The 144,179-nt window shown below is 40.5% G+C and overlaps 6 protein-coding genes across 10 annotated transcripts in view; 5 read left to right on the forward strand and 1 right to left on the reverse strand.

The window, feature by feature from the left end:
• Nucleotides 1-1,879, forward strand: part of rpp14 (ribonuclease P/MRP 14 subunit) — a 4,826-nt gene extending 2,947 nt beyond the window's left edge. The window contains exon 6 of one of the 2 annotated variants that reach the window (XM_080788903.1): nt 187-380. In XM_080788903.1, the coding sequence (XP_080645029.1) occupies nt 187-243 (57 nt within the window). In that variant the 3' untranslated portion in view covers nt 244-380. Of the gene's footprint in view, nt 1-186 lie in introns of both variants that reach the window. The other variant, XM_080788902.1, reaches the window with a different exon arrangement.
• A 1,219-nt stretch (nt 1,880-3,098) lies between these two features.
• Nucleotides 3,099-25,908, forward strand: pxk (PX domain containing serine/threonine kinase). Its single transcript, XM_080774974.1, has 18 exons — nt 3,099-3,315; nt 6,676-6,726; nt 6,818-6,865; nt 7,670-7,856; nt 9,220-9,297; nt 10,082-10,155; nt 10,296-10,370; nt 10,510-10,614; nt 10,728-10,829; nt 10,976-11,137; nt 11,426-11,543; nt 11,981-12,059; nt 12,357-12,405; nt 13,838-13,915; nt 14,479-14,565; nt 14,977-15,034; nt 16,149-16,208; nt 21,603-25,908. The coding sequence occupies exons 1-18, from the start codon at nt 3,211-3,213 to the stop codon at nt 21,791-21,793; spliced, it is 1,707 nt and encodes a 568-aa protein (XP_080631100.1). The 5' UTR covers nt 3,099-3,210; the 3' UTR covers nt 21,794-25,908.
• Nucleotides 25,909-29,334: 3,426 nt separating this feature from the next.
• On the forward strand, nt 29,335-38,432 carry pdhb (pyruvate dehydrogenase E1 subunit beta). The gene is made up of 11 exons (XM_080777499.1): nt 29,335-29,402; nt 29,494-29,553; nt 30,449-30,556; nt 30,667-30,729; nt 30,830-30,865; nt 32,391-32,581; nt 33,606-33,700; nt 34,661-34,771; nt 35,453-35,544; nt 35,963-36,104; nt 37,611-38,432. The coding sequence occupies exons 1-11, from the start codon at nt 29,367-29,369 to the stop codon at nt 37,754-37,756; spliced, it is 1,080 nt and encodes a 359-aa protein (XP_080633625.1). The 5' UTR covers nt 29,335-29,366; the 3' UTR covers nt 37,757-38,432.
• An 8,461-nt stretch (nt 38,433-46,893) lies between these two features.
• ccdc71 (coiled-coil domain containing 71) lies at nt 46,894-61,404 on the forward strand. 4 transcript variants are annotated; one of them, XM_080773948.1, is made up of 3 exons: nt 46,894-46,950; nt 51,095-51,200; nt 58,117-61,404. In XM_080773948.1, the coding sequence occupies exon 3, from the start codon at nt 58,129-58,131 to the stop codon at nt 59,287-59,289; it is 1,161 nt and encodes a 386-aa protein (XP_080630074.1). In that variant the 5' UTR covers nt 46,894-46,950; nt 51,095-51,200; nt 58,117-58,128; the 3' UTR covers nt 59,290-61,404. The 4 variants fall into 4 exon arrangements, with proteins under 4 accessions (XP_080630074.1, XP_080630072.1, XP_080630073.1 ...); XM_080773946.1 differs by having other exon boundaries at nt 46,907-47,365; nt 51,085-51,200; XM_080773947.1 differs by having other exon boundaries at nt 46,907-47,365.
• Nucleotides 61,405-61,883: 479 nt separating this feature from the next.
• r3hcc1 (R3H domain and coiled-coil containing 1) lies at nt 61,884-75,268 on the forward strand (the record flags this gene model as incomplete). The annotated part of the gene is made up of 12 exons (XM_080779505.1): nt 61,884-61,922; nt 62,086-62,137; nt 63,498-63,600; nt 63,730-63,784; nt 65,745-65,881; nt 66,043-66,180; nt 66,878-67,646; nt 67,874-68,046; nt 68,150-68,220; nt 68,308-68,403; nt 69,604-69,735; nt 75,045-75,268. The coding sequence occupies 11 exons, from the start codon at nt 61,884-61,886 to the stop codon at nt 69,714-69,716; spliced, it is 1,746 nt and encodes a 581-aa protein (XP_080635631.1). The 3' UTR covers nt 69,717-69,735; nt 75,045-75,268.
• Nucleotides 72,275-113,497, reverse strand: loxl2a (lysyl oxidase-like 2a). Its single transcript, XM_080788773.1, has 14 exons — nt 113,283-113,497; nt 110,906-111,218; nt 105,158-105,333; nt 92,830-93,038; nt 90,301-90,517; nt 88,307-88,490; nt 84,814-84,965; nt 83,889-84,056; nt 79,444-79,609; nt 78,528-78,768; nt 77,618-77,733; nt 77,270-77,406; nt 76,963-77,074; nt 72,275-74,874 (listed from the first exon to the last, which is right to left on the reverse strand). The coding sequence occupies exons 2-14, from the start codon at nt 111,186-111,188 to the stop codon at nt 74,813-74,815; spliced, it is 2,223 nt and encodes a 740-aa protein (XP_080644899.1). The 5' UTR covers nt 111,189-111,218; nt 113,283-113,497; the 3' UTR covers nt 72,275-74,812.
• Nucleotides 113,498-144,179: the final 30,682 nt, after the last annotated feature.

Below are 144,179 nucleotides of genomic sequence, written 5' to 3' on the forward strand. Positions count from 1 at the left end.
TCTCTGTCTATGCATGTTTTGTTTAGTGGTAAATACATTTTCTTTTATGGTGCTCATAACCTCTGGCTACATTTATGTTCTATTTTTGTCTATGATCAATCTCAGTCTTTCTCCTTTGATGTTTCTGACACTGGTGTGTGACCGGTAATGTGACGGATGTGCTCTTGTGTGCGTTTGATTCTCCAGGTCTCTCCTTTCCTGTTGGCTCTGTCTGGCAATAGCAGGGAACTAAAGCTAGACTGACACACACGCATGCACACACACACACACACACACACACACACACACACACCACACACACAGTGGAAATGAGTTACCTGTGGAGACTCATCCTTCCAAGGTCACGCCCACCTTTTCACTCTTGGATCATAAGTGCTGCTCAGACACCAATTGGACCACGTCCTCCTCTCACCACCTCTCCTCCCTTCCACCTCTCCCTGCGCCTCCTCTACGTCGGCCAGAGTGCCTCCCTCGTAAGGTCTTTCACTTCCCGTGACCTGGAGCTGTTCTCTGAGCTGACGGGAGACACAAACCCCATCCACGTAAACCCAGCCTGCCTCAGCACCTCCTCCCCTGCGTCGGGCAGCACCTCCTCTCCATTCACATCCCCGGTGGTCCATGGAGTCCTGGTGAACGGCTTGGTGGGTGCTGTCCTCGGCACCAAGCTCCCAGGCCCCGGATCAGTCCTCCTCCGGCAGGATATCCGATTCCCGGCTCCCCTCTACCTGGGAGAGGAGGTGCAGGCTCTGGCCACGGTGAGGAAGGTCAAGATGAATTTGGCCTTCATCACTGTGAGATGCTCTGTCCAACGGGATGAGAAGGTGGTGATGGAGGGAGAGGTGGTAGTCAGGATGCCGTAGGAGAGAAGAAGCAGAAAGAGAAGGACAAAATGAAGTAACATGTTGAGGAAAAGAAAAGGGAGAACAGGAGGAGGAGAAGCTGGGGAGGAGGGGGTTGTGCAGGCAGGAGGCCTCTGAGAAGAGCAGAAGTAGGAAGAGTGACTGAGAGGATGAGAGATGTATCTTGTAACCATTGGGTTGTGGTTTGATTCACACAGCAAATATGTCCTGTTAAAAGTGTCTGAGCAGTGCACGATCATATTGGTCACTGTGCCTGTTTAATATGAATGGACATCTGTTGACTGAGTGGAGGAGACTAGATTATCTCTGTATGAAGTCTGAATCACAAAACCCCAGGTCTGTGTATTATTATCTGATTAGTCATAATTAAATATGCACAAATGTTCCAGTTGAAGCTGTGAAAGTGTAATTTAATGACTAAAGGCTGCAACATATTTCTTGTGGAAATTGAGTTCTGCAGAGAAAACGAACACAAACATTTATATTTTAATGGGCTTGGCTAGCGATTCAGGGACTGGAGCCAGGCTAGAACATTATGACACCAATGCAAAGAATGTGTGATTGCTCAGAAATTCATATTCTATAGTGCAGTGATGCAAATATCCTGCATCCTTAGACTCACTAAATTGAGAAAGGATGCAATCATGTCACCCTCCGGTTGTCCTGGGATGCAATACTGTACTCAGTACTGTACTCTTAACGTTGTTGAAGTAGAACTCTTAAAATATCCCTGGGACCCAATTACATCCCGGAAACCCATTACATTGAAAACCTATTTACGTCACTGATAGTGAATAGATAGACGAATTCAGTTTCAGCAAGCTCAAAGAAATGAATCATCTTTTGAAGTATCCTGCCAACATAAGATATGTTTGCAAATGTAATATCATTTCAGCATTCTGTTTTAGTTGTACTGGTTAAAATCAGTAGTTGAAATACATGGTGGTATTGCACAGATCCTGTTTGACTGGAGTTGAAAACATGTATGGTATTTTGAGTTTAAAACGAATAAATGCTGTTAATGGGTCAGTGGATGTGTGCACATTTTGTCATTTCTCATGTCTATATTATCACTTTGGTGAAAAGTAACTTCCAGTAACTGGAATGTGCATTTACTTACCACTCATTTTCAACATTTTACTATGTCATTAATATACCTTAGAGTTGTTGTGGAAATAATAATGTCCCCCCCATTCTGTGTTTCCTAGAACTGGAGGTATGGAAAAAACATTAACATTGTGAATCACATCATTAAACCCTGTAGACACTGCCCCCGCTGCCACCCTTATTGATTGAAAACTTTATTTCAGACACAATGGAAACATATACAAACAGGGAAAAAATAAAATAAAACAACAACACAGAGATAGCCTATGTATCAGGCTATTTTCACTCCAGGCAATCCTTGTCAATTAAAAAGTATATCTCCATATATGGAGCTGATCTGTTCTGCCATTCCACATGTTGATCTGACCTCATCAAACCCTGTACACTCAAGACACACTCCATACTGTAGGCTATATGGCCAGTACAGAATTCATTCCATATGATGATCTGACCCCCATACCAAAGCGCCAGCACTCGCCAACCAGTCTGCTGTCTGTTGATCTGACCCCCCATTCCAAAGCGCCAGCGCTCACCCAGCAGTCTGCTGTCATCCAGGCAGATAAAGGGCTTTACTCGTCTCGCATATTATCAATTTCAAATACTTTTACTTCGACTCTACTACATCTCGGTTCCAAATAAAATATTGTACTGTTACTCCACTATAATTATTTGACAACTTTATAGTTACTAGTTACTTTGTAGATTTTGATTTATTACATAGCGTACATTAGCCATGCACATTGCACTTCATTTTGACCATTAATGGAATAGGCCTATTGCCAATCTACAAGCTCATCTATTTTCAAAAGATTTTTTCTTACACATTTGAACCATTTGAAAACTTGTGAAATGGGACACAACTGCATAACTATACTTTCCCTCCACTGGTTAATATCAATACCGGTATTAGCCCTGAAACATGACTGTCATGATGATTTAATACGAGCGTCATGAACCATGGCTATATCGGTATATAAAAAAATATCATGCGTTTTCACTGTGACTTTTACTTTTTGGAATAATAACTAACCGGAAGTGTGTGTGTAATGTTCGGTAACGTGACGGTGTGACGTCGAAGCAAGAGGCTGCTCTTCCTGAATGCTACGACGTCCTTTTTCTGACTGGGGCTCACATCTGAGATGTCATGTCCTGATTCCTGACACACATACACACCTCTGGTCATTTTACTATCCGTTAGGGACGTGTTTTGTGTAGGCTACGGAGTAGACAGCGACTCACCGGGATGATGTCTTTCCTGGAGAAACCGTCCCCGGGCAGGGTGTTGTTGGATGACACCGTCCCTCTGACGGCGGTGATAGAAGCCAGCCAAAACCTACACACACACACGGTGAGTCGATGGAATTAAAACGCACTGTCTGACGCACACGCACACACTCACCAAGAGACTACTACAACGCCACCAGTACAAGCTGGGAGCCGTATAAGTCATCGATAGGCTACGGTGTTATTTAAAGTACAGTGTTTTTGTCAATCGGGTTGACTTTATATTCAGCTCAATTCACTGGCCGACTGAGCCGCTGACGTTTGTTGTTGACAGTTGGGGATCTGCGTTGTTACAGCGGAAACTGTAACCTGTAGAATTTAGTGACTAACCTATAGGTTTCTGGCAAGTCACTTTGGTTTGGTGCATAACTCCATACTGCTAGTTGCCTGGTTTGGTGTATTTAAACCAGAGCACACACAGGTGGCACGTACTTACTTAAATACTAGGTATTTTATCGATTCTGACTTACTTTCGTATTATGCAACTGTAAAAATCGATAATACATCGACTATACAACGATAGCCTTGATAAAAGGCTGCACGTATACCTGGCAGGCGTGACATTGATTGTTTCCTGTTAGGTCAGAGACAGGACAAAATGCTTCGTACTGTGTTTTTTGTTTTGTCATCAAATGGAAATCCTCAGCATTCTGGTATAACAAAAAAAATAACAATCGTAGCAGCCCAGCCTATACGGTGCTATGGTAGCCCTATAGGTACTAAATCGACATATTGTGATCACAAACTAGATGTTGAGAAGGATCTTATTATATGGTTAATGCCGCTATGGCATCGGCAATCACAAAAACAAAAACCGCTATGATAGCGGTTTTTGTGACAACTTTTGGAATCGCATAACTGAATAGGTCACCGATTTGCGTGTGACACTTGTCAGCTGAGCTAGCCCTGGCCCCTGGTTACTACCGCGCTAACGTCAAGCCAGGTCACAGGAAACAACTTTCTGTGATTTGCTAAACTATTAGTGGCAGATTGCCACTTTACGCATTCATTATGTATGAGTACTGACAGCAGGTTAACAAACCAGACGTGTGTGTGTGTGTGTGTGTGTGTGTGTGTGTGTGTGTGTGTGCATAAGGCAGCAGCAGCCTATTGAGCACAACTACACATTCTGGCAGATTGCCTGTCAGCAGTTTAGAAGCACAGTCACTGTTACCAAGTATTTGTTTCATGTAATACTGTATTCAGTTTGGCACTTGATGCATTGATAAAGCAACAATGGGAACATTTCACAACTGATGCAAAGCAGCTACCAACATCAGGTACCTGACTGGAAACACAGTAAAGGGCTGACAGTCACAAGCCTCGCATTAACAACGGTGCATTGCACAACATCCATTCATACAGTAGACTAGATACATTAGAGACACAGCATCCATTCAGATAGTAGACTATACATTAGAGTAGACACAGCATCCATTCAGACCATAGCTAACTATACATACCTAATAGCTACCTAATAGACCAATACATTACATTATACACACATTTGAGTTGACCAAATATCCATTCAAGCGCGGTAGACTAATACATTAGACCAGGGTATCTGCTAGCGTTTTGTTTTGGCTGGCTAATGTGGCTGATCAAATTGGAATTTACCGGGCAAATGTAAAATTGAATGGGCAAACCGTATTAAATACACATGTGTGACCGTGTGTGGAATGCAGATACATGATGCATTGCATGCCATGTAAAAAAAAAACATTTTTAAAAGCACTCTGTTCCTGTTGAAACACAGGTATTATTATAATAATGTAATTATTCACATCTCCTCTCCATTAATGTTAGTAGTGGGGTATTTAAATAAGACCGGGGTCCCGACCCTCAGTTTGGGAACCATTGCCGTAGCAGACTATTGTAGCGTGTGTGTGTGTGTGTGTGTGTGTGTGTGTGTGTGTGTGTTTTGTTCTAGAATGGTTTTACTGGGTGACTGACCTTTGGACCTTGGCATCGCCAGCACTAACCAATTGGAGAAAACAGGAAATGAGATTTTGTCCTCATTACATCTGTATTATAGACGACTCATTTTGCAGGTTTCTGATTGGGTCTAGTGCGGATATCATCAGGCACTACTAGACACTTTAGAGCAGCAGATATCATTATGGCGTGTGCGCCTTCAAAATGATTCCCTCAACCAGCAGCTTCATAATATTATATTAGGGCCTACTCTAGTGTGTAATGCTTTCATGGTGTCGTCCACTCACAGTTTTTGTATTGAGTTGTGCTTGAAATGTACCGGTACTGTAATTCTGCAAACTGTTAATAAATACTTCAATAAATCAATAAAAAACCTCATAAACCTGTGATGCGGTGCACTAAATCTGAGTGTTCCGTTTCATTCTAAAGCCCAGTCCACACCAATGATTCGCAACGCAACTAGTCGTCGCTAACTTGCAACCATCTGCAACACATTATCCACAAACCTGTAACCAATCGATTCAGACCACTGCAATTTTTTGCGACTAAAGGCCAGAACAGACTAAGGGCCGATTCATACTCCTATTTTACCGCTGTAGTGCCGAACCTCAAATCACGTCACATTGTAGGCTCTACAGAGCCGAACCGACTTTTATTCGGCTCTAAAATAGGAGTATGAATCACGCCTAACAGAACGGTTTTAACCCATTGACGCCTGGTGTAACGTATACGTTGTTCTACCCTTGATGCCGGCCGCGCTCTCTGTGTCTCATCAGCTATTGCTATACATGTAGCAGCATAACTATTTAAAAAAAATATCATCAGAATTTGAAGGTTTTCAGAAACCTTAGGTCAGGCCATAGAAGGCGTTCCCAGATTTGGCCTCAGGCATCAATGGGTTAAGGCCAGTCCACACCACTGCAACTCCTTGCAACTGCCATTAGAGATAATGGTTGCATGTTGCAAGAAGTTGCATTGGTGTGAAGAACTGACCTTTTAGTTGCAACTAGGCGTAACTCGTCGAGTTACTGTTATAAATGGTGAGACCAGGCTATTTGAATTGGAATTCACGTGGGGGAACAATAACATTGTGATGCTTGCGCAATCCGATAATCCGATATAAAACCAGATATTAGCTGAGGAGTAGACATGGCCTAGACTGGATCACATTAATCTGTTAGGAATGAAAACCAGGCTTTCTGCTTTGTGGAAAACCTGGTGAAGCGAGCTTAATCTATAGTAACTCGTCTCCAACAGTGGAAACACAGATCAGCAACATAACAATGAACAATAGTAAGGAGACCATGGATCACATCCTAGTTCAGCAACATAACAATCAACAATAGTAAGGAATCTCTATAGATCAGCAAAAAAAGACATAATATTCCAACCAACAGCTGTCTCACTGAACTGATGTCTTTCTCCATTGATCCAAATGTTATAGATGCAAATCCAAAGGCCTTAACATATTATGTCTGTCTCTCTCTAGGAGTACATTATTAAAGTCCAGAGAGGAGTGTCTCCAGAAAACAGTTGGCAGGTAATTAAACCATTCTCTAGGTAAATGGACCACTCATTATGTGTTGAGTGTGAATCATTTAAACTTGTTGTTTTTGTCTTATGTGTTCCAGGTGATTCGTCGCTACAGTGATTTTGACATGCTCAACACTGGACTGCTGGTGAGACGGACACACACACACACACACACACACACACACACACACACACACACACACACACACACACACACACACACACACTACTGTGTAGTTTTACTGTGTACCGGTAACTCACTGACTCACTTTTCGTCCAGTAATCAAAGGGGAGCAGGTCAGGCCCTGCTTACTGGTTTTAAAGGAGAACATCACAACACCACTTCCTGTTTGACAGGAAGTTCCCACAGATTTTGCTGAGGTTTTACCAGCTCATTTCCTGTCCAGGACCCAGGGACTGACCCTCACGTTCCTCCCCTGACAGACTCTCCATCCCTCTCTCTTCTCTCTCTCTGTCCTCTCTCCTCTTTCCTCCCCTCCCAGACACTGAAGTTAAAAAAAAAACTGGCATGGCTGCTTACACATACAGTTTACGTTACAGTTTATCTTAAAACTCATTCACTGCCATTGACGAATATATCGTCATTTCCTTCCACTGACGTATGGCGTTCGTGATTAGTATTTTCAGTATTTAAGATAGCGTGCGCTCTTCCGCAACCTAGGACTTCAAAAATCATTTTATAATGACTTTACATTATATGGGCATGTATAAATGTCTTGTAATCTGCTTATAATACTGGTTGTACTAATAATGCAATCATAACACATTATAAAGCCTATTATAATGACTTATAAGGTCAAGTGCTATAATCCTTCATAATTACTGTTCACTCACAGACATTTTCTTTGAGCCAGGATCACAATGTACTCAAATTGTTGTTAGTTGTAATAAAGTATAATGTCTCCTTTTCCCTCTCTCTCTCTCTCTAGGTTTCTGGTGTCACTCTCCCTCTACCCAATAAGAAGTTGTTGGGTAACATGGACAGAGAGTTCATTGCTGAGAGACAGAAAGGTCTGCAGGCGTACCTGGACAACATTACCCAGCACCTTCTGCTCTCCACCTGTGAGCTTGTCAAGAAGTTCCTGGATCCCAACAACTACTCAGCCAATTACACAGGTCAGTGGCAGCCCCGTCCCCAACAACTACTCAGCCAATTACACAGGTCAGTGGCGGCCAATACATCTGTTGGTGACAGCTATATGGGTCACGTGGTGTTGTGTGCTACTAGCCTACGTCACTCATAGAAAGTCAGCTGTTCGCAAAGCAGCATTTTCATGAATGGAAGGAGAGAGGGGGTGAACGGGGAAGGTCCAACTTTGTTGACCGCAAATCGCTTTTTACAATGCTGTGATTCACTGTGGTAAACTTTCTAACTTTAATAAACATAAGTAAAGCAGTATACCCTGGCCTGGAGCAGTGATTCTCATATGACTCAACGACTGAAGCACCGAGTCTGACAACCAAAACATTTCCCCCGCTTTAGCCTCTCGGCGTCATACGTACGCTATTGACGCCTTACAACATCAATCCCCCCCTTCTCATAGTCAAACACTCAGGCCTCACCCTGGAAAACCCTTCTCATATAGTCAAACACTCAGGCCTCACCCTGGAAAACCCTTCTCATATAGTCAAACACTCAGGCCTCACCCTGGAAAACCCTTCTCATATAGTCAAACACTCAGGCCTCACCCTGGAAAACCCTTCTCATATAGTCAAACACTCAGGCCTTACCCTGGAAAACCCTTCTCATATAGTCAAACACTCAGGCCTCACCCTGGAAAACCCATGTATTCACAATTTCACATTTCACATTTCAATTCATTCTGGGATGGATGTCTGGCCGGATATTATCAAGAACAAAACAACCCTTTGTCACATTTGATTATTATTCTTGTAAAACAATATGGAAAGCAGCTGTTATTGTTTATATTTTCATGCTTTTGAAGTGACAGGGTCCTCAACTTTAACATTGTCAATTATTCTACCAATTCTTGCATCACAATTAGAAACGTACGCAGCTGTTCATTCATCATCATCCGATTGAAGTTGTCATGTTGCTCAGAGCCATGCTACGTGACACTGACACATCAACGTGTTATTGGGATACAATCTGTCTTTCTCTTCCTCATGTCTGTTTCGAGATGAGGCATTGAATAGAAGCAGTTGGCATAAAAGAAAGTCTGTAACGTTCCGTTCTGGGGGGGGGGGGGGGGGGAGTGTGAGCCTACGGCTGAAAGTGCTCTTCCTATCCTGCAGCACACCATGGAAGGGGTGGGAGGGATTTGCCAGCATGGAGTCCAGTTTAACCCCGATCCTCCTCTCCGTGACTGACTGCAGGCTCTCCATTCGGAGGCCAACAACAGAGCTGACCTTAACCTTATTTATCATTTTGTTGAGCCTGTTGAGCGTTTATGTATCTCTGTACCTGTCATTCACTCTTTCTCTCTCTGTGCCCCCCTTCCGTTTCATCTGTCTCCAGAGATTGCCCTTCAGCAGGTTTCTATGTTCTTCAGGTCAGATCCACAGTGGGAGGTAGTGGAGCCTCTCAGAGATATTGGTAAGTGATATAAAGGCCTGGTGATCCAATGAAGGCATTTGGAGGTGTTTGTGGGTGGGAAGCCGGCAGGGGAGATTGTGACTCCTACAGTGCAGTCATCAGGGAGCTGAACTGGGAGAGATGGCATGTTCCTTCACATGTAGTCTCACGTTGCCAGACTGTTGCCTCTCGCAATTTTAAAATTTTCAAACTTTCGTCATATTCTTGAGAACGGAAGCTCTGATCATGAGGAAGCAATAAAGCGGAAGTGAAGCCTTCTCCCCACTTTCGTTTCGTCTTTAGAGTCATGCAAATGTAATAATACTGTATATTTATCTAATATAAATATAAATCATCTAAGCATATATAGCTTGCTGCTTAGCAGGAATGGAAATACAAAAATGAAATCTGAAATGGCATCTGCCTTGCTCGGACTTCGGGAGGTGTAGTTCCAGTTCCAGACTCTGTAGTATAGGTGTAGTTCCAGACTTCACATGCATTCCTGTGGAAGTCCTCACTGTCAGGTGAGAAGAAGCATCTGGCGACTCAATGTGGTTGAACACAACAGTAGGGGTTGGCAGTGACGAGGACTATACAAACGGAACGGACGTTTTGTCTTGTCTTCACTGTACATTACACTTATTACATCAAATCAATATGTTGACACAAAATATCGATTTAAAATGTGTCGTCTTCCACATCATTAACATAATAACTACACAACACAATTCCACTTTTAGAGTAAATTAAGAGTATTCAGTCAATAAATGAAAGGTGAACAGAAGTGTGGTTTCTTTGTTCCCAGGTTGGAGAATCAGAAAGAAGTTTTTCTTAATCAAAAACAAAGAGCTTCCCAAAGAAAAGCAGCTGTTGAGCTGGGTGAGCTTCTCAGTTTTTTTATTTTTTTTTATTTTTTTACAATAAATATAATACTGACTCAACACAAGCACTGTGTCTAAACTGTGTGTGTGTGTGTGTGTGTGTGTGTGTGTTTTTTCCCCCTTGTACATGTGTGATAGGTGGATCTAGGTCCTGATAAGTTCCTGTCCGATAAAGACCTGCAGTCTGCAATGAAGCTATTGACAACACTGTCTGTACGTACACACACAGACATATCACCGTACGTACGCCGTACGCATATACACAACACAAGCAAGCAAGCAGACATATTGGCGTTGCTGCCCCTACTGTTTCATTTGTACTGCTAAACTGTCTCCTCTCCTCACCTCATAGAATCCATACATCTGTCCAGTATTGTTTGTCAGTACTGGTGAGTCTTCAGCGTTGGTCATCAGACAGTTTAATGAGAGAGGCTCTCTGAGAGATCACATCTGTAAGGTACAGTAACTTGAGTAAGAGTGCGTGTGTGTGCGCGCACAAGTGTACGTGTGTGTGTGTTTCTGCGCACGCCGCACAGTCGTGTATTTAACCATTTCCGCTGCTCTCTGTAGGTGAAACCTAAAGATGTGTTTCTGAAGAAGTATTGTAACCCAAAGAAGAGCCAGGGCCTGGAACTACAACACATTAAATTGTATGGAAGACACATACTGGAGGTATATTACTAGCGCACACAGACACTCGCCCACGCACACCGTTTAAATCACCCTTTAGTCAGACACATGTGCGATGAGATGCATGTACTCAGCATCTTTTGTGTGTGTGTGTGTGTGTGTGTGTGTGTGTGTGTGTGTGTGTGTAGGCATTGCGGTTCCTCCATGATAAAGGTTTGCCATACGGTCACCTCCACCTGGGAAACGTTGTGTTGGACGAGGGTCGTTGTCGTCTGCTGGAGGTGGAGAACAGTCTGCTGGGACTTCCTGCGTTCCATAGATCTCACATCACACAGCTCAGGAAGATCAATGTAAGATGTTATCTACTATATGTACAGTATACTCAAGTGGTTCTCAAATGTTTTCATTTGTCTTTGACACATTTGGCCCCCATTTGAAATGTTTTTTGTGCCAGGGACCCCCACAAGATTCGAGTTTTAACGTGTTTTAAAGATATGGTTAATCAAATTTTAGCCTATACTGTACTGTACTGTACTGTACTGTACTGTTCTGTTCTGTATTATACTCTGTTCTACTCCTCTACTGCTCTATTGCACTGTATGTAAAGTATCATTGATGTGTGTTGTTTGTGCTTCCAGTCAACAGAAAGTACAGATGTTTATTCATTTGGTCATTTACTGTATGAGATGACCTACGGACGACCTGCTGAGAGTGTTTCTGTAGACCAGTACCCCCCGACAGCCTACAGTAGTATAGGTATGTGCACACACACACACACACACACACACACACACACACTAGGGATGTAATAATGGAATATTCAAATTATTGCTAATAGGATAAAAATCGAATATTAACTAAATACAATTTAAAATATATTTTTATTTAAAAAAAGAAATGTTGTAAAGGCTATATTGTCATACAAACCCTGCCCATAGTAACTACATTTTATGGGACATGGGTATGGGTGTAATATATATTTATTCTCTATTTTGCATCATTAGATCTTTACATGCATTTCACACTACACAAGTCTCTTTCTGTCATAATATCGTTGTGGTTTTTACACTACACCATTGATCGCTGACAAGGGATCACATGCCGCAAGATTTCACCAGGATGTGATCCAGGCCCGATACATACATTTTGTTTTTTATCTATATTATATTATCGTGTGTTTGTTTGTTTTACAGTCTCTGTACTCCAGTCCATTCTTTCAACTGAAGCTTGTAAAACTGGAATGCCGACAGTCTCACAACTCATACAAACACCGTGAGTACATCTCCTTCATACTACAAATTACTGTCCGTTTGTGATTTCTTCTTTTTTGCCAGTTGCTACTATCTCTAGTAGCGACCGTAGTGGACACTTTTTCATGATTGGCTGCTTCGTCTCTAGGCTGCCTCCAAGCCAATGGGAGACTCATAAAACCCATAGTCTGAACGGCATAAAAGCCATATTCTGAGAGCTTTCTGCAACTGCCAATTATGACTGAGTTTCTTTTATTTATTTCTGTTTTTAAATGTTAACTCATCAATATGTCAATATGTACTATTTATTGTTTTCCAGGTTGTTCAGTGATGTCCAGTTGTACCAGACAGACAAACTCCAGTTTAAGGTGAGCTCAACCTCTAAAACCAACTACATGAACCTTTGCGTTCCGTTTCTGGGGTGAACAAAATGGGGAAAATAGCAGTTCTACAAGCTCATAACACATTGCAATGCAGTGCGAGTAGGGTTGGGATTCGAAACCGGGTCCATTTCAGACCCGGTTCCGACATTGCGGATCCGGAGCCAGTTCCATCGTTTTTTTATTAACGGTTCCCCAAACGGTTCTCATCAGTCGTCATTTAGCTCCGCTGTGTCTGTGCATGCATGCATGCAGAGCCAAGTTACTTTGGTGACGTCACCCCACCTACATGAGTGAGTAGATTAATCTTGTGACTCGTGTAGGCGTATTGATTTTGAGATGTTTCCTCAATGTGGACGTGCAACTGGTGCAAGTTGCAACAACCTTTGGCAGGAAACTATGGCATCACATTTAATGCACTTTGCGATGATTGAATTTGTGTTTATTAAGTACTTGGTTAGGTTAGTTATAATATAAGCATAATATATGTCAGAAAAAAAGGGGAAAGAAATAATATTAGGAACCGTTAAGGGAACCGTTAGGAACCGGAACCGTTAAAATCCTAACAAATCCCAACCCTAAGTGCGAGTTGTGTTGACTTGTTATTTTTAGCTAAAATATTTGATGTTAGTGTAGAGGGGGAAATGGAACATGTGGTCCCCCTGGGGTGGGGGACCACAGTCAACTTTACAAATAATTAGAATATCATGGAAAAGTTGGGTTTTTTTCCATAATTCCATTCAAAAAGTGTAACTTTTTTAATAGATTCAGTGCACACAACGTGCATGATTTCAAGTATTTATTTGTTTATCTTTACACAATTTTGGCTTCCAGCTCATAAAACCCACTAAATATTTTACGAGACCACTACAAAATATATTTTTTAAAACGAGAAATGTCGACCATCTGTTAAGTATATTAATGTATGCAGACAATACTTGGTCTGGGCTACTTTTGAACAAATTATTTCATCAATGGGGCGTGGCATTGAGGTGATCAGCCTTTGTTCACTGTTGAGGTGTTATGGAAGCCCAGGTTTGATTTGATAACAGCCATAAATTAAATAAATTTGTATTGTTGAATAGTCTCACACTTTCCTCTTGACAATACAACCTAGATTCTCTGTGGGGTTCAGGTCATGCCATTTGGCTGGTCAGTTAGCACAGTAATACCATGGTCAGTACACCTGTTACTAGTAGTTTTGGCACTGTGGGCAGGTGCCAAATCGAGCTGGAAAGGAATATTCGCATCCCCATGACTATTATAAAAACATTTCGTCTCTGTCTTTGGCCCAGGTGATTGTTAAGTGGAGATCTCGGATCGTCTGGCAACACAGGACTAGAAATAAATGACAATACATCAGAACTTGCTCATCTATGTTAATCTGTATGTAAGTGTTATGTATGTGTCTTCATTTCAGATCCCCAGCAAACTGAGGGAAGCCTTAAAGACGGCAAAAGACAGCCTGGAAAGACGACTGCAAGATGAACAGAAGATGGTTAGTTAACTAAATTAAACAAACTACTGCTGTCTTAGTACTATCTTTGATGATGATGAAATCGATTATAGTAATATTGCTGATGATGATAATATTAGTGAAGGTGATGATTAATTATTTTTCTGCCAGATATACTGTACGTATATATTCGTCCCCCCCTTTACATCATATACAATCACGTTTTTAACATTGGGCCGGTTACTAGGCAGCGCCTCCGTCACCTCCAGCACCAGGATCTTTGCACACGGGCCCCATTTACCTCCAGTCAAAGTAGGCTTTTCAATGCCTCATTTCTCTGCAATTACGAGCGCTGTCCATGGTTTTCATGATCCATCTGAGGATCGGGTGTCATTCGTGATTTTGTACCGCATCGCTCCCGACATGTTAACGTTTCCGGCCAAAGATAAACAGCGTGAGCTAACGCTATTAATGGCTGATCGTTACAATGAAGTTCTCCATGCCGCTGCTTGTGCAGTACTTTCTTCCGCCACTTGATGGCAGACAAGAGTTAAGTTCACAATGATTGTACTGTTGTTGATGATGATGATGATGTATTGTTTCAGCTCCATCAGTTCAGGCGTGTGAGCAGAGCTCAGTCTCACCACGGATCAGAACAGGAGAAGAAGAAGAGAAAGATACTGGCCAGAAAGGTACAGCAACACAATGTATTTCAGGATCACTTCACAGATAAGTAAGGAATAATTATTATCCAGAACGGGATGGACACACCTCCCGGTTACAGAGGTGAGACAGCTAGGATATATCACTAGGAGAAAGACAAATGACTTCTTCATGTCAGTGTTGTCACAATACATCTCCTCGCTCGCACAGCCTAGTGGGCTACAACACAAGTCAACAAGGCCATACCTAACAATGAATAGACTGAATGATTGCAACTTAAGTTTACAATTATTTTGTCACATGTGGAAATCTAAACAGTCATTCATTGACCTTGCCCTGCCCGGCGTTTCTCAACTGCTCCACGGATGTGAACCTGCAACCTTCCTTGCCTGATTCTCATGACATTATTTATATTATTGTTTTAATGTTTTCTGTTGTAGAAGTCAAGACAATCGGCATATGAAGAGGACTCCTCTGTCAAATACTCCAATAACTCTGGTATGTTATGTTGCTAGTTTATGTATATTATACTACATTGAATACGGCACAAACTGGTATATACTGTAGTATATTAAAGCTATGGTAAAAGCTACTATACGGTAATCTCCCGGATAAAAGGGAGGTAATTGCAACTGTAACATGCAGGAGTTGAACCTGTGTCTCGCACGTGGGAAACCAAACATCTACCACCCATTAAAAAAGGAGTCCTTCCATGGCCAGGCCATTTATTGGGCTCTCTCTCTCTCTCTCTCTCTCTCTCTCTCTCTCTCTCTCTCTCACTGTGTGAACTCCCTTGTTTGTGGGAGGGCATCATCCTGTCTGTCTCTTTGATCTCTCAACCACACTCTGAGCCCCCCCCCCCCCCCCCCCCACACACACACACACATAATGGAGCACTCACACACTCCGTAATGAATAGATTTTTCTAAAAGGTAAATCTAGCCCCCTGAAAAGATTTTGAGTGTCCCCTTTAAGTAGACGTTATCAGTTTTAAATTTAAATCGCTATGCCATTCATTATAGCCTCTTCGAGAAGTAACATTTGATTACCCGGTGTATCAACTGACTATGTATATTTATTTATATATACAGTATGTATATGTGTGCCAAATATATATATATATATACGTATAGTGACAGTTATTGGGCATGCACAGGGGTACAGATTTGTTCTGGTTCTCAGGACTTCATGGCAGATGTGTCAATCTAACAGTCAGGAATATGGACAGAGACGGGTGACATTCTGAGTAAGGAAACTTGTGACTGTTATTTATGGGTTCTGTATTTCTTGTATTATCATTGTCAAGTCTTGAAGTGCTTGAAGGTGAAATTGCACTTCATGCTTTTTGGTTTGAAATGGGATAAGTCAGAACAGCACTATATCTTTTCTGACAGTCATCCTGGGGGTCTGACACACACACACACACACACACACACACACACACACACACACACACACACTCACTTAACCCAGCTCCCTTTCATATTTAAATGAGCTGAGGTGGAACGTATTCTCAGGTATATAGCCGAATACTGACACATTTCAGTGTTTTCTCTCTCTCTCTCTCTCTCTCTGTCTCTCTCTCTCTCTCTCTCTCTCTCTCTCTCTGCAGGTTCGGGTGCCAGTTCTCCTCACACGTCCCCTTCCTCCCCCACTCCTCCCTCCACAACAGGTACACACGTCTTTCTGTCTGTCTCTCTGTATGTCTGTCCTTTGTCTCTGCCTGTCTCACTCGATATATCCGTACAGTACACTGTATGTGTGTGTTTGTTTGATTGTGTTTGTAAACTGACAGTTTGTGTAGCGCCTCGTGTGGTCGGCAGGGATCATTGCAATGGTAGTTGTTGATCACATTCAGAGCCTTGTGTGGTGTATTGCACAGATCACAGTCACAACTATGTCTGGGTAATATTTTAATGGTAATGTTTGTTTTATTTTTTCTTGCGTTCTGAGTCTGGACGTCTTGTTGCATTAATATACCGGTAATGTGCTACAATTATATCTGGTATGTTTCCATTGGACTCACTGGATTAGGTTTGACAGACACGGGCCAAAAGCCAATCGGACCCTCATTAAAGACATGCATTGGTAAATGAGGAATTGACTGTATGACAACCGGTATGACGGAATACCCTCAACCTCGTCCTGCCAATGAGGAATGGCACGCTTGTTGACCTGTGTGAGCCAATCGGCTGCTCGGTGCGAGCATTCACTTGCTTAGCGGCTTGCTCACCTAGCGGCTCACACCTCATGAAACTCAAGAGAAGTGTGTAGCGACTGAATGCCTGGTTGTTAAGCTCTACTGAGTTGCCTAGTTAATTGTGCAGCGACTAGATGTGGTGTTTCCTGGTCGTTGAGTGTGTACTGACTGAGTTGGCTAGTTAATTGTGCAGCGACTAGATGTGGTGTTTCCTGGTCGTTGAGTTTGTACTGACTGAGTTGGCTAGTTAATTGTGCAGCGACTAGATGTGGTGTTTCCTGGTCGTTGAGTGTGTACTGACTGAGTTGCCTAGTTAATTGTGTAGTGGCGGAACATGTTTCCTAGTCGTTAACAGTATTCTTTGAGACGCACACAGGTATTTCGGGGCGTGGCCGAATCCACCATTCCTTCCCGGGTTAAAAACGGGACCTAGCTTTTCAATGGCAGTCAATGAGTTTTAAGTGTGTACTGACTGGACACATTATATGGGGTTAAGCTCGGTCGTTAAGCGTCGACTGTCCAGTCATTACGTGTGTAGCCATTGGACACGTCTGGTCCCGCAGACTCGGAGGACAGATGCTGTGTAAAAGTCATTGGAGCATATTTCAGCCTGGCCCTACAGTAACTAAACACACAGATAGTGGCATTGGTTTCATAGTCACTGTGACTGAGTTTTCTCGCTGGTCTGGGATTGGTACCTGCAACCCTACAGTCATCTTTTGTCTGCTGTAAATACTAGTGATGTTGTCATCGCATATTTAGGTCTCACCTCTCCCATCCTCTCCTCTCCTGGTCATAGCAGTGAATTGTGTCCATCCTGGTCATAGCAGTAAATTGTGTCCATCCTGGTCATAGCAGTAAATTGTGTCCATCCTGGTCATAGCAGTGAATTGTGTCCATCCTGGTCATAGCAGTGAATTGTGTCCATCCTGGTCATAGCAGTGAATTGTGTCCATCATTCTGTTGCTCCTGAATGAATAACTGTGTCTTCTCCCTGCTGTCTCCATAGAGCATGCTCCACTCTGACCGTAATGCAGGGTAAAGTAAAACGAATAATGATTATCTCGCATTTTTTTAAGCTGCTGTTCACTCTGACCCAAGCATACAGACATACAGTTGACCACCTAACGTCTCAATTCTGGACATTTCATAATGGGTGAACACTGAACATACTGCAATATTAGGACAGATTTAGTGTAGACAGAAAGGGGATAGAGCCTTGAGAGACCCCGGTATGTATGGCTTTAAGTGGCTAAGACTGGGCAATATATCAAAATCAACAACTCCAGTTCAAATGGTACATTCTCACAGATGCAATTGTAATGACAGCAGCAGCTACAGTAGATAAATTAATGTTTCTGTAATTTAGGTATGCCTACTGATAATAGTCAATAGTATTTTCAATAGAGCGTCGCAGTCCCGCCCCATTTCAGAACGACTCATGGATGAAACACACCCATAACAAATGTTAGTACCTTCTGCTGAGGACACACTGAGAATGGACCCTTTTCACATAATGTAATAGTAGCTGATAAATAGTGGGTATATTTGATCTAGGTGTACCAGTTAGCAAGAATAGAGCGTCGCAGTTCCGCCCCTAAATTAAACTACCGGTAATGTTAGCGGTGTGTTTACCTAGCATGGGTTCCAGCCTGATTCGCTGCGTTCCGCTGATCTGAAATGTCACTGCGCTAATAAGTGACATTCCAGACCCGCGGAACGCAGCAAATCAGCCTGGAACCCAGGCTAGTGTTTACCCATCATATATCTGCTCTGAAAAGAGTCTGAGGGCTGTATTTTGCGTGTCTTAAGTACCAGGTCTTATTACCTAACTTGAGTAAACTAAAGACCTGGAGGCGTGATCAATGCCATTTGGCTATTCTGAGTGGCCAAAGAGCATTGATCACGCCTCCAGGTCTTTAGTTTACTCAAGTTAGGTAATAAGACCTGGTACTTAAGACACGCAAAATACAGCCCTCAGTGTCGCAGAGCCTGTCCAGTGAGCCTACATTCACAATAGCAGCTCCCTAACTCTGTTTGACCTAAATGGAACAGTCATTGTTAGCACCTTTACAGGACGTAACATTACCCTTCTATTTATGTCACTGTGGCTGTTGTGAAAAAGGTCACTTGAGGCTGTTAACTTATGGACACAAGAGCCCGCCACCTCGACTGGCAAGAAAATGTTACCACTCTTAACTGAGTCACTATTTACCAAATACCTAAGGCGAAGACTCTTTCTCGTAGAGAAAGTTGTGTAGTCTGTACATGCACTTTTGGCTACTGTGAGTCTGCATAAGAGCACATTTCAGTCTTCATACATCACATATTCTCAAAACTTATTGCACAATGCACCTTTAATGATACATTTTTGTATTAGATGAGAGACGGTTAAGAAGAGAGTTGTTTTTCTCAACTGAACTGTCTTATCCCATCTTGATGATTGATTGCATTTCTCCATGCATTGCCACACTGTGGAAATAATCAATACATGGGAGCCTTATGAAGCGTTCAATATTAAGATTTATGATGTCCAGTAAATTAGGTGGCTGTATTCACGGAAGTAGAGTGATTATGTTTTATTGATGGATTTTATTTGGTAATTGTACACAAAAAGCACATTGCACTTCCCGACATGCAGTCAAGTGCAAGTCATAATATAGTAAATCACTGCTTGCTTGGGAAAGGGTGTACATGCTTCTTTAAAAAAATAAACAAGGTTCACAATCTACAATGATTCTAGAAAGGGTTCTAGAAAGGTTTCCCTTCTCTTCCTCTGATTCTATATGCCCAACACAGTAACACACACTGATTCAGACCTCTGCTCTCATTGGAGATTGTGATGTGTGGAATCTGTCTGTCTGTCTGCATGTCTGTCTGTCTATCTGCCCGTTTGTCTATACGTTGTCAATCTGGTTTGTGTTGAAACGGGAGCAAGCTTTTGCTCCATAATTGTTTTCCTTTTTTATCAGAGAAGTGGATGGACTTTCAGAGATCGATACGAACCAGCTTCTTTACTGAATGCTCTGACTTTCTTTTGCCTCCATCCAACTGTCAAACTCTTTGTAGACAATTGTTTTGCTGTGATCTAAACTTCAGCGAGGAAAATAAATCAATACAGATTACAGAAGACAATTGAAACGACAATTGCTAACTCCTAAATGTTCCACTTGCATTCAGACTTTCTAAAGTGGACATCACAGTCCACCAAAGTCGTAACCCACGTCAGAGAAACTATTAGTGCTCACGGAGTAGACTTCCATTTCTATGCTGACGACACACCGCTGTATCTTTCTGTAGCTCCAGATGAGCCCTGTGCTCTTGACCCGTTGTTGAACTGTCTATCCAGCATCAAATGCTGGATGACGATTCAAATTAAATGAGGATAAGACGGAGGTTCTCATAATTGGTTCTATTTCTAGTGAACAAAAATAATTAATAGACTTGGAAACCTAACTGTAGGGAGTACAAACACAGTAAAGAACCTGGGGGTTATTGATTGAATTGAACTTCAATGCACACATTTATCATGCCACCAAGACAGCTTTTTTCCCATCTCAGAAACATTGCACGAATCAGAGCCTACCTGTCACTAGACGATGCGAAAACATTGATCTACGCTTTTGTTTTCACGAGACTTGATTATTGTAATGCACTGATTCCTGGCCTCACAAAGACAGGTTACAACTCGTTTCAGAATGCACCAGCCAGAGTTTTAACTAAAACTAAGATGTGAGAACGTATCACTCCAGTTTTAGCCTCTCTGCACTGGCTCCCTAGCCTGACACTCGGCTTGAATTTACATTTAGTTTAAAATTATTTTGCACCATCCTACCTACATGCCTGCCTAAATTTGTCCCAGGCCACCCCCTGAGGTCCGCCACTGCTGGACTGCTTGAGGTGCCTTAAGGGAATGGCGTCTAAAATACGATGAAGCGGCTTTGCTTCTACGGGCCTGGAATAAACCAAGGCAGCCTCTGTAGACATTTTTAAAACGCAGCTCAAGACCCACTTTTTTTACCCTTGCTTTTGGCTGCTGCTAGTTAATGTTTTTAATGTTTTTATGTTAATGTAATGTTTTATTTTGAATGTTATTTTATGCTATTATTGATTTTTGCTTGGATTTTAATGCTGTTTTATCTTTTGCGTTTCTTTATTTGTTCGGTAAAGCAAAATGTTGCCAATGAAAGTGATCTGACCGAGTGGGACAGAAATCCCTGTCAGATCAGTACAATGAAAACCACCCCCTTCCTTCAACTCTATTCACACTTTTCCTGGGCTGTGTGTGCTCCAGTTCCTGTTGATTTGAGCCAATGAAATCCAATGAAACTGGTCAGATGATCAATGATATCCTATGAAACTGGAGCACACACAGCCCAGGAAAAGTGTAAATAGAAAAAGTCATGTTGAACTTTTGTTTAGCCTTGGATTGTATAGCTATCTGGGCTGCCTACCCTACTAGAAGTCAAAATATTGTCGAATAACGTTATCTGTGGTTTCTATCATGCCTACTTTGCCCATGTAGCAATAAACTCAAGGTTTTATCAAAGTTCAACATTGCTTTAACACCATAATGGTCACATGTACATGTATGTATTCATAGATATTCAAAAAATAGTAAAATACACAAGGTTCAGATTGTTTTCATTTTTTCTTTACTTTAGTACTGTATTTGTATGTATGTATGTACCTGTTTTACCATTTATTTTATTACATATTATATTATAATAATATTATATAATATTATATATACTAATAATATTATTTTATAATTTATTTATTTATTATTTGTATTTTATTTATGAATTAATAACATTCATACACAATATGATTCTGACTCTCTTCTCTCTCCTCTGACCCATGCAGGAGTCCAGACCCCACCACCACCTCCTCCTCCTCCCCCTCCTCCTCCACCTCCTCCCCCCTCCACCGTCCATCCAGAGGTTCAGTGTGATGGGGCGGGGGGGCGTGCTGCTCTGTTCAGCTCCATTCATACATTCAGCAAAGGCAAACTGAGAAAGGCGGAGACTGTAGACCACAGCAAACCAATCATCTGACTGCGTCTGGCCACCTGACCCCGACATCACCCCAGCGATGGTAAACCGGACGGCCTTTGATGAGTCACCCGCCACCCCTGGTGGGTGACGGCTGTTGGCGAAGCTGACTATTGCCATAGCAATAGCATTTTTTAAGCTACCTGAATGTGGATACATTGACCACTTCCTGCAACAACTCAATACTGCTATTATTTGCTTTTAATTGCTTACCAACTACATGCCTCCATTGAGCGGTGTTCACTATTTTTGGAGACGGTGCCAGCTATCATTTGGAGGTCCTATTCTATTGTAAAGTCTTAGTTGGCCAGTGAGTTGCTGGATTATAATGTCTATCTTCTGACCAGCCCCTGGACCCTGCCACTCTGAACCCACAGAGAGTAGAACGCTAGCCAGTGGGACTGCAAGTTCCTCTACTGACTCCGCCCAAAGCACTAACCACAATGTGATTGGATTGCTCCACCGCCATTTTAAAACGTTCTCTTCACGTGGTTTTCATTGCGTTTTAGAGTTTGTGTGTGTGGGAATGGAGACTCACTGTGTGCCATATGGAAACTTGTGCCTAGAGAAAGCCGTTGGAGGGGAGGTGCTGAACCTCTTTGGTTGACCCCTGACCTCAGAGGTCAGTGGCCTGTTCCAGGACACTTTATTAGTTGGGATCAGCGTGGGAATTAACTTGAAACCTTCTCGTCACATGACAATCTAAACAAATGCTCCGCTGCCCTTCTACCAGGACTGGACAGTGGTCATTTAGCTGATGGAAGGACACAATGTCAACAATGGTGCGGAACAGAAACCAGACTGCAGCAGCATACGCAAAGAGAACATTTTAAATGCTTCAATTTACTCTGCGGTGAAAGTGTTTGGAAATTACTTTTATTCAGTGAAATCCTTTTCCAATTAGATGCAATGTTTTTTTGTGATTCAGTGAATGAATGAAAAATGAATGTCATATAACGAGAATAAGATACTCTGTAGCACTTTACCCACAGGGGTGGGATTGAAAGAGGAGTGTGAGGAGGACATTGACAGTTGTTGAGAAAAGATTATGTGTTTTCATATTTACATCCTGTGACGTGACATTATTATGAAGATTTAACTTCACCTAAACCGGACCCCTGAACCACTGCTTAGTTTAGATAAGTGACTGAAGTTTGTTTTCATTTGATTGATGCAGCGTCCCCAGACCAAGTTATCTTTGACAACCTGACTAGCTGAGGGACATTATTTCAAACACTGTGCTCTGAAGGAGTTGCAAAGAGCTTCCTCACACCAGCAGGGTGAAACCGAATACTGAAGGCTTTTCTTTTTCTTTTCTTTCTTTAATGAAGGGGGGAAAATTGATAGAGCACTTATGTTATTTTACAACTGTACAGTACAATTATGGTTTTCTATTATTGGCTACTCAGTAAAACGGCACTTTTGGTTTTTTACTGCTGGCCACTGAGCAGTTGGTTGTTAAGTGCCTTGCTGAAGGGCACATCAATATTGTAGTTTTCTTTTTAAATTTTATTTATTTATTATTTGACTTTATTTTATCCCAATTTAGTCATGGCCTATTCACCCTGCGTTCTGCAGTTATTGTCACAACCCACTGTTGGCTTGAGACGGATGAAGAAAAAGAAAAAAAAATCTATATCTGCATGTAGTCACCAGCTGCATTTTTTCACCTGACGGCAAGGAGTTTCACTCTCAGAGTATAACAGAGGTTCATGCCATCTTTCCCATTTCCCCCTTGAACAACCAGTAGTATAGTATTGGCTAGTGACTGTGACTGCCTGTGTTCATTGGACCGCTATAGAATAGAAATGAGCCAACCTGTAACTATGGTTGTTGCTTGTGTGTAATGTGGCCCTGAGCTGGCAATGTGGTCTACTGCTTCAATGTGGTATCACGTATGTTTTTTTGATGATGTAGTTGACCATACTGTCAAGAAACGGGGAAAGAATGTTTGTGTGTTATTACACATAGAAGGGTTTGACGACGCATGGCCACTCAGCTGTTTACACATTACACACAAGGCAAGGCGAGCAGTGGAAGTTGGCCCTCTGTTTGTTTCTACTCTCTGGTATCGCTGTCAGGAATCAAACCCGGCCTCTGGTGGTGGGAGTGTGTTACCCCACCAGACACCCCATTAATGGTAGTTGTTAATGTTGACGGTGGACGAGGTTCAATGAGACGAGGCAAACGATTGTCCCGAATTGTGGATTTAGGAAAAGGGGCACAATCATCTACAAAGGCTTAAATTTAACGTAAAAACATTCACGTCTGAATGCTTTATTCCTGCTGTCAGGTGGAACCCACACAACTCCCAGCATGCATGCATGTGCGCATGACAGCAGTATAACGACTGTGACCGTTTCAAGCTAAATACAACCGAGAACAATTCCTGGACAGCAAATAAACAGCCTTGTTTGTTAGCGCTTACTGTAGCTACTTACCTACCGGTAGTTATAATGTCTGGTCATTATTATTGTTGTAATCTAGATTATTTTGAAAATGGAGCCTGGGAAATATTGTTTGGAGGTGGGCTTCACCCTGACCAATATTTTCTTGTTATTAGTGTCAACGTGCTAACTGCCAATTGGATGTGTTCATCCATAATACAGCTTGTAATGGCAATCACTTCAAACTTTGTTGCACATTACTTCACAGGTGGTGGAAGTGATCGTACGCAGCAGTGCACACAGAAACATGACAGATGGATGTCCAGTCGTATATAGAGCTCAGTTTGACTGTATTTATTGACAGAGTTGTACAGATGAGATGAACATACCAGTGATACTATATAGTGATTGTCCTGCTCTTTTGTCTGCTTCTGGCTGCTGGCTGGTAAGAACGGTGTGCTCCCACCATACCCTGTGTCTAACCTGAATCACTGCACCTGAGTGCCCCCTAAATACACACCCAGTGCTGTCAAATCTAAAGCCCCCCACCAAGTGTTCGAAAATAGTATTCCAACCTAACAAATAATAAGTCACCATCCTAATTGCTCCTACACAGCTTGTCTCATAACATGACTGGCTAAGGATCAGAACACACATGTTCTACACATGTGCAATATGCAGTGTGTTTTATCCTGAGCAAATAGTGTACATGCCCATGCTTTCAAAACCCAACAATGGATGGGCCAGAAACCACGGCCATAGACATAAAAGTGTGGCAGCCATGTTGACCTTACAGTTTTGGTGGTTGCTAAACATCTTGTACTTTACCAGCTGGTCAAGCAATATTGTCTGTCTGTCACCATGGTGAGGTTATGGAGTACATTATTTAATATTTATAGAAAACATTTCAACCTGGACTATGGACTGTCTGGTGCAACCACATCAATGCTATTCACACTGACAAATTATGCAAAACACGGTCTATACCCCGACCTCTATGAAGTTCAGCCCAGACAAAGGAAGGAGAGCGTAGCCAATCAAAACGGTAAGAGAATGGCTTGCATAATTTGTGTGAATAGCATATTAGGCCTACGTGGTACAACTTGGGCTAACTGTCTATGGGTCTATATTATATGTCAGCGCCGGGTACAACCGGATTAACTGTCTATATACATACAGTACACTGTCAACAACCTTGACTGACTGTCTATAGACCTGTAATATGTATGGATTATCTGTCTGATACAACCTGGATTATCTGTATACAGTGACAGTCAGTGTCTGTACAGTGAGGACTAACTCTCTATAGGCCTATAGTATCTGTCTGGATCAACCTAGAATAGATTAACTAACTCCATGTATCTGTTACAACCTGGACTAACTGCCTATGTGTCCTTAAGTAGTTTTCCTCACTCTACAAACAACACGACAAACATCGACACAAAGAACAGATGAAGAACTCACCAGTAGGAATCAATTGGACTAGTGATGGTAATGCTGGGAAAACATACCAGAATTTGTATTTATAACTTATTCATTTAAATGTCAATCTGTTGTTATGGAAGCCACCATAGACAGCTTTGGGAGAAAAAACAAAACCTGTGTTTTATTTTTTTAACAATCATTTATTTTTGGTTTTATTTGCACATGCTTATAATCGACTTTCACTTGATGTGTGATGTAAAGGATTACCCTGATATTTCACATCCTACTATACAATTGAGAAAACAGTCCTGTGTGTCTGCATCAATTTATTCCCTGAATGGTTTTGCCAATGAATCTGAAATTGCATATGGGCATTGAAGCATTGCCATAGGTAGGGCCTGCGAAACAGATTTCCCCAGGCAGGGACTGATGAAGCTGATTTCATTTCATTTCCTGGAACTCATGGATGGATACAGTAGATAATGTAGAAGATGGATGGATGGATCATACAGTAGAATATGGATGGATTGTACAGTAGAAAGAAGATGGATGATAGATAGAGATACTAACTAGATGGATGGATACTGTATAGAGATACTGTAGAATAGATGCAGTAGATATTGTAGATACTGTATGCGGATGAGAGAACACGTCCAGCTGTGAGGCGACAGATTGCTATTTTGTCAAACGTATAAAACCTCAGACCCGTCTGAAATGAGTGGTACTGTACTAGCTCTCCTCCCTGGTGTGTGTGTGTTTGACCGTTTTGTTATAGTAATATGATGCAGTAATGGTATTTTTATGTCCACCAGATGTGTGTGTGTGTGTGTGTGTGTGTGTGTGTGTGTGTGTGTGTCCGTCTGCGTACAGCTAATCTCCAGCACCGTTGGCCCGGTCGATGCCACACTGCACACACTCCCTGGATGCCAACGACGAACCTCTGCGTCTATTATAGCGCGCCACCATGAGGCCGATTATTGCAAAACACATTACTTTAATATATTACTCATACACATTTTATCCATACATCACGCAAATCGGTATACACTTTCTCTATAGTCATGTGATCAACACGGACCTGTCTGCTTCCCCATATTCCATCCCCATTGGCTAAGATTGCCTTCCGTTAAGTTTGCAGGATAGGTCCGTTTTGAACAAATGCCTCAAATCATGAACACAACATGCAAATTCCGTCAACATTACCACTAGTTTATTCTATTTAGATTTTTTTATAAATACAATTTAACTTTTTTTCACTGCGTCTCCCCTCTTTTTTGCTATGGTTCTTAATAGCAGTTTGGCCAGGGTCATTACAGTGATAAAGTGTAGGACTTTGGCACTACAATATGGTTGCAGTGTTACATCATTTACCACTGAGAAGAGTGCAGGGTGTGAAGGATTAACAGCATAATAAAAGGAGGAAGATTCTCAACACGTCTAAAGAAAAAGTAAAAGGATAAATTCATTTACAGCTCTTGCGCTCTACAAAACCTCCAAAAGTTCATTTACAGCTCTCACTGTCTACAAAACCTCCAATATGACTATTAGAGAAATACTGACTTAATGATGCCTTAGGCCGAATCTGGGAACGCCTTCTAGGGCCTAACCTAATGTTTCTGAAAACCTTCAAATTCTCTTTTTTTTTTTTTTTAATAGTTATGTTGCTACATGTATAGCAATAGTGGTGAGACACAGAGAGCGCGCTGGCATCAAAAGTAGAACAACGTATAGGTTGCACCAGGCGTCAATGGTAAAGACAGGTGAGTACAAGATATAATGGCGTGCTCTATTCCAATACAATCCTATTAATAGCTATCAAGCTGTGATAAGTATAGCATTCAAGAACTACCACTGATACTTTTATCCTCAGTGTGTAGAAAATGGCGTCAGCCAGCAGTTTCCTGTCTGAAGAGCAGTTCCTGTGTTCAATCTGTCTGGATGTGTTCACTGATCCAGTCTGCACTCCACAACTACTGCAAAGCCTGTATCACACAACACTGGGACACTAATAATGTGTGTAAGTGTCTGTCACTGTGTCAAGAAACCTTCAATAACAGATCAAAACTATCTGTCAATACTTTAATTTCTGAGATGGCCAAGACTGTGGATGAAGTTCAGCAGACGATCCAGGAGAGACAAGAGGTCAAACGCGCAGTAGAGCTCAGCAGGAAAGATGCAGATACAGTCATAGCTGTCAGTGTGCAGGTCTTCAATGCTCTGATCAGCTGTATTGAGAGAAGCCAGGCTGAGCTCATTGATGTGATTGAAGGGAAGCAGAAAACAACAGACAAACAGGCTGAAGTCTTCATTAAAGACCTGCAACACTCAACAGGACGTCACTCAGAAACAGCTCTCACACACTGAAGACCACCTCCTCCAGAACTTCATATCTATCAACACAGGGTGGAGAGTAGACCCACCAAGGACTGGACAAAGGTCAATGTCCATCTGTCTTCACTTGTGGGGACATTGAGGACAGCGGTGGCCGAACAGTTTGCGGAGCGGTCTTCATACCGGAAGGTCGCCAGTTCGAATCGGACCGGCACGTTAAAATTACCACCACTGAAGTGCCCTTGAGCAAGGCATTGAACCCCTACCATGAAATGTTCTATGAGCAGGGTGTGGCTGTAAACAAGCATCTCGAGCTTAGTCCACTTACCTGGGTAAACAAAGAACTTTGCTTTGCTTTGCTTAGCTGTGTCTCAGCTTCAGTCCATATCCTAATGTTTCTCAGTGGGGGGGGTGGGGCCGTTGGTATAGCCCCCCATTCAGTAATTTTTTAGAATAGTGGGCACTGAGGTGCTCTTCAGCGTGAACCAGTTTAATATATTTGAACTTGAAGATCGTCTATTTTCACTTTTGAGTGAAACTTGTGGAATTTATGTAATTTATTTTACTTGATTTAATTTTATTCACAAAAATATTTTGATAAACTTTGTATGGAAAATGTATGGAAAACATTTCCCTGCCCACATTTTTCCTAGTGTTTAGTGATAGTGTGATAGAGAAAAATCCAATACACCCACAATTATGGACATTTTTATTTATTTATTTTATTCTTCACTGGACCATTCTCACATGGGTGGACCAAAGGAGAAGTTCCCAACTTAATTTCTCTCTTTTTTAGGAATATTACAAAAATAATATTCACATTTTTCACAGATTTTGCCCCCCATGAAATCAGTACCAGTTGCCATGTATTGCTGTCCTGCAATATATTTTGATGAGAAATATTTTTTTATGGAATATTTTATATTGGGTAAAATATACTCGTATTTAGTGATGGTGTAACAAAAACGCTCCCACCCTCTCACCCCCCCTCTCCCCATTTCTTTATAAATCTCTGGAAAAGATAGATGTGTGTGTCATCATAGATGTCTATTTATATCACAATTCACAAATGCTAACTCTTTTCTTCAGATGAACAAAACAAAACAAATGATATATAAACAAACTGTTATGCCGTAAAACATGAGGTATTAGGCTATAACAACATTGTTGCTTCAATCAGATCTGATCAGTCATCAGTGACAGTGATGGGTACATTTTATAGTTGCCCTTGGATGCCTCGGATTGTTTTATTTTTTCCCCTGTCAGGTTCCTTTCCGCCTACGTCATTACACACTACACTCTACAGAATGCTCGCCATTGGTGTTCTGCGACGACGCGCGCCCAACGTCTCATCAACGTAAAGTCTGTTTGGTCGCTTACTTCCTCGGTTAGCACTAAGCTCCCGCCCACTTCCAGCAGAGGACAGGTCAAAGATGGCGTCGCTAAGTTGTTTTCTTCGCTCTGGGAGGGTAATGGAAATTAATAAAACTGGTTTTATCATCATCATTTTTTGCTGCTGCTCAGACATGACTTGTGTTTGTCTCTCTTTCGTCCTGACAGACCGCTGTCTCCCTGGTCGTGCGACGGGAGTTCCACCGGACGGCGCCGGTCTCCGTGCAGGTCTGTCCCAATTTTGTAGCATCCCAATGTGACTGCAAAGGCTAGGCTAGCAGGCTAACTCCAACCTTACAGCTGGACCATTAATACCAATGATGCACGCAGCGTGTGTCACTGTCAATGGCATGTTTAAATGTTTTTGTAATAAAAGGACAAAGCTGTTGTTATGGTTACTTGTAGAGTTCTAGTTCTGCTGAGTAATGTTTGTCAGTTTGTTAGCTTGGCTGATGTCCACTCCCACCAGACCTGTCATTATTATTATTATCATCATCACATTCACACACTTAAGTTGTTATTTACAGTTTCTTAAGCTGTGGATCTAGACCGTCGCCCAGGTTCTGGGTCAGAGTACAAGATACGTGGATATTAATCTCAAATCAAATTCAGTTGTTGGAACAGAACAGATTCAAAGTCAGTTAAGGAAACTAGCACTGTCAATACTGAAGTAAACCAATGGGAATAAGAGAATACAATAACATAGCGACACTTTTGTATACAGTTGGTACTGAAGAACACTGCATAAATGCACACTAGGCTGTAGTGATTTCAGTCATTCACGTTATAAGGAGTGTATCGTTTGTCTTAGAGTTGGTAAAATGATGAGGTTCACAAATTAGTTCTGTGTTAAAGCTGTGTTTAGTTGGCATGAAATCCTGAAAGGAAGGCTGCCCACCCTAGAGCCTGACTGCCCTGGGGAGTTTTTCATTGCCACTGTCGCAAAATTGCTTGCTCAGCAGGGTGGGGCAATGTCAGGTCTCTGCTCTATTATGTATGTGTCTTGAGACAACTTGTGGTTTGGCACTTAAATAAAATGGAATTTAATTGAACACACCTGGACCTCTGTGCCAGTGGTACTGGACAGGAGGACAACAGCTGTTAACCTGAGTGTGGTTGCTAGGTGACGGTGCGTGATGCCTTGAACCAGGCCATGGATGAGGAGCTGGAACGAGATGAAAGAGTCTTCCTGTTAGGAGAGGAAGTAGCTCAGTATGACGGAGCTTACAAGGTCAGTACACAGTAAAAGTTTAACCCTTGAGTGTACAAATGGTTCTGAAAGGGTGCAGGTCTACACAGTTGAACAATGGAATGCAGTCTAAAAAAGAAATGTGTGTGTAGGTGAGCAGGGGACTGTGGAAGAAGTATGGAGACAAGCGGATCATTGACACTCCAATCACAGAGGTCAGACTAAAACACATTACACAGTACACACCTTCAGTTCAAACACAACTGTGGACCCGTAGTAATTGACTCACTCGTGTGTGTGTGTGTGTGTGTGTAGATGGGTTTTGCAGGTATTGCTGTGGGATCAGCCATGGTGAGTGTTATGATGTTTAATTCTATACAGATCTGTTGATGAACTATATACTCTTATTAGGGAAGTCGACATACAGTATGTATGTTGATGTACAGTATGGAGTGACGCAATTAGCTAAATCTGTACAGTTTTTTCTTAAAGACAAAATTGTCTGTGTAATATGTGTATACATTTACAATACCACAAGGTGACGAAGTGCCGTTATGTTGTAAATATGTAGATACTATTCTGTGTTTATAGCCCTTCCCCATAAAATGTGGGTGCCCTATGGTAGTTATTTAGTCTATATTCTTTTGCACTTTGTTGCCACAATTTAGTGTTTAGTTGCCTACGGCATGGCTGTCTTATTTTAATGTTTTCTTTATCATCTTATCTTACAAGGGTAATGTGGTGGAAGTGGGGTTATCGCGCAACAGTAACTTATCACTGCAACAGTAACTTATCATATCACTGCCTCCACTTTCCATTGTTTCTTTCTGTAATGGGCAGGGCTATGCACAGGTGCATGTTATATATATATATTATATTTTCCCCTAGACTGGAGCTAACCATAGGCAAGCGACAATTTTAGTATCGTACAAGATATTTCACTTCAAAAAAACTGTCTACTCAGGCTTATGTGAACATCCTAGACAGTTTATAAGTTGCTCCATTCAGTTTTGAGATATTTGATATTCATTTTAGCTGCCCTGCCCCCTTCCTATACAAACCCATTGTAACTTCAAACTCCATTTTAACCATGATGGATTCCTCAAACACCTGTCCTTTTTTCTGGTGACTGATACTGTCCTTGTAATACGTGAGGTGTTTGTTCTATAACATTTTTGAGGGCCTCCTATTCCCAGCTTTCCAGGTTTGTGTGAACACAAACATTGGCTTGTGATTGGCTGATCACCCCATAGCAATGATTTGATTGGCTGAGCAAAGTACATGCAACACAGGCACCTCTGATGGTTTGATTGGTTGAGTGATTCTTGAGGCGCCCCTCTCCTCACATTTTAAATTTATGTTTAATATTTTTTGGGGGATTTCTTGTATGGATCCTTATTCTTCAAATTTTCCAATTAACAATATTTAAAATAAATTAAAAACGTTATTAAAAGAACCCAGGCACCTCGCGTATTAGACAGGCAATATCAGTCCCCAGAAAAATGGACAGTGTTTTTGATGAATCTATCATGGTTAAAATGGAGTTTGTATAGGAAGGGGGTGGGGCAGCTAAAATGAACATCGCATTTCTAAATACTGAATCAAGTAAACAAAAAAACAGTTTAGGGGTGTTCACAAAAGCCTGTTTTTTTGTGAAATATCCCTTTAAATGAAGGATACAAAGGTAATTTAATGTTGTACATTATCCCATCCCACACTGAAACAGAATCATAGACTGAATCAGAATCAGCTTTATTGTCACACAAGTATTTTTTTTAAAAGAAAGAGAAGAAGACTACGCTTTATACAGACTGAGTGTTCTGTATCTTCTATTATACCATAAGAACTAAGATGATACTTGTGTTTCCTCCTCCAGGCTGGTCTGCGTCCCATCTGTGAGTTCATGACCTTTAACTTCTCCATGCAAGCCATTGACCAGGTTATCAACTCCGCTGCTAAAACCTACTACATGTCAGCTGGTCGACAATCGGTGCCTATCGTCTTCAGAGGACCTAATGGAGCCTCGGCCGGTGTCGCTGCCCAGCACTCCCAGTGCTTTGCTGCATGGTAGGTTAGCCAATTACTGGGCAAGTCATTTGGTTAGTTATTTAGCCTAGTATTTCACAGAACATCAGATACGCCTTATTCTACCACGGGTCGTTTCGAGGAAGCAATCTGATTGGTTGAAACGGCCTTCTAGACGTGGGTTAAACCAGCATTGTTCACCACCTAATCAAAACAAAGAATTCAGCCGCTCTGTTCTCCCAGAGCGCTGGCAAACTCGGTGGCTAGGCTAGCTAGTTTCTTGGGACATTTGTGGTCGTAGTGACTACATCTGTCATTAAAAAAATATATTCTTTCAGCGATTTTCTTAGTTTTAAGGGCAACTGTGGTAGAATTGCAATATTACACGAGAGGGTGTGGGTTATATTGCTTACTTCTCAGAGCAGGACTGGATACAAACATTTCTGTCTATGACCTGTGACAGGGATCAATGTGAGATCCCTGCGATCCTCTGGCAAAGGCCTCCTAATGGTTCCCGTGACAAAACGAAAGACAATGGGTGACCGTGCCTTTGCAGTAGTTGCACCTACCCTATGGAACGCCCTGCCTTGCACTTTAAAAAACGCTGAGTCTGTAAATAATAAGAGTTTGTTGAAAACGTTTTTATTTCGGAAACATTTTCTTGATGTTACTTGATTGTGTTGTTCTGATTTGCTTGTTGTACTGTCCTGTTAAATTTTTTGATTGATTTTACTGTGTTCATTGTACAGCACTTTGTAACTTTGTTAAGAAAGGTGCTTTATAAATAAAATGTACTTACTTACTGTGAGTGTGGTGCTATCTATGAGCACATAGCCTGTTCAAGCACTGTAAATTAAACTGTTATTGTACGTTTTACTTGTCCTCACCGACGATATTCTACACAATTGTGCCACCAAGTAGCACAATTAATGTCAGTTAGCTAATATTAGTTACTGTTTTAAAAAGGTTAGTTACTGACGGTCAGTTGGCAGGCCCCACTCAGAAAACATTCAGAATGTATTGTGCTATGGTCATAAATAATGGGGGGTAATATGTCTGTCTCCAGGTACGGACACTGTCCAGGTCTCAAGGTGGTGAGTCCATGGAGCGCTGAGGATGCCAGAGGTCTCCTCAAAGCATCCATCAGAGACGACAACCCTGGTGAGAAAACAGAGTGGCTCAATGACAGAGAAAAACTAATATAATTGTCGTTGTATTTCTTGACTATTTAATGTCTTTACACACTGGGATTATTTCATGGGATTAATTCACTAATGTGAAACTGTTGTTTCTGTTATGCGTACATCCGCAAAGAACATTGATATTATATACAATATATATAAAATCAACATCCTGCATCAATGAGACATCATCTCCAAACAAATAATTGATGTGGAAAAATTGGCTACAGCATTTTTGGATGATTGATTTGTCGCACTCCTGATGAGTAAGGACCAGAAATGATTTTCTTTTCAATGTTAAGGTTAGAAAAAACGAGTACAGGTCAGCAGTGGGAGTATGAGGAGGTTATCTTCCTTCCTTCAGAGATGGGAAGGGCTGACATCATTGTACCTGGAAATTATGCGGGAATGCCCACTGAGTGTCAAAAAACTACTTTCTGGCCTTGACAGCCCATTCATCCAAACAGAAAAGTCCTGTCTGATTGCATTAAACTCACCAACATTGCAGCTGTACGAAAAGCTTGAATTATCCTTCTATATCTGCAAGTTTTTTGTTTGATAAAAATACACCATAGAAACGTTATGAGCTACGTACTTTTCTGTCAAGAAATGCCCTGCAGTTGATTATTTTTCTAAGTGTCAGAGTTTGGAAGTGCTTGTTTTCAATAACGCAACAATGCATTCATATATATATATATATATATATATATATATATATATATATATATATATACCCTTCGTTCGAATACAAATCATCTCCCCCCCCCCCCCCCCCCAGACAATGGTCACAACAATGTGTATTTTGTTTATTGAAATGAGACGTGAGACTAACGGGTAGATGAGTGATGGATGCGTGGAAGAATTAAACAGCTGGCATCTTGGTACCTTGCTCAAGGGCATGTTGATGTTGAGCTTCCAGTGTGTGTGTGTGTGTTTCCAGTGGTATTCTTGGAGAATGAGTTGATGTACGGCGTTCCCTTTGAGATGTCAGAAGAATCTCAATCCAAGGACTTCACTATTCCCATCGGCAAGGCCAAAGTAGAGAGACAAGGTATTTACCTCCTAGATCAGTAACTATCATACAGACCAGTATCTAGGTAGATATACCTACCACATAGACCAGTATTGACTGCGTTTCCATTGGACTGTTGCTTTCTTTTCATCGTCAACCAAATGAACACTGGGCAATCCTGGTGGGTACTTACAGTATGACTTTGAATACATCCTTTGTAAAGGAGGAAAACGATATGCACATCCCAGTTTTAAAATACGGTGCTGGACCCAAAAAATTATCAAAATGAAGAAAAGAACCCTTAAACCTTGTGGTATGAATTTGGACCTAGATATCAGACCATTCCTTTAATATACCAGCCTGACATGCTGCTCTTAGCGCTCTATTGTTATCTCTGTGTATCTATTTTGTATGTAACATGGATTGTATATATATGTTTTGGTGTATCTATTGTATTTTAACCTATTGTTCATAAGTGTATGGCCCCTTAATTGATGTATTTATATTGTTCTGGAGTGGATCTTCACATACAGCCGATTGGTTTATTAATTGATTGAGTGACGACACCCAGTTGAGGATTTACCCATATAACTTGAGAAAGCCGGGAGGGGCGAAACGTTGTTGTTGTAGCTTGAAATAAAAAGGACGCGTAGCAGAATTATATCGTGTGCGGACATTCCACTTTCTTTTCATTTGAATACATCCTTGTCTTCTATTTAGGAACTCACATCACCTTGGTTTCACACTCACGTATGGTGAGTCACTGTTTGGACGCAGCCGCTGTCCTCGCCAAGGAGGGCATCGAATGTGAGGTAAGGGAGGACAAAATGCTAACCTTGCTCTAGGGTGGAGCGGTTCGGGGTTCAGTCACACGTGTGTATGACTGATCTTTTTGATGAAGAGGCAGCATCATAATGCGATTAGTCAAAGAAGGTCTCATCGACATGATGAGGTATCGCATGCTTAGATTGACAAAACCGTTTTTGTAACTACTGCGTATTTGAATACGTTTCTAAAATTCAGAAAAATCTACTTCATCTTTTCACACTTTCTCAGCTGAAAGATAAATCATTTGATGCCTTGATTAACCTCTTTTGTGCACATTAACGTCTAGACTCTAGGTGATTAACTGCTGTTTTACTGATAAAAGTGTGTGTGTTCAGTCACTGACCAACCTGTCTCTGTGTAGGTAATAAACCTGCGTACCATTCGTCCTCTGTCTCTGTGTAGGTAGTAAACCTGCGTACCATTCGTCCTCTGGATGTGGAAACTATTGAGACCAGTGTGATGAAGACGAACCACCTGGTGACGGTTGAGGGCGGCTGGCCACAGTTTGGAGTCGGAGCTGAGATCTGTGCCAGGATCATGGAGGGTATGTACCGACAGAATGACTAACCAGGCTAGACCCAGACTACACTAGACGAGAAGAATGGAGAGCAGATGGTTATCATTAAATGTCTCTTTTTAGTAACGCCGGGTGTGTCAGTGAATTTGAAGCAGGGCATTTCTGAAAAAGAGCACTTGTGCTCATCATACGTCCCCAGGGTAAATAAAGGTTAAAAAAAGGAGCAATGTCTTCTCCTGAACATCTCCTTTCAATGTATTTCCCCTGATTTGTGAGATGGAGGTTTGGTTTTCAAAAGCATTGTAGTAGCATAAGATCACTGAGCCATTTGTTTTCAGACTGCAAGCTACAGAAATTGCAGACCCTCCTTTGCTGTCCGCACCGTAGACAACCCTGACTTGGATGAATGCTGCACCGAGTGAATGCACACAACAATAATTGCTCATGATAGCAGACAAGTTCACAAAACTCTGTCCCTCGGGGTACAACTTTGTTGTTGTCACATTGTGTATGTTAATTGTGTTTAAACAAAAACATTACAAAAGTGTAAGGTTTTACGGAGTCCAACTCAATAGATGAATATAATTTCCAATTTCATGTTAAGGTTAAGATATTCCACCACAGACTTTCACTCAAAAGTGATACATGTCCGTTCTAAGTAGAACTTCAATTAAGATACTGGTCATTTCCTAACCTTGATCCCGCAAGAGAGCGCATTTCAACCACAGAGCAGAGAGAAAGAAAGACATATGCACTGCAGTCTTTAAATTACGGTCCAGGCCTGGGCCATGGCTCAGTGGTCCAGACTCCAGACACCTTGGCTGGTAATCCAGTCTGGCAGTGTGTTTTACGGTGGCCTGGGCCATGGCTCAGTGGTCCAGACACCTTGGCTGGTAATCCAGTCTGGCAGTGTGCCTGGGCCATGGCTCAGTGGTCCAGGCACCGTGGCTGGCAATCCACAGGCGTTTAATGTTTGTTTTTTGTTCAATGTTCGTTTGTTTTACATCATCATTACAGGTTACACGTAAAACATACCTGTATGTATTCATTTTGATTTGTTGTTTTAGGTAAAAATAATGTTCCCTTTTTGGCTATTAATGATATCCTCCTCTATGTTGTAAGATGATTCATTCCATTCTCCTGTCAAAAGTTAATTTACAAAGATCTATGAAGAAGTAAATTAACTCCATATAGTTAGACTTATGGAAACCTAAACCACATTTCAACCTAAAGATTCTTAATATAATATAACCTAGTAATATAGTGACTCTTCCTAAACATTCTCTTATATAGTGAATCTTCATTATTACTTATCAAGTTCCAAGTCTTCTGTATAAGTGACAAGTGTCGCTGTATTGTAAAATGGCCGGTAGTAAATCAAGAGTCAACAGACTGCAACAGTTAGCCGGCATGTTTTTCACCAGCTTAAATTCTCCATAAATGCACTGTTGAGGTCTATATGGGCTAAATCTGCCAAATCACCAGTATGGTTAAAATGGATGAAGTGAGTATCATTTTGTGTCCCATGTTCAGGCCCTGCCTTCAACTACCTTGATGCTCCGGCCAACAGGGTGACGGGGGTAGACATCCCCATGCCCTACGCCAAGCTCCTGGAGGACAACAGTACACCACAGATTAAAGACATCATCTTCTCTATAAAAAAGACTCTCAACATCTGAACCCACACAAACGCACACATCTGTCTCCATTTCTAACAAACCGATCCTACCTGTTCAGACACACTATGAAACCCTGTCCTGACAACATACAGAGGTTAAAATGTCTCCTCCTTTGACTTTCTCTCTTGTTCCCCTGCTTTCAGAAAACCATAGATTAGTCATGCGCAATAAATCTATTTAGGCTTTTCTGACAGTGTAATGTTGCACAGATAAACGCACAGAAGACTTGACAGAACTGTCAAACCTCTAAGTCAACCAAACTATTGGAAGTGTTTGAATGGAAACATGACTAGGCAAGGACCGTTGGGTGTGCAGTGCCCTATCTCCAGTCTGCAATGTTGTAATGAATTACCTAGCAGTCCTGTGGTGCCCTGTCTACAGCTGTGGATGTACCGGACCCTCTTCACCTGGAAAAACGGACAAAGACAGACATTCTGTCTTGAGTTGTAAGACAAATTTCAGTCCATCAATCGGTAAATAAGTACTTAGCAATTTTTTGCACTGTTTCAGTTGGTTTTATGAAGACTTTAAAAAATAAAGTCACCAACTCATTGACTCAACAGTCTGTTAGAAAGGACTATTTATTGTAGCTAAAACGGGACCCACTCCATTAGATGTTTTTGTGGTCATTATGAATGACTCTGTTACAGGAATAAAGTCCAACTGTATCACCTTACAGCTTCACTGTGTCTATTTTGTGCAAACTTTGTGGGTGGTTCGCTTTTAAACCTATGAACCCTAATGTCCCTATTCTGGGCATGTCATATGACAACAAGAAAATGCATCGGAAACTAACAACACAGACATTGAATGTTCTATGAGTGTTTGTGTTTGTGTAAACACATTGTACTAACGCAACAAGTTAATGCCATTGACAATGAATATCCAGTTTTGGGTCATTGTGCAAACGCAAACATTGCGTAAACACAAACATTGAAGACTAAGTCGAACTCATGATGAGCCAGGTCTTATATCTGTAACTACTTGCGCAAGCAAGGTTGTCATGCCGGTCATTTTCACGTATAGCGATGGACATGGTGGCGCCGCTGCCCAAGTCAGTATGCTGGTTATGCCACCCGGTACCCCGAGGCCTTCCGGGGTATAACTGGCTTTCGATGGTGAAGTAAAGATAGGTTTCAGTGTCGGGTGAATTAAAGGTAATGTCTGTATGTACTATGTATACATGTATGTAATCTGAACTCTATTACGTCACCATCGAAAGTTATACCCCGGAAGGCCTCGGGGTACCGGGTGGCATAACCAGTATACTCAACATCAGTATACCTCTAAGCATACGCACATAAAAACCAGCTGACCACAGTATAGTACTTTCAACTTACAACTTACATACATGTATACATACATCTGTTACCCAACCAATATTGAAACATATCGTATTTACGTCACCATTGACAGCCAGTTATAACCTGACTTTAGTATTTAATTCCAATGTTTTACAAAGAGGCTGAAATGTGAAAGTTTGTAGCAGCAAGCAAAGCGGACGACAGTACTTGCACACTCTGCTTGCGCAAAAAAGGAAAGGAAAGGTACTATGTTTACCCAGGGTAACTGGACTAAGCTCAAGAACTTGTTTACAGCCAGGCCCTGCTCATAGAACATTTCATGGTAGAGGTTCAATGCCTTGTCCAAGGGCACTTCAGCAGTGGTAATTTTAACGTGCCGGTCCGGTGATACGAACTAGCGACCTTCCGATATCAAGACCGCTCCGCAAACAGTTCGGCCACCGCTGCCTCTAGGCCTAGGCACTAGGCCTACTGTGTGCAACGCAATACTAAAGGCGGGCGACTGTGACTCAGTAGTTAGAGCAGGTCGTCCAATGATCCATGGGTCGGCGGTTCGAATCCCGGCTCCTCCTGTCTACATGTCGAAGTGTCCTTGGGCAAGACACTGAACCCCAAATTGCTCCCGATGTGCTTGTTGGTACCTTGCATGGCTTCCGCCGCAATCGGTGTATGAATGTGTGTGAATGGGTGAATGTAATGCACAATCTATGTAAAGCGCCTTGGATAAAGGCGCTATATAAATGCACCATTTACCATTTAACGTGCAAGTAGGCACTCGACAGAGTGCACTTCTAGTTTCTGTATAAAATCGTTTTGGTTGCTTGTAAGAAAGCCTTCACAACGACAAGGTTCCTGCGCGTGAGAGTTTTGGGGTGTTGACCACCAGGCCCGGAGACAATTCCCTGCCCTGGAACAACATTGATAACATCCTATGATAGGCCTACTGACCAAGGACACAACCCCCTCCCCAATCCCAAAACAGGACTGGAGGAAGGACGACAGTTCAACAGAGAGGGAGGAGGGAGTCACCCCACTGTGCCAGTACAAAGAGCAGCCTTCCTATGGCAGATCACTGATCTGAGATCAGGTCTTTGCCACCCACCCAGCCAGCGGAATGTGGAGTCTCAAGGCCACGGACAGACACGTCCGGCAATAACAAAAGATGTACAGTCGTTATCCGGGGCCCCTGCAGGAGACGCCATAATCATAAGGGAGGACTCAACCTGGGATGATAAACGAGAAACATTTCATAAGCTTTGATACCAAAGACCAGAGGATGAAGAAGGGCAGTGAGGAGGGTACCCAGCTGCACATTCCACATGATAATAATCGCATGAACGGGATATCCACTATCCACGCCGATAAAAGTGTCTCGTTGCCCTCTTTCCATTTGGCAGTCAATCTATTTGAGATTTTATATTATTTCTATACAAGATAAGAACAGAGGTGTAAGTATACAGGTAGATAATCACGTTTATATAAGGAATAGTATAAACCCTTGTGTCTACCTCCCCCCACTCTTATCAATCCCTGTTCCTCTTGCTGCTGTGTCTCTCATCACATTCCATCCAGGGTGAAAACAGTCCTTCCTTTCTGGATGTCTCCAACCGTGTGTGTGACTGTGTGTGTGTGTGTGTGTGTGTGTGTGTGTGTGTGTGTGTGTGTGGGGGGGCATATATAAAACAAAATTCCCTTGTCTGAAAACATGTCATAGGCTAGGAGCTGGTTTGGAGGATGCACAATGCTGCACGGAGGTGCACGATGCTGCACGAGCAGAGGGACAGTGTGTGTTTGGAACTTTGAACTTCGACAACACATGCTCAGGGTAAGGATCTATTCTAGGCCCCCCAGGGTCTACACTAGGCCCCGTCTTTTTCCGACGCCAAATATCTTTGCCGAATATCATATCGTGTCACGTGTGTGTGTGGTTAAAGTGATTCTGTGTAACATACATTTAACACCTCTGGTACTGTAGCTTGGTTGTCAACGACAACTTGTCTGTTAGAACTGCGGTTCCCAGAATTCAGTTCGGTTCAAAACATGTACAAACCATGTACCAAGTACCACTCCAAAACAAATGCTTTGATATGATATTTTGGAAAGTAATGTGTTTATGTATTACATTTAAATATATTATATAAATACTAGATTTCTTGTCCATTTTGGTGTGAGTATCGTGGGAAGACACATTTGTGAAGACAAAACAAAACACATCTATGTAGAAATTTGATTATTGTGAAAAATATACCAGTGAAAGTAACTGGTATATTATAAGTACATTTACTCAAGTACTGTACTTAAGTATTTCATACTTTACTTGAGTATTTCCAATTTCCAATACTTTTCTTCTACTCCACTACATCACAGAGCCAAAATAATTACTAAGTTAATTAAGTGCAATTACATGTTCAGTCCAGCACAGTCCAATCGCTTTAGTCACTTTGCCGAGGGGGGAGATGATTGGCATGGGGCGCTGTTCATTGATGAGCCTCACTGCGCTCTGGGAAAAAGCTGTTTTTTATCCTGCTTGTTCTGGCTTTAATGCTCCTGTACCTCTTCCCAGAGGGTAGGAGCGCAAACAGGCCATGGGAGGCATGATGGGGGTCCCTAATAATGCTGGTGGTGGCTCTTCTGGCACAGCGCTCTGTATAGACTATAGAGCAACAAGGAGGCACCAATGATCCTCCCAGCTGTCTTCACCACCCGATTCAGTGGATGTTGTTCTTGTGCCTTGAGGCTGCCAAACCAGGACGTGAAGCTAGTGAGGTGGACTCGATGGTGACCCTGTAAAAGGTGGTGAGGAGGGGAGCTGGGAAGGCCCGCCTTTTTGAGCCTCCGGAGGGGGTATAGTCTCTGGCTGAGCCTTCTTGATGGTGGAGGTCAGGTCGTCTGCCAAATTAACTGTTACGGTCCGTAAGAACTTAATTGGCTTGAACACCAGGACCATACCATAATAACTCAATACAAGGCAGATCAAAAGTTTACAAAAGATTTATTTAAAATTGAAGTCAGGCAAACGAGCAATGAATGAGTTAAGGAACGAATGAATGAACTTACCAAAAAGGATCACTGAATAATAAAATTAATGAAGAAGTGAATGAATGAACTACTAAATCAGTTAATTAATTGATGCCTAAATCAATAATAAATGTAAACTAAAGACCTAACTAAATATACTAACAAACAAACAAAAGTATGGGCTGGTCACAATTAATAAGTTGGGGCAGCTGGGCAGCTACGCACTATGTGCATGTGAGGGAGTGCCCAGACTCTTCATGAACTACCAAACTAAACTAACCAAAATTAAACTCCAAAAGAATACTTATGAACAGACCATCTGTAACCAAAGTAAAGAATAACAAAAAATGAGGGAACACAACTGCATGTTCTGTTTGGGTGTTTTGAGAGAGACTGATCAGCTGCTGGCTACATGAACCCCCAGGAACTTGATGTTACTAGCCCTTTCCACAGGGGGTGCCACCGATGGCAGTTGCTCGCTCTCCTCCTGAAATCGACCACCATGCCTTTGGTTTTGTCCACATTTAGGAAGAGGTTGTGTGAACTGCACCATGATGTTAATAGTTCCACCTCCTTCCTGTAGGCAGACTCATCTTTTTTTTTACTGATGAGCAAACTTGAGGATGTGATTACTGCCAAATTTGGCAGTGCAGTCATCATGGGCCAGTAGGCTGAACAGCAGGGGGCTCAGGACACAGCCCTGTGCTCACTGTGATGGTCCCAGTAGGCTGAACAGCAGGGGGCTCAGGACACAGCCCTGTGCTCACTGTGATGGTCCCAGTAGGCTGAACAGCAGGGGGCTCAGGACACAGCCCTGTGCTCACTGTGATGGTCCCAGTAGGCTGAACAGCAGGGGGCTCAGGACACAGCCCTGTGCTCACTGTGATGGTCCCAGTAGGCTGAACAGCAGGGGGCTCAGGACACAGCCCTGTGCTCACTGTGATGGTCCCAGTAGGCTGAACAGCAGGGGGCTCAGGACACAGCCCTGTGCTCACTGTGATGGTCCTCGATGTTTGGCCGTCGACCCTGACTCTGTTGGCACGTGGGTGAAATCACCCCTCAACGTCTTCTGACAGACATACTAGGGGTTGGAACATGCCCCCCAAGTAAAAAAAACACTTTGTGTTTGAAATAGACACTCGTGCTTTCTAAGGTGTGATTAGGGGCCCTACAGATGAATACAAAATCAACATCTTAATACTGTCCAATACTTATAGATACGGAGGGGGGTGAAATTATGACAGGCAGTTACTGCTGTCAAAATCTAGACAAGGTCACAAAATGCTGCACAGCAAATCTATAGTCAAGAGCCTAACTAATTGTAGGCAGAAAATGTATTCATGGTTAGGCCTGTGTACAGTGCATTACAGTAGTCTAAGCATGATGTGATGAAGGCATGGATAACTTTTTCGGAATTGGGAACTGTTAAAAATAACTTCTGTTTCTTAACTGGAAGAAACGAAACATGCTTGCAAAACTTTCTTAATGTGGACATTGAATCTAAGGTCAGCGTCAACCGTCAATGATACCCCAAGGTTTTTGGTTAGGGGTAATGTTTGTGGCCAAGCCCGCTAGGCTGTTCAAATTCAACAAGCACGTCTCAGATGACCCCAGGGAATGTAGTGCCCGGAGTCGGTCGGATAGGCAGTTGTCCAGAACCACCTGAAAAGCCTTTGGATCATGTGGCTCAAATGAGCCAATTGATTGCCATGGCAACCCCAGCATTAGCTTGATTTGGCAAATTCCCCACAACTGCCGACCAGACCTCCCCCATATGCCCATATAGGCATACCCATATATGCCCATAGGTGTTGACACTAAGGTCTCAGAGGCACTTGTACAAGTACAAGTTATGTTCTTTTTTTTAAACAAATTTTTATCCCACGAGTTTGTAACCCATTTTTTTACCGCTGTGTCAACTATCTAATGTGATCCTGGGCTCTACACACCCTCCGCCAACCTAGTACCCATATATGGGGGACATGGGGAGAGCAACGGACTTGAACTCATGCTTCCTTCATGGCTGAGTGTCCATTCCAAGTTGCTCCTTTGCACCTGACAGGGGGGAGTGTCCCTGGTTGGCACTTGCCCAGGCCGGTTGGTGGGAAACCTGAAAGCAAACTCCAACTGCCCGGAAGAAAAATGTACCTGCCAGGGACAGGTGGGCAACCCTTAGTGTAAACGCCTGCTGATAACATCAGGGATTTCCATATGAGCATAAAAGGGACAAGGACAGACAGATCGCTGACTATTTCATTGTTTATTGTTTATAAGGATCCCCATTAGCTTTTGCCTTGACAAAAGCTAGTCTTCCTGGGGTCCGACACAGACAAACGTTTCACATTTAACAAAGGCAATACTTACAATTGTTTACAAACACTAACTCAAAATAAAACATAGTAAAATTGCCCTACACATGATATGTTTGTGCTGCCCCCCCCCCCCCGCCGTGAGTGTTGCGTTTCCTCATGCAGATCGGCTACTTTCGCCATTGATCACTTTGATTTGTACTCTTCAGTGCTTCAGCTGTGGGCAGATCCACATGGGCACGCATGCAACTCAAGGATGCACACACGGGCGCTCGTTATTTTCTATGCCAACTACGGGATATCTTGTAGATAAAGCTATATATCAAATATGAAATGGTTTAGCTGAAAATCTACTTTTAACACCCTAACCCGCTTGCTAGGCAACACCTTGCATACCCCCAGGACCAGGACACGTCCCATAGAGTCCCATTTAAAATAGGATTTCACCTCGTTTTCTCTGAAAAAAAGTGCTGTCCGTAGTTTTGACTATCAATCTGAGTTTTGTGAAAAGTGAAAAGTGAAAGTGAGTGAATATATGGCCAATTCCTGTTGACAAGGCTTACCTACGCTCTGCAGCCACAGAGTGGCATCAAGAGAGTTAAGCGGCCGAGCCGCAGAGAAAATCATTATTATGAGGATTGGCCTGGCACATTTTGTTGCAGTCCGCTCTCTAGTTTATAACTATGGTTTCAGCTTTCAACTGACTATTTCGCCCTATTTAAAAATGGTGCAGACCACGCCCTGAATGAAACGTCATGTGTGACGCATGTGTGGGCAGAAGAAGAGCTGGACTAGGTAGGTCATAAGCTCCACCCATTTGGCTGACTAGAGTGAACATCACTAGTGCATTTAAATTTATTTGGCGTGCCCAGATTTGAAATCTACGACCTTGTGGTCCTTGTGGACACAACCAGTTGTTTTATTGTTAAGAGCAAAATCATTCAGTGTTTTTTATGACAATTATGTGTGTCCTGGTTTTGGACATGTCATTATTCATTACTACAGTGTGTTCGCTGTTCATGATTTCACGTACAAGGTAGGCTATAAGCACTTTTCAAACTGTTCAAAATGGCGGAATATCTGAGGGTAGAGCCTACTGGTCAAAGTGACAGATGTGACAGAAACAAGTTGCATGACTTTTGGCCAAACGAGGCATGAGTTATGCCTGTTCAAAGGTTTCCTTTTCAATAAATTGCTATAGCGCCTCCCTTTGGCCAATTTGAGTAAGACTGGTTTCAGTGCTATTTGGCATGACCTACTGACATGACATACTGTAAAGTTTCATAAGCATATGACGCTGCATGTATGTATTAGGGGCAGTATTAGGGGTGGATTTTCATTGGCTTCATTTTTTCACTTAATTTTTTTTAACTTTTTTTGTCCTGATAGGTCAAAACAAACACGTTTTCGTGCATTTTGATCAAAGATCCTGGGAGGAGATAGATTTGAACTGTTTTTCATATAGTTCAAAATGGCGGGTGATCTAAAGGTCAGAGATTAAAAGTCAGAAGTTGTTCTGCATGAGGAGACACATGTGTATAAAAGTTCAATTGCCAACGGTCAAACGGTTCGTGAGCTATATGCCTGTTTAAAGTTTGCATTTTCAGATGAGTGCTATAGCGCCACCATTTGGCCAATCGTTGTGGGCTTCGTGTCCTCACCATTTGGCATAGCCCTTTGTCACGTTTCATGAAAACCGACCGCTATTTTTGGCGGAAGAAGAAGGAGAAGAAAAAAACAGACAAAAACAATAAGGGACCAAGACCCTTCGGGCTTGGTCAAATGTTTGTTTTGTGACTCTCATTCAGGGGGTGGAGTTAGACTTGATACGACTCCACCCCTTCCTGAACGTTTTGTTCTGCTTTGAGCAGAGCTAGGAGATTTTGCTAGACCCAAAATATCTAAACCCAATAGTAGTGGCTGTGGCTCGCACTAATGTGTTCCATAGTCTTGGTATGATTGTAGGCCTACAAACATTATTGTAATAATATACGTGGAATTTGACTGAAAAGTCTATTCTTTATCAGACCCAAGGGAGAACAGTCTCCGCCCCTTCTTTGCCTCCATGGGAGACTCCACCCCTTCTATTAGAGTAAGTTTTTGCCCCAACAGAGGATTTACATGTAACCTATAATCTGAATGTATCTGTTGACATGTAAGGCACGTGTAAAGCTCACCAGGATGATCTAAAAATGTCAATGCAACACAATCTTAATTTCAAACATTTTATTATAATCATCAAAATTATTCTCAAAATTCAAGATATAATCAGGTAAAGCTAATTTCTCTGCTGTCAGAAAAATATATAAAAAACCTAGTTCAAATTTATATAGATAAATAAAATAATAATGTTTAACATAATTAAATGTTAATAATCGTGGGTTACATACATATGAATGTGTGGGGCTACCTAACCGATAATATTTTCAGGCCAAAATTACCCCGCGTCCCCCTCTCCACTCGAGTCTGCTGCTCTGCCTGTCTGTTGTTGCAGCCATTTTACTAGGCAGTATCGGCAGACTCACACTGGATACTAGTACTACCCACAGCACCGTTGGAAACGGTAAATAGCTACGTTTATTATGTTTTTTATTTTTCAAATCGTTTAACGCCTTCTTATATATAACATTCGCGTATCGAATAGGCCCATAGCTAAAATATTGGCGTTTAAAGATGGAGACTTGCTTGTAATGAGTCTTAAAAAAGATGAAAAACACCAACTAGTTGTTGAGATAGAGCAGAGAAAGAAAGATTGCCTGGTGTTTGAATAGCAAAGCCAGAAGCTGCCAGTCTTTCAAGTCCGAAAATTTGCGACGTGTTCCATGAGGGACTCGAAGTTGTGAATGTGATGCACAGCATTTTTTTTAAAGCTGTATGGCGGCTATTTTTGTGGAACGTAATGACCAAGAGATTTTTCGCGACGAAGTGGGGGCGCTCGTGAGCCAATTGAAGGAATAACGTGGGTTCGCGCACAATTGGTAAGAGGGTGTTTGTTATTGGTGTACATTGTTTTCGTTGAATTCGATGTGATTTACTATGGTTATGCAAATTATATAAACCACAGTTTACATGTTCAGTTGGATAGGCTAATCATTCACCAAATACATTCAGCCTCCATTTGCACAAATTAGGGTGAATAAAGCCACCTGCATAATGGAGAATACACTCATACTAGTGGTGTAGTGTGTTACACACTACAAAACAATCCATTCAATACTTTAGTCAATACAGGCTGTTCAACATAATATACATTTATTTGTGGAAGTGCTGTTTTTTTCTTAACACTTTGAGTGCCACCTTGTGGCCAAAAAATATGAAATGAGACCAGAACCTCTCTGCTCTGATCAACACCACGGACAGCACAGTAGCAACCGGGCCTAGCAACCAGAGCTATTCCAAAAATGGAAAACAGCAAGACCTTCTTATATCGATAAACGCCTTAGAACGAGTACACTCGTCCTGAGCAGTGAGCACCAAACGTTTTTATTTGATAGAACGATTATACTCGGTTAACACTTTAAACACAAGCCCCCAGAAACGAGAGGAAGAACTGAAGCGCAATCCACATGCTGGCCGATCATAGGTACTGCAGCGTATTTCGGCTGGGGATAGACACGTGCACAAGGGATTCTTTTTTTCGTCCAATGGACTTGACTCACAAGCTTGAGCACGGACTAGTGACACTACTGAGGACACACAACGTGGTGCAGAGGCCCCGAATATAGGCCCCGCCCATCACACTTTTCAAACCTGGAAGAAGGGGTGAAAAGGGAGTACGTGCTGAGTGAGTAAAGGCTCATACATAGTCTGGATTTTCGGTGGTTTGGTGACCACCCAACTACAACATGACGTCACGAGCCGTGGTGAAGAGCAAACCACCGCTCCAGCCCTTCTCTCTGTTTTTACTCACCACCGCTCAATGTTATTTCAGCTCCGGTGGTCAGCTCACCACCGGAGCGGTGGTCACCTCACTACCGAAAATACAGACTATGAATAGGCCTTTACTCCCTGCAAGTGGATGGGAGGGGATTTCCAGTTAATCTGAATCCGCCAGATTGAAGAGGCTTGGATGAGACTGCGGGATGTCTATCACCGCCTGGGCGTGCTAACTCCAACCAATCATATTGAACTGTCTACATGATGTATAGTAGCTTTGCTAGCAGGAAAGTAAACACTATAACCCCGCAAACAAAAGAAAGTTAACACATTTATCGCTGGAACTTTTCCATCATCGGTTCACATTTTTCACTAACCTTTGAAGAATCTCCAGCTCGTGAACATAGCTTTATTTCACGAAAGTCTGGCTCAAAAATAAAATGGTGCGATAGTTTGTCCAAAAATATTTCACGGTCACGATCAACAACAAGAAGCAAGAACCGAGTGACCCGCAAGCTACCACCATTTCACATAGGATTGCATTGGGACTCGATTTCCCAGCAGCCCTGAGAAGCGAGCGTGAGTTATTTTTTCCGGTCATCTGATCCAAAAGTGGGACGTATCCCAGAGTGCGGAAAATCTTGTATGTCTTAAAAGTTATCAATCGGCCGATAAAACGAATAAAACACAAGTCGGGAAAGTCGTGTTCAACAGGGAAAGGGGTCTAATTTCCGGTGCCCTCTCTATTATTTTGACCTGTTTAACTTTAAACCTCACATTTAGGTGTTTCTGACCCATTTCGAAATGCAATTCAAATATAGGATAGGATCGCTTGGCCCACTTGCCATGGCATCAGAATTGTGATAATTTTCTTAAATACTGTCAATGTTTTGTTACCTTGTGCTTGTATTTTGTTTTAATATCCAGGTATGGATCTATACATGTAGCTAGCTTCTGAATTAAACTAGGTTTGTAATTTCATACATTGTTTATCCAGTTACCACTCTGTAATGGTTACTAATATTCTTCAGCTTATTCTATTGTATTTTCCAGCGTGTGGGGTAACTAGGATAACACTCGCTTTTATGGTCTGTATTTGCTCACATACTCCTTACACTTCCTGGCAATACTTTGTGCAGACTATCTAGCCTATAATACAACCATTGGCATATTGTTTTGCTTTTCCAAAACATAACACCACACATTGAAAAATAACGTTACTGTTAGCTCAGTGTTGTTCTTTGAGACACAGGTATTTCGGGGCTTGACAGAACCCGCAATCTTTTGTCGGGTTAAGCAACACAGTTTTCACCATTGGAATTGCATTACAGAACGTACGCATTGTTTTTATTTTATCATAGCGCACCATATGGTGAAGTGTGTAGTAGTGCAGGTAATTGCAACAACCACCGATCTTGTGAAAAATGAAGACACCACTGCCAAATAATGTAAACTTGCTGCGATCCTGTCAAATTGTGTCAATAATCTTATCCTTTGAGACATGCTAGAATTGTCACTGTATCCGTTGTGTGGGCACACCACCGATTGAACCGCTTTCAATACGTTTTTCTTTGTGTGGCATGACACGATCCTGATCATGATGATTTTGCCGGGTCAAACAAGGAATCACGTGACGTTGATCCCCTTCCCCTATTTACTCATACAGTTAGTACTAGGACATGACGTATGTGTATAGGCAGAAGAATAATGAAGATATCCGATATAAAAGGAAAATGTTTCATTAGCTGCTAAGTCTGCCAACTTAACATGCTAAACTGCTATCATTAGCCTGCTAGCCTAAATAATTACAATGTTGAAACATTCGTTTCAACGTTCTACCCTCGCTGCTTTGAAGCACGTTTGGGCAGAAAGATAACTCTGGACAAGGTGTAACAACTCTTTTACTCAAGTACAAATACAACAAAACATAATAAGTTCACACCTGTATCATGTCCCGAGTTACAAAAGTCTCTTTGTCGTCATGACCTAAAGCAAACAGGAAGTCATCAATTTATTGTGACGTTTTGGCGTAATTTATGCCATTTTCACGTGACGCACATTAACAAACTCCTCCTAGCAGGATGGTCAGTTCCAAATCAAACTCGGATCACCATGCACAAAAGACCTTGAACCGAACGATAAAGTTATCAAAATTGTGAGTTTTTGTAAAATGGAGTGACCGTGGCACCCTGTCAAACTTCAATGTCAAACAGGAATCTTCTGATTGGTTGATATTTTATGTTTTTAATTTTTTTTGCTGTAACTTCTCAACTAGCTTGGGATGAACTCGTAAGAAATCACCAAGATTTGGCTTTTGGTGACTAGTTTTTGAATTTTCGCACGGTGTCTGCCGGTATGGGTATAAGGTTTTAGTTTTAAAAAATCTGTGCAAACGAGTTGGGCACGCCCCCCTAGTGGTCTGTTTGCATTGACTTAAATATTAGGTATAGGTATGGTTGAAAACCAAAATAATTGATATAATAGATTTTTCAATGGATTCTGTTACTATTGGGTGTGCTAAATAACATACAATTTCTTTTAGGAAAACATCGTTTTTAAGATGGCGTCCACGATGGCACGATTTAAGTGTTGATAGTGTCCATTATTACTAGTTGAGTGTTGATCAATAGTGTTGATAGTGTTACTGTTAAATATTAACTATTCTCACACTATAATAACAATATAACGGTGCATTACAAATTTTCCTGTTTGAAACTTAAAACGGTACATAAAATTGTGTATATGTAACATTAAAGTGACAAATAATCAATGCACTAACATAAACGCATTCTCTCTCTCCCTCTGTCTCACCGTGCACAAGACACAAACAGCTGATGTATATCCATCGATCCCATAGGCTGAGGGGACGGGATGGTTGGCTGAGACTGATTGGCTGAAACACCAGCCTCCATTTAAGAAGAGAGCTTCAAAATAAAGGTAGTATAAAAGCCATTTCATGATGTATTTAAGAGTGTTGATAATGTTCAGTATTTCTAGTGTTAAGAGTATTGCTAGTGTTATGTATTATAGTGTTGATAGTGTTAATTTTTGAACTGTTAAACGTTTATGAACATTTGTCAACATTTTTTATCATTTCCCATTTTCCCTTCAAATTTATGGGATTTGTTTGCGGTGATTAGGAGTTTAATCTAGTAGTAGTAGTAGTAGTAGTTTATTTATTTTGGTCATTAAAACAAATCAATACAGTGCCTGCTTTTTTTTTTTTGCAAAAACACCAAAAAGGTGTAGGCTGAAGCCTAAGCTTATAGTGCCTACCCTTATAACAAATAAATGGCTTTCATAGGTAAAATAATACAACAAAGCAAACAACAGAAGGGAAAAAAACAAGAAAACAAAACAAAAACAAACAAACATAACATAAAACAAAAACAAAGACAGACAGGACAATACAGTTAACAGGAACAAGACAAAAAAGAACAAAAACAACAACACAAAACGAGAAAACAAAACATCATATCAATGTTCTATATGTATCTACTAATCTCAAAGTACAACAGATATATATATTTTTAAATATAGTTGTAGCCGATCTGACCATGGCTATTCTTTTGCGCACATGCACATTGTGGGGAGTAGCTACATTTAAATAATTTGGTAAAAATGTACGTCGGCCATTAGCTGAATGGGTAGGAACCAGATGGTCCTGCTTTCAGGCACGTACGCTTTTGCGCATGCACGTGCATTGAATTATTTTTATTCTATCATTATTTTTGATGAAGTGAATAATTCATCCTTATTTTTGCCCTCAAAATAGAAGAAGGGAGAAGTTGTTCAACAACAAACACATGAACATGCCCATGAGTTGGTGGGGGGATGGAAAAATACTAGGGCTGGGTAGACCTATTGCCTGCAACCTATACGTATCACGACACAGAGGCAATAGTTAGTATTACAATTGCGTTAATACATTTCTGTTTACTTGGTTAATAGCATACTTCTGTAGAAGCAGAAATCTGTTTATAGAACACCGAAGTCTGACGTCACTTTCAGTGGAGGGCGCCAGTCCACAGGTTCATGTATTTTTTAATTTGCATTGAAATCCCCAACCGACCGATTTTAGGTCGCCTCATATAAGAACTGTGTTTGAAAAATAAACCGATCATCCTGGCCTTTCTGTCAGGGGGGTGGCTTTGCGTCGTTAATGATGTCCATTAATATTTGATAGTCAGTTTCTGGAGAAAATTGAATTAATGTGGCCGCAAAAGCCTTGAAACTATGAAAGCAATGTTTATTGTTTGTTTATTGTTTATAAAGGATCCCCATTAGCTTTTGCCTTGACAAAAGCTAGTCTTCCTGGGGTCCGACACAGACAAACATTTAACAAAGGCAATACTTACAATTGTTTACAAACACTAACTCAAAATAAAACATAGTAAAATAAAATATAAGATTAGAAAATAAAAAACATAGCAAAAATCACTTTCAACAAATTTGAATTTGAATTATTATTTTTCCCAGGGTTACAGCAGTATGGTTTACATAAGGTGTTCTTTTAACTTGATTATAAAGATGAATTTTGTATTTGTATTGGTTATACACTTTGGTAGTGCATTCCAACCTATTACTGCTCTATAGATAATAGAAGATTTAAGAATATTTGTTCTTGGTTTAAGTGCCACCAAAACACCCGAACTGGCTTGTCTAGTCATATGGTTATGTTCGTCTCTTACATGTGCTACCTGTTCAAAGATACTGTGTTTATTAATTAATACATTTCTGAAAAAAACGTAAGAATACGTGAATGTAATCTATTCTCAACAGTAAGCCATGATAGATTTCTGTGCATTTCTGCAATGTGTGTCCTGTTGGAACACTGGAGAGCTAATCTGGCAGCTTTGTTTTGAGCTATTTGTAATTGATGTATGTTGCTGCTAATATACACACCCAGCTGTCAACAAATTGCGTTCTTGTGATTCCTCGTTGACGTAAGCTCAGCTGGCAGTGACTCGACTCGTAGTAACCACGAAACATTAAATATTATCAATAAAACAATGTCAGTTTCTGTTGTGCGACGGGCAGCTGCAGCCTACCCGGAAATGTAGTCTCTAGGTTGTTTGACTCATTTCTAGCGCTTATTGTGTTAAGGCCTATTCATAGTCTGGATTTTCGGTGGTGAGGTGACCACCGCTCCGGTGGTGAGCTGACCACCGGAGCTGAAATAACATTGAGCGGTGGTGAGTAAAAACAGAGAGAAGGGCTAGAGCGGTGGCGGTGGTTTGCTCTTCACCGCGGCTCGTGACGTCATGTTGTAGTTCGGTGGTCACCTAACCACTGAAAATCCAGACTATGTATGAGCCTTTACTCTTTGGGTATATTTGTACATTCCCACCTTCAGTCGATGCTTCATATCCATATGAGTGAAAAGGCCTGGATGATCGGTTTCTTTTTCAAACACAGTTCTTACAGGAAGAGATCTAAAATCCCCCTATGGGGATTTCAATGCAAATAAAAAGCACACGAACCTGTGGACTGGCGCCCTCTACTGACAGTGACGTCAGGACTTCGGTGCCTTATTATAAGCAACTTTGGGATTATTTTTAAGTAGATTGTAGGAGGACCTTGCTCTTTACATGAAAATGTCTGAGAACCACTGCTCTAAAACAATATTAGACAATGTAGTTTGACGGACCTGCCCTTGTCGCTTCTTTTTGGCTTATTTCTATAGACCTGGTTGCTTGTTTCTTGCAACAGAATTTGACAACACTGGCTACTATAGCTAGTGGGGGGCTGGCGTGCCAACCATTCCAGTGTGATCCCAAATCACGCGTTGATTCGCCATGCAGCTTGCAACTATGTACCTTAGAATGGTGCTTAACTGGACATATCACACACAAGCCAAGTGCAAAGGTGTGCGAGCTCCACAGCAATGATTTTTGCGATGTATGTACTGTAAACCTGTCTGCTAGTGTAACACACAAACACACACGGACGGATAACTTTGATGGAAACTATAGCTAATAAAGCTCCTTTGAATTGAATAACTTGCGACTAGGGATGTGGACGGCTCAGTATTTGGCAAATCGATTAATCGAGGGCAACAGATTCCCTCTCTGTCCTCCGCAGTTCTCATTGCCTCACTGAGTTTCAAGTGAGTCCATTCTCCCATGTTATCTTCCCATCTTTTCTTTCGTCTCCTTCTCCAGCCACCTTGTACGTTGCTTTGCAAGATGGTCTTTGCAAGGCCACAAGCCTTTCCTCTAGGCTGGCAAGTACTTTTTCAACTCCGCAAAACGGAGGTTGGTGATTTGGTCTGCTACCTATGCTGACAGTTCCTTCATGGTCTGCCAAGGCATCCAGTCATGATACACTCCAGATAAATGTAAGAGAATGGGTGAGGCATCCTTGGTGCGCACTCCAGTTGTTGTCCTGTACTAGTCTCTGTTGTAGAGAAGTGCGCTGGTAGCTTTGTTGGATGTTGAATGACACTGACAAGGTTAGGGCTGATTTGCTCATGGTCGCCCCCACAGCTCAGCATGCCATACCCGGTCAAAGGCTTTCTTGAAGTGTACGAACACATGGTAAAGGTGTTTGATGCTGCAGGTATCCCACGCAGATAATCCTCTATCTGTTCTGTGGTGCTCCTCCCTGCCCTACATCCATGCTGTTCTTAAGCTATGATCATTTCACCTTGAGGTTTTAACCTATTCAGTATTATGTTCAGAAGGACTTTGCTGGGATGGCTGATAAGACTGATGGTAGTTGTTTTGGCACAGTTGAAGATTGCCTTTTACATATGTTACATGCTGTAAATAACTGATTTGCAAGCTCACAACACATTGCAACCGCCACACGTTGCAAGCTTGTAGATCTGCTATTTCAGCACACTGAAACTTGCAGGATGTGAGATGTTCAGAGATGTTTGCCTTCACAATAAAAGCGTATCAGCTTTCACCACAAATAGCAGCTGGATGATTGAAGGCGCCTATTAGGCCAGTTTTGACCCAAAAGGAATTGTAATAGTAATCATTGAAGGTTTTTTATGAATAATGTCATCATCAATAACATATTAAAAGTATTATATAAATTGTGGATCATGGTAAATAAATACCATTAAAAACCTATAAGGCTCAATTTTAAGTATGTGACGTGTCAATCTAGGGGGTTTCATGATTCTGAATCTATTGCAAGCATTAGTTTTGCACGGAAAATACTCCTTGGGCTAAAACGGCCATAGCCACTTGCCCAAATGTGCCCAAATGTGATGACCACATCACACCACATCACATTTGTGACGACAGCTATGGCCGTTCTTAGGCGAAGGAGAGCAGAGCATGAGCATGAGATTAAGACATTACATCAACAACATGACTTTCAATGCATTCCATATAGCGCATAGATACTGTACATATATCACATGATCATAATGCAATCCATAAAACACATTATAATCACAGAATCACCCATTATTACAGAACAAATGTCACAGGGAGGAGGTGGAGGGAATAACGCTGACAGCTGGACAACCACAGAGTCAGCTTGACACGTAGACTGAACACAGAGTAGTGACCGCTTAAAAGGACCACCTGATTGAATGTGGGCGTGAGTGAGTTAGCTGGCAGCGAATGAGAGTGAAGGGAGTTGACGTGGAGAGAGACAGCTGATTAGAAAAAAAGAATAGTGAAAGGTCATTATGGATTGCTGCTGGCTTGTTTATCTTCTCGTATTGTTTTACCGTGCAAACTATGAACTAGTAGATACATAAAATAATAGATACATATAGAACATTGATATGATGTTTTGTTTTCTCGTTTTGTTTTTGTTCTTTTTTGTCTTGTTCCTGTTAACTGTATTGTCCTGTTTGTTGTTGTTTGTTTGTTTTTGTTTTTGTTTTGTTTTCTTGTTTTTCTCCCTTCTGTTGTTTGCTTTGTTGTATTATTTTACCTTAATGAAAGCCATTTATTTGTTAGAAGGGTAGGCACTATAAACTTAGGCTTCAGCCTACACCTTTTTGGTCAATGTTTCTTTTGCAAAAAAAAAGAAAAAGCAGGCACGGTATTGATTTGTTTTAATGACCAAAATAAATAAACTACTTAACTTACTTATAGCTCAGTTTGGAAATTGCGCCGTGGTTTTGTTTCCGTTTCTGGATCATTGCCAGGCCTTTCAAGTAGACGCCTAGTGGTTGACAATGGACATCCGGCGCACAATATATTTATGGAAGCAATTAAAGTAGGCTATGCGGTGTTACCGGTGGTGAGTGACGTGCATGCATGTATTGACCGGTGGGAAATCTCCCACACCGTGTCATCCCTAGTCACATGTTAACCGCTGGACTAAAGGGAATTCCCTATAGACTGGGGGAGATACTAGACCAGGGGTGCCCACACTTTTTTGACTTGAGGTCTACTTTTAAAATTGCCAGCTCAAGGTGATCTACCAACCAAAAAAACATTATCCCATTGCTTAAAATACTCAAAATAAATAACATTAAGGCATTAGGACTGTTTCAATCAATAACTTCTATTTATTTACAAGCTTTATTTTGTTAAAGTTACTCTTTGTAATAACGTCAATCAATTTTAATTTGTAATAACATATTGCTCACAAATATTAAAAGGACTCTGGCAATCAATTAATAGGCCTACAGTTGCAACAACTATATTAATGGAAAGTATTTCATACAATTTAAGTAAAAAAAAGTGAACTATCCCTTTAATCAGATGACTGCTTTCAGCCTTGCACTGAATGGAGTCCGTCAGCGCTGCGTAATCCGGACAGTCACTGCTGACAGCTAGTCTTAAACAGGCCTCCTCCAAATGATCGTCCGTCAACGTGGAACGATATTTGGACTTAATTATCTTCATGTGGGAAAACGCTGATTCACATAAATATGTGGAGCCAAATAACGCTGTGAGCGAGGCTGCACACGTCCTGATGTTTGGATACTTTTCCTTCACGAGTAAGTTCCAAAACTCTCAATCGCGGGCGCGCAACTTTAACTGTATGTCAGCCTGCAGTGCCATGATCTCATTCTCCAACGCAGAAGAGTTCATGTTAAAAAGTGTTGCTATTTTCGAGGCAATGGAATCAACATCAGCTTCTGAATGGGAAGAACATGAATGTAGCGATGGGCTCGAGTAAGGCAAACGCAGTTGGACTTGGAATGTGACATCGTGAAAAAATTATCTTCTTCCCACTCTGCATGGAAGTGATATGTTTCAGGCTTCTTTGCCGCACGCATCTTGCTATATGAACAATGATGGATAGATATCCTTTTAATTTGTTTGTTTAACAACATAACAGACCCGACGTTCCCCACACAAAACAAGGCACTGCATTGTGGGGGTTTTTAAAGCCGCTGCTGCCGCGCCGCCGCCTGCCCGAGGCAACGCGAGGATTGTTTTATTTTTATTTTTTCATGTCAGGGCCAAGCGGTCTACTTGCGCAGCGCTTGCGATCGACTGGTCGACCGCGATCGACGTAATGGGCACCCCTGTACTAGACTTTTAGGTCATCAGGCTGAGGCTGTGAGCAACTCTGCTACACAACCTTGAAATGCAAGCGTTTTTACCAATAAATGAACCGGTCGGCGTGAAACCAAACCAGGAGGCCAATTTTTCTACACACAACGACACACAAATCGGTACAAATTAAATATCTATACTCATGTGGTCAAAATGGATTCATACTCCATCCCTGACTGGCCGTTTCCAAACATTGCTGGCCCTCAAAAACCTACCTGACCAGGCCGACACATCTTTTTATTTTATTTTTTATAGTTAATGGTGTTTCTACAAAATGTCATCAATGACAGTTTTACCAGGAACTGCTTTTTATTGTCTTTTTCCACTACAATTTAAACAACTGCTGTCTCTTATTTCCTTCTTGCCAGGAACCTGGCAACATGGCTGACGACACAGTGCGTAGAGATACTCCACTCAGATGCCAGTCAACCGTCTCCACTGAGGAGCCGCGTCCCTTCCACAGCTGGTCTCGTATTAACAGCGCTGGTCACATTGTCCTGCGGGATGCACTGCATATACTCCAGTCACCGTCGGTGACCTCCATGACCTCCAACAGTGGCCTGTTGGACATGGGAGAGCTAGAGACCTTCCTCAGAGAGCTGAGACAGGAGGGCCATCGGCCCACCGTGCTGCACAGCAAAGACGTCTACCGATATCGTTCCTGCATGACGCTCCCGCTCGCCGTGGGGGACCCCCTGGAGAGAGGGGGAGGAAACAAGTTAACGGGGAAGAGGAAGAGCGGGAAGAAAAGGAAGAGGACCGCATCCAAACAGCACCCATCCTGGAGCACTACTGAGAGAGCCAAGCCCAGGATCAAGGGGATCCGACCGCCTGATTCGCTGATGGATCACCGCGACCTCCTCTATGGCGGCTTTCGAGTGGCCTCCAATGCCTCCAGGACTACTGTGTCGCCGCCCCCTGTTATTCCTCGAGCACAGCCATGCTTGAGGCTGACTAACATTGCGGGTCTGACAGGCGGCCACACTGCTCGACTCCAGATTCAGACATGTTGGGACTCTGATACTAACTCTACCGCCCAGCAACAACAGAACTCCCTCGCCTTTTCAGGAATACCGTCGCAGCCTTCACAAAATGGCCACCAGCCTTTGCAAAATGGCAGCAGGTCGCCCCCTACCACAGCCGTGGCTTTGTTGAACCAGAAGACCCTGTCCTGTCCCATCAGGATGGATGGAGGGGCACTTATAGGGGATTCTGCTCCGGTTATCTATGCCAACGGCCACATTTTCCCAGAGACTGACATGGAACTGACGCTTACTAGGAGGAGGAATGGTGCTCACTGGCCACAGGGAGGACACAAACAACAGAATGGCTTACCAAGCGGACATGGGGTTGTGGAAAATGGAGGGCTAAATGTCCTAAAAAGCAAGAACCATCTGAGACGGAAAGTTATCAAAATAGACGATTCTCGTTCAGTGGCTGAAGCCCGGCTGGAAGCCCAGAAAATCTTACAGCTCAACCTCTCTCCTGTCATTCAGATCCAACCGTTTATCTTGAGGGACTTTAGGCCACAGTATCAGTGACCCAACCTCAAGATTTCCATAACCTTAAAAACTTAAAAAGACCTACTGCTCAACACTTTTCCTTTGGCCCAACCTCCTCAACCTGTCTACTAAGTACACACCTACCCCTTACTACCCCAACATTATCCCCGTTGAACTGAAGGCTGGGATAAACAGAAGCAACTATTTTTAGCAGTTCTTCACACCAAGAATGTTACTATTACTTCCCTCTTAGGAGAAAATATAAAAGATTGGTTTTCTTCAATGACCCCAAATTACTGTTCTCTACAACAACAAACTTATTTTTCAAAGTACGGTATACGTTTAGGTTTCATCTCTATTTTATACTATCACCAATGTCTTGCCAATAATACATATGACAGGACAGGAGGTAACATTTTTCTGCTTTAACCTGTTCGGGCTTTGTAGAACAGATGGCTGTATTTTCCGTCAAAGTCCCCAAATCAACCACATAATTTATATCAGTTCTCTTGTTCTTGTCACGGTAATATACCGCTGGTTTCTGACCCACGCAGCGGCATGGCCCCCTAGTATTGCTGCTGGCTTGTTTTTATCCTACCAGGACCTGTACGTACTATCCCACGTTCCCCATGTGTGATTGTCACACATCTATTTATCTAGTTAGACTTGGGTTGCTGCCACATTGAACTTCCTGGTAGGATAGTAAGCCTTCAGCTCATAGGGGTCCCTGAGGACCAACCAGTTAAGTGACCAGTTGACACAGGTCTAGGATCTACATATCCTGACTTCCTGAGTCTTACCTGTGACAAAAATATATATTTTTGATTCTACATAATGAGTGACAATGAGTAACATTACATTTCTTGATAAGTACAACAAGTGAAAAAGTGAGTAAATGTTTCCCCTTTTCACTGTTATTTTTGGGGGGTTTCAAATTTCAAGGGTAAAAGGAGTCTGTAGTTGGGATCACTGTCATAGGTTCTACCACTATCACAAAATAGGCCTACAAAATAGTGAAAATAGTGGGCAGTTTTGTCTACTTTTATTTTCTTTTGTTGACTGGAAAAACAAGACAATACTTTGTACAGTGCTGCAGCTATTGTCATACATTAGATTAACAGGGCTGCTTTGAGGACTGGACTGCAGCCTCATCAGCGTGCACAAAGCCTTCCTTTTTGTTTTTAGTTATACACACATACAGGGAGCCAGTGATCCGGTTTATTTGATAGTGTAAACCTGTGTATGCACAGAACCCTCGACCAGCAATGGACTGCACACCATTCTATTCTAATAATCTAGTTGGTTGAGAAAAACAAAATTATTTGGTGAATTTGGTGATATGCCAGTCCATTCCTTGCAAACCTCTGTTTTCCTTCAAAATGAAAACAATGCTGAGGTGTTTTCTATGCTTGAGCCATTGGTGGTGACTAAAGGTATGACATTTTGTATTGCTGATGTGATCCATTAGCTGTGTTTGAAGAGATGTGAGCTCAGGTGACCTACTGAACTCACTTGGCCTACTGAACTCACTTGGCACACAACCTGCCATTCCGTACTATTCTAAAAATCTAGTTGGTTGAGAGAACTAAAATGATTTGGTGTATTTGGGGACATACCAGTCCATATCATTCAAAAATGTTTCCTGCCCTGTTTGAGATCAAATTACTGCAAAGTCAGAAACCATATCTATGCCTCAGTCACTCATTAGGGCCTTGTGGCTGTTGATGTATTGATGACGTTTGTCATCACGGATGTTTTTCATTTCTCAATTATGCGTATATTCAAGCAGTCAAAACAAGGTTCAGAGTGACTCTTGTACTGTTGCTGATCTTGAGAAGCACTCCGGCTTGGACATTGCTATACTATTAGGCATTTAATGGATAAAACAATGATATCGTTTATTTTTCTTCCACTTCTGTCATTTTTTAATCAATTGACAAAAGAATGTGAGGCTATTTTTGTTTCACTAATTTCCTAAAGATGCACCCACACTCAAACAGTGGTGCTTTCAATATGTGGCCGTCATGGTCTCAATTTCATTTAATTTAGTAATAATTAGCCTCAAACATGTTTTCATTAATTAAATACTGAGACAGGAGTGTTGTCTTTTTTCGCTAGCTGTATATTCTGAAAATAAATTGCAGTGTTTCCCTGGAGAGTAGGTGTGTGCCAAATCCACCTTGTGTGCTTTCTAGATATCATTATGTTTTCCAGTGTGTTGAAGGACGGACCACCTGGAGTGGAGGTCCTTGATTACCAACCATGTATTCTGCTGGGGAATGCCGTGAAACAGCATTCCAAGCTGGGGATAGTTTCAAGGCATCATAGGTCCATATTTCACTTCCCACCATGCTGGTCTTGTGAATTATTTTAATTTGTATTACCATCTATTGTCTTCCTTTTTGGTGCAGTTTTAATTTTTTTGGCCTCATGCCCATGCCCACTTCATGCCCACTTTACAATCAAACATTTTTATTGGTTTTATTTTTCTTGTCTGTCCAACATTAGTATGTTAATGTATTTCCTACACGATCTTTAAAAAACAATAAACAATTGCTGAAAAGAAAAAGGTTGCATCATCATGTGCTAAATGTTGCGGTTCACAGCCCTTTTTTAGTGATCTAAGGATTTCCATGTCGGCTGGTCTGTCCAAGACTACTCTGTGCCACCAGGTGGATACCAGTTTTGGCCCTCGTTGCCACCGAAACCCATTATAAATAAAAGAAAGAATTTGTAATTATATTGTGCATGTAATGTGTATATCATCACCTGAACACCAGATTGAGAGGAATTCTCTAAATCTGGATGAAGTAAAAAAATATTTTTTTTTAAAAGGCGTCATCAGGCGCCAGGGGCAACGAGGGTGTCACAGGAAAGGCGTCCAAGGGTGTGACTAGTGTGGCACTGGATGAGTTTTAAACTAGAAACATGCTCTTGGTTAGAGCGCCTATCTCTGCCGGGTTGGGTTGTAGGGCTGCACAATATATAAAAAATGTATTGTCATTCCAATATCAAGTTATCAACATGCACAATATACATCCTATCCTATATTAAAATTGCTTAGAGAGAGAGAGGCCACAAACGTAACATCGGACCTGTGAAGCACAATGTTCCTCCGATCCACATCCATCTTGGCACAAACACTGTTCAGGGGACTGCCATAAGAATAGCCACACCAAAGGCCCCTGGGTGCCACACACTGCCACAGACACACCTTGGCACGAACACGATTCAGGGGTCTGTCGTGACTCGTGAGACTAGTTACACCAGGGGCCACAACTTAGTGCCCCGTTGCTCCAAACGTGGCATCAGTGGTCAAAAGTGGACAAAGTACTCAACTACTAACAGTACTTGGTCAAATATAACAAGTGAAAGTAAGTATTCAAAAGTACTGACAAAGTACAAAAAAATAATTTGAAATGGGACGTAAGTGATTAATTCATAATGTACCTTTTCCCTTCCTAGAAATGGAGTAAAAAGTACAACATTTGTCTTGGGAATGTAGTGGAGTGAAAGTCATAAGTAACCAAAAATACAAATACTCAGTGTGACGGCCAGAGTCACAATTGACTCTTAATTGACTAATTGACAAGCCATCACCACTGTCAATGATGATTGACACCTGGCAATCTCCCTGCTTACCACTGAAATTGCCACAGGTGTGTGTGAATCAGTGTGGAAGAAGTTTGTATTGTATTGTATTGTATTGATTGATTGATTGATTGCAATATTTATTAACAGTTTGTAGAATTACAGTACATTTCAAGCACAAACTCAATACAAAGACTGTTAACTGTGAGTGGACGACCCAATTAAGCATTACACTTGTTTACAACAGGGTCCACATTGTTCAATTCATCAAAACATTTAGAGACATACAAATAGACACTTCTATGTAGTTAAAGAACAGAACAGGAATTCATCATATAGGAAGCAAAAAGGGAAAAGATACATATACAGTGAGGGAAAAGGGGGGGGTGCGGTGGGGGGGATTCAGATTTTACAGAGGCCAGTTTCGAATTGCAGCCATCTGTAGGTGCTGGCAGCAGCTCTTCATGACAGTTGTCTACTCAACATTCGTTACCCAGTGTTTTATTGTATCCTTGAAGTAGCTCAAGTTGGAGCAAACTACCTAAACAAAATATATAATTCACTAACTGAGGATCTTCAAGCTCCAATTCTCCCTGGATTCCAAAAGCAGTGGAGCTTGATCCTCAGACCTCAGTGTTATCCCCACTCCGGAACAGAAGGTGGCGGTGATGCACCACTGATTAGCTGGATACCAACAGCCGTGAAACTAAAAGCACAGAAGGAACAACAGTCAGTCAACATTAACGATCATCGCCAGCGGTGTGTCGTGTTTACTGCCATTACTACTAGTATATATCGTGCCGTAACTTCGCTACACTTGAAACTATTCCTCTCTGGTACGTGTACATCAATTGTTTTAATTTAGCTGTGTGTTAATGTATCTAATAGAGCAACCTATCCTTTCTCTAGCATATCGCGTGCTAAAGAGCTACTCGTCTACACCGTTAGTTAGGCTAGAATCTTGAAGAGAACCAATTTATCAGAAACATGATCAAAGTGGCAGTTTAATAGCCTCGGAAACCAAGTGGCAGTTAACAGCTTGCGATCTAATAATAAAATGCTAATTTATAGTTTGGACAAAAAGTAATTATCCGTAGGCGATGACGTTTATCTATACGTGACTTAATTGTTAGTGTTGAACTATTTTATCAAATGTGAGACCGCCGGTGACATTTCATTAGTATCGCTACGCGAGGCTAACTCGGCCTATATTTCAAAGAAACAGAAATCATTAAAGCAGTAGAAGTGTATATTTGTAGTACGTCTGCAATTATTCTGATGGAACATAGGGCTGAGGGAACATAGGTATGACCCCAAATTGGAATGGTGGACCCTGTTCAGTTGTAAACAAGTCTCAGTGCTTTATCATGGTTCGTCCACAAGTACCACTGCTATATTACTGTATTTTGTATTGACTTGTGTTTTTCGTTTGAAATGTACCCATTCTACATACTGTGAAATAAACATTTCAATCAGTAGGCTTAATTATAGCCGCAATTTGCAACTCTAGATTTTTTTACAATTGGCTGAATCTAGAGTTGCAATAACCTCCATCGACTTCCTATGCATGGTTTTGGTTTTGCATTGGTTTGTGACCTCCTGGTCTTAAATTACGTTAAACTCACCAACATTGCAGCTGTAGTCCAAGCTTGAATTATCCTCTTTCGATCTGGTGTCGCTTGTTTATCATAAAAGTCCCCGTAAAAAAAGTTATGAGCTACTTTCTGTCCAAAATATTCCACAACTATTATTCCGAGCCGCCATCTTGGATTTTTTCAACGTGCCATAAAACAAGACGTGAGGGGGAGCGCTTGTTTAATAGTGTCCCTCCCTCCCTAGGGTGTCGGCCTCTTCTTTGGGTGTCTTACCTGCGCAGGTAAGATTCTATTAAACAAGCGCTCCCCCTCACGTCTTGTTTTATGGCACGTTGAAAAAATCCAAGATGGCGGCTCGGAATAATAGTTGTGGAATATTTTGGACAGAAAGTAGCTCATAACTTTTTTTACGGGGACTTTTATGATAAACAAGCGACACCAGATCGAAAGAGGATAATTCAAGCTTGGACTACAGCTGCAATGTTGGTGAGTTTAACGTAATTTAAGACCAGGAGGTCACAAACCAATGCAAAACCAAAACCATGCATAGGAAGTCGATGGAGGTTATTGCAACTCTAGATTCAGCCAATTGTAAAAAAATCTAGAGTTGCAAATTGCGGCTAGCTTAATTATTGCTTTAGCTAGTGTGGTTCTCATCATGGTTCCTTGAGGGTGTTCCAAATGGATCCAAATATGTGTGTCACTGACTCAGTTATGGGGGTCAAAAGTTTGAACCACTGACTGAGCTAGAACAGTGGTTCCCAAACCTTTACATGTCATGGACCCCCAAAGTGACACTAAATCCGACCCCGATTTGAAGAGATATGCCAGGGAACCCCATAAGAATTGAAATTGAAATGGATTGAAAATGGTGGGCCCTATTGTAAACAAGTGTAATTCTTTATGGTGTCCACTCACAGTTAACTGTTTTTGTATTGAGTTGTACTTGAAATGTACTGTAATTCTGCAAACTGTTAATAAATCAATCAAAGAAGATTTTTACTAGCAGAGATTCTCAACCCGTTTAATTTCAAGGACCCCTTGTTTGGCATACATTAGTCTACGGACCGCCATTTAATGCCATTTCTATCTCTGAGACCCCCAATTTATATTGTAAAATCAATGTTAATTTAACTCTTGAGAGTGTACATTAAGTGGAGGTTCCAAACTATCATTTAGCTGGGGACCCCCTGGAACTCCCTCAAGGACCTCTGGGGGTCCCCGGACCCCACTTTGGGAACCACTGAGCTAGAATAATCAAAGAATTGTGTGTCTAGGTTACACTTAATTTTACTGTACTGTCAACAGGATAGGACACATCTTTATCTGTCCACCCTGGCGTTTCCTTGCTTTGATGGGACCTACCTCCCTAAACAGGAGAATGAGTTCGTCCATACTGTCCTTGACGAGTTGGACTCATTCCAGAATAAAGGGAACCACAAAAGGTAAGACTAATTGACTGTTCTCAAGTTTATTTGATGTGAGCAGGCTGTGTTACCTGGTCCATATAATATGTAATGTCACTTGTCACAATGCGACAATAAAACCAAAACATTAACTCATGGCACTGTTGCATTTCCACATATCTGTCATGTCCTCTGTTCAGTGTGCTACTGTTCCCCGCTCTGTCGAGCCGACTTCGTTACCTGACCCACAAGACCTTTGAAAACCACCCAGAGCTTGTTACCTTCTCAGTAGGGGAATGCTGGAGCCGCAGGGTGGTAGTCTGCTATTCTGAGCTCAGGTATGCTTTTTTTTAATCAAGATAAATACACTACATGGTACTGTAAATATATTGACTTTCTATTTTTGCCTGTACATGCCCTGTATCTCCTTTTACCACTGTAACTGCCATTGATGACCAAATGTCACCCACAGGATAAACAAAGATCTATCCATTTCTCTATCTTGCTCTCTCACTCTAACAATAGCCTTTTAAAGCAAAAAGTACATGCCATTTCATGCCCTGCTCATAACACAAACTTTTTATTTCTTTTGCTATCTTGTTAGAATGCAAGTCGCTGTGATTTGTGTCTTATATTGGGGTAGCCTTGAAACATGACTGTCATGGCTGTTCTTTGGGACATTACAGAGCAAATGTGTCAATAAAATTAGCGTTCATATTTCAAATATAAAGCGCTCACCCAAGTGACACCGATGTTAGAATTTTGCTGGTTGAATGCCCGGCACCCGTGCATTCTGCATTGTTTAATAAAAGGCCTTTTTTATCCGAGCGCACCAGATATTTTTCTCAAACGTGGTGTGTTTTGAGAAAAATCAGTTGCACACCGGAAGTGAACACACCCAGTGTATCAGAGTGCAACACACCTCCCAACCGATAGGGGCGCGTAGTTGAAAGCCTATGGCGAAATAAAAAGTGTTTTTTTATTTTAAGGATGGGATACAAGGATAACATTTTATTTAACATTATCTTGTAATAGGGGTGAGTTAGACGAAGACAGTGACACAGAGGTGAACAACAGCCTGTATGAGGATCCCTCATGGCCAAGAGGGGGAAAGCAGAGAGTGACCAGGTCGAAGTCATCGACCCCAAAGCCCAACCGTGCACCTCGGAAGCCTGACCAGCCGCTCTATATACCAAGGGCGTCCAGGGAGCGGCGGTCCCTCCCAAGTGTGCCGGCTCCCAGAGAGAAGTCCTCCAGCAAAGATTGTTGTAACTGCTGCTGTTGTAACACCAGCGCCTTTTCTGACTCCGGTTCAGGTTCGTGCTCCTCTTCTGATATTACAGAGAGCACGACAACATCCACAAACATTTCCAACGGTGAGTCACTACTCCCCAGCACGCCCAATAGCGTAGCCGACTGTGTCGACGGCAGCCCCAGCAACGTCTCACTGCCCTGTCCTCGCGATGAGCAGCACGACATGCATATAAAGCGAGACGAGGTCTGGGACATGCCTATATCATATTTTATTGCCATGACTCTGGAGGACGATGGGAAGGAGGAGATAGGTGGTTTATCATGTAGTCCTAAAACAGCAGACACAAACGGACAGGATGGTTTGTCATGCAGTCCTAAAACAGCAGACACAAATGGACAGGATGGTTTGTCATGCAGTCCTAAAACAGCAGACACAAATGGACAGGATGGTTTGTCATGCAGTCCTAAAACAGCAGACACAAACGGACAGGATGGTTTGTCATGTAGCCCTAAAACGACGGACACAGACGCCACCATTTCCACTGAAGAGGTAGGTCCTACTAAGCACAGTTGTTGACATAATTTTCATTGTCTTAAAACCATTTTTTGCATTGAAGAAAGTTTTTATTTAAAACAAACCTGATGAAGCCATCATTCATGTTTTTCAAGGAGTGTGATTATTATTTCCTGTGAATGTGAATTCTGGCAATGTTTCTTCCCTATACATGTGAAGGTTGGCTTTAATGATGTTCAAAACTGTTCTTTATGCCTTCTCAGATCTTGCCATACCTGAAACATGTGGACGTCTGCTTTGAGCAGGCCCATAACGACTACTCCTGTTTTGAGAATGTGTGGCTAAACCCGGATGAGTTTGGCCACGTTATTGAAATCTATGACTTTCCTTCAACTTTCACAAATGATGACCTGCTGGATGCCTTTGCAGATTACAGGTCAGAGTAGAACAAATCTTACCTGAACGCTTTCACAGTTCACCACATTTACCTGTCAAATAACTGTTTTTAATTTTAACATAGCAATTTCTTTCTCTCTCAGTGATTGTGGGATTAAAATCAAGTGGGTAGACAACACGCATGCCTTGGGTGTTTTCTCCAGCAAATGTGCAGGTATCGTCTCTATTCATAGTGAATAATGCCAAAACATTGCTACAAAATAACTATTCTAAAGTATACCTTTGTTTGTTTTGCATGTAGCACTCCATGCCCTCTCCATCCAACATCCTCTACTGAAAGCACGTACACTGTCTAAAGGGAGCAAAAAAGCTCAAAGCAAAGCCATCAGACGAGCCGGTAAGGGTAACAGTGCGCACCCTTAACAAATATTGAATAGGGTAAGGGTACTTACGTGAGACAGTCATGTGGCCAATATAAATACATCTTGTTATTTTGTTTTATATACAATAATAACGCACTGCATTTGTAACGTGGCAGTGAATCTGCAATGAATGAAAGTAACGGCGGGGCTCCACCGGGCGCGTTGCGTCTCCGTTGCGTCCGTCAAAAAACGAACCGGGGCAATTTTAACCCATTCTGACCTGAGATCAGATTCATACGAGGTTTCCACTGGACACACACTGGTCTGATTAACCCATTCTGACCTGAGATCAGATTCTAAAAATGTCACAGTCGTTCTTCGATTTTTCAAAAATAGCAGACCTACAAGCTCGTAGCGCGCCACTCGGTGGCGCGCTATGAGCTTGTAGATCTGCTATTTTTCAATAGCTAAAGCATAACATGATGCTAACACCAAAACGGGTTCCCGGTCAGAATGGGTTAATGCAGTCACGCAACGCGGGCAGTGGAGCCACCCTTCATTGATTAAAAAGGGAACATTCCCTGACGGAGACGCGACGCTGACACGCCCGGTGGAACCCCGGTGTAACTCTCTCTGCCACATATGTGCAGTTTTCCAAAAGTCAAAATGATGATTACTAAGCTACACTGGCCTACAGGGCACTGCTAATGGTACACCTCAGTAATGGCTGCGCCCAGACACCCCTGAGCCTCCAAGGATTTGTCTATCTATACTCTATGTACTGTAGGTGTGTGTGTGCCTCATCTTACCATTAGTGGTAAAACTGCTAGACAACTGCCACCTACATGGTAATGGGAGTTGACATGCCGGGGCAGCTTGTACACAACCATAAACCTGTCTGGTCCCTCAAAAATGGGGGGCACCCCACTGTATTTATATCGGCCACATGTCATGATGGCTTACGTCTTATTTTCGTGCCCTAAACAAACAATAAAGTTCATAGACTTGCCTGGCAAAACGATTAAGTCATAAGTGCTCTAAACAGACAATGTAATATCGTCAACGCCAATCAAAGTACAATTACATTTTTAGTGTATGCCATTGGTGCTCATGGGAGAGTGCAGTCTACCCAACACCATATATTTCGTGGTGAAGAAATGTTTCAGGCAACACCATTGTACTACCTAGTCATAGAGTGTCATTTGAAAATGCTTGTCTCCCTCTTGCCTGTTAAGAGTTTATCCAGCCAGTGAAGGAGCGTCCTCGGACAGACTCTACTGTTGCCAGGCGAATGGTGACAAGAGCCCTGGGGCTGCAGAGAGGAGGAGGACGAACTAGACGATTCTAAAGAGGAGTGCCTAACGCAGGTATCCATAAATCCACCAGCATCATACACTTTCACACAGCAAACCTGTCAGTCACTAGGGATGTAGTCACAGTTGGGATGGCTGATGGCAGATGCTTTCGTTTTGATTGTTGGCAAGGCTTTTCTAAAGCTTTCTCTGCTGTGTCCTGGTAGTCTACTCTAAATGAAATGAGCATTTGCGCCTGTCGTAGACATGCGCAGAGCAAGTTCAGTCAGGGAACCTCAGTCAGCGCGCCGGCCGTTAATTGGGCCACCGCAGCATCATCCGCATGATTCACTCAGCCAATCACAGCTCACCCCATCTCTCATACCGGCTACTTGAACCAGAGGTTTGCATTCCTCTGCCTTCTTGCTTGCCCACTGCTGTTGTATCAGCGTGCTGCTGTCATACATCCTTTGCCTTCTTGCTGGCCCACTGCCGTTGTATCAGCGTGCTGCTGTCATACAACCTGCGCTCAATTCTGCTTGCTGCTTTCTATTGTATACTCTACGCTGCGGTATACAAAGTGCTGCTCAATTCTACTGCTGCTATATGCCACCAGTCTCGCCACTGCTACAAGTGGCGTCTGGGTGATTATGCACTAAACGTTGCTTTCACGGTTTTCATATAATCCTGGTAAGTCAGTGAGTTTAATTGTTTGGAAGAACGTGCACTGCTTTTGTTCACCGACGGAAATAACCTAGATCAAGTTGAAGCTGCTGCTTAAATGTTCTTTTCTGTTGCCATTTTATCGTTGTGCCTCGATCACACCGAGATCGCACAAGGAAGCAGCTTACCTGCCGTCTGCTCTGCTTTCCGCCGTTCTTCACATGTAAATCCAGGCCAAAGTTTTATAATCCGTTTGACAGTGGTCACGCTTGGGGCGCATTCTTGTCTTGGCTGCGTAGTAGTAGGCTGCTAGTCAATATGTGGACGTAATATAGATTCAAGGCAGCAGGATTAAAAGTATACACTGCGACTAGTTGTCCACAGTGCAGAGTAGGAGAGTGGCGACACGCTTTGTATAGTTCCAAACATTGTTCCTTTGGCTGGAACTATCACATTGAGATAGAACGAGCACTTCCGCATTCCATTGTTGCCACGGGAATCAACACTGTCGCCACTATTACTAGATCACTCTCCGTATGTCCGCATCGCGTCTGTCAAGCATGTTGCCACGTCTGCACATTATAAGCATCTTGGGCTTGTTTTATTAAAGTCACTTGCCGGGTGAACGTTGGTTCATTTGAAGCACCCTCAGTGTAATATGATGATAAACTATTTGACGTTGTTGGATTAATAATGATTCAAGATAGTTTTTGTGGCTTGTTTTCGCGGACCTGGCTGCTTGTCTCTTCCAATATGGCAATACAGTTCTCTGATCAGAGATGAAACGTCCAATGCAGCATCAGTCAGAAGTAATTGGAGTTGACCAGAGCAACTGAGGGAGCAGTGAGGTTGCTCTTGGTTGCATAGGCCCACATGGCACCTGGGTCCCAAGGAATATTTCAGTGTGAATTGTACCGTATCATGCATCTAGTGCTAGAACTGGTGAAGTGAGTGATTTGGTTGGTTAAAATAAGTGTTAAATAGCTCTATTCTGATTGTAATCATTGCTAAACAGTGTTTGTTCAGTAACAGAGGTTTCCTGTCTCAGCTCATTGGTAAACAACAGTTTGGGATACTAACAAGTGAAATTGGAAGTGATGACACAAAGAAATGAGCAGCAAAAGTGTAACTGGAACTATACAATCTAAGCTGATAATGGGTTCTCTCTTAGCTCTGATCCATATCCTTCTACTGCTTCTACGATTCTGCCATGCGCAGTACAAGGCTATGGGACTTTCAATTTTAAATCTCAAATCGAAATCAGACCAGCCTCTCCTCTTTGGCGAAAATAAAAAGAACGTTTTTGCTACTCACCAAAACAAAGGCGGGTTGTGTCAATAGAAAGACTACTTTCCTTAGTGGACGCACTCTGAGCCCCCCACCACACATATAAACGGTACTTTTTGGCCAAAAAGGGATTTTTTTTCACCGGAGGAAAAATATCCTCTATGAGGCAGTTCTCTGGGCAATATCAGTAGAGGGCGCAGCGGAGTAACTAAAAATGTTTTTTTTTCGGTGGAAACAAAATCCCTTTTTGCCCAAAAAGTACAGTTTATACGTGTGGTGGGGGGCTCAGAGTGCTTCCACTAAGGAAAGTAGTCTTTCTATTGACACAACCCGCCTTTGTTTTGGTGAGTAGCAAAAACGTTCTTTTTATTTACACTAAAGAGTAGAGGCTGGTCTGCATTCATGCGAGCGGCGGACGTTGATAGTAACATAGCTCTAATGCACGCATTAGAGCTATGGACCAGAGTTAGTTCTCTCTCCTAATTGGATGAAATTGATTACTATCAGAATATAAAGCTTTAACCTTTTCACTACTTTGTTTTAGACAAAGAAATAACTTGCACTAAGGTGTTATAATGATTAGATTTGTTTCTTTTACAAGTTATATGCAACATGTCCATTTCCAGGTGACAGTACAACATATTAATCATCATAGACATTGAGGTCATCTGCTTCCATTCTTTTATTACAGAAAACTGCTTTTCCCACATTCAACAATGCACACAAATTGGCCAATCACTCAGCTAAATCTCGGCTATTGATGAGTGCCCTTGTAAAATGAAGAGCCTCATTTACATCACAAAAACAATGCAAAGGAATTTTCACAAAACATGTGGCTTTTACAATACATCCAAGAAATCATATGAAAGTCCCTGACAATAATAATTTAACAAAAGTAAAAAAAATGGGGATGGGGGAGAAGAGAGGCTGAGGGCATGAAGATAAATCTGCTGTATAAACAGAATACATTTGACTTTCAAAGCTATTTTCAATGATATGGCACTTATTTCACCCTGGGGGTGTTTACAATCACAGCATAAAGGGATAAGTCTGTTTTGGTTGTGTAGTATGGGGGGGTTTAGTATGGTGAATAGTGAGTGATCATAGCCTAATTTCTTTAATTCCTGGATGTCTATGAGATGAATTAGCAGCAGCTCTCTAAAGTAGGGAAAACCTGGCATGAAGATGCATTGCTGGTCTAACAAACTATATTATAAAGAATGTAAGTAATAACTATTGGCAAAGTAAAGTAATTATTACAAAAAGCCACAGGATGAATGTATAATACTATATACCGGTACAGTAAAAAGATTTTTTTTTAAAGCCATACCAAATGTTTTGATGAGTACATAGCATTAAATCATCAGCTTTGGAGAAGGTTTAAAGCTGCAACATGAGCCCACAGAAATCCAGGGATTGAGCTAAAATAAGATACACTCACTGTGTGTGTGTGTGTGTGTGTGTGTGTGTGTGTGTGTGCAAAAAACAAACTATCCATTTGAAACCCTTAAATATCCTATTTCATAGGTGCATATTTTGTGTGACGGTGGATATGTTGCTCATTCAAGATTTCTTTAAGAAAGGGAAGAAACGCTACAAAATTCCGAGAACTAGATTTAGCACCAGACTAGATGTGGTTCATGCCTTTTTTATTATATCAGGCTGAAATGTCCATCACATAGTCAGAGGAGGTCGGAAGCTTTCTTAAAGTGAAAATTGCATGAATGCAAATGGAATGGCAACTATGTTGCTTAAAGATGGAGTGCCACAATTATTTTCCACCCTAAAACATGATCATCGGGTAATATAATATGAGGAAGAACTTCTTTCCAAAAAATGTACAGTATTTGTTAAAATCATGCTTTCATGTGGACACGCCCACCAGTTCATTAAGTAAGTATGCCTGGTTTGCCTGGTGGGTGGTGATGGGTGGTGAATTGGTGATCCACCTGAACTGAAGCCGCACCCACAGCTGTAGTTGTATGATAAAGGGGGAGGGGTTAGGGGAGGAGCTGATGGTGTGTTGTCACTATATTACTGTTTATTTCATTGGCCCGTTTGACTGTCAAGGGTTCACCCTCCAGGAATAAACCCTAAATACAAAGTTAATACACCATTGCACATAAAAAACTACTCCAGGGTGTCTAATGAAGTACTGTCACCTCATAGACACATAAAAAAAACTGGAAAAAAAAAAGATTGTGGCACTCCATCTTTAACTCGTTCAAAAGATCTTGTGCATGCCCAACCTGACAGATCTGTAATTAAGGGCAGATTGTACAGTACATGTATTGGTTATGCCCAGGGTCTGAAATTAATATCAGCCAAGCAACACATTACTTTTGGCTTGTACGTTTTGGAAGCCACAAAACACTTTCATCCTTCTAAGTCGGCCGTACGGTACTACCCATTTTAAGGATGACGGGTGACCTTTGCTTTTTGCAACAAAATAACAGCTTTGATGGTTCAGCCATGGCTCATAGTACGGTTGACTTTTATGCATTAAAATATCAGCATTGATGGCTCATCGTGATTAAGGTTTGTAACAAAGTATCAGCCTTGGATGTACTGTACTGTACTGTACTGTACTGTACTGGTAATGTCTTAGTGTTTCATAATCCGTCACTTGTCTGGTTTCATTATGCTGGCTTGTGTTACATCTAACACATCACTAAATCTCCATTGTATCACTTCACTGCCTAGACATCTTTTTCATAGACCTGTCCTGAAGAATAAACGTGTCGATTGTGTTTTAAGACTAGGATCCTAAGTTGTAACTAGTGGTTCATTTCTTTGAATTTGGACCCTCTATTTACAAACTAATGTTTTTTATTCAGAACCATAATGTGTTATTATGCAGACTAAATGTTTCTATGATATGCGACACAAATTTAATGTTCTTTTATGTTTTGTCTGGAATAATTTAACATTTGGCTGGTGAGCTTTTTTTTCTTTTCTTTTTCTTCAGACCCTGTTTATATTGCAGTTTTCACCATATAATGAATAGCAACGGCAAGCAAGCAGTTCATTCTTCCATTGTCTTATTGTAAAAGTTGAGTTGAGGCACCCATCCAGCAATGAGAGGTGGAAGAGGAGTACAGCCTCCACTAGTGGTTGTTGTCAAGTGTTCATTTGGCGTGGCTGCTTCAATGATATCCTCCACCCGTTGCTGTGTTTAATGTCTGTCCTGGGCCTACCTGTGTCACAGCTGGTTAGTCAACATCCCAGGGAACGATTCTTCTGTCTCTGAACTTAGTGAGCCACCTGAGGGTGGTAGAGAGGTCCAAATATGAATATCCAAAAACTGAAACAGTGCTGTCAGTCACAACATTTTCTATTTAGGAATACAATTCTACCGATTTGTCATAATACAGCTTAAAATGTGACATTCCTTTTATATATTATATAATCTGATTCATTCTAATTTCTTCTAGGCTCTTCTGTACGAGCCAATACAGAAATGGATCTACAGGAGCTGTCCAGGTTTAATGGGAGATTTCATTCAGCTGACGCTGATCTTGGTTTTTGGTTGAATTCAGAGAGTTGATTAACCCATTCTGACCTGAGATCAGATTCATACGAGGTTTTCCACTGGACACACACTGGTCTGATCAACCCATTCTGACCTGAGATCAGATTCTAAAAAAATGTCAGTCGCTCTTCGATTTTTCAAAAATAGCAGACCTACAAGCTCGTAGCGCGCCACTCGGTGGCGCGCTATGAGCTTGTAGATCTGCTATTTTTCAATGGCTAAAGCATAACATGATGCTATAACACCAAAATGGGTGCCCGGTCAGAATGGGTTAAGAACAGTTTGTGTGCAGAAGTCGATGTCAAATATAGTTGTGAATGCAGAACTTGTGACAGGGAGGGTGTTTTTTTTCCCCCTTCCACCTGTTTTATTTGAAGTACGCTTTAAATATATAAGGTTTAGATTTTATGAAGCTCTCAAAAGGGACATTTATATTTCACAATACTTTAAAATATATAAAGTATTACTAGTAGTACTTGGTATAAAGAGCCCCTTAGCTGTGACATGAAGCAGATTAGATTTCACAGATCGCTTCATCATAATACACTTGTGTTTGACAGTATATTTTCTATTATTACCCCATTTAGACCTGGTGTGTGCCTATACGTACGTTGTTGTTATACCATTAGCAGCATAGTTTTGTATTTTTTTTAAATAAGAGTTTTAGGTTTTAGAAGGCGTTTTTAGAATCCACCTCAGGTCTAAATGGGTTAAGATGTTTGATTCATGTTGATATGTATTTTTCGGTTACACAAAACCGATATGACCGTGTAGATCTACTAATTTCAGCTAAAGTTCTCTTCATAATAAGTATGCTATGCTAGGGTTAAAAGTAATATCCTTTCTCACAAATAATTGCTGGCCCCCCCTGTAGTAACTGAAGACCCCTGCTATAATGGATGTCCCATTTATGTTGACTGAGTTCATTTTTTTTTTTTTTTCCATTCAGTATTTAATTTAAAAGAACAGTTTTTATTTTACAGGATGCCAAGAATTTCGTATTTTTGTTATTTATTAAGTGGCCTTTTATACGGATTGTTTTGACAAACCATTTATTTGTATTTATTTTGTATTGTTTGAAAGGGAACCTAAAGAGGGCGCTACAGGTCTTGCTTAGTATAGCAACAGTAAAGGTCTCCACACACCGGGCGCGGATCGGATGCCAATTCGGATTTTTTAGCAGCGTTTCTCCATCGGTTTTCCGAAAAACGCGGCCGGCGTGCAACCACCTTAATACTTTGATGATATTCCTCATCAGTCAAGAAGAGCCATTTACAGCTTAATTTAGTGTTAAAGGATTATTTTTAATCCTGTGTGAATGTTGTATTTAATCTTGTAAATAATCTTCTTAAAGCTTTATTTGAGTTTTCGTAATAAGGGTGGTTTTGTTTTTGTTTTCTTAGCTTTTCTGGCATTGAAAATAAATTCTTAAACAAAAGTACATATTTTGGCTTGAAGAACTACATTCTTAAAATTATAACCATGTTGGGATGCATGATAGCAGAGCACTAATTTAGGCTTCGATGTACAGTATGAGTTCCTTATCTTAACCCATTCTGACCTGAGATCAGATTCATACGAGGTTTCCACTGGACACACACTGGTCTGATGAACCCATTCTGACCTGAGATCAGATTCTAAAAATGTCAGTCGCTCTTCGATCTTTCAAAAAATAGCAGACCTACAAGCTCGTAGCGCGCCACTCGGTGGCGCGCTATGAGCTTGTAGATCTGCTATTTTTCAATAGCTAAAGCATAACATGATGCTAACACCAAAACGGGTTCCCGGTCAGAATGGGTTAAGGGATCCAAGGGTCTTACCTATATGACAGTTGTATGTCCATATCCGATGTCCATCGTATCGGCTGCGGCACTTCATAATGTTGTTGCTGTAATCCGATTCAGCTACCTCAAAGTTTGGATTAATTACAATCTGGAAGAGAATACAGTAGTTGTAGTAAATGGTAGTGCAGTAGAAAGGACTGACTAAAAACAACAACAAAAAAGTGTGTACCATTAAGTGTTCTTTCACAATAATACAAGTTAATGTGCCAACAAAGATGGAGATGCATAATTTATTACAGTATGTCATAATTGCGAAAAAACATAAGTAGAGGCAGTTGGTTACCTGTAAGATGTAGTCCCCAGGCGAGACGTCTGTCACGTCGATCCACTGACAGTCTATGTCATGTCTATAGGTATCCCAGCATCCAACTGTGATGCCCTGAGCCCCAAAGTTCGCACATTCGTACCTCTTCTGAATACCTACACACAACAAATCAATCATCAAATCCAACTTTAGTTTTTACAACCTACTGTATGTAACCTACATTGTCCATAACCTAAACTATTTAGCTGTATTATATCTTATTCTAACTTTACGGTGCTGACAGACAGTAGGCCTATAATCCAATAACAATTCAGTATTAAGTAAAGAACCAGGGTATATGAATGGATTAACTATGTTTGTATTTACCCTCATCACATTGAGTGTCTTCCAAACAGAAGCTGGCTTTGTGTCCCTCTGCCACTTTGGTACCATTCAGACTCATCAAGTCATAGTGGGTGAATACCTCCATACTGTGGAAATGCCTGAATATGACAAAATATTACAAATTATATTTTATATCGGTACAGAAGCATTGTGAGCCCTACTGCAACAGTCATATTATACTTTAAGCATATTTTAACTCATCAGATATATCCACAAATTAGTAACAGTGTCTACACTGGAGGCAGTGAGAGGTCAACATTTCAACTCAACCTTTTTACAATGAACATTTTGAAGGTTGCTGCTCACTTATACAAATTCAAACACATTATACCATGTATCTGCACACCAGATTTTGACCACAAGGGGGAGTATAAACCACAAATTGAGCATGATTTGTGTCAACACATTTTTTGTATGACAAAGAAAACTAGATGAGACATTGTACCAGAAAATTGTCTCCTTTGACCCAATGGAAAAAGTGCTTAAATATTTTACTGATACTGTCAATCAGTAGAGAAGTGTAGTTTATTGTAGTGGGTATAATGCAGGGGTGTCAAACTATCGGCCCAGGAAGGGGTCCGGTTTGGCCCACAGGATATTTTCTTTTAGCAGTTGGACAGTCTAGACCTGTCAATACTCTGCTTGGCTTTCAGCCACACTGTAAAAAATGCTATGGCGTATAATGGAAGTTTTTAACCGAGATCCTTTTTGTTTTTAAGATTCGTTTTTGGCTTTTTCTGCCTTTATTGATAGTTGAAGTGAAGATGGACAGGAAAGAGATGGGGAGAGACATGCAGCAAAGGTCGTCATGAACGGGGACTCGAACATGCCATCCTACTGTCAGGCCAAGAGCCTATTTGTGGCATGCTGAATGAATGGAGGTCAGACTAACCTGTGGCATTCATGCCAGACCCAGGACTGGTGTGATGCCCGCGGCCTGAAGTCTGACAGGCCGTTGTTGTGGATCTGCGAGGAGAAGCGCAGTAGTCGTCGGTAGGAGGTAGAGTCGGCCTTGACGGCGCTGGAGGACAGGCAGTTCTCCTCATGGGCACACTGCAGGGCGTACATGGGCCTGTCCTCCAGGTAGGTCGTCTGCTCCACCACCTGGGCATTCAGGACCAGGTCTGGGGCCGCTGGGAGGGAGGAGAGTGAGTCAGTATTAAGACCTGAGATCAGATTCTAAAAATGTCTTCTACGTCCTGACAGTTTTCTGAAAAAGCTATGTTTCTATGGCAGTCGTTCTTCGATTTTTCAAAAATAGCAGACCTACAAACTCGTAGCGCACCACTCGGTGGCGCGCTATGAGCTTGTAGATCTGCTATTTTTCAATAGCTAAAGCATAACATAATGCTAACACCAAAAGGGGTTCCCGCCCAGAATGGATTAACTACCATGCTGCAAAATACTCAATGTTAGTCTAACTGAGAGGACCTATGTTGCAGTTAGTAGAATACAGCTCTGAAAGATAAGATCTCAAAATTGGCTGAAGCCTCTCATCTAGATGAGATGAGATTTAAATTGTAATACTCATGAGTTCAACTAATCATTTTACTGTGTATTTTACATAATTAAAAAGGTGCAAAACACACTGTTGGTACAGCAATCAATTAGTCAAACCTTATAGCATACCCTATAGCACATTTTGTAAATGCAGCAATGAGCTTCACTTTATGTTACACATGTAGGCTACATTTAAAACGATGCCACAAAAAGTCTAAAACAGACATGGGGAAAAAGACTGATCCAGCATATCACATTTTAATGTAGTCATCAAACCATTTTTAGAGCTTATATTTCAGTAAACTTACCCTGAGTGCAGGAGACACCAGCAGCATGGCGTCCTCCTCCTCGGGGACAGTCCAGATGCTTCCCATGGTGGAGACACTGGTCCAGGGTCAGCTCAGTTCCTGAACACCTCACCCCACTCATCACCACTGCATCAGCTGTCACGTCTCCTGCCCAGTACCATGTTTCCTATTCGGAAAAAACGGAACACATGCAATATATAGGTCAGTGACAAAATGGGGATGGCAAGATGAGATTTAAAAAAAAAATCTTTTACAAATCTTATTTTAAAGGCATATATCTGGGACATGCCTTTTAAACAGTCTGAGAAATGTTTTTGAGATACAAATACGTATTTTGACACATACACATTAAAATAGATTTTATGATGCAATGATTGACTAATCATTGCATAATTGTTCATAAAATGTATGATTAATTGGCAATATTAAATGAATTGAAAGTCAGAATTGATCATAAGGGAGTGTTTTTCATGGTGTTTGGTAGCCTGGTAAACTATAAATGACCTATTAACCCATTCTGACCTGAGATCAGATTCATACGAGGTTTTTTCACTGGACACACACTGGTCTGATCAACCCATTCTGACCTGAGATCAGATTCTAAAAATGTCAGTCGTTCTTCGATTTTTCAAAAATAGCAGACCTACAAGCTCGTAGCAGATCTGCTATTTTTCAATAGCTAAAGCATAACAAAGCTTAAAACACCAAAATGGGTGCCCGTTCAGAATGGGTTAATGACCATGCTGTCTTCTTCAGGATCATGCATAGAAGGTGCAACTACTATGTATACACTAGACAATGGCAATATTTCTCACACATGGATAAATACATACACTCAAAGGTGTCAGACAAGTAGCAATGCCGCAGGTGAACAGAAGAGGGGGCTATCAGACCAAAGCGTATACACATACACAACTAAATGTATAATACAAGATATGAGATCATTATAAATATACACAACAATCATTGGTCAAAGAATACAAAAATATCTAATCCAAAGTTCAATATATGGTAATATATAATATTTAATAATTATTTGGCCACCAAAACCCCTTTAAAACATCAGTGTTTGCTGTTGTGTGTCTGACATGCCATTTGTTCAAGCATTTCAATTATTTGGCAGATTAATATTATCTTGTTCTTATTACTTTAAGAACCCCTTTCAGTGATGTTAGGTTAGGTACGAACCAGGAGAAAAGGCAGGGATAGAGAGAAGGAAGAGAGAGACAAAGAGCAATGCACTTTGGCTCTCATTATCCTGACTCAACTGATTTATAATATATTTGAGACCACAGGGAAACCCCAATGAAGGGGTTACAGTATATTTTCCAGGATCTTCCAAGGCTGACCTCAAGTTAAACTGAGCACAGGAAAGAAAAGGCTTGAAGTGTGTGTGTGTGTGTGTGTGTGTGTGTGTGTGTGTGTGTGTGTGTGCATGGCGGGGAGAGTGCTTGTTGGTGGGTTTTCATGACGGTTTAGACTGAGATATACAGTTGTACGGTTTAAGTTTTGATGTCACGTTTTCCATCTGGAGGTTAAGTTTGCCTGCAGGAGTACTTACTGTACACGTCAGACAGGAAAGAGAGGCTAGAGCCCGTCACAGACCATCAGGGAGCTATGTGTAATGACTCCAAGTTGTACTATGATAACAACCAGCCATTATTCTTAGAATACAGTTCATATGACAACTCTTACATAATGGCACCACGTTGTTTGTGCCAACATCTACCTGACTATTTCACTTGGCATAGGAAATGGCATAGGGTGCCAAATTAAAGAAAATTAGTCAATGTTGTTGGGCAATTACAACAATTTAGTAGTAAAATTAACATTTGGACATCTTAGACAGTGGGCATTTACTGTAGATTAGAACATGCTGAAACAAATGAAAACGTGACACGATAATCTTCCTTAAGTGCATCACACATAATAACCCCAATCATACTTATTCAGCTAAACAGATCCTAACACTGCCAGTCCAAGTTCCACTCATAAAACTCCCTCCCATTATCAAAGCACTTCTTCCATGATTCAGACATACTTTCCAGACTTATATCACCAGCGGCCAAAACAGCGATAAACAGGAAACTTATCCTACCAACCTGACTTCAGACCCCCAACAAAGAAGACTGTAATGACCACTTAAAGGGGGGTTCTAATCTAACTTCTCACCATATGACATGAAGGAAACCCCTAAAACGTAAGCAGAACCATCCATGACGTTGACTCCGTGCCTCGTAATATCGGCCAGAGGCTGAGCTGTTAGAGGGTCCTCTAAACTTCAAACAAAGTCATGGTGTCCCCCATAGCCCCCCGCCGACACGCCTGCTGTTCACTTGTGTCATAGCATTTACAGCCATGACCCAGGCCACATTATGTTCAGTAGCTAGCTGTGTTTCTGATGTTTTTAACACTGACTTTTACTTTCCCCCCTTGGGATTCAATAAAGATCAAGCTTGTTAGAGTGAGAGTTAATGGCATCCACAGCTCACTCACATGACCAACTTTGTTCACATGTACACACGTGCGCAGTGCAGTACATACACTCTGTGTGTATACACACACACAAGTATGTCACCATGGTTACCATAGTGGTCTCGTGTTACCATGGTAACATAACGGGTTACCATGGTGACGTGACAGGGCCATAACAACAGCCCTGCCATTCAGTGCTGTGAGATGAGCCTGATGTGACAGGGCCTGACATCCATATACTGTATAATTACTTGTAATCCTACCAGCCATTTTTCCTCTCTCTGTGAAGTAGGCTAAAATAGGACTTTTACAACTGCGCCACCCGAGCGCTTTATCCTGCAATCTATCTTGATTATAAGATCTCTTGTGGACAAAGATGTAATTTTGGCCTGAGATTGGCACTAGATGAAACAAGGTCACTCAAATGGTTAGGGTTCATCCTGAGAGCAAGTTTAATCCATTCGATTTTAAAATATCTTTTGTGAAGTGGATATTTCAACCTAAGGGCGCCGCCCTTGGAAGAAAGTCCAGGGAGGTCACCAAAATGAGTGGCACTGGTCATACTCTGCAGAGCATGATGGTTCATGGTACGCAGCAGATCCCATTGCGGTCCAGCCAAGTTGTCGCCATATGTCATTTGAGACCAAAGCGGTAGATCGACAGTGTATGGACTGACAGACTGACGGCCATCTTTAGAGCCCAGCTGCTAGACTAGTGTGACTAAAAATGCATTTCACCTGTGGTTGACCCATTGTCAGCCTTCTGATTGGGTCTCTGACCGACCAATCAGCAGGCTCCTACCACATAGCAGCGGTTATTTTATGCTGAGTTCCCTAAAGACGAGAAAAATATCCAGTGTTTGGAGAAAAAAAAACACACTATATGTCCAGTAACTAAACTGCAACTGAGATGTTCCTTTTACTGAAGTAAAGCAAGCCTTTTTGAGCCACGTGGCTCATTGGGCAGGAACCTAACTTCTGTTTCTGTAGTAATCCCCCGGCCATGATGTACACCGGACACCCCCTGGACATGACCATGCCAGTAATTATATCGCAGGGACAACATACCCCCAATCCAACCCTTGATGCTGAGTGCCAAGCAGGGAGCATTGTTGGGTGTCATTTTTATTGTCTTTGGTATGACCCATCCGGGGAATCGAACACCGACCCACGACCTTCCAGTCTCAGGCCGGACACTCTAACCACAAGGCCACTGAGCTGGTAAATATTTCACTAAGACCAGGAGGGGGCGGGACCACAGGTGGGACGAATTGCATCTGCTTGGTTTAACTTTGAAGTGCGATGAAAAGGAGGGTTGAGAGAGGATAGGAATGATTTAATAGCATAATCAAACCCATTTCCTCCTTTCTGGAACTGAGATATGTTTGTGCATGCATGTTGGTGTCTTTCCATTTCACCAGTTCATTCAATATTTTAAAACTCATGTGCATTTCATCTTCAGAATAGCCTTACTTCAAAGTAGTCGTCAATCATACAAAACCTGGCCGTCTACCTTTAGGAAAGAGATAAACTTCTTTGATTTCTACTGTAACAAGTCGGAGCCAGCAATGATGAGCAAGTTCGGACTGTAAGATTTCTTTCCCACAGTTTACAGTACACGGCATCTCATCCCCATAAGCAAAATGTACTCTAAAGACGCACAAATTAATGGTGGTTATAATGCGTAATTTCCTCTTTTAAACACAAAGGTGTTGTGATTGGTCGAAAGATATTGTATCCAGGGGGAATACATCTGACGGATGTTCCGTCCCAACATTTCCACCTATGCACTCTCTTGCCTTATATTGTGACCAGGCTTTTCTCTTCGCAGATGAGTAAAGGCTGGGACCGAGACTAGCTAAGAGTAGGCTATACTCCTATGGAAAAACATAGAATATAGGGTTTAAGTGACAAAAATGCTGGCTGAAATAGGCCCAGACTGACGGACAACAATAGTTCAAGACTTGTTACCTGGAAAGCATTGCTGGCAAAACCAAGGCCCAGTTGTCTGCACACCACCATGGCCTCCATGGTACCCCAGCTGTCACTGCACACCGTGCCCCACACCAGAGAGCCGTTCCTCTCTGCCAGTACCTCCACGCGGCCCTCAAAGGGATTACGACCACCACCGATGCGCAACTAAAAGCAGAGAGAGAAAGACGGATGCCCCAGTCATGGTTAGAATGAGAACAACACACAATACAAGAGCACTGGAAATACTAATCAGTATAATCTGAAGTCCCACTTTTATTAGATTAATGCAGTGGTTCTCAAAGAGTGTAAAGTTAAGCTAGTCCTTCAAATTAAAAACATTTGAGAACCAGTTCGGCAGCCTGTTGAAATTTGTTAATAGAGAGTATGCACATGCATGATTTTCCCATCAGGACACGCCCCCCTCCCCCTCATCTAGACTGAGTGGCAAAACATTGAGCAGCATTGAGTGTTGGAGTTTGGAAGCGCTCGTTGGAAATCACTCAACCGTCCTGCATACCACCTGTTTCTAAATGTCACATGACACAGGAGGCAGCAACATGTTGTGTTATTGAAAACAAGCACTTCCAAACTCTGACACTTGGAAAAACAATCAAATGCAGGGCATTTCTTGACATAAAGTAGCTCTTAACGTTTCTATGGTGGATTTTTATGAAACCAAAACTTTGCAGATAGAAAGAGGATAATTCAAGCTTTTCGTACAGCTGCAATGTTGGTGAGTTGTTTAATTTACATTGTTTAATGCAATCAGACAGGACTTTTCTGTTTGGATGAATGGGCTGTCAAGTCCAGAAAGTAGTTTTTTGCCACTCAGTGGGCGTTCCCGCATAACTTCCAGGTACGATGATGTCACGCGCATACCCTCTATAGTTATTTTTGAATCCTCTGCTGTTGAAAAACTCACTCTTTTGTGGAAGCCCATGGCTGGAATGTTACACCTGACTGCAGCATCTTCCTCGTGGCTGCAGCCCAGTGCTTCACGGTTGAAGTAGCACTCAGTCAGGGACTTCTCAAACCCTGAGCACTGCACCTCATTCATGTGGACAGGCCCGGTCCCTGTGGTCAAACAAACATAACTCTTTGAAACAAAGGAAAGGAAGTGCTGCACGGATTGAATGGCTCTAGGTGCTCTTTGGTGGAACAGGTCGACATGATTTGTCGACCCAGTGGCGTAAACTGCAGACCAACAAAGACAAAAATCTGATTTTAGTACACAGAGCTGCCTCTACACCTATACTTCAGACACCAGTATACTGACCATGATAGGCTACTGAAATGACCAACACCTAGTTGCCTTGCTATTATATATATCTGCGTGCGTGCATTCATGTGGCATGCGTGCGTGTATTTTGTGTTTGGGTTTTTTTTCACTTGAAGATTGAGTGATGGAGTGCCTTGGATCTTATTTCCTTGTTGGTCAGCGGTTCATGCCACTGGGGAGACCGTGTTCATAACTCTTAGATCGTCACAGTTTTGTTAAACACAGCTGCCACTGTTTTATTTTTTACACAGAATGGTGGCCATTAATATTACTATATCCAAACAAAAAACATATATGGATATCAGCTCATATATGCTCATGAAGCCATGTTTTAGAGCTTAAAAATAAATAATCTGGAATTATATAATATCTTTGTAAATTCATACACTTGTGAGTGTGTGTGTGTGTGTCTGTGTGTATTTTGTTGGAGGACCAAGTCATGGTCCAACGAGAGATGTAAGATTTCCTGTTCCCAGCACCATGTAAGCAAATAAGCAGCCATCTCTGTCAAATTTTAAACGAGAGACTAGGGAACAGTTTTTCTTCTTTTTTTCCCCCCTGCTTTTTTCACCTTTTCCACAATAACAAGTCTGACTGCTGCATCCCTGCTGGTTTGTTTCTCTAGCCCATTCTGAACGGGAACCCATTTCGGTGTTAGCATCATGTTATGCTTTAGCTATTGAAAAATAGCAGATCTACAAGCTCATAGCGCGCCACCGAGTGGCGCGCTACGAGCTTGTAGGTCTGCTATTTTTGAAAAATCGAAGAACGACTGACATTTTTAGAATCTGATCTCAGGTCAGAATGGGTCAATCAGACCAGTGTGTGTCCAGTGGAAACCTCGTATGAATCTGATCTCAGGTCAGAATGGGCTAGTGATGTTAGCACTGGAACTATAGCGACTATCATCACTGTCAGGCAGAAACCTTGTATCTCCATTCTCCTCAAATTTGATGTTTTTCGTAAACGAATGCCCTCTACTTCTTCATACTATAGCCTGACACAATGCCTTTTCATTGGTGGTTAGGTGTGTGGGTTTTATAAATAATAACTACTACATTCAATCCACAGGTTTCTTTATTTTTCTTTCTTTTTAACCATTTCCTGAAATGTAAACTAAACATATGGATATACAGGGTTTCCACCTGACAGCGATGCTATTTAGAAAGGCTGACAGCCAATGGATAAAATACATAACTGACACAACAGGGTCCCCTATGAATCACAGAGTCCAAATCTGGCTTGAATGAGACAGGCATTCCATGTGCCTTCAACCTCCCTGCATGAAATATAATTATGATATAATCCAAGTTTTCTAGTGAAACTTCTATCAATCTATCAACAACTATAGGCCAAGTGTGTGTCAAATGTGTCCAAACTGATTTAAAAAAAAAGAGATATACTTAATAGGCCTACAAGTAAAAGGTTGGCCCAAAATCCATATAGTCATTAACCAAAATTAAATGTGTTTTTTCAAGTGCATATGAAGTGTAGCGCAATATAATCGTAACTATTTGAAGAGAAGAACAGAAAGAGTTCCCTTCTAATCCTGGAATCCATCCCAACTACCGGTATATCATTACTTATTATTGACAGTTGTCTGCTTTGTGCCTTTAAGGTATGACTTCTGACAACAAACATGTTCATTCAGTCACAAAGTGCAGTTTGTGCGGGCAGGGCTTGGAACCAGAGGTCAGATCATGGAAATAACTTTTTACTGGAATAGATTTTCACATCAAAGCATATACTGCAAAGTATTATTCTACGGAGAGTACAGCATGTTCTTTTCTGCTGAGCATAATGAGAGAGACAGTACGTACATACAGTACCACAGAGAGTAATGTAAATGTAAGAGACCAAATTCACTTTAAAAACCAAGCTTAACAAATGTCTCCCGAGTCCCCACACATGGAATACTAATACATGTAATATTAATCCTAGTATTTCATTCTGTTTACATTTCTGATGTGCAAGTTTCTTCTTGTACATTCTTAGCCTTTTTATGAACTCCAAATAAGAAAGGGAATAATAAGGTTCAGTGAGTTTTATGATATGCACATGCAACACAGCTGGTGGCATGCCGTGAAATTCTTGTACTCTACACATTCTTGTAGCTTAATAAGAAATTAAATGCAATAAGAAATAATGCTTTATTCAGGCATTCTTTTCTTAGGCTATTGCTTCTACAGTATTTCATTATTTATGTGTAAGTTTTATTGTTTGAATTTGAATGCCATATAAAACAAACCAAACCAGGCAGAGCAACCACTGAGCCATTATGTGCTGATTTTGGTCTGGAGCGATTAACCCATTCTGACCGGGCACCCATTTTGGTGTTGGCATCATGTTATGCTTTAGCTATTGAAAAATAGCAGATCTACAAGCTCATATCGCGCCACCGAGTGGCGCGATACGAGCTTGTAGGTCTGCTATTTTTGAAAAATCGACAGAACGACTGACATTTTTTTAATCTGATCTCGGGTCAGAATGGGTTATTCAGACCAGTGTGTGTCCAGTGGAAACCTCGTATGAATCTGATCTCAGGTCAGAATGGGTTAAACTAGCACGGAGCACAAGTGCTGATCCATATAGGGTTCCCATAGGCTATAGCGCAGACGCTGGTCAATGGTTTAGATAAGCAGCAGGAGACTGTACGCATGCCTCCATTTCAACCCTTACATTTCATTTTCACAGATGGCAATGGTTTCTACCAAGCTTCTTTCAAGTGGTGTTGAATGATGTACTGATACACTGCTTTGAATGTGGAGTGTCATTCAAAAGCTAGTATCAACATATGTGACTAAATTTGACTGAGGGACTGCCAATTTTTTTGAACTTTCGTTTTTTTCATGTCATATGAAAGCAGGGAATCATAGCTTCAAATTGACATAATTGGTTGTTCAGTTTGACCCACCATTTTTGGAGATATGGCTTATAGAGTAATGTCTTGCAGAAAACAGCGAGTTGAGAAAACAGGCTTGAAAGGTTCACTTCTGTGGTCTCTAACATGCATCATATCGCGACGTGTTGCAAGCTCATTGATCGGCTATTCACAATGTTTTTTTCTTTAAACGTATAAAGACATGCCAAAAATTGGGGAAGGTGAAAAAAAGATTTCGTTTAATGGATGGTGTACCTTGACCCAGTCCGGCGCCAGTCAGAGCCTCCTTGGCACTGCCAAATCCCAGCTCTCGACACACTACGGTGGCGGCGCGGTTGTTCCAGTTGTCGTCGCACACGGTTCCCCACTCTCCGTTCTTCAGCACCTCCACGCGCCCCTCTCCTATCATAGCTCCGCCTCTTAGACGTACCAGGGGTTGCTATATGGTACCAATACAACGAAAAACAGAAGATGATTAGGGAAAACATTAGTTGTCGTTTGTCGGACCAATGACTAGTCTGAACTACTGCACCCCTTTGATATCTTCAGTGATGGACAGTAATGGAGTATATTTACTTGAGTAGGCCTACTCTCGTTAAATAAGTCATTATAGTAACTGTACTTAGTTGAGTATTTGTATTTTTGGATACTTATTACTTTCACTAAACTACATTTCAAAGGCCGATTTTTACTTTTGACTCTAGGAAGGGAAAAGGTACATTGTGAATTAACCACTTCTTTAGCCCTATTTGAATAAATAAAATTGCCTTGTGGGGACGTCACAAACGTAACATGCCCATATATGGGCATGGCTACTCTATACTTTAACTCTTTAAAGTATTGGGGTTGAGTATTTTTTCCTCCACTGGATATCTTCAATGAGGTTTTACACAAAGACAGAATACAGAGAATGTGTAAATTAACAGCTGGATGTCTCTGATGTTTAGTGCTCACACATTAAACTTTCCCCAGATGTTTGACTTTAAGCAACCTCATTAACACTTTGTAAATATTATAATAGGGTAACATTATATAATAGGGTAGGGTAGGGTTGGGTCCCCCCAAAACCGAGGATGACTTAACAACAAAATGGCCACCATGTGAATGTGGTCTACTACAGTTGGTTGTTTAAGTCTGTGATTCTAAAATAAATAAATGCAGCTTTACACTAGAAGTGAGAAACAGACTGAACCAGTTCGCAAATAATAACAGCTGTCGAGTCTAGCCTCAAATGCCAAGACTCGTTCCAGCCATCTGGTGCCATCAATTCACAATTCAACTCAATATTACCACTCAGATGTCAGGAATGTATTATTCATTCATGATTTGTTTTATTATTTAACTTTTACTTTCTCTCCCGGTAGAAGACAATACCTCTTGCAGATTGGTTTGTCCTTGAAGAATACATTATGTAAATGTTATTTCAAATACAAAATGTATTTGTTATACAAACATACGAGGCTCTATTGTCCTTGTACTAGGTTACAGTGTGTGTTGCATTATTCTGTAAGATGTTCATACTGTAGTAAGTGTACACTGGCTTATTCTTCATGCTGAAAAAGCCATTCTAGCTCTTGCTTTAATCAGTTAATTGTCGCACACTGGCTTACTTACATGATTAGTGGTTACTGCCTGCGAGTACATTTGCTGTACACTAATCACACATTCCGAGAGTATCCAAATGGAACAAAGTGGACCCGGAGTGTAGAAAGTGACACCTGGGCCCCAGTTGTTACGATAACACCATTTGTTAAATTAGCACTAAGGATGTTACTGTGTGTAGTAGACTTCTACTACTAAAAGCCTGACCGATGCCAGATTTTTCTGTCCGATCCCAATTCTTGAGGCCACTGATTGACAACTTCCTACTGGTCTAAATGTAAAAAAATAATAATATCCCAAATCTTGAGGCCACTGATTGACTATATACTGTATATATATATATATATATATTATCCCATTTTAGGCGGGAACCTCTTTTGGTGTTAGCATTACGTTATGCTTTATCTATTTAAAAATAGCAGATCTACAAGCTCATAGCGCGCCACCGAGTGGCGCGCTACGAGCTTGTAGGTCTGCTATTTTTGAAAAATCGAAGAACGACTGACATGGAAACATAGCTTTTCCAGAAAACTGTCATTTTCAAACAGACATTTTTAGAATCTGATCCCAGGTCAGAATGGGTTAAATATGGGAGTCGCCACCAGGCAAGCAGCGTTAGCAAAACATGTGTACACATAGTATCTTACCTCGACCCTGTACGCCTTCCTGAAGCCAGTGCTAACACTGGGAGCAAAGGCCCGTCCTGGAACACAGCTCACCACCACTGGCATGCCTTGCTCACAGGTGCTGTTGCCCTTCAGCTCTATCTCTCTGCCCAGCTTGCAGTCGGACAGGTCGGCCTCGTTGCCTGTACAGTTGACAGAGAAACCCCAGTAGTTCTTCTTACGACGCTTGGCTAGCAGCCTGAGAGAGAGAGAGAGAGAGAGAGAGAGAGAGAGAGAGAGACAGACCAAGTTATTTACTACTGTATGTTCTGTGGAAATTCTAACCATGCTAAACCAGGGATACATGTCTTCTGTTGATCCATGTTCAGGCTCAGGAACAATGCAATTAAGAATGCATACTGGTTACTTTTTTTCTGCCAAGATCATCCTGGAATTCCAGGCAATAATATGAGGAGTGGATATTTCACCTATTTAATTATGTTATCAAGGCACAGAGTTGTTCTGTTTGAACTTGGATAGGGGAGCAGGGATATTTGATGTTAGAACTTCCCATCTGGTACTGTGAAGCACAATGGCAGCATTGTTGAGGGAATACCTTGGAATACCTTGGCTCACAATTAAATGGAAGTCATCAACTAAGGAAAGGTCATTGAGTACAGTTCAATAACTAAATCAGGGCCTTTCCGGATCCCTGCCCCTTGAATGAAGCAGACCAAGTAATTAAAACAGCATGGGCTACATTTACAACCTACTGTTAAGTTCTGGTGTTGTATTGCACACCAACAATAGCCGATCTACAAGCTCACAAGCTCAAAACACGCATGCGTGAGCAAACATCCCTCCAGGCTATGGGATGTAGGTCTAACAGCAAATTAGCCAGTGGCAGAGCAGCTTGTGAGAACAAGAATAGCAGCTTGTCTAAAAATGATCTCTAACCTAACCTCTACAGTCCAACAAATACTTAACGATCAAATTGTATGCAGTTGCTCAATCTTGATTAGGCAAGATACATCATATTAGATTAACAGACCTGCCCTGTATAGCTTGAGGCTCGAAAATAAAGCATTTTAATACATTTTTAATACATGTTTCCAGGTCCAACATAAAGCACATGTTTATATGACCATTATGACTCATCTACTAATTATGCAAAGATATTCGGAGAACCTTTTAGACCACTGTACTAACGAGACATGGCCAAAGCATTTCCGGAACCGGGGGTCCCCAGCCAAAAAGGTGGAGAACCCCTGATCTAGTGAACCAACAACAGGGTACAGTTAACTAAACAGTGTGCCAAGAACACTAGTACAGTAAATGCTACAAAATTACTAAGATAGCAGGTAGATATCAAACATTAATCTTTCTAAATAACACTTCCCAAAGTGCTCTGTGTTGACGGTGTGCTGGGAGAAAAAACAGGCGTGTTCCGATATGTTTTACATTGGCAAGTGGAGAATTACCAGAGCAGAGCCTTGGTAGCGAGCGCTCAACAAACAGAACGCATTGAGAAGGGTTATGTCAGATGTCCTCACAAGAGAACAATAGGATTCAGGTAAAAGTTTGTCCTTGTCTTTACAATCAAGAATTTAAAATATCAGATATGGACAGGGAAATCTGTAGTACTTGGACAATAAATTCTCTATTTGAAAACTGAAAAGACAAACCAACTACTACAAACATATTTTTCTGGAAGTCCTCTTTTCTACCAAAGACTTCTGTCAGAGAATAGTTGAGAATTGCTTGTGTGGTTATGTAGTCATTATGCAACTGTTTCCACTCCCTGCATGCAAGTTGATGAAAACAAATCATATACAATTATATTTTTATACACTGCTAGGTTTAGTTGGAAAACTGTCTTTTGTGATGGTGCATAATATTATGACAGCTGAGAAGAAGTGTAACACAGGGTACCGGTACTTAATTTTCTTAGGGACATAACAACAGATAAAGCCAAGAACTGCTGTCTGACATCTTGTTTGCCATACTGCATCGCTCACTCTCTGCGACATCCCTACAGCAATGGCTGGACTTAGTTCAAGAATCTCTATGACTGTGTATGACCTAAGACTGTTTAGTCTCAGAGACAAGTTGAAGATGGATGTAGGATGGGTTACAGCTACGACAAACAAACCCTGTTATGTAATTCAGCTACTTGCATCAGGCTGGCCCGATAAACCGATCCTCTTGAACTAGACAGATGTTTGAGTGTTTGTGTTACACCAATATGTCAAGCATTCTTATTTGACATCAACATAAATGTTTTTGTCACGCATGGCTTCAATTTAAAAGTATATATTATGCCTGAATATAGAATTACTCCTAAATAGGTACAAACGTAGAATGCAAAACAGCGTTTTGCATTGAGTGCAGTTCACACTGTGTTGAGCGCAGTTCACACCAACCATTATAAACTATAACTAGTTTTGAAAATAATAACTCAATTGGATAGCAGAGTCCACACCACAACCACAATGAAGACAATAGTGAACAATATAGTGTGAAAAGCCCTTTGAGCTTATAGTTAATCAATAATAATACAAAAATACTCACTTGTAGCCACGATTATTGAATCTCTTCTCCCCAGGGAATCCATACATGCCACAGATGACCCGGCTGTTCATGGAGCTCCAGTCCTGATCACAGATTTGTCTCCACTTTCCTCCGTCTTTCACCTCGACGAAGCCCTCAGTGATAGGAACTCTTTTCCTCTGAGAGTAGGTGGCTCTGATTCTCACCTCCTCCACCTGGACATTCATACTCTGTGGAATAGATCACGGGAGATGGTTTTTATCAGCATGCGCCTGGATTTCAACATGACTTTAGTTCCATTAATTCTGCTGGAACTTGCCGTACATCACTTGAAGTGAAGGCTTTGCCCTTTTCGGTGTTATTTTACTATAGAATAAATGAAACGCCACGACATTCGTCGTCCATCGATCTTGGATTTTTGCTGTCTCTTTAAATGACAGTAGAAATAGTGAAAGTCATGTGCATTGCATTGACGTGTGTGGGAGTACATAATAGTGTAATAGGAGTCTTTTCTTTTCTTTTAGAATACTGAGAACACGGCACTGTTGGTGGGCTACACTAAACAGGTCACAGCAAACTCAGAACATGTCTGAAAGGGATTTTGTTCTTCTTTAGGTCCTTGAGGTTAAGGACGTGCTCACACACAAGTTACTGTACAGCAGCACAGGTGAACCTGATCACCATGATATACTGTATCACCGCTGCCCTTTCCACCTCTGGAACAACCAGTAAAAACAACAACTACAGCACAAGCAGCAAACTGCTAGTGTGGCAAGGTCCACAAGACAGTGCTAAAACATTAACAACAATAATACTGGATATGAAAAAGTTACAAAGAAGAAGAAAAAAAAAAGAGATACTAATAAGGAATGAGATAAAGTTTACAATTTAATAACACATCAATGGCAGTCTGTATGTGTGTGAAGGTATAGATATTGGCTAAAAACATCTCATGATGTATGGCAAATTGTGCAGATCGATCTATATAATAACATATATCAAAACATATTCTATGCTTTCAAACTGTATTGCCGTGGGATCTTGTAGGTCAGATTGAATGTCTGGAATTCTCTTCCATTTCTGTCGCCCTCAGCTCAGAGTTTTATCCAGGGAAGTGAGGCCCAACAGGGGCTTGGTTGAGAACATCCATCATTCACTACTGGCAACACAGGCTTTCTCTGAAATCCTTATATGCAGTGTTGCCGTGTGTGCTTATTATAAGTCACTTTGGGCTTCTTTTCCTGTAAATTTGCGCGTAAACATTGGTGGTTGCGGGTTGCGTTCTTTTCTAAAGTGTAGTTGCATATTTGGGGCGGGCATGCTTCCATTTTTTTTTATTACTATTTAACCCACAAAATAATGTATTTGTCCATAACCACCACCTGAAAATGTTTTGTGCCAGTACTAGCTTTGTGTACATCGTCTATTTCCAAATGGCCGATTCTACAAGCTCACGAAACGTTGCGGTTTAAAGTGCTCATGTGACCTACAGGCCTAGTCGCTTCTTTTGGACTTGTTTTCCTAGACCTGGTTGTGTATTTCTTTCACAAAATATGTCAGCACTGCTACTGAGCAGTGTTTCCTAAACAAGGAGTCAGGATCCATTTTGGGTCACAGATCCATTTGCATGGGTCGTGACTCGTTTCCGAAATCTTCACTAACTTTGTAAAATATATAGTGTGAGTGCGTGTGAGAAATGAACTGGAAGAGTAGGAAAAAAGTCCCGCACACTGTCTTCACTTACAGAATTTCATTTAACAAAATAAATCTTTACAAGACAATAGAAACATATAAATAAAATCTCAAATATTCAAAGAATTTCAAAAATAGTGAAAGTAGCAGCTTTGCAAGCTCAGTTACAACAAGATATTATATATTTTTCTTTTTTGTGAAATTGTTGGAATAGGGCTTTAGTGAGAGTCGGCCATGTCAGCCCTGAAGAAAAAAAGGATAGTCATTCTGTATTTTAAAATAGGCCAGAGGGTTCATTCATAATGTATTATTAAGTCTGAGTTCCCGGACGGGGAGACGCCAAATGTATCTTTTGGGTCTAGAGCTGAACATGTTTGGGAACCGCCCTGTGTTCAGTTAGAGGACACTCTTTTAGTAAAACTGGCAAAGAAGGATATAATGTAGGATGCATATTGCATAATACTGTACTTATTTGGAAATGAAAAGGGGGGGCTTATGTAAAGCATGAAAGGAATCTAGGGACACTTGCTTAAACAACACCATGAACCATTAACCCCCTGCGTTAGGGGGAATTAAAAGATTGATTTGAAAACAATATATGTACAATCCATAAAATTCGAATTGTCCACAAATGGCTAATGGTACTGTTTACAACAAGCAAAGACAAAAGCTATAGTAAGCGGTTAGGGTTCTATTTGTGGAAGTGTGTCAGCGGGAGGTCCACACAACCTGCTGTATAAAGGGCTGTAAAGACAACTGGTCAATCTAGGGTCACGTACAGTAAACCCCATCTGTCCTGAAACCCCCAGAGAGGAGGCATGGTAACCTTTGACCACTAATGTTTTATGTGACAAGCATCTCCCCAAGAACTGCCATTGTTCATTCCATAGAGCCAATGGACTGCTCTGGGCTGGGCATCGGCCGTCATTGGAAGGACCAATGAGAGCCAATGCTTTGAACCAGTGGTTCCCAAACTGGGGAACCACTGGTGTCTATAGGGACCGCCATGGGGTCCTTGAGAGAGTTCCAGGGGGTCCACAGCTAAATGAACGTTTGGAACGGTTCCACTGTAGCTACAATCTCAGAGTTAAATTAACATTGATTTTAGAATATAAATTTGGGTCTCAGAGAAAGAAAATGCCATTAAATGGGGGTCCGTAGGGTAGACTAATGCATGTCAAACTGGGGGTCCTTGAAATGAAAATGGTTGAGAATCACTGCTATAGAGCCATACAATTATTCTCTAATGGGGGGTCCCTGGCATATATTTTTCAAATGGGTGGCTTAATAAATGTCAATTTGGGGGTCCTTGGCATGCAAAAGTTTGAACAACTTTGTGCAGTGAAAAAGGCTGATCTCAGCACTTTCGCAAAACAGCCAGCCTTATACTGTACCACTCAAGAAAGCCAAGACTCATATATATCCCAGATATTATACCGAGCCATTCTAATGACGGTGGTTTCCTGAGATGCCGTCAGCCTGCGGGAATGTTCAGGGCCTCAGGCACACTCAACACTAGAGAATGTGACGGCAGAGAAAACGTGAGCGAGTCAGACTGCATGTGTCAACACTGACCCCAGTCTTCCTGCTGACCACCGTGACTGCCATGGGAGGGTGGAGGGGGTGTGTGTGGGGGGGAGGGTGGTGAAACTGCTCTTTCATTAAATGAATCCTGTTGGTCATGGTATGACAGAATGTTTTCCATCAGTGTGATGGTGGTGCACTTGAGTATAGAGGACAAGGTGCTCTTCATGACCGTGGGCCTTTGAAAAGGTTCTGAGGGTTAATTATACACATCAACGAGATGTACTAAAAAAGTGAATGTGTTAATTGGCACGTATAATTATCTTGGGCTAATCAAATTAACAGAATAAATTAACAATGAAGAACATTACTTTATAACTGTAAATGAAGACAAAGCCTGATGTAAACCAGGTTGTAATGAGATTAAAAAAAAGCAATGACAATATGTAAAATTGAAAAGTAAGAAGGTAAAGATTGTGTGTGCATGCGTGCGTGCATGCGTGCATGCGTGTGTGCGTGCATGCTTGCGTGCGTTGGCCAGACAGAGGGCTTTGAGGTGAAACTGAAGTGGCGTTACAAGCGTTTGATTTGGCCTGGAAGTTCCAAGAGGAAACCAGCTAACGGATGTCTATAGAGTGGCAGCAGACCCTCAGATGGGATGTGTTGAAACATTTCCCCCACAGAACCCAGACACGCAGACATAACATCAGCATAGTCCCGTTTACCCATTTCAATAACCAACCCCTTTTTTGGAAAGAAATGCAAGATATTCCAAACCACAATGCAAAGAAGTCACAGCAATGACCACTTCTATATCATTTCGATAAGTATAACTTATCAGAGATGAGTCATGCTGGTTGAGACATACTTTAGAGTTTAGACTAAACAATGTGTAGTCTATGTGTTGATTTAACTCTCACCATTCTTAAATGAACTCCTGAGGATTGTATTGTATCATACAGCATGTAAGATAGATGCATTTAGGCCTAGCTGTCCAGGCACTTAGACTTTAGGCTCCAATGCAGCCTGACAGTGTCGTGGGTTCGAGTCCCGATCCCAACGACCGTTGCTGCGTATCACTCCCCGTCTCTCTATAACTATTTACTATTCTCTATACTGTATACTGTGTACTGTAGTGTACAATAAAGGCAGAAAAAGCCAAAATAATATCTTTAAGATAATGGAACCGAACAGAGATGTCCCAGTCGAACTCTCTGGCCCCCAAAATTCAAAGAAGATTGGTGTAGCTCAGACGATGTTATGCAACGTTTCCATCTGTAAGATTGATGTGAATCTGTACATTCATGTAATCCCTCCTCTTAGTGCCCTGTCCACTCGTAAGAGTTCTATGATAGCATTCCTTACTGATATACTGCATGCTGGGGCCTCTTTCACATAATACAAATGTTCCTTTGAATAGAAGCCCAAATATGTATCTCACTTGCCAAAAGGAAAAACCCTACAAAAATGTACCGTAATGTATTTATCCAGTAGTAAGTCCCTTAAAAAGTGAGAGTCAAGCAACCAATTACTGAACTATTTCCTTCTGGAAACAACTGTTTTCTTGACTGTGCTTCGTCTCAATAGAGAGGTGTGTGATACGGTCTAGCCAGGCCAGGGTCTGACTAATGCCAAAGCCACTGCATTTGTCTTTCAACCGGCCGCTTCACGTTCTGCTACACGTGCGTGCAGCCCTCCTCCTGTCCTGTAGTAAGAAATGAGGGAAGTCGATGGTAGCCACGCCATATGGGCGGGAAGTACAGAAGCAGGGAAAGAACCACGGGTCCTTCAAATGACTTTCACAGCTGTCCCCATAGCCCCCACTTTAAGCAGCAGACAAGTGTTTGTATAGGTGTGTGTGTGTGTGTGTGTGTGTGTGTGTGTGTGTGTGTGTGTGTGTGTGTGTGTGTGTGTGTGTGTGCGCGAGTGCGTGCGTGCGCATGCGTGTGTGCGCGTGGGAGAAACAGTCAGATGGACAGACAGACAGACAGACAGACAGACGAGGGAGAGATAACTAGGCATACAGACAGAGAATGAGAGAGAGAGAGGGCTGATGTGTGTTATATCCATTGCAGTGTAGCTCATGATAAAGAAGAGAAGAGGAAGCCAACAGCTCTTTAACACACTCACACAAACACATGCATGCACGCACAGATGCACACAAACACATGTCCGCACTCACACGTGCACACACAGGCCACGCACTCACATACACACATGCATGCTCGCATCCACAAACACAAATCTTGTATCTATACTGTATGCATTAGCCCTCAAGTAGAGTAATCCATTTACAATGCCAGCTATAAACGTGCTAGATGTTCTTGGGCCTTGTGCAGGAGAGCTGAGAACACGGTGGGACCCAGCTGTTGAACATGTGCTTGGAACTTGGTACTGTGCTTTTCAGGATTCTTCTGGAGCCATTCTCTGCTTGTCTGAGAGGGAGAACAACCCCAGCTGTACAGTCTGACATGCATCGACCTATCCTCCTCTCGATCACTTGCCTCCTCACAAGCCTCTTGCTAACCTCCTGAAAACCAAACTTGGCTCGGGTTTCCCTTTGTTAAAAACAGCAGAGCATGCGAAAGAACTGACATGTTTGAAAACGGACACCATTTAGCCCTGGTGGAGAAATGCAGCCTTTATGTCCTGTTTAGCTGTGTGGAGAGTCAAAACAGCTCTTACTCGTTGCATTTTGTTATTACAACTGGTTGCAGACGTCGTTGTGTTGATTTCAGACAAGCGTTTTTTTTGCAGGAAGCGACACTTGGTCATTATAAAAGGGACCGAGGGGCACATCCAGCTGCTTCTGCTGCTGGTGCTAGTAATTTATCCTCCTTAAATGCTGTAAAAGTATCTCACATCCCATCGTTCCTTTGACATCATCACCTCAGGTGGAAGACCTCAGCGCTGAGCAACTCGCCTAGACCTGTCCTCTGTCTATGGCAGTAACTGTACATTAGCTTCTGGCATGCAGCATCAATGACCTGAACTTGGTCACCTTTTCCATTTGTCTTCATATTCTGCACGCTGTATAAACAATATAGTCTTCAGAAACAAGACAAGATTAGACAAGCCCTCCGGCACCCGCATGCTCAAAACCTTTAGAGTTCATATTATTAAATCATTATGTCATGCCAACTGACTTAGGAATCCGAATGAAAACAAGACCGCAAGGACTTCTTTGATGCTATCCTCTTAGACCAAGTGTTTGACTGTATAGTTGCATACTCTGTTGCTGTTTGCATTGTTTGCAAGTGTTCAATCAATCAAAAACTAGGACAAGAAGAGGAAATCTGCTATGATTTCCATCTCACTTAGCCATAATCCTATAATTCACATCAAATGACAACTGTCAGCCTCTAACAAACACCACTTGGAACTAATGTCTGTTCCTTCCAGTTCAACAATTATGCTTAATTTATACTTGATGTCAGCGTCTTTGTCGCTCACTATAAATAGCAGATCTACAAGCTTTTTAAATCGGATATGTTTGGCGCACGACACAGTTGTATTGCAGAGTATAAATCAGGCTTCAGGAGCCAGAACATGAGTTCATTGAGATTGATAACACGTGTGGCATGCCATTCCCATCAACACCGGGCGACCTGACATTTGTGTGAGTGAGCCGAGTCATCCCTGAACAGATGACAAATAATAAACAAAGCGCTCTGGCATCTCAGTGTTTGCTTCTGCAAAGAAACATACCCGCCCCTGGCTGGGCCCTATACCCCCTGTTCGTCAATGACTTCATTTGTTTATTCATTGTGTTAGCTACGGTCCAAGAGAGACGATATAAGCAACTGTGGCTGCAACAGGAACATAAAATCCTCTGTGTTCATTTAACTCTAACATTGTACAAACAAATGGATAAATAACACAGAGGATTTTAGCACTCGTATACTCTGCAGACACTGTATACTCTATCCAAATACATTCCAGATTTGCTGTGCTCAAATAATCAATGGAATCTGAACATTAATTAGAATGACACAGTTTGACACTTGCTGAAAAGTGTTCAGTTAAAGAGTGGATTGGACAACTGGTTTGCGACACAGAATGTCAAAAGACATACTATACAGTAGCACACATCTCCTGGTCTCACTGAAGAATGACACAAGACAAAGACATAGCACATGTCTCTAGACGAGCTCACAGGAGATTGAGACTAAAGATGGATATCACTTACTGGAAAAAGACGTAGGAAGGTTAGAGGTTAACAGACGTGTCAGAATCTGTCAGAATCTGGTTTCTAGAGTTAAGCCAGAGGAATGATAGGCTCTTCAGTAAATCACGAGTGAGATAGAAGAAGCCATGCAGATACAGTACAGTACAGTATCATGGCTTAATGTGGTTCTGTTCCCAGGATAATTGCATTTTTTAACAGGAATTTGATACAGTTTCGACTCTTTCCACTCTGAGATTATCAACTCGCATGAGCATCCAGCAACTGTTTTCAATATGGCCTACCATTACATTTTGTGACCAAAGCTGAATTTAATAATAATTACAGTTTCGAGTTCTAATATGACCTCATGTTCACATGTTCTCGTAATATTCTCCTGCTCGGCCCCCACAAGAGCAACATGCTTCAACAGCTTAGCTATTTAGCTAAATTAACCCATTCTGAACGGGATTGGTGTTAAGCATCATGTTATGCTTTAGCTATTGAAAAATAGCAGATCTACAAGCTCATAGCGCGCCACCGAGTGGCGCACTACGAGCTTGTAGGTCTGCTATTTTTGAAAAATCGAAGAACGACTGACATTTTTTAGAATCTGCTCTCAGGTCAGAATGGGTTAATCAGACCAGTGTGTGTCCAGTGGAAACCTCGTATGAATCTGATCTCAGGTCAGAATGGGTTAAAAATAATTTAGGAGAAAGCGGAAATACCAAATGCTTGTCTCTTATTAGTTGGAACTGTTTGTAATATTTTGACATGGTTATGGGTGTAACCGTCCCAGACCAGCTGCACAGAATGCCAATTCATGGTGTGAATAAACAGAATGCAGGAACACATGCATGCAGGCGGGGCTAGTGTTCATTGCTGACGTCACATCAAGGATCTTTCACCATTCCTCTCCACTGCAACTTCAAAGGCCAACGGTGGTCCAAGGAAATATTTACAGGGTGGGGGTCTGAACTCCAATAACACCCTGGAGGAGACGCTAAAGTCAACAGGACAAATAGTCAACAAGAGGCCACACTGCTTACAAAAATACATTATAGACTGGCCACTTCAAAAACATAAGGTTGGAACTTGTTGTGAATTTTTGTTCGGCAAAGTGTGCATTTCAATTTACTGCAAAGAGACTTAGAGGGATTTTTCCTGTTTCTCCTTCCTTTCCCTAGCCTCATAATAGTCCAAGAAAAACACAGACACTGTGCTGGCCATCACACACACAGACACAACCAACTACAGCCCAGCATGGACAAACAACTACAGCAGTCAAACAATTACATGAATGAATTTAATAATGCAGACGGAACATGTGTTGGATCCATTCATTGCAGTGGTCGAGTAATCAGATTAGTTACAGTATGTATACTTTCAGCAATGTAACATTTCTAATATCGGCGAGTTCCGTAGGCAGTGCAGAAGTCCCATTAATGACGGTAATGCACACCCTCGAGTGTAATATTGTGACTATACAACAGTCACCCTTAAAAAAAACCCCACATCAACTCAATTTCATTATAACTAAGATATTCGATAAAACAAAACATAATTTAATGACGGATGTCTAGAAAATCTCTAGCCTGGCCTGGGCCAGCTTAGCGGTACAGGCACCGTGGCTGGTAATCCAGCATGACAGTGTATCGTGGGTTCGAGTCCCGATCCCGACGAACTTTGCTGTGTGTCTTCCCGCCATCTCTCTCCCTGTTTCCTATCAAGCTACTGTATATCTATCAATGAAGGCAAAAAAGCCCCCCAAATAAATATATAAAAAAAAGAAAATCGCTAGCCTAGACACCTTCTCTGGGAGATCAGTATCAGGTGCATATCTTTGGTCCAGCCGGCCACGTATGTCAGACTGTTAGTACGTCTGCCCCCGAGAGCATGTTTTGATTAGGTGTTCCATCATGCTCGTTTAAGCACTGCTTAACGGCTGTTTCAATTAAAATTGCAGTTTTTTGCCAAATATTTGGGGGCAATATCCTCACGGATATGGTTTTATTATCTGGTTGGTTCTATCGGTCAGAGGCAGTGGTTTTCGATTATCTCTTACTGGCATACAGGTCAGAAGGAATTCCCTCCTCCCTTTCTCCCCTCATGTCTGCACACCCACGCACACTTTCCATCCGGCAAAGTCACCCAGACAGGATGGTATTCCCCCTCTCTCGCTCTCTCTTTGTGTGTGTGTGTGTGTGTGTGTGTGTGTGTGTGTGTATGTGTGCGTGTGTGTCTGAAGAGAGAGCATGCCACAGTTACATCATTTGTTCCGTTCCTTTCAGTGGGGTCTGAGGACATGTTTTTGTTTGTATTCTGTGCGCTTGTACTGAGCTGTGTGTGTGTGTGTGTGTGTGTGTGTGTGTGTGTGTGTGTGTGTCTGTGTGGCTGCGTGCGTGCGTGCGTGCGTGCGTGCGTGCGTGCGTGCGTGCGTGCGTGCGTGCGTGTAGATTTCCCAGACAGCAGAGTGGGGGTCTAGTGTGAGTGAGGATAGACTAGCAGAGACCTGGCAAAGTCATTATGGTCCATTTGGCGGCGAGGTCATTCCCGCTGACTCTTCTATCATTTCACTGGGTTCCTGTGGACAAATATGACCACTGCATGGAAACATTGAGACTCTGCCCACCTAGGAGATCCGTACCCTGCTATGACATCACCGTGTCTTGACAGCGTTCTGTAATGGGAAGTGCCCCCTAATCTTTTCACCATGTGCTCTTAAAATTCTTTACCCTAACCCTGAGGAGTCTATGAGACATGCAAGTCTGGTGTAACGGCCATTAGGTCCTTATCTGAGATAACATATCGTACATATCCAGTAATATTCACTGGAACTTACTGTAGTCCTGGAAGTCAACTTGAGTTGACTTGAGACACGTGATACATTCTCACTTCAACACACACCCTCTTTAACAAAGCATCCATTTAAGTTGTTAAATGCATTTGCTCACTATCCCACTCCAACTATGCTGCTGCTCCATTGCTCAGATTGCAACGATTATACTGCTACAGTTATTTCTGCTGCTCACCATTCTTGCCTTTCATCACCTGCACCTCTAGTCCTCCACCCCAACATCCACCTGTTGATGCTGATTCTAGATTTCACCTGGGAACAATCTTACTAGAGCCACTCTCTGATCTCATTGTCCAAGCTTTATATGGTTTGTACTTGCAGGAAGTGACAAACCTAGAGTCTAGACAGCAAAATAGACTCGGCCTTGTCTGACTGAAATACACCTTAAATAATGAGTCAGGACTATTGGATATTTACTGTAAGCACCAGTCTTACATTGGTTTTGATTTCAGGACATGATTCATCATTTTAGGAAGATGATTCATAACAAATGGAGGGATGTATTTTTCAATAAATATGTTCTTATTCATGGTTTCCAGGCAGCTAGTCACACCACACAAACATCTAGTTCTCTCCTGTCCTCCTAGGACATACAGTTGGAAGGACTTGCTCCTTGCTTCTACAAATAAATATTTGTAGGTATTTAAGTGACATTCTACCACAGGTCGTTTCGAGGAAGCAATCTGATTGGTTGAAACAGCCTTCTAGCCGTGGGTTAAACCAGCACTGTTCACCACCTAATCAAAACAAAGAATTTAGCTGCTCTGTTCTCCCAGAGCGCTAGCAAACTCGGGACATTTGTGGTCGTAGTGACTACATCTGTCATTAAAAAAAAAAATTCTTTCAGCGATTTTCTTAGTTTTAAGGGTAACTGTGGTAGAATTGCAATATTACACTCGAGGGTGTAATATTGCTTAATTATACCAGCCATCTTTGTTTATAGTAAACTCAGAGTGTGTCTGTTATTAAGAAACCTCTCCCCTCCCTTCCTCTCGCTCTTTAAAATATCACTCTCTCATTCTCTCTTTTTTCACTTTTTTCTCTTACATTCTTCCCCTCTCTCTCTCTCTCTCTCTCTCTCTGTCACAGCCCTGGCCACAGTCTGTGCCACACCCACTTATCCACTGCCCTGATGACTACCTGGGCCCACCTGTGTGTCTCACCTCACCTGCTCCCTAATGAACCTAGTCTATATAGTTATATAGCCCTTGATGCTCTCATGTGGTTGTTGGTTTATCAGTTTGCTCTGCCTTGTGTATTCATTTATTCTTGCCTTGTAAGGTGTACCTGATTTCTACTTTTGCCAAGTAAAGACTTTAAGTGTATTCCTTGTGTCTGTGAGTTCTGCATTTTGGATCCTAATTACCTCTCTCTCTCTCTCTCTCTCTCTCTCTCTCTCTCTCTCAGGGAATATGTAACACATTTTACTCTGTCTTTGTGTTCGCAAATGCAACTATGCACTATCTTGATTAAAAAGGTCAACAACTGGAGGGGTCAAAATGTACTTTGAGCAGGGCTGCAGGCAGTGGAGATACGATCTGCTCACCGCTTTCCAGAGCGTAATGAGACTGACAAGCAGCAAATAACTCTCCATTGATGTCAATGAAGGGCATAAGCTTCTAATGCACGTCAAAGACCACAAAAGCGTAGCCTAGCTGGGCCACTACTGGGGAATAGCGGTCTGGGCACCTGACAGCGTGTCGCGGTTTCGAATCCCGATCCCGACGACCTTTGCTGCGTGTCACTCCCCATCTCTCTCTCTCCCTCCATTTCCTGTCAGTCTATACTGTCCTAGAAATAAAGGCATAAAAGCCCAAAAACGAAAATCTTAAAAAAAAAAGACCAGAAAAGACACTGCAGTGCTAACAAGAATCTTAGGCCTGTTCTTCTTTGTTTACCTCTTTTGTTAAATTGAACATCTGTTCAGTTGGTGTGCATCAATATGTGTTTATGCTTGTACATATTGCATATGTACAGTCATATGTACAGTCACGCATGCAACCCAAACAGTGTATACAGTACACACGTGTACATATATTAATTAATTACTGAATCTTACTTAATTAATTACTTTAATTAATTAATTAATTAATTACTCCATGAGATATTACCTCCACACTGTTGTCCATGGTTCTGATGAATTTGTAACCAGGAATGCGTTTCTGGTTGCACACCACCCCGACGTCTTCAGAGTGTTTGCAGTCACTCACACCAAGGCCATTGGACTCACACTCTGCCAGACTCTTCTCTGTGCCCCTGCAGTGGAGATTGTCCAGCCAGATACGACCTGGAAGGGACAGAAAGAAGTAAAGACATGAATGAATTATACATGCCGTTTTTCAGGATATCATGGTATTGAGGTGGGAAAAACAAACCAGATTGTTTCTATGTATTTTTGGTTTGCTATGCTCCATTTGCATGTATTTTGTTATTTTCTACCAATCCGCTGCTCTACGAAATGTTCCTATTTACCTGCTGGACTATATGCTACTAGAAGCCAGTGAGATGCATGTGTTGCTATTGGCAACAAGCCCTGATCGAGAGACCCCGCCCACAGCTCACCTGGCTGATGGAGTGATGGGCAATCACAATGTTTGGGCCACCTGGAGAGTTTGACTCTGTCAGAGAGACAGACAGGCTACTGGAGAAGCAAGAGGAATATTTCCCAAATCTTGCCATATTTCCTTTCTGGAATACTTTCCTGAATATTGGATTCTACCATTGGATTTAGAGACCTTCTTTCTATTTTTGGAGTTTGGATTTTCGATTGAGGACGGACTTTGCGGAACAGTGTAAAGGTAAGAGGAGACCACTACACAGCATTGACTGGGTTCCATTTGGATAAAACATTTTGGCCATTTAAGTTTAGTTTTAGCTATAAGATATTCTATGACATTGTATATTCCATAGCACACTTTTAATTTATTTCAGCTACTCTGTAATATTTTTGTAGTAATGCACAAAGACCACTTTAAACATACCAGAGATGTGCATTTGTTTTTTCTAAATTGACCAGGCGGACCAATTAATTGACTAATTGCCTAATTAATGGCAATTAATCATTTTCTTTCAAGCATCCCCTACTATACCCTGGAAGTATTGGAACAACTTTCCACTGAGCTATGCATGGCCACACAGGATCAAAGATCGCAAACATATGCCAACACAAAATACTACGTTATGTTAGAATACCTCATACTAAAACACAAGTCCTGTGTCACACCCCATTGACATCTATTTGAGTATTTCTATTGAAGCCGTGATCCTAGAGACAGGAGACCAACTCACATGGAGACTTCACCACATCCTGTCAACGTTCTTTCACCCCTAACCTGAAGGTGTTCACTCGTTCAGTACATCATGTGCAGCCCAGCTGGCTGTAATGAGTCAGCCATGAGGGGGAGACCTCATAACTGTGAGCATGGAAACCACCAAATGGACTTCTCCGCGGTGCAGACGGTCTGAACATGTTGTTGTTTGAGAACAACCTGCTCATACCGACAACGTGACTTCATCTCATAGAGTACACTTCGTTACACATGTAGGCAGCAAGCCTCAAGCCATGATGATAGCTTCATTTGGAACGTTGGTTCCCAAAGTGGGGTCCGGGGACCCCTAGGGGTCCTTGAGGGAGTTCCAGGGGGTCCCCAGCTAAATGATAGTTTGGAACCAAATGGACCCTTATGGGTCTGTAACTCAGAGTGTACAAATGGAACCAAATGGACCCTAATGGGTCCATATGGTTTGTACACTCTCAGAGTCAAATTAACATTGATTTTACAATATAAATTGAGGTCTCAGAGATAAATGCCATTAAACAATAATAATGAATAAATGGGAGTCCGTAGCCTGTTGCATATCAAACTGGGGGGTCCTTGAAATGAAAATAGTTGAAAGTCACTGCTAGAGCTGTAAAAGTCTTCTCTTATGGGGGTCCCTGGCATATCTTTTCTAATGGGGGTCCGCAGGCTAATGAGGGTCATTTTGGGGGTCCTTGACATGAAAAAGTTTGGGAACCACTGATTTGGAAGATTCACATAACGGCTCTGGCACTGAAACATAACAGAGTTTCTGAGTGCCAGTGAACATTTTATTGTACAGCTATGTCCAAACAAATATCAAACATTGCCAGGTATGATAAAAACTGAATTGCTCTGTTAAAGCTATCATTTGCAAGGCCTATGGGAACGTAATTTCGCAAGCCAGTGAAAAGAGCAGCGAGTATTTACAGGGATTTATAAGACTACCACGTAGCCATGGCTCAGAATCTCACCACACTGGACAGAGCTTAATGCTACTCAACTAGGGTTAAGCTGGGAGATCTGAATAAAATAGATCATTGTTTAATAAATAAATAACATGGTCATGAGTTTATAAGAAACACCAAAACCTCATTTGACCAAACCATATTATGGTTGAATATTCGTGAAGTTACAGTTACAGAATCACGACTCTTCCTGTAAACATTATTTCAATATCGGTTGTAGTCTAAAACTGAGTAGCCTCTGACCCAAGACCTTTTCAAACTGGGATCATACATGAGAACCGTGGGAAGAACTACTGTTTTGACCCATTCAAATGTAGAAAACACTTCAGCTAGTGTGTTTATATGCCTTAAATTACAATGGTTCTTTTCATTCGTCAAGGCTGAATTCATGATTGCAGGAAATGGAAAACCCTCTTGTTCAAACCGCAGTTATCAGCATGCATCAGCGTCAGCAACAAGGACTTGGACTCGAATAAAAAATGGTTTCCAACCATGTGCAACATTTCTGTAAATCTGGGTCTCCCACAAGCCCAAACTAAAATGTACTCAAGAACAAAATGGAGATTTTCTGCTCGATCCCTATTGTCACGCAGGCTCAAGTAAGGCTACTTTACTGTACAATTTGCCATACATAGAAAAATGCAAAAGTGGAAGCTATTGGAAGCCGAGTCCAATAATGGCCTTTGTTTGGACAAGCCAGTTCAGAGACTGGGGAAGCCAGTTCAGAGACAGGTCACCATGCTCTACCATCTTCCCCACATACAAATGTTTGTTCCCCACATACAAATGTTTGCTTGTATGATGAGTATGTATTTTGGTCTAGGTGGAACTTCTATTCTGGTTTATTTGCTTTTTGTGTTTGGTATAGTTTGCTGACCTTTTAACCTCTCCTACAACCTCCAGGTCCCTCAGGTCAGTTGACATGAGGGTACTACTGTAGCTGTCCCAAGAACTAAACTCAGGCTCGCAGGGGTGCCTGAGTTCAGCCTTTGCTGCTGCAGCCTATAGCCTACTGTGCAACTGTGCCACAGAATTCCCCTCCCTATCAGATCTTATCCCTCTATGTCCAGGCTCAAGACTATATTTATTTTACCAGTAAGACGCCTGAGGTCGCGTGCACGCATCCGCCTGAGTGACAGCAGACTGCTGGGTTAGTGCTGGCGCTTTGGAATGGGGAGTCAGATCAACATATCCGCCTGGGTGACAGCAGACTGCTGGGTTGAGCGCTGGTGCTTTGGCATGGGGGGTAAAATGTAAAGCTTTGGGCCTGTTGAGAACTCTAGTTTTCGCCGGCTGCCGGGCGCAGCTGCACTAATGACTTTGGGGCAGGCCCGTCTAGAGCTTAAATGGACAGGTATCAATCAGATGGGGAAGGATCAACATATGGAATGTCAGAACAGGTCCATATGGAGATCTAAGGGTTTGAGGTTTGAGACCATATATGGGGACATTTCCGTATATTGGCTTAGTAATATTAATATCCCTGATGTCATAGTGATGTCACAAGACCTGGGCACAATATATGGGGGCTTTCCCCATGTATGGGGATGATGATGTCATAGTTATGTCACGAGACCTGGGCACATTATATAGGGGCTTTCCTCATGTATGGCGATTTTGACGAAAAACGCCCCATGTATGGGGATTTATGAGTGACGAAAAGCGCACAATTCCATAGTTAACTGCGACCTTCGGTCGCAATAACAGGACCTGGTGAGACGTAGGAGGGGCCTGGACAGGAGTCAACCCACAGAGCCTTCCATGCGCCAGACTGGTCTCCCTACCAGTCCCGACAGAGTAGTTCAGGAGCGGAGCATTGTGTGGCTCTGGTCTTTCTCTAGTGGGTCTGATCGAGGGTAGCTACTGGTCTTTCTCTAGTGGGTCTGATCGAGGGTAGCTACTGGTCTTTCTCTAGTGGGTCTGATCGAGGGTAGCTACTGGTCTTTCTCTAGAGGGTCTGATCGAGGGTAGCTACTGGGACGTAAGTCGGGACTTGATCAGCCCGGCTGGGTCACCTGAGTGAGGGGTATGATGTTCACGAGACCCGAAACCCTGATGACCTCAGGATACATTACTGAGGAAATATGTCCCAGGTGCATCCATGCAATGTATTTTCCTTCTTATATATAACAGATGCCTCTGAGTTAACTTGTATTGTTGTTTATATCTATTGTTTTGAAAAGCATTTTGGTCAACATGAGTTATTATTTCATATTATATACAGTAATAATACATGCCATGCATTATTGCAGTGTATAATAATCCCATGTTTACTGGGATGTTGGCTGTTCCCCATGCATTACATCATGGATGTGATGTCTCAGATGGTTAGAGACTGTTCTCATCCGTACGGAAACAAACAGCTAAGCATCCCACAGACATGTGGGATGCTTCGCTGTGGTTAACTCAGTAGGAAAACATGTGTCTTTAATGAGAGATAATAAATGAATGACAACTTTCATCTGACTCATTCTTTTACCCTTCCACCACCAGCAACTATCATATTTAGATAGTTTGGTAACTAAATTGTCACTTTACAGTTATGAAGGAATTCATATAAGACAAAAAGAGGGGAGACGATGTCTACACGTGTCTGGCTTACACCCCTTTTTTCCAGTCCGTCCCCCTCGTGCTCAACTGCACAGATTGGTGTGTCTCAGTTGTTCTTTAATGTGGAAACCACCAGTGCTTGAGGGGATTAGCAATCGCACTGGGTAAACGTGTGCTGAATTCAAGGATTTCCATGGAACATATGAAACTGTCTGAGGAGATATACTGCTGTTGAATGTGTGTGGTGGACTGCCTGGCTGCAGGCTAGCTGGCTGAGATCAACAGTTTTTAGACTGGAGACCGTGTAATGCATACAGACCCATACAAGCCCCAGGTCTTTGAGCTGACAATCGGAATAAACTAGATCCCTTTTTAAAAGGTTTCATGTCGTCACAGTAATGACCCATGTCATCTTTTGAGGAAAATGATTTGCAGCATTTTTGTATATATATTGTCATATTTTATTTATTTGGTATTGTCATAATCGTATATATGGGTGGAATGGTTAATACATGTCATTTGGTTCAGTTTGTTCTGTTTTTCGTTTTACTTGAAAATATGACATATTAAGAAGGTAACAATGTTTGATTAGATGGATAGATTTCAACTTGGCTTTGTGTGTTTATGTCTATTCCACCCCTGTGCCATGCCTCAATTCAAGTCAGCGGAAAAATAGATTACTATGATGTCATGTACTTGATAGCGGGTGCTCACTTTACTGGCTTTCAGAAATTACATCATGTAGCAGCCAAGTCTATGGACTTTTAATGTTTGTCTTTAAACAGGACTCCACTCATGACGTCATGTGGCAGCCACAGTGTTCACCCCTCACTTCACACAAGTGAAGCATTTGAAACAAGACAACATCCTCATCATTTTCCATTCCATCCATCCATTAAGATCATTAATTGCTAAAAAAGATCTCGTAAACAAACAAAGTTGTCAAAAGGTTAGACTGTTCGGGACAGGAGTGATATTGCTTACTACCTGAAACTGACTATAGAGTGGCATTCATATAACGCATTCTGCATGGTTCTCTTACCTGCTCCTTTTCCATATTTGGCTGAAGGCGACCATGACGCTGCATCCAGAAAGCCCAGCTCCCTGCATGCCACTTGGGCAGCGTAGAGTGAAAAGTCGTCGTCACACACCGTCCCCCACTCGCCATTATAGTACAACTCCAAACGACCCTCGTAGTGTTTGCGCTTCTCCCCCGCCAACCGTAGCTGGATTACAGGCGTGCTGGAGTCTGACTGGCCATGGCACAGACCCCACATGGACAGCAAGGTGGACAAGAGACACTGGATAACGGTCGGGTACAGCATGATGGCACAGGATTTAACAGACACAGTTTCCTATAGAGAGATAAAGACCAAGAGGGTAGGGAGATTAGTACATGATATGGTCTGCATAAATTCTATTGCACCTTGTTTAACGAAAAGCTTTACAATGTTGTGTACAATGTGTCTGAGTAGCTCAGTCGGTAGAGCTCTCGCTTTTGGGACCACAAGTTCATGGATTCGATCCCGGGCACCGCCAACTCAGCATATGAGTGGCAAGGCTTGGGTGTAGCTTGGGTGTGGCCAGATGTGCGGGAAGTACTGGGACCTGATAGTATAGGTGTGGTGCTCCACCTCAGCAATCCATCTCCCAGGGGTCTAGCACATTGTAACGGGGACAGACTCCTGTGTGTTACAGGCTGATACCGACAATAAGCCACTCCCTATACGTTTACAATGTGCATTACATTCACCCATTCACTGGAGGCTGGAGGCAACCACGCAAGGCAGTTCATAGGGAGCAGGAGTTTTAATGTCTTGCTCAGACAAGGACACTTCGACACAAAGCTTGGAGGAGCCAGCCAGGGATCGAACTGGGAACCTTCTGGCTCCCATGGCCTTCCCCGCCCTTCCCTATCCAGATTCATATATGAAATCTGTATTAAATAGGCTTTGAAAGTGAAATATTTTCAGATATTATTAGGCAATATGCAGACATACAGCAGTTTGTGGTCATTGGGTAGTTTAGTCCGCAATTTAAGCATAGGAGAATTTTCAATACAAAGTCACTTTTTCAGCCCAGCAACTGTGTAGTTTGGCCATCCAAAGAACATCCCCTGCCTCCCACCTCAAGAACCACAAACTAATGAACAGAATTTGTCCTACATGGAGCCAAGAGCAACAAAAAGTAGTTTTCACTGTTAAAGACAGACAGACGCAGAGGGATGGGAGATTGGGAGTCTGTACTCTGGTCATGCTGAGGGTTGGTTAAGGGGGCTTTACTGTGGCATTTATTCTTTACTGTATCTCTGACAGCCTATAATAAGAGTAACTGTAGGCTCATGCATGCAGGTCCACTGCTCCTGCAGGCTGAGCTGCTATCTGTGCTGTTCATCCGCAGGCTGTGCGCCGCAGATTCAGAGGGAATGTGGTGGGCTCCAGTCTGCCTAGATATTTCATGGCAGACCATGAAAGTGTCAAAGGAGTTGGGGAACCAAAAGAAGGGAACACTCCTGGAGGGAAGGAACGCAATGAAAGGAAGATGTGAATATGGGGGAGGTGAGGGGAGGGGGTGTAGGCTATGTATTAAACTAAGCAGATGTTTGGGGGGAGCAGCAGGGTTTCGTCATGGTGACGGCCAAACAAACTGCTGAGGTGACAGATTTGAAGCATATAGAAATCTCCTGGATTAAATAAATGATCAACAAGTGAAGTAGGCTATGTTCAATCGAACTCTTGCTCCATTGAAATGTCTGACATGTTTCCTTTCTCTGAATGGAGAATGTACAGCTGTGCTACTCAATGAAATATGGTATTACATATGATCTCTAGTAACAGCAGAGAAACAAAAAAACTCAACAATTTTAAGTGTGAAGTTGAATTCATGGACAGTCCATATCACAACAATCTCCTCTGGATATATAGCCCGTGATTTACGTTATTAATTAATTAAGGCCCGTCATTTCACATCATACAGTTATATTATTGTTCCACATCCCTCCAACCCAGCGAGGCTTCCTCTCAGATGAGGTAATAGGCCTACATGTTGCAATTAATGTTGGTCACGCAGCGCTCTGAAGAATTCAGAGGAGATACAGAACGTCTGATAAATGGTTAAGAATAAAGATTACCTGCAGTTGTGTGCAGTAGCCTAAATGCAATGTAACACGTTGGTAGCCTGTAGAACATTGTATTAATGATGGCCACCGGCTGGGCCAGGGCGGTATGTAAATCTAGTTATTATTAAATGTAGAAAATCATTTCAAAATCATAATTTGAAACATTCTAGCTGCTAGAATATGTCTCTGTTTAAACTATTATGCAGCATATATAGTTTTACTTTCCAAGAAGTGCACTGCAGTGCACAGTAAAACGGAGTGTACACAGTAGCCACTTCTAATTGTAAAAAGGCACACTTACTCTGACCGCGGGACGCACTCCAATAAGCAGACGTCGGGCTGTTGACTTGTTGAACTCAGCTGGGCAATGTCCTGTGAGTAGCAGTCCTTCGTCCTGCCTTTATTTGAGATGCTTGCCTTGCCTGTCCTCCCTCTTATGGTCCAGTCATCTTACTGTAAGAGCAGAGAGGGGTTCCTCGAAGTTCCCGTCCCACTGCGCGCATCACTGACACACCAATCAGCAGCGTTCTCAGCATCCTATACACCCGCCCCCAATTGAGTCTTGACCAATTTTGGCCAGAACGGCTAAAAAGCACAGAAGACTAGAAGGGAAGAAAGGTTTTCAGAAGTGATTTCTAGGAAAAAGCTAATACTTTGGCTCTTCAAAAGTCTTCATATTGTGCGCGCGCGCGCGTGTGTGTGTGTGTGTGTGTGTGTGCGCGCGCGTGCGTGTGCGCGCGTGTGCGTAGGCTGGGTGTATGTATGCCTTGGCTTTAGTTTAGGCGCCTAGGGTGACCGTTCAGATCCAAATTCCAAAGTGTTCACTCAACCATAGGCCTAATATATTGCGTATAATTTTGTTAAACCCCAGGACAGGACGGGTTAGAATTTAGAAATAATTAAGTTATTAGGGCCTACATATTGATGTCATATTCAACCATATGCCTAATAATATTGCGTATCATTTTGTTTTTGTTATAAACCCCTCTGGCATCTCGCATTGTTTTAAAATGCTAATTTTGGTCATGGGATGCCAATCATTCCATGACCGACTTGGTAGGCTACTGTAGGCTATAGGGGGATATTTTAACAGGCTTAATAAAAACACATCTACATCTCGCAGGAAAAGAGACAATGAGAGAGCTTTAAAACAGAAAGCCAACTAGTAGATTTATTAGGGCATTTGAACACTGATGCGGCGTAGGCTACTGCCTGCCAGACAGTGCCAGTCAAAATATGGAAGAGGGTCTGGAACGCCTGAAGTCTTGGAAATGAGGGACTGTCCAAGCCTGACAGACAGTGACACACAGTCTGAATTTTCATTTCGTTTCACTTCATTATTCATCCTGAATTTCCTGAATCGCCGCAGGACATATTTTGTTAATGGTAGCGATCCAGGGCTAGCCAGGCTAGGCAAAGGGGGACATCTGGTCACCCTACTTGGCTTAGTCTGTTCAAAATCATCACGTCCACATTTAAGTGAATTACAGAAATGCGGACGTGATGTTGGGAACGCATTGATACTAGCCAGCATTTTAATTTTGAATCATGATTTGAACTGCGCTGCTCAAAAAAGTGGAGGGACAAACATGTAGAGTAGACCTACATGACGTAGACCTACCTACAACATTAGAATATAACTGTATAATGTTAATGTAGGATAAATATAATTTTCAAAAAGGCCTATGTAACTGTAGCCTACTCCTAAGCTGCTGGTGTAACAGTTCAGCTGCACCGTTGTCCCTTTCTCAGTAGTGAATTCCAGGCTGCAATGAGACAAGTATAACTGAGAGACAGAGGTAAGTCGCCATCTGCTGTTGTAGTTTGGCTTTGCTGGTCATTCCAGCAAAGCCAAACTACATACTATAAGGCTGCCACAATGCAGTCTGCTGTTCCCTTAGTTTGAGTAACAAAAATAAAAGAACAGGAGATTTGTCTGTTTCTTTTGCTGTTGTTAATCACTAGACTTTGAATGTTTATGAGCCTTTTAAGAACAGCATGCCATGCACAGTGGCTCACTGGGTACAGAGCCTGCCTGGGAATCAGGAGGCTGCAGGTTCAAGTCCTGGCTCTGACATAGTGTCCCAAAATCATGAAAATATTACATACTATAGTATGCCTTCTGAAACCATGGACTACAGTGTTTTTTCATGATTTTCATCTTTTTTCAAATCCTCTAAAATCACGAAAAACGACATGTTATAGGCATATGCCGTCCGAAACCAAATATGAGAAATATATACATTTGGTTATATATTTACTGCAGTCTGCTACTAGTCCTACATACTTACACCTAGAAAGCCTCATCATTTTGGACCATGGGCTATAGCCCATATCGTACGGCATACTATAGCGTGCCGTTTTTCATCATTTTTGAGGATTTGAAAAAAATGACAAAATGACAAAAACGATGGGTTATAGCCCATGTTTTTTGAAATTTTGAAAAAAAAAGTTAGCCTCGTTTCTCATCATTTTGGACCATGGGCTATAGCCCATATCGTACGGCATACTATAGCGCGCCGTTTTTCATCATTTTTGAGGATTTGAAAAAAATGACAAAATGACAAAAACGATGGGTTTAGCCCATGTTTTTGAAATTTTGAAAAAAAAAGTTAGCCTCGTTTCTCATCATTTTGGACCATGGGCTATAGCCCATATCGTACGGCATACTATAGCGCGCCGTTTTTCATCATTTTTGAGGATTTGAAAAAAATGACAAAATGACAAAAACGATGGGTTATAGCCCATGTTTTTTGAAATTTTGAAAAAGAAAGTTAGCCTCGTTTCTCATCATTTTGGACCATGGGCTATAGCCCATATCGTACGGCATACTATAGCGCGCCGTTTTTCATCATTTTTGAGGATTTGAAAAAAATTACGAAATGACAAAAACGATGGGTTATAGCCCATGTTTTTTGAAATTTTGAAAAAAAAAGTTAGCCTCGTTTCTCATCATTTTGGACCATGGGCTATAGCCCATATCGTACGGCATACTATAGCGCGCCGTTTTTCATCATTTTTGAGGATTTGAAAAAAATGACGAAATGACAAAAACGATGGGTTATAGCACATGTTTTTGAAATTTTGAAAATAAAAGTTAGCCTCGTTTCTCATCATTTTGGACCATGGGCTATAGCCCATATCGTACGGCATACTATAGCGCGCCGTTTTTCATCATTTTTGAGGATTTGAAAAAAATGACAAAAACGATGGGTTATAGCCCATGTTTTTGAAATTTTGGAAAAAAAAGTTAGCCTCGTTTCTCATCATTTTGGACCATGGGCTATAGCCCATATCGTACGGCATACTATAGCGCGCCGTTTTTCATCATTTTTGAGGATTTGAAAAAAATGACAAAATGACAAAAACGATGGGTTATAGCCCATGTTTTTTGAAATTTTGAAAAAAAAAGTTAGCCTCGTTTCTCATCATTTTGGACCATGGGCTATAGCCCATATCGTACGGCATACTATAGCGCGCCGTTTTTCATCATTTTTGAGGATTTGAAAAAAATTACAAAATGACAAAAACGATGGGTTATAGCCCATGTTTTTGAAATTTTGAAAAAAAAAGTTAGCCTCGTTTCTCATCATTTTGGACCATGGGCTATAGCCCATATCGTACGGCATACTATAGCGCGCCGTTTTTCATCATTTTTGAGGATTTGAAAAAAATGACAAAATGACAAAAACGATGGGTTATAGCCCATGTTTTTTGAAATTTTGAAAAAGAAAGTTAGCCTCGTTTCTCATCATTTTGGACCATGGGCTATAGCCCATATCGTACGGCATACTATAGCGCGCCGTTTTTCATCATTTTTGAGGATTTGAAAAAAATTACGAAATGACAAAAACGATGGGTTATAGCCCATGTTTTTTGAAATTTTGAAAAAAAGAGTTAGCCTCGTTTCTCATCATTTTGGACCATGGGCTATAGCCCATATCGTACGGCATACTATAGCGCGCCGTTTTTCATCATTTTTGAGGATTTGAAAAAAATGACGAAATGACAAAAACGATGGGTTATAGCACATGTTTTTGAAATTTTGAAAATAAAAGTTAGCCTCGTTTCTCATCATTTTGGACCATGGGCTATAGCCCATATCGTACGGCATACTATAGCGTGCCGTTTTTCATCATTTTTGAGGATTTGAAAAAAATGACAAAATGACAAAAACGATGGGTTATAGCCCATGTTTTTTGAAATTTTGAAAAAAATAGTTAGCCTCATTTCTCATCATTTTGGACCATGGGCTATAGCCCATATCGTACGGCATACTATAGCGCGCCGTTTTTCATCATTTTTGAGGATTTGAAAAAAATTACGAAATGACAAAAACGATGGGTTATAGGTGTTTTTTGAAATTTTGAAATAAAAAGTTAGCCTCGTTTCTCATCATTTTGGACCATGGGCTATAGCCCATATCGTACGGCATACTATAGCGCGCCGTTTTTCATCATTTTTGAGGATTTGAAAATAATGACGAAATGACAAAAACGATGGGTTATAGCCCATGTTTTTTGAAATTTTGAAAAAAATAGTTAGCCTCATTTCTCATCATTTTGGACCATGGGCTTTAGCCCATATCGTACGGCATACTATAGCGCGCCGTTTTTCATCATTTTTGAGGATTTGAAAAAAATTACGAAATGACAAAAACGATGGGTTATAGCCCATGTTTTTTGAAATTTTGAAAAAAAAAGTTAGCCTCGTTTCTCATCATTTTGGACCATGGGCTATAGCCCATATCGTACGGCATACTATAGCGCGCCGTTTTTCATCATTTTTGAGGATTTGAAAAAAATGACGAAATGACAAAAACGATGGGTTATAGCCCATGTTTTTTGAAATTTTGAAAAAAATAGTTAGCCTCATTTCTCATCATTTTGGACCATGGGCTATAGCCCATATCGTACGGCATACTATAGCGCACCGTTTTTCATCATTTTTGAGGATTTGAAAAAATTTACGAAATGACTATAGCCCATATCGTACGGCATACTATAGCGCGCCGTTTTTCATCATTTTTGAGGATTTGAAAAAAATGACAAAATGACAAAAACGATGGGTTATAGCCCATGTTTTTGAAATTTTGAAAAAAAAAGTTAGCCTCGTTTCTCATCATTTTGGACCATGGGCTATAGCCCATATCGTACGGCATACTATAGCGCGCCGTTTTTCATCATTTTTGAGGATTTGAAAAAAATGACAAAATGACAAAAACGATGGGTTATAGCCCATGTTTTTTGAAACTTTGAAAAAAAAAGTTAGCCTCGTTTCTCATCATTTTGGACCATGGGCTATAGCCCATATCGTACGGAATACTATAGCGCGCCGTTTTTCATCATTTTTGAGGATTTGAAAAAAATGACAAAATGACAAAAACGATGGGTTATAGCCCATGTTTTTGAAATTTTGAAAAAAAAAGTTAGCCTCGTTTCTCATCATTTTGGACCATGGGCTATAGCCCATATCGTACGGCATACTATAGCGCGCCGTTTTTCATCATTTTTGAGGATTTGAAAAAAATGACAAAATGACAAAAACGATGGGTTATAGCCCATGTTTTTTGAAATTTTGAAAAAAAAAGTTAGCCTCGTTTCTCATCATTTTGGACCATGGGCTATAGCCCATATCGTACGGCATACTATAGCGCGCCGTTTTTCATCATTTTTGAGGATTTGAAAAAAATGACGAAATGAAAAAAACGATGGGTTATAGGTGTTTTTTGAAATTTTGAAATAAAAAGTTAGCCTCGTTTCTCATCATTTTGGACCATGGGCTATAGCCCATATCGTACGGCATACTATAGCGCGCCGTTTTTCATCATTTTTGAGGATTTGAAAATAATGACGAAATGACAAAAACGATGGGTTATAGCCCATGTTTTTTGAAATTTTGAAAAAAATAGTTAGCCTCATTTCTCATCATTTTGGACCATGGGCTTTAGCCCATATCGTACGGCATACTATAGCGCGCCGTTTTTCATCATTTTTGAGGATTTGAAAAAAATTACGAAATGACAAAAACGATGGGTTATAGCCCATGTTTTTTGAAATTTTGAAAAAAAAAGTTAGCCTCGTTTCTCATCATTTTGGACCATGGGCTATAGCCCATATCGTACGGCATACTATAGCGCGCCGTTTTTCATCATTTTTGAGGATTTGAAAAAAATGACGAAATGACAAAAACGATGGGTTATAGCCCATGTTTTTTGAAATTTTGAAAAAAATAGTTAGCCTCATTTCTCATCATTTTGGACCATGGGCTATAGCCCATATCGTACGGCATACTATAGCGCACCGTTTTTCATCATTTTTGAGGATTTGAAAAAATTTACGAAATGACTATAGCCCATATCGTACGGCATACTATAGCGCGCCGTTTTTCATCATTTTTGAGGATTTGAAAAAAATGACAAAATGACAAAAACGATGGGTTATAGCCCATGTTTTTGAAATTTTGAAAAAAAAAGTTAGCCTCGTTTCTCATCATTTTGGACCATGGGCTATAGCCCATATCGTACGGCATACTATAGCGCGCCGTTTTTCATCATTTTTGAGGATTTGAAAAAAATGACAAAATGACAAAAACGATGGGTTATAGCCCATGTTTTTTGAAACTTTGAAAAAAAAAGTTAGCCTCGTTTCTCATCATTTTGGACCATGGGCTATAGCCCATATCGTACGGAATACTATAGCGCGCCGTTTTTCATCATTTTTGAGGATTTGAAAAAAATGACAAAATGACAAAAACGATGGGTTATAGCCCATGTTTTTGAAATTTTGAAAAAAAAAGTTAGCCTCGTTTCTCATCATTTTGGACCATGGGCTATAGCCCATATCGTACGGCATACTATAGCGCGCCGTTTTTCATCATTTTTGAGGATTTGAAAAAAATGACAAAATGACAAAAACGATGGGTTATAGCCCATGTTTTTTGAAATTTTGAAAAAAAAAGTTAGCCTCGTTTCTCATCATTTTGGACCATGGGCTATAGCCCATATCGTACGGCATACTATAGCGCGCCGTTTTTCATCATTTTTGAGGATTTGAAAAAAATGACGAAATGAAAAAAACGATGGGTTATAGCCCATGTTTTTTGAAATTAAAAAAAAAAAATTATCCTCGTTTCTCATCATTTTGGACCATGGGCTATAGCCTATATCGTACGGCATACTATAGCGCGCCGTTTTTCATCATTTTTGATGATTTGACAATATTGAAAAAATGAAAAAAACGATGGGTTATATTGAAGCGTGCACCTACACACGCACAGGCGCACATGCGTATGCACACCTGGACCTGTAAATGAACAACACAAAAACTAAGGCACTGGTGTCGGACTTCTGGTTTACCGGAACGGGGTTCAACTCCCTGCAGTGCCCTGCTCAATGTGTTGTATTTACCGGAAAGGATGGGAAACATTAGCAAATTGCGGAGTGTTAGAAAAAAAAGGATGGGTTATAGCCCATGTTTTTTCATTTTTTTTAAAAAAATTGCGAAATTGCGGAAAATTGCGGAAAAACGTTCTCGTTTCTCATCTTTCTCATCATTTTGGACCATGGGCTATAGCCCATATCGTACGGCATACTATAGCGCGCCGTTTTTCAAAAATTTCAAAAAACATGGGCTATAACCTTTCGTTTTTGTCATTTCGTCATTTTTTTCAAATCTTCAAAAATGATGAAAAACGGCGCGCTATAGTATGCCGTACGATATGGGCTATAGCCCATGGTCCAAAATGATGAGAAACGAGGCTAACTTTTTTTTTCAAAATTTCAAAAAACATGGGCTATAACCTTTCGTTTTTGTCATTTTGTCATTTTTTTCAAATCTTCAAAAATGATGAAAAACGGCGCGCTATAGTATGCCGTACGATATGGGCTATAGCCCATGGTCCAAAATGATGAGAAACGAGGCTAACTTTTTTTTTCAAAATTTCAAAAAACATGGGCTATAACCCATCGTTTTTGTCATTTCGTCATTTTTTTCAAATCTTCAAAAATGATGAAAAACGGCGCGCTATAGTATGCCGTACGATATGGGCTATAGCCCATGGTCCAAAATGATGAGAAACGAGGCTATTTTTTTTTTTCAAAATTTCAAAAAACATGGGCTATAACCTTTTGTTTTTGTCATTTCGTCATTTTTTTCAAATCTTCAAAAATGATGAAAAACGGCGCGCTATAGTATGCCGTACGATATGGGCTATAGCCCATGGTCCAAAATGATGAGAAAAGAGGCTAACTTTTTTTTTCAAAATTTCAAAAAACATGGGCTATAACCTTTCGTTTTTGTCATTTCGTCATTTTTTTCAAATCTTGAAAAATGATGAAAAACGGCGCGCTATAGTATGCCGTACGATATGGGCTATAGCCCATGGTCCAAAATGAAGAGAAACGAGGCTAACTTCTTTTTCCAAAATTTCAAAAAACATGGGCTATAACCTTTCGTTTTTGTCATTTCGTCATTTTTTTCAAATCTTCAAAAATGATGAAAAACGGCGCGCTATAGTATGCCGTACGATATGGGCTATAGCCCATGGTCCAAAATGATGAGAAACAAGGCTAACTTTTTTTTTCAAAATTTCAAAAAACATGGGCTATAACCTTTCGTTTTTGTCATTTTGTCATTTTTTTCAAATCTTCAAAAATGATGAAAAACGGCGCGCTATAGTATGCCGTACGATATGGGCTATAGCCCATGGTCCAAAATGATGAGAAACGAGGCTAACTTTTTTTTTCAAAATTTCAAAAAACATGGGCTATAACCTTTCGTTTTTGTCATTTCGTCATTTTTTTCAAATCTTCAAAAATGATGAAAAATGGCGCGCTATAGTATGCCGTACGATATGGGCTATAGCCCATGGTCCAAAATGATGAGAAAAGAGGCTAACTTTTTTTTTCAAAATTTCAAAAAACATGGGCTATAACCTTTCGTTTTTGTCATTTCGTCATTTTTTTCAAATCTTGAAAAATGATGAAAAACGGCGCGCTATAGTATGCCGTACGATATGGGCTATAGCCCATGGTCCAAAATGATGAGAAACGAGGCTAACTTTTTTTTCCAAAATTTCAAAAAACATGGGCTATAACCTTTCGTTTTTGTCATTTCGTCATTTTTTTCAAATCTTCAAAAATGATGAAAAACGGCGCGCTATAGTATGCCGTACGATATGGGCTATAGCCCATGGTCCAAAATGATGAGAAACGAGGCTAACTTTTTTTTTCAAAATTTCAAAAAACATGGGCTATAACCTTTCGTTTTTGTCATTTTGTCATTTTTTTCAAATCTTCAAAAATGATGAAAAACGGCGCGCTATAGTATGCCGTACGATATGGGCTATAGCCCATGATCCAAAATGATGAGAAACGAGGCTAACTTTTTTTTTCAAAATTTCAAAAAACATGGGCTATAACCTTTCGTTTTTGTCATTTCGTAATTTTTTCAAATCTTTAAAAATGATGAAAAACGGCGCGCTATAGTATGCCGTACGATATGGGCTATAGCCCATGGTCCAAAATGATGAGAAACGAGGCTAACTTTTTTTTTCAAAATTTCAAAAAACATGGGCTATAACCTTTCGTTTTTGTCATTTCGTAATTTTTTTCAAATCTTTAAAAATGATGAAAAACGGCGCGCTATAGTATGCCGTACGATATGGGCTATAGCCCATGGTCCAAAATGATGAGAAACGAGGCTAACTTTTTTTTTCAAAATTTCAAAAAACATGGGCTATAACCCATCGTTTTTGTCATTTCGTCATTTTTTTCAAATCTTCAAAAATGATGAAAAACGGCGCGCTATAGTATGCCGTACGATATGGGCTATAGCCCATGGTCCAAAATGATGAGAAACGAGGCTAACTTTTTTTTTCAAAATTTCAAAAAACATGGGCTATAACCTTTCGTTTTTGTCATTTTGTCATTTTTTCAAATCTTCAAAAATGATGAAAAACGGCGCGCTATAGTATGCCGTACGATATGGGCTATAGCCCATGGTCCAAAATGATGAGAAACGAGGCTAACTTTTTTTTTCAAAATTTCAAAAAACATGGGCTATAACCCATCGTTTTTGTCATTTCGTCATTTTTTTCAAATCTTCAAAAATGATGAAAAACGGCGCGCTATAGTATGCCGTACGATATGGGCTATAGCCCATGGTCCAAAATGATGAGAAACGAGGCTAATTTTTTTTTTCAAAATTTCAAAAAACATGGGCTATAACCTTTTGTTTTTGTCATTTCGTCATTTTTTTCAAATCTTCAAAAATGATGAAAAACGGCGCGCTATAGTATGCCGTACGATATGGGCTATAGCCCATGGTCCAAAATGATGAGAAAAGAGGCTAACTTTTTTTTTTCAAAATTTCAAAAAACATGGGCTATAACCTTTCGTTTTTGTCATTTCGTCATTTTTTTCAAATCTTGAAAAATGATGAAAAACGGCGCGCTATAGTATGCCGTACGATATGGGCTATAGCCCATGGTCCAAAATGATGAGAAACGAGGCTAACTTCTTTTTCCAAAATTTCAAAAAACATGGGCTATAACCTTTCGTTTTTGTCATTTCGTCATTTTTTTCAAATCTTCAAAAATGATGAAAAACGGCGCGCTATAGTATGCCGTACGATATGGGCTATAGCCCATGGTCCAAAATGATGAGAAACAAGGCTAACTTTTTTTTTCAAAATTTCAAAAAACATGGGCTATAACCTTTCGTTTTTGTCATTTCGTCATTTTTTTCAAATCTTCAAAAATGATGAAAAACGGCGCGCTATAGTATGCCGTACGATATGGGCTATAGCCCATGGTCCAAAATGATGAGAAAAGAGGCTAACTTTTTTTTTCAAAATTTCAAAAAACATGGGCTATAACCTTTCGTTTTTGTCATTTCGTCATTTTTTTCAAATCTTGAAAAATGATGAAAAACGGCGCGCTATAGTATGCCGTACGATATGGGCTATAGCCCATGGTCCAAAATGATGAGAAACGAGGCTAACTTTTTTTTCCAAAATTTCAAAAAACATGGGCTATAACCTTTTGTTTTTGTCATTTCGTCATTTTTTTCAAATCTTCAAAAATGATGAAAAACGGCGCGCTATAGTATGCCGTACGATATGGGCTATAGCCCATGGTCCAAAATGATGAGAAAAGAGGCTAACTTTTTTTTTCAAAATTTCAAAAAACATGGGCTATAACCTTTCGTTTTTGTCATTTCGTCATTTTTTTCAAATCTTGAAAAATGATGAAAAACGGCGCGCTATAGTATGCCGTACGATATGGGCTATAGCCCATGGTCCAAAATGATGAGAAACGAGGCTAACTTCTTTTTCCAAAATTTCAAAAAACATGGGCTATAACCTTTCGTTTTTGTCATTTCGACATTTTTTTCAAATCTTCAAAAATGATGAAAAACGGCGCGCTAAAGTATGCCGTACGATATGGGCTATAGCCCATGGTCCAAAATGATGAGAAACAAGGCTAACTTTTTTTTTCAAAATTTCAAAAAACATGGGCTATAACCTTTCGTTTTTGTCATTGTGTCATTTTTTTCAAATCTTCAAAAATGATGAAAAACGGCGCGCTATAGTATGCCGTACGATATGGGCTATAGCCCATGGTCCAAAATGATGAGAAACGAGGCTAACTTTTTTTTTCAAAATTTCAAAAAACATGGGCTATAACCTTTCGTTTTTGTCATTTCGTCATTTTTTTCAAATCTTCAAAAATGATGAAAAACGGCGCGCTATAGTATGCCGTACGATATGGGCTATAGCCCATGGTCCAAAATGATGAGAAAAGAGGCTAACTTTTTTTTTCAAAATTTCAAAAAACATGGGCTATAACCTTTCGTTTTTGTCATTTCGTCATTTTTTTCAAATCTTGAAAAATGATGAAAAACGGCGCGCTATAGTATGCCGTACGATATGGGCTATAGCCCATGGTCCAAAATGATGAGAAACGAGGCTAACTTTTTTTTCCAAAATTTCAAAAAACATGGGCTATAACCTTTCGTTTTTGTCATTTCGTCATTTTTTTCAAATCTTCAAAAATGATGAAAAACGGCGCGCTATAGTATGCCGTACGATATGGGCTATAGCCCATGGTCCAAAATGATGAGAAACGAGGCTAACTTTTTTTTTCAAAATTTCAAAAAACATGGGCTATAACCTTTCGTTTTTGTCATTTTGTCATTTTTTTCAAATCTTCAAAAATGATGAAAAACGGCGCGCTATAGTATGCCGTACGATATGGGCTATAGCCCATGATCCAAAATGATGAGAAACGAGGCTAACTTTTTTTTTCAAAATTTCAAAAAACATGGGCTATAACCTTTCGTTTTTGTCATTTCGTAATTTTTTCAAATCTTTAAAAATGATGAAAAACGGCGCGCTATAGTATGCCGTACGATATGGGCTATAGCCCATGGTCCAAAATGATGAGAAACGAGGCTAACTTTTTTTTTCAAAATTTCAAAAAACATGGGCTATAACCTTTCGTTTTTGTCATTTCGTAATTTTTTTCAAATCTTTAAAAATGATGAAAAACGGCGCGCTATAGTATGCCGTACGATATGGGCTATAGCCCATGGTCCAAAATGATGAGAAACGAGGCTAACTTTTTTTTTCAAAATTTCAAAAAACATGGGCTATAACCCATCGTTTTTGTCATTTCGTCATTTTTTTCAAATCTTCAAAAATGATGAAAAACGGCGCGCTATAGTATGCCGTACGATATGGGCTATAGCCCATGGTCCAAAATGATGAGAAACGAGGCTAACTTTTTTTTTCAAAATTTCAAAAAACATGGGCTATAACCTTTCGTTTTTGTCATTTTGTCATTTTTTCAAATCTTCAAAAATGATGAAAAACGGCGCGCTATAGTATGCCGTACGATATGGGCTATAGCCCATGGTCCAAAATGATGAGAAACGAGGCTAACTTTTTTTTTCAAAATTTCAAAAAACATGGGCTATAACCCATCGTTTTTGTCATTTCGTCATTTTTTTCAAATCTTCAAAAATGATGAAAAACGGCGCGCTATAGTATGCCGTACGATATGGGCTATAGCCCATGGTCCAAAATGATGAGAAACGAGGCTAATTTTTTTTTTCAAAATTTCAAAAAACATGGGCTATAACCTTTTGTTTTTGTCATTTCGTCATTTTTTTCAAATCTTCAAAAATGATGAAAAACGGCGCGCTATAGTATGCCGTACGATATGGGCTATAGCCCATGGTCCAAAATGATGAGAAAAGAGGCTAACTTTTTTTTTCAAAATTTCAAAAAACATGGGCTATAACCTTTCGTTTTTGTCATTTCGTCATTTTTTTCAAATCTTGAAAAATGATGAAAAACGGCGCGCTATAGTATGCCGTACGATATGGGCTATAGCCCATGGTCCAAAATGATGAGAAACGAGGCTAACTTCTTTTTCCAAAATTTCAAAAAACATGGGCTATAACCTTTCGTTTTTGTCATTTCGTCATTTTTTTCAAATCTTCAAAAATGATGAAAAACGGCGCGCTATAGTATGCCGTACGATATGGGCTATAGCCCATGGTCCAAAATGATGAGAAACAAGGCTAACTTTTTTTTTCAAAATTTCAAAAAACATGGGCTATAACCTTTCGTTTTTGTCATTTCGTCATTTTTTTCAAATCTTCAAAAATGATGAAAAACGGCGCGCTATAGTATGCCGTACGATATGGGCTATAGCCCATGGTCCAAAATGATGAGAAAAGAGGCTAACTTTTTTTTTCAAAATTTCAAAAAACATGGGCTATAACCTTTCGTTTTTGTCATTTCGTCATTTTTTTCAAATCTTGAAAAATGATGAAAAACGGCGCGCTATAGTATGCCGTACGATATGGGCTATAGCCCATGGTCCAAAATGATGAGAAACGAGGCTAACTTTTTTTTCCAAAATTTCAAAAAACATGGGCTATAACCTTTTGTTTTTGTCATTTCGTCATTTTTTTCAAATCTTCAAAAATGATGAAAAACGGCGCGCTATAGTATGCCGTACGATATGGGCTATAGCCCATGGTCCAAAATGATGAGAAAAGAGGCTAACTTTTTTTTTCAAAATTTCAAAAAACATGGGCTATAACCTTTCGTTTTTGTCATTTCGTCATTTTTTTCAAATCTTGAAAAATGATGAAAAACGGCGCGCTATAGTATGCCGTACGATATGGGCTATAGCCCATGGTCCAAAATGATGAGAAACGAGGCTAACTTCTTTTTCCAAAATTTCAAAAAACATGGGCTATAACCTTTCGTTTTTGTCATTTCGACATTTTTTTCAAATCTTCAAAAATGATGAAAAACGGCGCGCTAAAGTATGCCGTACGATATGGGCTATAGCCCATGGTCCAAAATGATGAGAAACAAGGCTAACTTTTTTTTTCAAAATTTCAAAAAACATGGGCTATAACCTTTCGTTTTTGTCATTGTGTCATTTTTTTCAAATCTTCAAAAATGATGAAAAACGGCGCGCTATAGTATGCCGTACGATATGGGCTATAGCCCATGGTCCAAAATGATGAGAAACGAGGCTAACTTTTTTTTTCAAAATTTCAAAAAACATGGGCTATAACCTTTCGTTTTTGTCATTTCGTCATTTTTTTCAAATCTTCAAAAATGATGAAAAACGGCGCGCTATAGTATGCCGTACGATATGGGCTATAGCCCATGGTCCAAAATGATGAGAAAAGAGGCTAACTTTTTTTTTCAAAATTTCAAAAAACATGGGCTATAACCTTTCGTTTTTGTCATTTCGTCATTTTTTTCAAATCTTGAAAAATGATGAAAAACGGCGCGCTATAGTATGCCGTACGATATGGGCTATAGCCCATGGTCCAAAATGATGAGAAACGAGGCTAACTTTTTTTTCCAAAATTTCAAAAAACATGGGCTATAACCTTTCGTTTTTGTCATTTCGTCATTTTTTTCAAATCTTCAAAAATGATGAAAAACGGCGCGCTATAGTATGCCGTACGATATGGGCTATAGCCCATGGTCCAAAATGATGAGAAACGAGGCTAACTTTTTTTTTCAAAATTTCAAAAAACATGGGCTATAACCTTTCGTTTTTGTCATTTTGTCATTTTTTTCAAATCTTCAAAAATGATGAAAAACGGCGCGCTATAGTATGCCGTACGATATGGGCTATAGCCCATGATCCAAAATGATGAGAAACGAGGCTAACTTTTTTTTTCAAAATTTCAAAAAACATGGGCTATAACCTTTCGTTTTTGTCATTTCGTAATTTTTTCAAATCTTTAAAAATGATGAAAAACGGCGCGCTATAGTATGCCGTACGATATGGGCTATAGCCCATGGTCCAAAATGATGAGAAACGAGGCTAACTTTTTTTTTCAAAATTTCAAAAAACATGGGCTATAACCTTTCGTTTTTGTCATTTCGTCATTTTTTTCAAATCTTCAAAAATGATGAAAAATGGCGCGCTATAGTATGCCGTACGATATGGGCTATAGCCCATGGTCCAAAATGATGAGAAACGAGGCTAACTTTTTTTATCAAAATTTCAAAAAACATGGGCTATAACCTTTCGTTTTTGTCATTTCGTAATTTTTTCAAATCTTTAAAAATGATGAAAAACGGCGCGCTATAGAATGCCGTACGATATGGGCTATAGCCCATGGTCCAAAATGATGAGAAACGAGGCTAACTTTTTTTTTCAAAATTTCAAAAAACATGGGCTATAACCTTTCGTTTTTGTCATTTTGTCATTTTTTTCAAATCTTCAAAAATGATGAAAAACGGCGCGCTATAGAATGCCGTACGATATGGGCTATAGCCCATGGTCCAAAATGATGAGAAACGAGGCTAACTTTTTTTTTCAAAATTTAAAAAAACATGGGCTATAACCTTTCGTTTTTGTCATTTCGTCATTTTTTTCAAATCTACAAAAATGATGAAAAACGGCGCGCTATAGTATGCCGTACGATATGGGCTATAGCCCATGGTCCAAAATGATGAGAAACGAGGCTAACTTTTTTTTTCAAAATTTCAAAAAACATGGGCTATAACCTTTCGTTTTTGTCATTTTGTCATTTTTTTCAAATCTTCAAAAATGATGAAAAACGGCGCGCTATAGTATGCCGTACGATATGGGCTATAGCCCATGGTCCAAAATGATGAGAAACGAGGCTAACTTTTTTTTTCAAAATTTCAAAAAATATGGGCTATAACCTTTCGTTTTTGTCATTTCGTAATTTTTTTCAAATCTTTAAAAATGATGAAAAACGGCGCGCTATAGTATGCCGTACGATATAGGCTATAGCCCATGGTCCAAAATGATGAGAAACGAGGCTAACTTTTTTTTTCAAAATTTCAAAAAACATGGGCTATAACCTTTCGTTTTTGTCATTTCCTCATTTTTTTCAAATCTTCAAAAATGATGAAAAACGGTGCGCTATAGTATGCCGTACGATATGGGCTATAGCCCATGGTCCAAAATGATGAGAAACGAGGCTAACTTTTTTTTTCAAAATTTCAAAAAACATGGGCTATAACCTTTCGTTTTTGTCATTTTGTCATTTTTTCAAATCTTCAAAAATGATGAAAAACGGCGCGCTATAGTATGCCGTACGATATGGGCTATAGCCCATGGTCCAAAATGATGAGAAACGAGGCTAACTTTTTTTTTCAAAATTTCAAAAAACATGGGCTATAACCCATCGTTTTTGTCATTTCGTCATTTTTTTCAAATCTTCAAAAATGATGAAAAACGGCGCGCTATAGTATGCCGTACGATATGGGCTATAGCCCATGGTCCAAAATGATGAGAAACGAGGCTAATTTTTTTTTTCAAAATTTCAAAAAACATGGGCTATAACCTTTCGTTTTTGTCATTTCGTCATTTTTTTCAAATCTTCAAAAATGATGAAAAACGGCGCGCTATAGTATGCCGTACGATTTGGGCTATAGCCCATGGTCCAAAATGATGAGAAAAGAGGCTAACCTTTTTTTTCAAAATTTCAAAAAACATGGGCTATAACCTTTCGTTTTTGTCATTTCGTCATTTTTTTCAAATCTTGAAAAATGATGAAAAACGGCGCGCTATAGTATGCCGTACGATATGGGCTATAGCCCATGGTCCAAAATGATGAGAAACGAGGCTAACTTTTTTTTTCAAAATTTCAAAAAACATGGGCTATAACCTTTCGTTTTTGTCATTTCGTCATTTTTTTCAAATCTTCAAAAATGATGAAAAATGGCGCGCTATAGTATGCCGTACGATATGGGCTATAGCCCATGGTCCAAAATGATGAGAAACGAGGCTAACTTTTTTTTTCAAAATTTCAAAAAACATGGGCTATAACCTTTCGTTTTTGTCATTTCGGAATTTTTTCAAATCTTTAAAAATGATGAAAAACGGCGCGCTATAGAATGCCGTACGATATGGGCTATAGCCCATGGTCCAAAATGATGAGAAACGAGGCTAACTTTTTTTTTCAAAATTTCAAAAAACATGGGCTATAACCTTTCGTTTTTGTCATTTCGTCATTTTTTTCAAATCTACAAAAATGATGAAAAACGGCGCGCTATAGTATGCCGTACGATATGGGCTATAGCCCATGGTCCAAAATGATGAGAAACGAGGCTAACTTTTTTTTTCAAAATTTCAAAAAACATGGGCTATAACCTTTCGTTTTTGTCATTTCGTCATTTTTTTCAAATCTACAAAAATGATGAAAAACGGCGCGCTATAGTATGCCGTACGATATGGGCTATAGCCCATGGTCCAAAATGATGAGAAACGAGGCTAACTTTTTTTTTCAAAATTTCAAAAAACATGGGCTATAACCTTTCGTTTTTGTCATTTTGTCATTTTTTTCAAATCTTCAAAAATGATGAAAAACGGCGCGCTATAGTATGCCGTACGATATGGGCTATAGCCCATGGTCCAAAATGATGAGAAACGAGGCTAACTTTTTTTTTCAAAATTTCAAAAAACATGGGCTATAACCTTTCGTTTTTGTCATTTTGTCATTTTTTTCAAATCTTCAAAAATGATGAAAAACGGCGCGCTATAGTATGCCGTACGATATGGGCTATAGCCCATGGTCAAAAATGATGAGAAACGAGGCTAACTTTTTTTTTCAAAATTTCAAAAAACATGGGCTATAACCTTTCGTTTTTGTCATTTCGTCATTTTTTTCAAATCTACAAAAATGATGAAAAACGGCGCGCTATAGTATGCCGTACGATATGGGCTATAGCCCATGGTCCAAAATGATGAGAAACGAGGCTAACTTTTTTTTTCAAAATTTCAAAAAACATGGGCTATAACCTTTCGTTTTTGTCATTTCGTCATTTTTTTCAAATCTTCAAAAATGATGAAAAACGGCGCGCTATAGTATGCCGTACGATATGGGCTATAGCCCATGGTCCAAAATGATGAGAAACGAGGCTAACTTTTTTTTTCAAAATTTCAAAAAACATGGGCTATAACCTTTCGTTTTTGTCATTTTGTCATTTTTTTCAAATCTTCAAAAATGATGAAAAACGGCGCGCTATAGTATGCCGTACGATATGGGCTATAGCCCATGGTCCAAAATGATGAGAAACGAGGCTAACTTTTTTTTTCTAAATTTCAAAAAACATGGGCTATAACCTTTCGTTTTTGTCATTTTGTCATTTTTTTTAAATCTTCAAAAATGATGAAAAACGGCGCGCTATAGTATGCCGTACGATATGGGCTATAGCCCATGGTCCAAAATGATGAGAAACGAGGCTAACTTTATTTTTCAAATTTTCAAAAAACATGGGCTATAACCCATCGTTTTTGTCATTTCGTCATTTTTTTCAAATCTTCAAAAATGATGAAAAACGGCGCGCTATAGTATGCCGTACGATATGGGCTATAGCCCATGGTCCAAAATGATGAGAAACGAGGCTAACTTTTTTTTTCAAAATTTCAAAAAACATGGGCTATAACCTTTCGTTTTTGTCATTTTGTCATTTTTTTCAAATCTTTAAAAATGATGAAAAACGGCGCGCTATAGTATGCCGTACGATATGGGCTATAGCCCATGGTCCAAAATGATGAGAAACGAGGCTAACTTTTTTTTTCAAAATTTCAAAAAACATGGGCTATAACCTTTCGTTTTTGTCATTTCGTCATTTTTTTCAAATCTTCAAAAATGATGAAAAACGGCGCGCTATAGTATGCCGTACGATATGGGCTATAGCCCATGGTCCAAAATGATGAGAAACGAGGCTAACTTTTTTTTTCAAAATTTCAAAAAACATGGGCTATAACCTTTCGTTTTTGTCATTTTGTCATTTTTTTCAAATCTTCAAAAATGATGAAAAACGGCGCGCTATAGTATGCCGTACGATATGGGCTATAGCCCATGGTCCAAAATGATGAGAAACGAGGCTAACTTTTTTTTTCAAAATTTCAAAAAACATGGGCTATAACCTTTCGTTTTTGTCATTTTGTCATTTTTTTCAAATCTTCAAAAATGATGAAAAACGGCGCGCTATAGTATGCCGTACGATATGGGCTATAGCCCATGGTCCAAAATGATGAGAAACGAGGCTAACTTTTTTTTTCAAAATTTCAAAAAACATGGGCTATAACCTTTCGTTTTTGTCATTTCGTCATTTTTTTCAAATCTTCAAAAATGATGAAAAACGGCGCGCTATAGTATGCCGTACGATATGGGCTATAGCCCATGGTCCAAAATGATGACAAACGAGGCTAACTTTTTTTTTCAAAATTTCAAAAAACATGGGCTATAACCTTTCGTTTTTGTCATTTTGTCATTTTTTTCAAATCTTCAAAAATGATGAAAAACGGCGCGCTATAGTATGCCGTACGATATGGGCTATAGCCCATGGTCCAAAATGATGAGAAACGAGGCTAACTTTTTTTTCCAAAATTTCAAAAAACATGAGCTATAACCCATCGTTTTTGTCATTTCGTCATTTTTTTCAAATCTTCAAAAATGATGAAAAACGGCGCGCTATAGTATGCCGTACGATATGGGCTATAGCCCATGGTCCAAAATGATGAGAAACGAGGCTAACTTTTTTTTTCAAAATTTCAAAAAACATGGGCTATAACCTTTCGTTTTTGTCATTTTGTCATTTTTTTCAAATCTTCAAAAATGATGAAAAACGGCGCGCTATAGTATGCCGTACGATATGGGCTATAGCCCATGGTCCAAAATGATGAGAAACGAGGCTAACTTTTTTTTTCAAAATTTCAAAAAACATGGGCTATAACCTTTCGTTTTTGTCATTTCGTCATTTTTTTCAAATCTTCAAAAATGATGAAAAACGGCGCGCTATAGTATGCCGTACGATATGGGCTATAGCCCATGGTCAAAAATGATGAGAAACGAGGCTAACTTTTTTTTTCAAAATTTCAAAAAACATGGGCTATAACCTTTCGTTTTTGTCATTTCGTCATTTTTTTCAAATCTTCAAAAATGATGAAAAACGGCGCGCTATAGTATGCCGTACGATATGGGCTATAGCCCATGGTCCAAAATGATGAGAAACGAGGCTAACTTTTTTTTTCAAAATTTCAAAAAACATGGGCTATAACCTTTCGTTTTTGTCATTTTGTCATTTTTTTCAAATCTTCAAAAATGATGAAAAACGGCGCGCTATAGTATGCCGTACGATATGGGCTATAGCCCATGGTCCAAAATGATGAGAAACGAGGCTAACTTTTTTTTTCAAAATTTCAAAAAACATGGGCTATAACCTTTCGTTTTTGTCATTTTGTCATTTTTTTCAAATCTTCAAAAATGATGAAAAACGGCGCGCTATAGTATGCCGTACGATATGGGCTATAGCCCATGGTCCAAAATGATGAGAAACGAGGCTAACTTTTTTTTTCAAAATTTCAAAAAACATGGGCTATAACCTTTCGTTTTTGTCATTTCGTCATTTTTTTCAAATCTTCAAAAATGATGAAAAACGGCGCGCTATAGTATGCCGTACGATATGGGCTATAGCCCATGGTCAAAAATGATGAGAAACGAGGCTAACTTTTTTTTTCAAAATTTCAAAAAACATGGGCTATAACCTTTCGTTTTTGTCATTTCGTCATTTTTTTCAAATCTTCAAAAATGATGAAAAACGGCGCGCTATAGTATGCCGTACGATATGGGCTATAGCCCATGGTCCAAAATGATGACAAACGAGGCTAACTTTTTTTTTCAAAATTTCAAAAAACATGGGCTATAACCTTTCGTTTTTGTCATTTTGTCATTTTTTTCAAATCTTCAAAAATGATGAAAAACGGCGCGCTATAGTATGCCGTACGATATGGGCTATAGCCCATGGTCCAAAATGATGAGAAACGAGGCTAACTTTTTTTTCCAAAATTTCAAAAAACATGAGCTATAACCCATCGTTTTTGTCATTTCGTCATTTTTTTCAAATCTTCAAAAATGATGAAAAACGGCGCGCTATAGTATGCCGTACGATATGGGCTATAGCCCATGGTCCAAAATGATGAGAAACGAGGCTAACTTTTTTTTTCAAAATTTCAAAAAACATGGGCTATAACCTTTCGTTTTTGTCATTTTGTCATTTTTTTCAAATCTTCAAAAATGATGAAAAACGGCGCGCTATAGTATGCCGTACGATATGGGCTATAGCCCATGGTCCAAAATGATGAGAAACGAGGCTAACTTTTTTTTTCAAAATTTCAAAAAACATGGGCTATAACCTTTCGTTTTTGTCATTTCGTCATTTTTTTCAAATCTTCAAAAATGATGAAAAACGGCGCGCTATAGTATGCCGTACGATATGGGCTATAGCCCATGGTCAAAAATGATGAGAAACGAGGCTAACTTTTTTTTTCAAAATTTCAAAAAACATGGGCTATAACCTTTCGTTTTTGTCATTTCGTCATTTTTTTCAAATCTTCAAAAATGATGAAAAACGGCGCGCTATAGTATGCCGTACGATATGGGCTATAGCCCATGGTCCAAAATGATGAGAAACGAGGCTAACTTTTTTTTTCAAAATTTCAAAAAACATGGGCTATAACCTTTCGTTTTTGTCATTTTGTCATTTTTTTCAAATCTTCAAAAATGATGAAAAACGGCGCGCTATAGTATGCCGTACGATATGGGCTATAGCCCATGGTCCAAAATGATGAGAAACGAGGCTAACTTTTTTTTTCAAAATTTCAAAAAACATGGGCTATAACCTTTCGTTTTTGTCATTTTGTCATTTTTTTCAAATCTTCAAAAATGATGAAAAACGGCGCGCTATAGTATGCCGTACGATATGGGCTATAGCCCATGGTCCAAAATGATGAGAAACGAGGCTAACTTTTTTTTTCAAAATTTCAAAAAACATGGGCTATAACCTTTCGTTTTTGTCATTTTGTCATTTTTTTCAAATCTTCAAAAATGATGAAAAACGGCGCGCTATAGTATGCCGTACGATATGGGCTATAGCCCATGGTCCAAAATGATGAGAAACGAGGCTAACTTTTTTTTTCAAAATTTCAAAAAACATGGGCTATAACCTTTCGTTTTTGTCATTTCGTCATTTTTTTCAAATCTTCAAAAATGATGAAAAACGGCGCGCTATAGTATGCCGTACGATATGGGCTATAGCCCATGGTCAAAAATGATGAGAAACGAGGCTAACTTTTTTTTTCAAAATTTCAAAAAACATGGGCTATAACCTTTCGTTTTTGTCATTTTGTCATTTTTTTCAAATCTTCAAAAATGATGAAAAACGGCGCGCTATAGTATGCCGTACGATATGGGCTATAGCCCATGGTCCAAAATGATGAGAAACGAGGCTAACTTTTTTTTTCAAAATTTCAAAAAACATGGGCTATAACCTTTCGTTTTTGTCATTTCGTAATTTTTTTCAAATCTTTAAAAATGATGAAAAACGGCGCGCTATAGTATGCCGTACGATATGGGCTATAGCCCATGGTCCAAAATGATGAGAAACGAGGCTAACTTTTTTTTTCAAAATTTCAAAAAACATGGGCTATAACCTTTCGTTTTTGTCATTTCGTCATTTTTTTCAAATCTTCAAAAATGATGAAAAACGGCGTGCTATAGTATGCCGTACGATATGGGCTATAGCCCATGGTCCAAAATGATGAGAAACGAGGCTAACTTTTTTTTTCAAAATTTCAAAAAACATGGGCTATAACCTTTCGTTTTTGTCATTTTGTCATTTTTTCAAATCTTCAAAAATGATGAAAAACGGCGCGCTATAGTATGCCGTACGATATGGGCTATAGCCCATGGTCCAAAATGATGAGAAACGAGGCTAACTTTTTTTTTCAAAATTTCAAAAAACATGGGCTATAACCCATCGTTTTTGTCATTTCGTCATTTTTTTCAAATCTTCAAAAATGATGAAAAACGGCGCGCTATAGTATGCCGTACGATATGGGCTATAGCCCATGGTCCAAAATGATGAGAAACGAGGCTAATTTTTTTTTTCAAAATTTCAAAAAACATGGGCTATAACCTTTCGTTTTTGTCATTTCGTCATTTTTTTCAAATCTTCAAAAATGATGAAAAACGGCGCGCTATAGTATGCCGTACGATATGGGCTATAGCCCATGGTCAAAAATGATGAGAAACGAGGCTAACTTTTTTTTTCAAAATTTCAAAAAACATGGGCTATAACCTTTCGTTTTTGTCATTTCGTCATTTTTTTCAAATCTTCAAAAATGATGAAAAACGGCGCGCTATAGTATGCCGTACGATATGGGCTATAGCCCATGGTCAAAAATGATGAGAAACGAGGCTAACTTTTTTTTTCAAAATTTCAAAAAACATGGGCTATAACCTTTCGTTTTTGTCATTTCGTAATTTTTTTCAAATCTTTAAAAATGATGAAAAACGGCGCGCTATAGTATGCCGTACGATATGGGCTATAGCCCATGGTCCAAAATGATGAGAAACGAGGCTAACTTTTTTTTTCAAAATTTCAAAAAACATGGGCTATAACCTTTCGTTTTTGTCATTTCGTCATTTTTTTCAAATCTTCAAAAATGATGAAAAACGGCGCGCTATAGTATGCCGTACGATATGGGCTATAGCCCATGGTCCAAAATGATGAGAAACGAGGCTAATTTTTTTTTTCAAAATTTCAAAAAACATGGGCTATAACCTTTCGTTTTTGTCATTTCGTCATTTTTTTCAAATCTTCAAAAATGATGAAAAACGGCGCGCTATAGTATGCCGTACGATATGGGCTATAGCCCATGGTCCAAAATGCTGAGAAACGAGGCTAACTTTTTTTTCCAAAATTTCAAAAAACATGGGCTATAACCTTTCGTTTTTGTCATTTCGTCATTTTTTTCAAATCTTCAAAAATGATGAAAAACGGCGCGCTATAGTATGCCGTACGATATGGGCTATAGCCCATGGTCCAAAATGATGAGAAACGAGGCTAACTTTTTTTTTCAAAATTTCAAAAAACATGGGCTATAACCTTTCGTTTTTGTCATTTTGTCATTTTTTTCAAATCTTCAAAAATGATGAAAAACGGCGCGCTATAGTATGCCGTACGATATTTGCTATAGCCCATGGTCCAAAATGATGAGAAACGAGGCTAACTTTTTTTTTCAAAATTTCAAAAAACATGGGCTATAACCTTTCGTTTTTGTCATTTCGTCATTTTTTTCAAATCTTCAAAAATGATGAAAAACGGCGCGCTATAGTATGCCGTACGATATGGGCTATAGCCCATGGTCCAAAATGATGAGAAAAGAGGCTAACTTTTTTTTTCAAAATTTCAAAAAACATGGGCTATAACCTTTCGTTTTTGTCATTTCGTCATTTTTTTCAAATCTTGAAAAATGATGAAAAACGGCGCGCTATAGTATGCCGTACGATATGGGCTATAGCCCATGGTCCAAAATGATGAGAAACGAGGCTAACTTTTTTTTCCAAAATTTCAAAAAACATGGGCTATAACCTTTCGTTTTTGTCATTTCGTCATTTTTTTCAAATCTTCAAAATGATGAAAAACGGCGCGCTATAGTATGCCGTACGATATGGGCTATAGCCCATGGTCCAAAATGATGAGAAACGAGGCTAACTTTTTTTTTCAAAATTTCAAAAAACATGGGCTATAACCTTTCGTTTTTGTCATTTTGTCATTTTTTTCAAATGATGAAAAACGGCGCGCTATAGTATGCCGTACGATATGGGCTATAGCCCATGGTCCAAAATGATGAGAAACGAGGCTAACTTTTTTTTTCAAAATTTCAAAAAACATGGGCTATAACCTTTCGTTTTTGTCATTTCGTAATTTTTTTCAAATCTTTAAAAATGATGAAAAACGGCGCGCTATAGTATGCCGTACGATATGGGCTATAGCCCATGGTCCAAAATGATGAGAAACGAGGCTAACTTTTTTTTTCAAAATTTCAAAAAACATGGGCTATAACCTTTCGTTTTTGTCATTTCGTCATTTTTTTCAAATCTTCAAGAATGATGAAAAACGGCGCGCTATAGTATGCCGTACGATATGGGCTATAGCCCATGGTCCAAAATGATGAGAAACGAGGCTAACTTTTTTTTTCAAAATTTCAAAAAACATGGGCTATAACCTTTCGTTTTTGTCATTTTGTCATTTTTTTCAAATCTTCAAAAATGATGAAAAACGGCGCGCTATAGAATGCCGTACGATATGGGCTATAGCCCATGGTCCAAAATGATGAGAAACGAGGCTAACTTTTTTTTTCAAAATTTCAAAAAACATGGGCTATAACCTTTCGTTTTTGTCATTTCGTAATTTTTTTCAAATCTTTAAAAATGATGAAAAACGGCGCGCTATAGTATGCCGTACGATATGGGCTATAGCCCATGGTCCAAAATGATGAGAAACGAGGCTAACTTTTTTTTTCAAAATTTAAAAAAACATGGGCTATAACCTTTCGTTTTTGTCATTTCGTCATTTTTTTCAAATCTTCAAAAATGATGAAAAACGGCGCGCTATAGTATGCCGTACGATATGGGCTATAGCCCATGGTCCAAAATGATGAGAAACGAGGCTAACTTTTTTTTTCAAAATTTAAAAAAACATGGGCTATAACCTTTCGTTTTTGTCATTTCGTCATTTTTTTCAAATCTTCAAAAATGATGAAAAACGGCGCGCTATAGTATGCCGTACGATATGGGCTATAGCCCATGGTCCAAAATGATGAGAAACGAGGCTAACTTTTTTTTTCAAAATTTCAAAAAACATGGGCTATAACCTTTCGTTTTTGTCATTTTGTCATTTTTTTCAAATCTTCAAAAATGATGAAAAACAGCGCGCTATAGAATGCCGTACGATATGGGCTATAGCCCATGGTCCAAAATGATGAGAAACGAGGCTAACTTTTTTTTTCAAAATTTCAAAAAACATGGGCTATAACCTTTCGTTTTTGTCATTTCGTAATTTTTTTCAAATCTACAAAAATGATGAAAAACGGCGCGCTATAGTATGCCGTACGATATGGGCTATAGCCCATGGTCCAAAATGCTGAGAAACGAGGCTAACTTTTTTTTCCAAAATTTCAAAAAACATGGGCTATAACCTTTCGTTTTTGTCATTTCGTCATTTTTTTCAAATCTTCAAAAATGATGAAAAACGGCGCGCTATAGTATGCCGTACGATATGGGCTATAGCCCATGGTCCAAAATGATGAGAAACGAGGCTAACTTTTTTTTTCAAAATTTCAAAAAACATGGGCTATAACCTTTCGTTTTTGTCATTTTGTCATTTTTTTCAAATCTTCAAAAATGATGAAAAACGGCGCGCTATAGTATGCCGTACGATATTTGCTATAGCCCATGGTCCAAAATGATGAGAAACGAGGCTAACTTTTTTTTTCAAAATTTCAAAAAACATGGGCTATAACCTTTCGTTTTTGTCATTTCGTCATTTTTTTCAAATCTTCAAAAATGATGAAAAACGGCGCGCTATAGTATGCCGTACGATATGGGCTATAGCCCATGGTCCAAAATGATGAGAAAAGAGGCTAACTTTTTTTTTCAAAATTTCAAAAAACATGGGCTATAACCTTTCGTTTTTGTCATTTCGTCATTTTTTTCAAATCTTGAAAAATGATGAAAAACGGCGCGCTATAGTATGCCGTACGATATGGGCTATAGCCCATGGTCCAAAATGATGAGAAACGAGGCTAACTTTTTTTTCCAAAATTTCAAAAAACATGGGCTATAACCTTTCGTTTTTGTCATTTCGTCATTTTTTTCAAATCTTCAAAAATGATGAAAAACGGCGCGCTATAGTATGCCGTACGATATGGGCTATAGCCCATGGTCCAAAATGATGAGAAACGAGGCTAACTTTTTTTTTCAAAATTTCAAAAAACATGGGCTATAACCTTTCGTTTTTGTCATTTTGTCATTTTTTTCAAATCTTCAAAAATGATGAAAAACGGCGCGCTATAGTATGCCGTACGATATGGGCTATAGCCCATGGTCCAAAATGATGAGAAACGAGGCTAACTTTTTTTTTCAAAATTTCAAAAAACATGGGCTATAACCTTTCGTTTTTGTCATTTCGTAATTTTTTTCAAATCTTTAAAAATGATGAAAAACGGCGCGCTATAGTATGCCGTACGATATGGGCTATAGCCCATGGTCCAAAATGATGAGAAACGAGGCTAACTTTTTTTTTCAAAATTTCAAAAAACATGGGCTATAACCTTTCGTTTTTGTCATTTCGTCATTTTTTTCAAATCTTCAAGAATGATGAAAAACGGCGCGCTATAGTATGTCGTACGATATGGGCTATAGCCCATGGTCCAAAATGATGAGAAACGAGGCTAACTTTTTTTTTCAAAATTTCAAAAAACATGGGCTATAACCTTTCGTTTTTGTCATTTTGTCATTTTTTTCAAATCTTCAAAAATGATGAAAAATGGCGCGCTATAGAATGCCGTACGATATGGGCTATAGCCCATGGTCCAAAATGATGAGAAACGAGGCTAACTTTTTTTTTCAAAATTTCAAAAAACATGGGCTATAACCTTTCGTTTTTGTCATTTCGTCATTTTTTTCAAATCTACAAAAATGATGAAAAACGGCGCGCTATAGTATGCCGTACGATATGGGCTATAGCCCATGGTCCAAAATGATGAGAAACGAGGCTAACTTTTTTTTTCAAAATTTCAAAAAACATGGGCTATAACCTTTCGTTTTTGTCATTTTGTCATTTTTTTCAAATCTTCAAAAATGATGAAAAACGGCGCGCTATAGTATGCCGTACGATATGGGCTATAGCCCATGGTCCAAAATGATGAGAAACGAGGCTAACTTTTTTTTTTTAAATTTCAAAAAACATGGGCTATAACCTTTCGTTTTTGTCATTTCGTAATTTTTTTCAAATCTTTAAAAATGATGAAAAACGGCGCGCTATAGTATGCCGTACGATATGGGCTATAGCCCATGGTCCAAAATGATGAGAAACGAGGCTAACTTTTTTTTTCAAAATTTCAAAAAACATGGGATATAACCTTTCGTTTTTGTCATTTCGTCATTTTTTTCAAATCTTCAAAAATGATGAAAAACGGCGCGCTATAGTATGCCGTACGATATGGGCTATAGCCCATGGTCCAAAATGATGAGAAACGAGGCTAACTTTTTTTTTCAAAATTTCAAAAAACATGGGCTATAACCTTTCGTTTTTGTCATTTCGTCATTTTTTTCAAATCTTCAAAAATGATGAAAAACGGCGCGCTATAGTATGCCGTACGATATGGGCTATAGCCCATGGTCCAAAATGATGAGAAACGAGGCTAACTTTTTTTTTCAAAATTTCAAAAAACATGGGCTATAACCTTTCGTTTTTGTCATTTTGTCATTTTTTTCAAATCTTCAAAAATGATGAAAAACGGCGCGCTATAGTATGCCGTACGATATGGGCTATAGCCCATGGTCCAAAATGATGAGAAACGAGGCTAACTTTTTTTTTCAAAATTTCAAAAAACATGGGCTATAACCTTTCGTTTTTGTCATTTCGTCATTTTTTTCAAATCTTCAAAAATGATGAAAAACGGCGCGCTATAGTATGCCGTACGATATGGGCTATAGCCCATGGTCCAAAATGATGAGAAACGAGGCTAACTTTTTTTTTCAAAATTTCAAAAAACATGGGCTATAACCTTTCGTTTTTGTCATTTCGTAATTTTTTCAAATCTTTAAAAATGATGAAAAACGGCGCGCTATAGAATGCCGTACGATATGGGCTATAGCCCATGGTCCAAAATGATGAGAAACGAGGCTAACTTTTTTTTTCAAAATTTCAAAAAACATGGGCTATAACCTTTCGTTTTTGTCATTTTGTCATTTTTTTCAAATCTTCAAAAATGATGAAAAACGGCGCGCTATAGAATGCCGTACGATATGGGCTATAGCCCATGGTCCAAAATGATGAGAAACGAGGCTAACTTTTTTTTTCAAAATTTCAAAAAACATGGGCTATAACCTTTCGTTTTTGTCATTTCGTAATTTTTTTCAAATCTTTAAAAATGATGAAAAACGGCGCGCTATAGTATGCCGTACGATATGGGCTATAGCCCATGGTCCAAAATGATGAGAAACGAGGCTAACTTTTTTTTTCAAAATTTCAAAAAACATGGGCTATAACCTTTCGTTTTTGTCATTTCGTCATTTTTTTCAAATCTTCAAAAATGATGAAAAACGGCGCGCTATAGTATGCCGTACGATATGGGCTATAGCCCATGGTCCAAAATGATGAGAAACGAGGCTAACTTTTTTTTTCAAAATTTCAAAAAACATGGGCTATAACCTTTCGTTTTTGTCATTTCGTCATTTTTTTCAAATCTTCAAAAATGATGAAAAACGGCGCGCTATAGTATGCCGTACGATATGGGCTATAGCCCATGGTCCAAAATGATGAGAAACGAGGCTAACTTTTTTTTTCAAAATTTCAAAAAACATGGGCTATAACCTTTCGTTTTTGTCATTTTGTCATTTTTTTCAAATCTTCAAAAATGATGAAAAACGGCGCGCTATAGTATGCCGTACGATATGGGCTATAGCCCATGGTCCAAAATGATGAGAAACGAGGCTAACTTTTTTTTTCAAAATTTCAAAAAACATGGGCTATAACCTTTCGTTTTTGTCATTTCGTCATTTTTTTCAAATCTTCAAAAATGATGAAAAACGGCGCGCTATAGTATGCCGTACGATATGGGCTATAGCCCATGGTCCAAAATGATGAGAAACGAGGCTAACTTTTTTTTTCAAAATTTCAAAAAACATGGGCTATAACCTTTCGTTTTTGTCATTTCGTAATTTTTTCAAATCTTTAAAAATGATGAAAAACGGCGCGCTATAGAATGCCGTACGATATGGGCTATAGCCCATGGTCCAAAATGATGAGAAACGAGGCTAACTTTTTTTTTCAAAATTTCAAAAAACATGGGCTATAACCTTTCGTTTTTGTCATTTTGTCATTTTTTTCAAATCTTCAAAAATGATGAAAAACGGCGCGCTATAGAATGCCGTACGATATGGGCTATAGCCCATGGTCCAAAATGATGAGAAACGAGGCTAACTTTTTTTTTCAAAATTTCAAAAAACATGGTCTATAACCTTTCGTTTTTGTCATTTCGTCATTTTTTTCAAATCTACAAAAATGATGAAAAACGGCGCGCTATAGTATGCCGTACGATATGGGCTATAGCCCATGGTCCAAAATGATGAGAAACGAGGCTAACTTTTTTTTTCAAAATTTCAAAAAACATGGGCTATAACCTTTCGTTTTTGTCATTTTGTCATTTTTTTCAAATCTTCAAAAATTATGAAAAACGGCGCGCTATAGTATGCCATACGATATGGGCTATAGCCCATGGTCCAAAATGATGAGAAACGAGGCTAACTTTTTTTTTCAAAATTTCAAAAAACATGGGCTATAACCTTTCGTTTTTGTCATTTCGTAATTTTTTTCAAATCTTTAAAAATGACGAAAAACGGCGCGCTATAGTATGCCGTACGATATGGGCTATAGCCCATGGTCCAAAATGATGAGAAACGAGGCTAACTTTTTTTTTCAAAATTTCAAAAAACATGGGCTATAACCTTTCGTTTTTGTCATTTCGTCATTTTTTTCAAATCTTCAAAAATGATGAAAAACGGCGCGCTATAGTATGCCGTACGATATGGGCTATA

The sequence above is a fragment of the Protomyctophum bolini genome, assembly GCF_963924005.1.
Source record: "Protomyctophum bolini genome assembly, chromosome: 2".
NCBI classification, from domain to species: Eukaryota; Metazoa; Chordata; class Actinopteri; order Myctophiformes; family Myctophidae; genus Protomyctophum; species Protomyctophum bolini.

Excerpts from the sequence above, each read along its gene's own strand:
- pdhb (XM_080777499.1), top strand. The coding sequence starts at position 29,367 with ATGGCGTCGCTAAGTTGTTTTCTTCGCTCTGGGAGG. Across the intron at positions 34,772-35,452 it reads GGCCAAAGTAGAGAGACAAG|GAACTCACATCACCTTGGTT; the intron begins GTATTTACCTCC and ends TCTTCTATTTAG. Across the intron at positions 35,545-35,962 it reads AGGAGGGCATCGAATGTGAG|GTAGTAAACCTGCGTACCAT; the intron begins GTAAGGGAGGAC and ends GTCTCTGTGTAG.
- loxl2a (XM_080788773.1), bottom strand. The coding sequence starts at position 111,188 with ATGCTGTACCCGACCGTTATCCAGTGTCTCTTGTCCACCTTGCTGTCC. Across the intron at positions 88,491-90,300 it reads GGAAGGCGTACAGGGTCGAG|CAACCCCTGGTACGTCTAAG; the intron begins GTAAGATACTAT and ends GGTACCATATAG. Across the intron at positions 77,075-77,269 it reads CTGGGGACTACATCTTACAG|ATTGTAATTAATCCAAACTT; the intron begins GTAACCAACTGC and ends ATTCTCTTCCAG.
- pxk (XM_080774974.1), top strand. The coding sequence starts at position 3,211 with ATGATGTCTTTCCTGGAGAAACCGTCCCCGGGCAGGGTGTTGTTGGAT. Across the intron at positions 9,298-10,081 it reads GGAGCCTCTCAGAGATATTG|GTTGGAGAATCAGAAAGAAG; the intron begins GTAAGTGATATA and ends CTTTGTTCCCAG. Across the intron at positions 12,406-13,837 it reads CAGACAAACTCCAGTTTAAG|ATCCCCAGCAAACTGAGGGA; the intron begins GTGAGCTCAACC and ends TCTTCATTTCAG.
- ccdc71 (XM_080773948.1), top strand. The coding sequence starts at position 58,129 with ATGGCTGACGACACAGTGCGTAGAGATACTCCACTCAGATGCCAGTCA.